We start from the raw sequence: 110,000 nt of genomic DNA on the forward strand, positions 1-110,000 counted from the left end.
ATTTTATTTTCATTGTCTGTATATATATATATATATATTACATTATTTTTTATTTTAATTGTAATTTCATTTTCTAATAAGAAAAATGTAATTTTAATATTATTAATAAACACAATAATAATAATAATAATAATAATAACAATGATAATAATATTAACAACAACAACAACAACAACAGCAATAATAATACGTTCCCGTGTGTTTTATATATTGTGGTCTTATTTAATCAATTTGAGGCTATTGACTGTTTGAATATATATATATATAATTAAATATTTAAAAATAAATAATTTTTGATGATTTTTAGGGATATTCATATATATTTATTTTATTTTTTTTTAAATGCTGACTGAATAGCAAACCAAAAAAGTTTGTTAATTAATGGTAATGAAAAAGGCTTGGTTGTGCTGCATTTTGTTTGTTTGAGTGGTTTAAAAAATGTCAAAGAATATTTTTAAAAAGCATTACAATACACATAATTAGCTACATGTGGGATTCGTTGTAACATAAAATTTTAATGAATATAATAACTAATGATCTCAAAACCTTTTCCCTGTATGAGTGATTATGTTTGGATTTATAAATGGTTCCGCTAAATATTCTTTCATACACATGCTGGAAATAAACCGAGAGCAATAGGAGAACGAATTTTGTGTATATTTGTAAGTGTTTGTTTGTATGTATGTTGAGGTATACATGTATGTATAAATTTATATATATATATATATATATATATATATATATATATATATATATATATATACTGTTTTATACAACAGTTCGGTCTGGTTCTTGAATCTGATTGGCTGTTACCCGTGCAATGTTGTTACAATAACAACACTCGACCAGCATCTTCACCTTTCACCCTTGTTTTACTCTGCCCACATACAGCAACAAGCAGAGGACACTACAGTTTGACAAATATTGCTGCTGTTGGACAGCATAATGTATGTATGTATATATATATATATATATATATATATATATATATATATATATATATATATATATATATATATATATATACATTTATACATATATACATATATATATATATATATATATGTGTGTGTGTGTGTGTGTGTGTGTGTGTGTGTGTTTACTCTAGATCTCATCAATATCTCAAACTATGGTCTGACTTTGCAGTTAGATTTTTTTTGTCTGTGCTTTGTTTAACAGAAAATATACATAGCAATCAATGCGCAACAGTTGCACGTTTTTGCTCTGTGTTTTATAGAGCCATCAGCATCCGCAATCAGAATCAAACAATATGGTTTCCAGGTTTACAGTTTGAGGCGAGAGTTTGAGGGCCCTGGAGCCATAATGAGGGTGATGTTTGGGGCTCATTGAGACGTTCTGCTCTCTTCATTGCAGTGGAGCAGCAGCAGCTTCAGCTCTGTTTGTTTACTCTGTGTTTTGGGCTCCACAGGTGGTTAATGTGGCCTTAACAGCAGATCCTGCACTCCACAGAGACTGACTTATCTCTCAAACACCAGGGGCTGCTCGCAGATACACACGCACACACATATGCGCACACACACACAAATGAGTTTGTTTTTTGTGAATTGTGGGGACATTCCAAAGGTTTCCATTGTTTTTATAGTATACAAATGGTATTTTTCTATACACGTTCATCAAGTTTTGTTTTCTGAGGTCATTTATTATACTAGAAAAAGGCCCACGGTGGCTTCTCCTATCGCAGAAAACTATATTCCAGTTTTGTGCACGGGTTTAACTTGCATCTTTGGATGGAAACAAAGCTAGTAATGGGCAGCACGGTGAAAAGAAAACAAATGAATGAATGAAATTGGTCATTCTGATGTTTGTTCTTTCTTCCATCGGACAGCATGCTTACAACGACTTTATGGTATAGATCACGATTAACACGTTATTATCATTTAATATATAATGAATCAGTTCTGACAGAGGTAACGCATGCTGAACTAATCCAATCTGGGACGCACAGCTGCGCTCAAAGATCTCAACAAAGGTCTGCTTGTTGCACCACTGTCAGTGCAGGACGCCATTCTGGATGGATCAGTCAAGGAGAGCTGGCTTTCTTTACGGGGATGGGGGGTTGAAAAACACCATGGACTTTAATCCTTCTTGACGTCCTGGACAAATTATGGCAGGGCCTTCAACAAAGTCAGAATGGAGAGAAGAGATTCCTGTTGTTCGATGATGTTAGGTGTGATTTCACTAAGTGGGAGATGTTTCTGGATCAACATCTGTGTTGGTCCTGGAACAACATCCCAATCAGCCAATCAGATTTAAGGGAAAAGTTTACCGTTTATGATAAGTTCAGGCTTACAGTTAGGGTTATGAGCTTCTACAGCATTGTTATCTAACTATTGTTCTACTTTAATATTGGGAATAACTGATGTGATTGAAGTTTTCATATTGATCATACGCTTACTGGCCACTTTATTAGGTACATCTGTCTAACTGCTTGTTAATGCAATTTTCTAATCAGCCAATCACATGGCAGCAACTCAGTACATTTAGGCGTGTAGACATGATCAAGACGATCTGCTGCAGTTCAAACCGAGCATCAGAATGGGGAAGAAAGGTGATTTAGGTGACTTTGAACGTGGCATGGTTGTTGGTGCCAGACGGGCTGCTCTGAGTATTTTAGAAACTGCTGATCTAGGAAAGGCAAGGCAAGTTTATTTCTATTGCACATTTCATACACAGTGGCAATTCAAAGTGCTTTACATAAACAGGAATAAAAGATGTAAAAAAGTAAAAAAATGTAAAGACAAGTAAACAAATAATAAAAATTATTAAAAACAGATTAAAATGTGTTAAAACAGATTATAAGAGAATGAAAAAGAAAGAAAGATTTGAGTATGCCTAATGTTGGAGCACAGCTGATCATTTCTGGAAGTAGCTGAAGGCAGATTCACCCTGCTTTGACTAAACTTTCGGAATTTCTAGTTTTTATGATCCTAATCATCTGAGTGATCTGTTAGGTTTGTGTTCAGTGAGCATATCTGTAATGTATTGAGGTCCTTGGCTATTTCGTGATTTACAGACAAGTAATAATACTTTAAAATCTATTCTGAATGTGACTGGGAGCCAGTGTAAAGACCTGAGGACAGGTGTGATGTGCTCTGATTTTCTGGTTCTGGTCAGAATCCTGGCCGCAGCGTTCTGGATGAGCTGCAACTGTCTGACTGTCTTTTTGGGAAGGCCAGTGAGGAGGCCGTTACAGTAATCCACCCTGCTGCTGATAAAAACATGAACAAGTTTCTTCACTGGAAACAAAGCATCTGATTCTTGCAATGTTTTGAGATGATAGTAGGCTGGTTTACTAACTGCTTTGACATGACTATTGAAACTCAGATCTGACTCCAGAGTCACACCAAGATTCTTGACCTTATTTTTGTTGTTTGACCTTTAGAGCTAAGGTACGCATTCACCTTGAGAACCTCATCTCTGTTCCCAAACGCAATGACTTCAGTTTTCTCTTTGTTTAACGGAAGAAAGTTTTGCCACATCCAACTGTTCATTTCATCAATGCATTGGCAGAGGGTGTCAATAGGCCTGTAGTCAGTAGGCAGCAAGACTAAGTAGATCTGAGTGTCATCAGCATAGCTGTGGTAAGAGATTTGATTCTCATTATTTACTGAGATATTCATACACAACCATCTCTAGGGTTTACAAAGAATTGTCTGGAAAAGAGAATATATCCAGCGAGCAGCAGTTCTGTGGGCGCAAATGCCTTGTTGATGCCAGAGGAGAATGGCCAGACTGGTTCCAGCTGATAGAAAGGCAACAGTAACTCAAATAAGCACTCTTTACAACCGAGGTCTGCAGAAGAGCATCTCTGAACACACAACACAACCAACCTTGAGGCAGATGGGCTACAGCAGCAAGACCACACCGGGTGCCACTCCTGTCAGCTAAGAACAGGAAAATTCACACAGGCTCACCGAAATTGGACAATAGAAGATTGTAAAAATATTGCCTGGTCTTTTTTTCTGCTCCGACATTTGGATGGGAGGGTCAGAATTTGGTGTCAACAACATAAAAGCATAGATCCATCCTGCCTTGTATCAACAGTTCAGGCTGGTGGTGGTGGGATATTTTCTTGGCACACTTAGTATCAATTGAGAATCGTGTCAACGCCACTGCCTACAGCTGACCATGTCCATCCCTTTATGACCACAGTGTACCCATCTTCCTGGCTACTTCCGGCAGGATAGCGCACCATGTCATAAAGCGTGAATCATCTCAGACTGGTTTCTTGAACATCTGGATCTGCATCCCTACTGCAGTCAGATGCCGACTTGCGGTGCCAGTGTGCGTACACTGATATTAACCTATGTTTTTCATGGCGTTGCGTGGTGTGCGACCCCTTCACGATGGTCTTGCTGCAGACAGTTACAACCCTTTTTGCATCCGTGTTGAAACTCACACTGCTAGCGATCGAAGATTTATGTTAATTTGGCAAGCTGAAGGCATTCTGTACTGCACAGGAGACACGGAGGAGATTGATGGACAATGGTCTACAGCCAATCAGGGCGCTGTAAATAAAAAGCAGGTCTAATTGCACACGAAAAAAAATCTGCGAAACTGCAAGACCACGAATGGTGAACTGCGTTATAGCGAGGGACCACTGTATTATATTTCCGAGCAGAAATGAGGATCAACAACGAAGTTAATCTAGGATCTCATCCATTCTTGCCAAAATCACACCCACCTTTGATGACATGGGAAACCGAAGACAATTTAATATCTCCAACACCTTCTGGAAAACAGGTTAGACTGAATCAATGGCAAGTATATAGCTTACTCCAATATACACATCCATCCGTTACGGTAAATACAGAAGTGAAGACATGACGAGAATTAATAAAGAGCATGCTTTATCGTCCCCTCTTGGACGCAGTCAGAAACCCTAATGAAACACTACATGAAATATAGCGACCTGCGAGCAACAGATGACCGCTGGAAAAACAATTGAAGCCCTTTAATGATGCTGATATATCATGCTAGCTTGCTAATTTCCCTGATGGCGCAGTGCTGGATGTACAGTATTTTCTTACTGATCCATCAGGGAGATTTGTAAAAGCTGTTTGATATATTCACAAACGTCTTTTAATTTGTGTAGAAATAACTTTATGATGTGCAAAACAATTTGACACAAACAGAGATTGATGTTGAGTGCCGCTAATAAATCAATAATAATCCTGAAAACACCATGGATAATCAGATTAGTACATCTTAGTTTTTAAATGAAATATAGGAAGTGTAATTGCAGTCAAAGTGTCTCCTGCTTCCTCCATTTTGGATCTAGGCAAATACATCATACTAGCATGCTAATTCACCTGATGGTGCGGCATGTAGAAACTAACAGAGACTAAATTAGCATGCCGCTAAGCTAATAAAACAGTAATCTGCATAATAATGGAGCAGACACCTGTGTAACTGATAATCACATGCTTTTATTGTACAAAACAGCTTACATATTAAATATATAGTGTTATTGGAATCGAAGTGTCTCCTACTTCCACCATTTTGAATCTAGACAGATACATCACACTAGCATACTAATTCCCCTGATGGTGAGTTATGTATTTTCTTTTTTTACGTTTTATGTATTTTTAAAAGCCGTTTTAAATTTTTGTAGGATCTTGTCCCTACTGAAAAAAAACAGCTTACAACAGCCTAGGCTGGTTGGCTGGTTTTAGCTGGTTGACCAGGCTGGTTTTAGAGGGGTTTTGGCCACTTCCAGACTGGTTTCCAGCCATTTCCAGCCTGGTTTAAGCTGGACATAGCTGGTTTTGACTGGGCTCCCAGCCTTACTAGGCTGGTCAAGCTGGTTTTAGCTGGTCATCTCCCAGCCTGACCAGCTAGGACCAGGCTGGAAATGGCTGGAAACCAGCCTGGAAGTGGCCAAAACCCCTCTAAAACCAGCCTGGTCAACCAGCTAAAACCAGCCAACCAGCCTAGGCTTGTTTAAGCTTTTTTTTCAGCAGGGGCACAAACTATAATGATGTCCCCAAGAGATTAACTTGAACAAACTGATGTTAGCAAGCTGCTAAGCTAGTAAAACAATAACAACACCTCAGATGCTAGCGTAACTGATAATCACATTCTTTAGTACAAATCAGCATTACAATTAAACATGAAGTGTAATTGGAAAGTGTCTCCTATGTCCACCATTTTGGATCTAGGCAGATAAATCATACTAGCATGCTAATTCCCCCGATGCTGCGGCATGTATTTTCTTTTTTTCTTTGATGTTCTGGGTGTATTTTAATATATTGTAGGATCTTGATCAAACAATAGTGGTTTAAGAGACTGATGTTAGCATGCTGCTAAGCTAATAAAACAACAACTCAGACACTAGCATAACTGATAAACAATTATTTTATTAGCACAAATCAGCATTGGATTTAAAGTGTAATTGCAATCAAGGTGTCTCCTGTGTCCACCATTTTGGATCTAGGCAGATACATCATACTAGCGCATGCTAATTTCCCCTAATGGTGCACTGTGTATTTTCTTGCCTGGTCTTTAGTGTCGGTGAAAGAGTTTGCTATCAACCCCTGCAAACTGCACACATGAGCACACAAACACCCCCCCCCCCCCCCCCCCCCCCCCCCCATTCTTTCAGAAAGCCTTTCCCAATTATGAGACACAATGTGTCATGTTTTTTATGTATTGGATATATTCATGAAGGCCATTCAACATTTTGTAGGATCTTGTTCAAACAATAATGATGTCCCCAACAGATTGACTTCAACAGAGACTATTGTTATTATGCTGCTAAGTTAATAAAACAATAACACATCTGACACTAGCGTACCTGAAAAATCAGCATCCAAAATGAAAGCGTAATTGCAATCAAAGTGCCTCCTGCTTCCACCATTTTGGATCTAGGCAGATACATCACACTAGCTTGCTAATTCCCTTGATGGTGTTGCATGTTGTTTTATGTTTTTAATGTATTTTAACATATTATAGGATCTTTTTCAAACAATAGTGATGTCTCTAAGAGATTGACTTCAATAAAGACTGATGTTCACTGCTGAAAAATCCAGCTTGCAACCTAGGATGGTTGGCTGGTTTTAACTGGTTGACCAGCCTGGTTTTAGAGGGGTTTTGGCCATTTCCAGGCTGGTTTCTAGTCATTTTCAGCCTGGTCTTAGCCGGTCAGGCTGGGAGATGACCAGGTAAAACCAGCTTGACCAACCTAGGCAGGCTGGAAGCCCGCCACCCAAAACCAGCTATGTCCAGCTTAAAGCAGGCTGGTCAAGTTGATTTTAGCTGGTCATTTTCCAGCCTGACCAGCTAAGACCAGGCTGGAAACCAGCCTGGAAGTGGCCAAAACCCCTCCAAAACCAGGCTGGTCAAACAGCTAAAACCAGCCAACCAGCTTAGGCTGATTTAAGCTGGAGGGTTAGCATGGTGCTAAGCTAATAAAACAATAATAACACCTCAGACACTAACGTAAACAAATGCTTTTATTTTTACAAATCAGCATTACAATGAAAGTGCAATTGCAACCAAAGTGTCTTCTACGTCCACCATTTTGGATCTAGGCAGATAAATCATACTAGTATGCTAATTCTTCTGATGCTGCGGCGTGTATTTTCTATTTTTTTAAATGTTTTGGATGCATTTTAACATATTGTAGGATTTAGTGCAAATAATAATGATGTCCCTAAGAGATTGACTCCAATAGAGACTGATGTTAGCATGCTGCTAAGCTAATAAAACAATAATAACACCTAGCGTAACTGCTTTTATTTGTACAAATCATCATCAAAATGAAAGCGTATTTCCAATCAAGGTATCTCCTGCTTCCACCATTTTGGATCTAGGCAGATACATCATACTAGCATGGTAATTCCCCCTAATGGCACACACTGTGTATTTTCTGCCTGGTCTTTAGCGTCCGCAAAACACGGTTGGCTGTCAACCCCTGCGAACTGCACACATGAGCACCCCCCCCCCCCATTCTTTCAGAAAGCCTTTCCCAATTAAACACAGCGGCGATGGGCTGGTAATTAGCGCTTCCCGTCAGTTTCTGTCCGCATGTTGCTTAGGCCTGATGCTAAACGGCACACTATTTGTCCAACAATTATGTCAGGTCCCCGTGTCGCGGCACAGACGTGACCAATTAGCTGAACCTCTGCACCGAGCGAGAGCAAGAAAAAAGGGGATTAGAGCGCTGGAGATGGAAGAGGATGAAAACAGGCCGAGGAGGAGGCGAATCTAATGGGAATAAGAGAAAAGAAACACAGGGAAAGGCTTTAGCCGGGAGGGAGGTGAAAGACTCGGTTACTTTCTACATTTTTTTTTTTTATTCTGAGGCTGTACTGATCATTTCTTTAACCAAAACATGGTGCACAATATTCATCAAAGGGCGCTGGGGCTATTAAAACCGCCTGTGAAGCCTGCATAATGCATTATGAAGGTTGATGTAACGCATCGCCATGTATCTGTTCAAGTCTTTAATATGTCTTGTAATCATTTTGTAGGTTCTTGTGTGAACTATAATGATGTGCACAAGAGACTGATTTCAGCACAGATTGACGTTTAGTATGTCGCTAAGCTAATAAAACTATGATTAGCATAATATTGCAGCAGACAGCTATATAATTCATAAGCGCATTGGTGCCCGTTGCACTGTACGAAAATATATTGCTGCCTAAAAATTTTTTGTTCAATCAAATTAACTTCACATCAGTCAAACTGATTAAAATATTAGGTTAAACTTGTGAAACTAAAGATATATAGTTGAAACCTTATTTTTTTAACAGTGTAGGATTGTAATTATACATGTATAATCCTTTGTGGCATAGATTCAACAAGGTACTGGAAATATTACTCAGAGTTTTGCTTCATATTGACATGATAGCATCACACAGTTGCTGCAGATTCGTCAGCTGCATGATGGATCCATGCTTCCATGTTGTTGACGCCAAATTCTGACTCGACCATCTGAATGTGGCAGCAGAAATGGAGACTCATCAGACCAGGCAACGTTTCTCCAATCTTCTATTGTCCAGTTTTGGTGAGCCTGTGTGAATTGTAGCCTCAGTTTCCAGTTCTTAGCTGACAGGAGTGGCACCCGGTGTGGTCTTCTGCTGCTGTAGCCCATCCGCCTCAAGGTTGGACGTGTTGTGTGTTCAGAGATGCTCTTCTGCAGACCTCGGTTGTAACGAGTGCTTATTTGAGTTACTGTTGCCAGCTGGAACCAGTCTGGCCATTCTCCTCTGACCTCTGGCATCAACAAGGCATTTGCGCCCACAGCTCACTGGATATTTCCTCTTTTTCAGTCCATTCTCTTTAAACCCTAGAGATGGCTGTGCGTGAAAATCCCAGTAGATCAGCAGTTTCTGAAATACTCAGACCAGCCCGTCTCGCACCAACAACCATGCCATATACAAAGTCCCTTAAATCCCCTTTATTCCCCATTCTGATGCTCAGTTTGAACTGCAGCAGATAGTCTTGACCATGTCTACATGCCTAAATGCATTGAGTTGCTGCCATGTGATTGGCTAATTAGAAATTTGCGCTAACAAGCAGTTGGACAGGTGTACCTAATAAAGTGGCCGGTGATGGTGGGTTTGAATAATATGTTTATATTTGTTATATATATATATATATATAGGTCTTTAAAGGTGTTTATAAAGGTCTGTGAAATGTTTAAATTTTTTTATATAATTTTATTCTAGAAAATAAGATTGGACATTGAGATATTATTAAGTGCTCTCTTAACTCTTCAAAAGATAAAACATTTGTATTGTTTTTGTCTAGAAAACATACAAATCTGAAAAATACATATTGTTTGGTTAATTATTTACCAAATAAGCATTATATGCTTGACCGTTGTATTAAAAATTAGGTAGAAATGCAATTGGTAGTTTGTAGAGCGAAAGCAATATGACAATTTTCTCAAACTCACAACCATAAAATGTAAATCCAATTGGTCATATCAAAATGTCATTTTATTATTATTATTACATTATTAATCAAAAACCCCTCTCAGGTGGTCTCTCCTCCGCCTCTATATATAAGACTCACATTTTGAAGATATAAACATCCAAAGATTGCACTTCCATATAATTGGATACACTATTTTTTTGACATCACCTCATACTTCAGTTCCTCGTCAAATCTTCTGACCAATCAGATGCTCTATAGAATCTGCCATATGCCCCGCCCCCTTTAAGACGCTTCTGATTTGCTTTTCAGTTGATGCACTTGAGCTCAATTACTCTCACTGGCAGAGCTGTGATCAAAACAAAACACTATTGGCTGTTTTTTTTTTTTTAAAGGGGAGGGGCTACTATATGCCCCACCCTCTCTTCATGTTTCAGATCAAATTACGTCTCAAATGGAATAAGAAATATAGATTTCAAAGCATGTCATGGGACCTTTAAAGCTTCTTTTTTTTCATATTGTGACGCAGTTCCTTGAGAAACAGAATATTAAATGAGAAAACAGAGGGAGTGGCTTGTATTTTACTACTGTGAGCTGATTGGCTGTAGTAAAGTAGGCATTTATTCTGAAAGATGGGGAAACGGGCTTGGGGAGAGTTACTACAACCTAACTGACTCTTCCTCTTCACCCTTTCTGTTTCTTGTCAAAACTGACAGCTGTAGGGGCGTGGTTAAATGTTAGCCACGCCCAATACCTCAGACTGACCTACTCTGAGAATTCAACTGAAAACAAACAGGAAGTGTAGTCACTGATTTCAATTAAAGATTAGAAGGTCAAACTATTTTATTTCTCGTAATGACATGCACAGATTAATTCTTGACCACCAAACTAGCAATGTGAGCTAGCAAAATCAATATGGCTAGTTTTGATTTCACGTGTACTTTAAGGCTTCTTCCATCGAAAGCAACTTCTGAAGCAGTGTAAATGCTGAGCGCCACATAAATCAGTGCAAAAATTGCTGTCTCGTCGTCAGAAGAATGGTTCACGTCTGCTCTTGTCAAAACATTTGATCTTCTAGGATGTGTGGTTTCTGCGTCTGGAATCACCTCGGTTTCCTCCTTTTTTTTTCCTGTCTTGATAGCAGCTCTTGTGTTTTGCACCGGAGACCGTAATGTCTCACCGCAAAAAAAAAAAAAAAAAAGTCAAGAGAAAAACACACAATACAAGCTTTGTATCATCACATTCCTGCCCCATAATATCTGTCAAGGCTTGCTGAACTCCATCCATTATCTGCTGCGGCCGAAGAACGCTGAGATTTCCTTTGTGTTTTCTCTTTCTCTTGATTCTGTGCAGGCAACAGACACGAAATCCTGCTTTTTAAAGGGCCTGTGAGCGTATCGACACAACCCTGAAGAAGAACACAGATTCATGAGGACAAGAGCTGGAGAAATAGAGGAGAAGACAAAGACATCTGTGTTGATTCTGAAAGGGTAAGACTGATGCCCGCTCTAGTGTGATGTGCTTGTTTTGGGGTGTTTTGTGTAAATCAGGATCTATATATAGATACCCTCAATAAATATATAGTAATATATAGATATCAAGTGTAAAAATATAATAAAAGACAAAGTGTGGCACAGTAGATTTGATGAATATGACAAAAGAACAACACAAAAATGTCTCACAACACAATCAAAATGATTGAAAAAAAAACACAGAGCCACCGTGCCACCCAAGATTGTATATATTTATGTTTAATATATTTATATATACAAAATATTCATATATATATATATATACTGTGAAATGTAGAAATTGATTTGACAAATTCTACTGTATTTTAACTGTAACATTGTCAGCAGCTGCCAGTTTTTACCATCATTAATTTATTTTTAATTAAAGGGCTGTCAAATATTACTTGTAAGTATAAATACTTGTAGCTGTTCACTATATTTAGAATATGGAGTTTTATAAAGAGTAACATGCAAACTCCACACAGAAACGCCAACTGACCCAGCCGGGGCTCGAACCAACGACCTTCTTGCTGTGAGGCGATCCTGCTACCCACTGCGTGACTGTGACACCTTTATATAAACAAATCTATTTAAGAATACAAGAAAATGATGGACAAAATAAAGCCTTGAACGAAACAAAAAAATTAATGATCAAAAACACAAAACAAGTGAAAACAAAACAACAATAAAATAAAAGTCAGAACTAACATAAAAAACAAAACAAAAGATCAAAGGACACACGACACAACTGAAAATAAAAGACAAAACCAAAACAGAACGAGAAAAAAGTGTACAAATTAACAAACTACACAAACAAAACAAAAACAAATAGACACATAAAAGAAATAAAAAGTTCAAAATAGATAACATAAACTGAAGCATACACACACACACACACACACACAAAAAAAAATTATATATATATATATATCGCACTACTACTCATGTGTGGTATATATATATATATATATATATATATATATATATATATATATATATATATATATATATATATATATATATATATATATATATATGTATATATACACACACATGAGTAGTAGTGCGATTTGGCTGTATATCGGCACTGGTGAGAGGCGTGCGTTGGCTCAAGGCCACAGGCCGACTGCCTTAGTGTCCCACTAGTGACTATATACAGCCATATCACACTGCTACTCGTGTGATATTTCGTTTATACAACAGTTGGCGGCATAATCGTGTAAATAATATCAAACACAGAGTCTCAAAAATCTTTTTGTAAGAGGGACTACTTTCTTTCGCCATTCATTCACATCTGCAGCTGACGTCAGAACAGCAGAAACCGTTACTAATTCACCAATGTCACTTCAGAGCTAATGTTTGAATGATTCTCTAGCGTAATGTCTAAAGTGATGACAAAACAGGTGGTTTTGCTCACATTTTAAGATTATAAGGCTGAACAGCATGAAATGCCATCAGTCTACAGAGATTTACCAGTATTTTTCGGTTTCATTTGAGAGATCACAATAATTAACCCAGAAAAAGTTAAGCAAAACAAACACTAGCAGATCACTATGGTATAAATACAGCACTACAACATACAAAAGAGAGAGATGGACTTAGAGTGTCACTTACCTTTTCTATAAAGATTTGATCAGCTGTATTTTGAAATTTACGCTGAGTTTTTCTCCCCAAAGGACTTATTATGCCGTCACTGTCGCCATCTTGTGGCAGAAAGTCAAACTTCAGTCATTTTGCTCTGCTGATTGCCACCAATGCGCTGAATCTCCGAAATTATAAATAATTAAAACAGGCACGATCCTTGTAAATAAACTACACAGTTGCAATCTAAACTACATTCTCGCATAAACAAGCCTCAAAAGTGCATTATGTTGTCCAACAGCTGCAATATTTGTCAAACTGTAGTGAGCTTATTCCTAATACACGAGGCTGAGGAGGCTGTAGGAGTGCTGTTATTGCTGAATATGGCATGGCTATCAGCCAATCAGATTCGAGAAGCAGACAGAACTGTTGTGTATAATTACATATACATACTTTTTGTCAAAATGACCATGTGAAAACCTAGTTCATTGAGAGTTATCTATCTGAATAGGAAGATACGAGTAAGCCACACAAGAATTCACACAGCAAACACTGGTATTTCTTAAATAATTTAATTGCAAAAGGGTTTTTTAAAAATATTTCTACAAGAATGCAATATTTAATCGATGTTTTTTTTTTGTCTTCACCATTAAATACATCTCAATGCTTTCCGAAAAACAAAAGAACAAGAAAAAAAAATTGAAATGTTGAAATCTTGCTGAAATCTCTCAGTATAAGTACAGCACTCAGCAGACATTTTCCTTTAGCACGTCAGTGAACTGTGATTCTATGAGAAGACCTTTTAAAATGCTTGAAAAGAAATCTTTTTTTGCTTGATTTTTTTAATATAAAATAGTGAAACTCAAGGGAAAAATATCACAGGAGAACAAGTGGAGGAAAGAGAGAGAGAAAGAGAGAGTCCAGGATGGAAAGCGACCATTGGCACAAAAGTTATTGAACCAAAAATCATGCAAGTTATGTTCCAAATCAAAAAAAAAAAGTAAATAAAATATGACAGATAGCACCTTACTCAAATACAGTCACACATACAAGCATCCGCACACTCACATCCGGTTATGAAAGAAATATACTGTCCAAAAGTGTGTTAAGTGTGACCAGAAAGCAGCTACGTTTAGTTCCCGAACGCCTCTGGAAGTTAAGTAGCGGATAGGAACTTTCGGGAATACATCGAAGTCTGCCATATGAGAGAACGAGCATGTTATATTACACGGAGCTCTTGTTGTCGAGAAAAATAAGGGAACCAGTTAATGATTTGTGAAGGATTGAAACAAAACCACAAACAGAGGAGGAGGAGTGCTGCGCAGACTATATGCAGTACCGTATCCCATAGTGCAATGTATGCGCACTCGGAATGTAGCTTAAAATACAGGTTTTGGTAATTAACAGTTAGGTTTAACACCACGCTTTAGTTCGTCACCTATCAGCATGTTTACTGTTTTGCATATTTAACGTATTTCCGGTTTTCATGTGAAGCCCAAAATATACTTGAATATTTCGATGTCGGTGGAAGTCACCGTATGGGGTGTTTGATGAAAACATTGTGTACTTTTTTATACACAGCTTATTATTGTTGATATTATTGTAGTTCTGATTGTTTATTATTATTATTATTATTATTATTATTTTTTTTAATTATTTATTTATTTATTTATTTATTTTTTGTTATTATTATAGTTATAATTGTTATTATTATAATTATTTTCGTTGTTGTTGTTGTTGTTATTGTTTTTGCACCAATTATAGTAGTCAACATTTGAAGTGAATCAAAACTAAAACGCGTGCTAAACAATACTAATATGTTTACACGTTAAATATTTATACTACGTGACTTTTGAATGCATGATTAAAGAAAAAACAAACAAACAAACTGATGAGTGTCTTGAAATGAAACATCAATGTTTTTAGGTGTGGTAACAATAGCGAAATAATAATAATATTTATATATCACAATCACCAGCAATCTAGCCTGTGCAGATCACTGGTGAACACTGGTGCCACTCTAATGAACTACAGCTCCCAGAAGACTCGACAAAAGAATATATATATATATATATTAGGGGTGTCGAAACTAATTGTTTCTTCGGTGCACTGTGACGCAGACACTGACAATTCGGTATCAGTTCAATAATAGATCATAACCGATGATTACAAACTGAGGTCATTTATCTCATATGCGCTATATTGCGGTAGCTTACTGTGACGAGGGAGGCGAGTGCGAGTAATTGAAATAAATTGTGCACCGAGATTTCGAATTGAATGAATCGATGGCATGATAATCTTAACCGAACCGTGAGACGAGTGTAGGTTCACGCCTCTAATATATACATATATTGTTTTTTAGCTGAATACAGGTCATTGAATTCTTAAGCAAATATTGCACACACTCGGTTATTCTGTACTTATTTTATTTCTATTTACTTATTTATTTCTTATTTATTAATTATACAATTGCAATGTTTCTGATCCATTTTAAATGTTGACAATATTGGCATAAAACATAAGTAATAACATAATATTAATAATAATAATATTATTATTATTATTATTATTATTGTTGTTGTTGTTGTTGTTTTTGTTTTGTTGTTGTTGTTATTATTATTGTTGTTATTATTATATGATTAATAATAATTAATATAATAATAATAACAATAATAATAATAATAATAATGTTGTAATTATTGATGTTAATAATAATAATAACAATACTAATATTTTTATTATTCTTATTATTATTGATATAATTAACAATAATAATGATGATAATAACAACAACAACAATAATAATAATAATAATAATAATAATAATGATGATGATAATAATAATAATAATAATAATAATAATAATAATAATAATAATAATGTATATCCCAAATTGGTGGAAAAAAGAGACAAGCCTGACCATATTAAGTAAAAAATTTCTACTTAATAAAAAAAATGTATCTGAACAGTTTAATTTAGCTTGTCCATAATTCACCCAAAATTAAATTGGCACAACTCCACATTATTTGTAGTGTACACAGATATATCAAGTATATTTTTAAGCACACAAGTATACTTTGAGCTTCAGAAATCAGACCAGAAGCAGACAGTAACCATTCAAAAAAATTCAATAAAATGAACCACGGGCCGGCCATCTGCTGTCTTTACCAGGCTGTAAAACAGACCCAAACACACGGCATCTTTCATCAAGCCTGAGTGCAAGACAAAAATACCCAAAAAAAGTGGAAGACAAACCGACGGTTTCAGGAAGTACGGCATGTCCTGCCATCCGCATAGCATTTACGTGAATTTACCAATGTAGATCTCTTAAAAAAAAAAAAAATTATTAAAAAACGCCTCCGGAAATTCTGTAATTCCGAGAAGAAGAAAAAAATTACTAGAGTATGATTGCTAGAAATGAACCGAGTGAGCTTTACAAAAGGATATGTGGGAGAATTGCTACTAACAGTTCAGCATTGTGTTTGACGGAAGGGCTTAGCTTTAATATAGGAGAGATTTACTCAGGATCTGCCCAGCATTGATGAGATCTTCAACACCTCTATTCATTTCGCCTTCAAACCAATTTCAATACACTTCCTCTGATATTTTTTTATCCTCCACAAAGAAACACGTAATTCCAAAAGCTTTTCTTTTCACTGTTGCATAATATTAGCATGTACTGGTTCCAATTTACACACACCGGCCACTTTATTAGGTACACCTTACTGTCCATTCTCCTCTGACCTCTGGCATCAACAAGGCATTTGCGCCCACAGAACTGCCACTCGATGTATATTTACTCTTTCTCTCAGACCATTCTGGTTGTGCGTGAAAATCTCAGTAGATCAGCAGTTTCTGAAATACTCCAACAACATTCTGAAATACCAACAACCATGCCACGTTCAAAGTCACTTAAATCCCCTTTCTTCCCCATTCTGATGCTCGATTTGAACTGCAGCAGATCATCTTGACCATGTCTACATGCCTAAATGCATTGAGTTGCAGCCATGTGATTGGCTGATTAGAAAATTGCATTAACGAGCAGTTGGACAGCTGTACCTAATAAAGTGGCCAGTTAGTGTATGTAACAAATAAAACATTTCTTTTAGCCTCTTGGGATGTTATAGATCATTATTTTTTTTAAATCACGGTAAATGTACATATTTCTCCATATTATTGATTCATAGGAAATGATATTCATAACTAAAGCTCTTTGTTCAAATCCTGTCATGCATTAGTGAGAGTGAAATGTTAGTGTACAGCATTTGGGTGTGTAAACCTTTTGTTCTTGCTTTTTTTCACACATATGCGCGCACACACACACACACACACACACACACACACACACATACACATCAGACAGAAATGCACACGCTACAATGCTATCATTCGAACAAGTACACACTCACTCCTTGTAGAGATGGCCAGTGACTGTTTTTACATTGAAAATGCTTATAATAATCATCATAATATTAATAAATATTAGCAGGTTGTGTTGTTTTTGAGAAAAATTGCCAAACATTCTTGAAACGTGATACTTGAGAAGCAAAACTGCTTGTTTTTTTTTTGTCCATTTGACAAATATATTATTAATTTTCATTTTTACAAAAGAAAATCAGAACTGAATATTTGACAAACGTTTTATTGTTATGTGTATTATTATTATTATTATTATATATACAATTAAATTTGACAAATGCTACAATTTTGCTTCTCAAATATACTTTTCACATTTAAATAAACTCATATTTAGATACTTTTCATGTGGGAAAAAGACAAAAGAAACGAGTTTTTGTCTTGTTTCTAGTCCAAATATCTAAGAACTATTAAATCAAGAAGCATTTTCTAGACAAGAAACAAATATTGTCTTATATTCAGAAATAATACGTCAAAATTAAATTAGTTTTTCCCTAAAATGAGCAAAATAATCTGCCAATGGGGTAAGCAAAATAATCTTGTTTATATATATATATAATGGAGGCCAGCTACCAAAATGTTACGTAGGTAATCCTCAGTCCTAGCAACAGACACTAGCGGCCATGGTCTTTAGCCTCCTTGTTAGAGCAACTGACTTCCAAGTACAGAATCGCAGGTTCGACTGCTCAGCGCAGTCTGGGTACAGTAAGACCAGTGGGTTATATGAGGGGGCTCGTCCGGGATGGGAGTGAGGTTTAGCAGGGTGAGTGTAATGGAGGCCAGGTGGGTTATACATTTTTGCTTAAAAAACTCACTTAATTATTTTGTTATTTCTTAAAACAAGCACATTTTTGGGTCAGACGCTTTTGGGACAGATGCTAAAGGCCATGGTCTTTGGCCTCCTTGTTAGAGCAACTGACAAGGGTCCCCAGCTCAGTGCAGTAGGACCAGTGGGTTATGTGTGGGGGCTCGTCCGGTATAGGAGTGAGGTTTAAGGGGGTGAGTCTAACAGAATCCAGCTAGCAAAGTGCTATGCAGGTAAACCTCACTCCTCTGACCTCAAAAGGTGCTCTAGTGACAAGACGCTAGAGGCCATGGTCTTTAACCTCCTTGTTAGAGCAACTGACTACCATACATACAATCGGTGGTTCGATCCCAGCTCAACGCAGTCTGGGTACAGTTGACCAATATGTTACATGTGGGGGCTTGTCCGGGATAGGAGTGAGGTTTAGAGCGTGTGAGTAATGTAGGCCAGCTAGCACAGTGCTATGCAGGTAAACCACACTCTTCTGATCTCAAAAGGAGCTCTAGAGACAGACACTAGGAGACATGGTCTTTCGCCAACTTGTTAGAGCAACCGACTCCCATACACAGAATCGCCGGTTCGATCTCAGCTCAGCGCGGGTTGGGTGCAGCAGGACTAGTGGGCTATATGTGGGGGCTCGTCCGGGATCGGAGTGAGGTTTAGGGGGATGAGTGTAATGGAGGCCAGGTGAGATATACATATATGCTTAAAAAAATCACTTAATTTTTATGTTATTTCTTAAAACAAACACATTTTTGGGACAGATGCTAGATGCCATGGTCTTTAGACTCCTTGTTAGAGCAACTGACTCCCATGGACAGAATCGGCAGTTCGATCCCAGCTCAGCAAAGGTTGGGTACAATACCGGTGGGTTATGTGTGGGGGCTCGTCCGGGATAGGAGTGAGGTTTAGGGGGGTGAGTGTAACGGAGGCCAGGTTGGTATATATATATATATAAATGCTTAAAAAACTCACTTAATTTTTACGTTATTTCTTAAAACAAGCAAATGTTTGTGTTTGTCTAGAAATTCTTCTTGATTTAAAAACTTTGATGACATTTCACCTAGAAACAAGACAAAAACTCTAAGTAAGAAATGTTGCTGTGATATTGATTTAAAACCGATTTCTCCCAGTGTAGTGCAAGTTACCACAGTCCTCCTCCGTTTCTAACTGCTAAAGAATCCTGATATAATGGTTAACAATGAGCTAAATGTCAACTCGCTGTGGAACAGAAACTAAACAGGATGAAGTAAAACAACAGACGAGAATACAAAGAAAATAAAGAGCAGTTGAAATAGTGAAAAACAGAGCTGAGAAATCCATTATGTGAAACTACGAAAGCATCCTGAGTTCACCAGGTCTATTCTAAAGAAGTCCTTTGTGTTAGTTTAAACCTGGTGGACCAAAAAAAAAGCAACTTCCTCAAATCCGACAAATCCGTGATTTTTCCGCCCTCAACCAATCCGTTTGAGGCTTGTGCCCTTAAATAAAACACCTTCAATATGAAGATGAGGAGTAAGCACAAAAAAGTAAATCACACGCACAATAAAACATCTGCTAGCATCGGAGGGATTTTTGCGCGATCATGTCCACGCGCTTAGCGAATTTATATTCACTTTTAGTCCTTTTTTGTCTTTATATTCAAGTTATGTGTATCTATTAGAGGAGCATCTCATCCGTACGTGACGTCCGTCTAGGAGAGTCCATCCCTCAGAGTCAGTTTTCAGGGAGAAATGCATTATTTGGAGATTTGGGCCAATCCCGGCTAGCCTCCCCAAAACGAAAAGAAAGAAAACATCACACGCGCGCATGCAGTCGCCAAAAAAAAAAAAAAAAAGACACCTCATCCCGAATGAATGCATGGGATACGGGCTTTCCGTTCTTACAAAATAAGTACAAAATTATCTTATCTAATCCTGGCGGGTGTAAAATAATGCGGGAAACAAAATGGGAAAGAAAGAGTTGTCCGAGGCACTGCAAGCCAGTTTCATCCGATTAGTGGAGATGATCTGGGTGGGGGGAGGAGGGTCGTCTTTAAGGTATCTGTAGGAAAGAGTCTCTTCTCAGACCTGGACGGGCAGCGTTTGGTTCATTTGCAGTCTCATGTCTTGAATGCTGCCCAGAATCTTCTTTTGGTGGCCGGCTAATGTCACGCCTATCCGTAACAGATCTCTGTGGAAAAAACAAACAAAAAGAGACGCTTAAACAAGCCATCTGAACCTAGAAACAAGTCAAATTCAGTATCATCCAGTGCAGTGTGATAATTACATTTGGCAAGATTTTCTTGAAATAAGGAAACTTGCCTACGCTGTAATAAATGTTGGGTTCCACATAATTCCTTCATGTTGTCCCAACACAAATCAATTAATTTAATAGTTTTTTTATACAAATTTAAGTAGATGTAACATAAAACAATTAAGTTATTCCACAAAAAAAAAACTCAAGAATTGTGTTGATTCAACTCATTTTAAATAAGTAGTTAAAACAAGCAGCAAATATATGTATTTTTTTTTGGAGTGTAGGCTTTAGACAATATCTTAAAGGGATGGAAACTAAGAATCTTGTTATCAGTTATTCACTCTTTACTTTGAAGTCTAATTATCGTCCGGTGCATTATGATTTGGCTTTAGTAAATGACAAAAAAACACATGTCTTAAAGGGGCAGTTCACCCAAAACTGAAAATCTCATCATCATTTATTCACTCTGTACTTTTATTTTCTCTATTGAACGCTAAAGAAGATATTTCCAGTCTTATTTCACAGTATTTTCCTACTACACTACCTGACAAAAGTCTTGTTGTCAGTCCCAGTTGTAAGAGCAACAAATAATAACTGGACTTCTAGTTGATCATTTGGAAAAGTGGCAGAAGGTTGAAATCTGTTGAGCTGCATCCCAATCTTCACAAATACTGCAGAAGACCTACTGGAACTCGCACGAACCCAAGATTCTTACAAAAATCAGTCAAGTTTGGTGAAGGAAAAATCATGGTTTGGAGTTACATTCAGTATGGGGGCGTGCGAGAGATCTGCAGAGTGGATGGCAACATCAACAGCCTGAGGTATCAAGACATTTATGCTGCCCTTTACATTACAAACCACAGGAGAGGGCAAATTCTCCAGCAGGATAGCGCTCCTTCTCATACTTCAGCCTCCACATCAAACCCCCTGAAGGCAAAGAAGGTCAAGGTGCTCCATGATTGGTCAGCCCAGTCACCAGACATGAACGTTATTGAGCATGTCTGGGTAAAATGAAGGAGGAGGCGTTGAAGATGAACCCAAAGAATCTTGATGTACTCTGAGAGTCCTGCAAGACTTTATTAATCAGTGATTTGAGTCATTGCAGAGATGTATGGATGCAGTCCTCCAAGCTCAAACACAGTCAGACACAATATTCATTGTTTTTCCACAGCAGCATGACTTTATATCCTATTCTGGACATTATTTCTGTTACGCGACAAGACTTTTGTCTAAGCAGAGTCAGACCTTACTGTCCTAATGAAATCATTAATAATCAAGACATGATCATGTTTTATTGTGGTAAAATAAGCGTAATCTAGAGGCCTTTACCTTTCATATAAGCCACTTCTGATACCAAATGATCAACTAGAAGTCAAGTTATTATTTGTTTTTCCTAAAACATGGATAAGCGACAGGACTTTTGTCAGGTAGTGTTTGGAAGTCAGCGAGTTTTCAGCTTTCCTCAGAATAACTTCTTTTGTGTTCAACTCAGAATGGTTTGGAACCACTTGAAGGAGAGTAAATAGTGAGCAACTTTTCATTTTTGGGTGAACTGTCCCTTTAAAAAACAAGTATTATAACACATATTCCAAGCAATGTATTTAGTATAATTATATTTGCATTTAAACAGTACGCATCTCATAATTCATGTGAAAAGGTCTTAAGAAAAACAAGAGAATTTCTCTTACTTTAAGAATTGTCAATATATATTCTTAAATATAAAAGTCTTGAAATCAGAGACAGCATGTTAACTTTATACAAGATTACTGTATGAATTAAATCAGGATCAGACATGTATAGATATATTTGATTTCAATAATGTGACCAATCAAAAATAACAATGTATTTTGTCATAAAGAACAAGAATAAGGGAGATTGAGATTTTCTCTTCTTTTTTGATTGGCAAGCTTCATTAGTCAAATAAAATCTTTTTTTTTTAAATTCTGGTCTTAAATTATGTCTCTGATTGTTATTAAGCTAAATTTGCAGGTAAAATACCTAACCTTGAGCTGTCCAATAAAATTCACTTTTAAAGCCATCATGACACAATCTGATCTAGCATAGTAATTTAATCTTAAAAGCAGATTTGGCTAGAAGTAAGATTGCAACATTTGACTAAATATGGAGTTTTTGCAGTCGGCCGCATGATTTCTACGAGAGAACAGAATTGAAGTCATTCAAGACTCCCATGGGAATGTAGCCAGGTGAGTTAATCCTTTAGCAAATTGTTGCTAGTTTGAGCAAACAGAAACAACCCCACCCTTTGGCTACTGAACTGAGACGAGTCTGTGGTGTGCGAAGCCAGTTCTCAAACTTGAGGCTTGTTAAGAATTCGGTCAATGATTGGCGAGGTTTTGCACCTAAGGCTACCAGATGTCACATTTCGCACGAGGAAAGCACTATTAGCATAACCACAGATATGACTAGGAGTACTATTGCACTGCACAAACCGACAGTCATTATACTGTAGATTGAGTGTGGTGTAAAGGTTACCACAGGCTTTATGATAAAAATGCTTCCTGTTGTTTTATTGGCTTGGGTAATCTTATCCCTTCGTGGGGTTTAGTTTACACAGCAACATGCAAAGCTAAAAGCTAGCACAGTCTCCTGTTTACTTTTTTGTACCTTCTGATAAGCAAAAGCCTGCAAGAGGACAGACGTTGTGAGGGAACAACTGGCCCCGTGGCGGCCCCCAGTCTGTCTGCCCTTCTCATCTCTACAATCGCACAACATTAGCAGAGTAATTTCATACAGCGCGAAAGTGTTTTCTCTCTTTTTCCTCTGTTGGTCCCATCAAGCTAACAACGTTGGATGAAATGATAATGAATGGAGCCCATTAGGAGAATTACTAGTCATTAAGAGCACGAGAAAACCAACGACTGGTCCACCTGTCAAGTTGCCAAATTGAAACAAATTACCCTGCCTCCGTCCTTTATTAAGCTTTAATGGGTGTGATGAATTTATAATTATTTTCTTTATTAGTTTATTTGATCCCAACTGCTCTCTTCACATCAGTCTAGTCGTTCAACACGGTGACAAATCGTGGATTTCGTTTTTGGACAGTGACCTTTGGAAAATTCCTTGTTCGTGACATTTTCGGAGGATGAAATGCTAACGTCAACTAAAAGCGAGATTAGGGAAATTATCACATGCTCAAAAGCTTGATCACTAACTCTGTTCTGATCAATAACGTATTGATTTTTCAGTTTGAGACTCATTGTCTCTTCATTTCCTTCTGAAGTTCTGCTTTAGGCAGTTTTTAGGCTAAAATCCACATCACAAGCTGTATTTTTAAAATAACCCTTACTCATCCTTTTCGTTTGATCAATTAAAAGTTGAGCCATCGCCTTGCGGCCAGATTAACATGAAACCGAATGGGGCATTCCAATAAATGGACCAGACACTCACTCTGCAGTCATCTGGGCCACCAAATCAAAAGAAGCAAAGCCAGCATTGAGGAAGTTGTCTCTGTAGCGGCTCATCTTGATGGCATCCAGCCAGTCACCCACAGTGGTAAAGGTGGTGTAGTCAGGCACACAGCGGTCGAGGAGCGGCTGGGAGGCCCTACAGGGAAAGAGAGGAGTGGAGATAAAAAGAGAGAGAGAGGGTTAGGTCACGCCAGGCCTCCACCACCGAAACCTCACCCCCAAACCCCCCACCACCACCTCTCCGGGCCTGTAGGGCCTGAACCTGCCACTGTGGCTCATTGGCTGGAGACATGCAGCGGCCCGTCAGAGAGAACTTGAGGGAAGCTGTGGGTGTGGGTCCGACAGTTTCTTGACTTAATACGTGTTACCTAACCATTTATCAATATTTTTATGGTGCAACACATTTTTTAATACAAAACATCCTTCTTATGCATGCCTTGATAAACCCAAGTAGGATTCACATTCTTTTCAGGTCCTATTGTGATCTATATGGGTAAATCCCTGCTTGCACCTAAGCAAGATCCGTTTTGCACTTATAGCACAGCTACATTTAAAGGCATGCACAAAAGAGGCCATTTTAAATTAGATCAGACTAAACCAACAGAGACCAGACTTGATCTATGCCCAGATTTGGGTCTTAATAACTAAGAGTGAGGTCTGAGACAAAGTTTGAGAGCAAAGACACTCCTGTCTGCAAGCTCTCTGCACTGCTGAACCTAGCTGTCTTTTGATGGCATTAGATTAATTAACAATTAAAAGCATAAGAAAAAAGTTAATAAGAACAGAACAGAGGCTCTATTGAGGACGAGGCCTGTAGATGGATGGGAAGAGTGATTTTTAATAAGCTCCTGCCTTTGGGGCTGAAGGGTTTGTGGTCATTAACCTGGAAGGCAGCATTTCTTAATGGAGCATTGTTAGAGCTGGCCTGGCTCTCACGTCTTTGGGACGTTGACTTTAATTGCAACATAGGGAAACTGCACAAAGAAACCAAAAGGACAAATATCCCTGCATAACTACCTTCAACTCAGCATTGAGAGAACCCACTGACTAATTAAACCATCCAAAGTTTAGTTAAGCAATGGGTCACTGACAAAAGTACAAGTATCTAATGTTGAAACAACCAAAGCCCATCTCTCAGTCTTTCATTAAGCTCAGCAGGCAAGCCACCTCTCCGTTGGCCCTTTTAAAATCTCGTTACTTGCTAATTAAAGCCATTCCCATCTCTGAATTGCATTAACTAATTATTCTTCCTTTATCCTCTGATCACTGCAGAGCAGACAATGCGTCGCCTACTGTTTCCTCATTGTTAAAAACCTTCCCCCAGGACCTACAGCCCAGAGGTAGGCACCCCGAGTTGGGTCACAACCCCCCTGCAGCTTATGGCTAACAATTACTGTCCAACTGAAACAAAGTCTGCCCAGAAATGCTGATCAATGAGCAGATTTTTGCTACATAGTGAATGACATCTAGAATTCAGCTTACATCATTAAATAAGGGCTCTAGTAAGTATAGACCCGAGCAAGCATCTCATGCAAAACAATCGATAGCCCTGTTATGGTGCAATTAAACCAAATGTTTTATTGACTGAAGGTCATCTTAATTTCCATAACGTCAGAGTTTCTCAGCTTACAGTATTGTTAGTCAATTGAAAATGATCTAAAAATCAATGGTCTCTTAATTCAAATGCTTCAGTAATGTTGGCATAATTCTGAATTTGTAATAAGAGAACTAGTTTGAACTCTTTAATGCTGCCTATTTAGCTGAGAGGATAAAATCATAGCAGTATTTTGGCTAAGTCAGTCTTTGTGTGCCCTTACCCAGAATGTGTACTGGTGACCACCTTAAGGCTGGCGGCATTGCGAATTAGCTTGTCCAGGGTGTTGACAATCTGAGAGAATTTAGGTCTCAAGTTTCTTTCTTTCACCCAGCAGTCTAGCATGAGTTGATGCAAAGCAGTAGGGCAGTCCATGGGTGGGGGCAGTCGGTAGTCCTGCTCGACTGCGTTGATCACCTGTTGATGGAAAAAATAATAATTGCCCATTGTTTACACTCACATGAAGTTGAATAGAGGCAAAGCACTTCCAATGAAGGAAACTCACATCTTGATTGCTCATGTCCCAGTATGGCCGCTCGCCATATGACATCACTTCCCACATCACAATGCCGTAGCTCCAGACGTCACTGGCTGAGGTGAACTTCCTATAAGCAATAGCCTCTGGGGCTGTCCAACGAATAGGTATCTTTCCTCCCTACGATTGCAAGAGCGAACCATGATTATTAACTTCAACTAGACATTAATTCTTATATAATATTAAAGAAGATGTATATGCTTACCAATGAGCTGGTGTAGGTGGGGTCAGTGGGGTCATCCTCCAAGAATCGAGAAAGGCCAAAGTCTGACACCTTACACACCAGGTTGCTGTTGACCAAAATGTTGCGAGCCGCCAGATCTCGGTGCACATAGTTCATGTCAGAGAGATACTTCATGCCAGCAGCAATTCCTCTTAACATACCAACAAGCTGGATGACTGTAAACTGTCCATCATTTAGCTGTAGAAGAAAGTAGGACATTCACACACCCATTCATAACAGAAATATTCAACTTTGTTGAAAGAGTAAACTTTCCAGAATGTGACTCATCAGACAGCAGAATAATGTCACAACAAGGAACTACACTATTTGTGAACAGGATTCAGGAAGTTAAGGAATTTTTTTAAAGAATTAGGCAGGATAATTGTCTAAAACTTTATTTATTTATGATGGTTTTAACTTCCTCGTGAATTATTTCAATATCAACAAATGCTCTGAATGAAACTTTAAAATGGTAGTAAGCATCACTAACCCGAAGAAAGGAATCCAGTGCTCCGTTCTCCATGAACTCAGTGACAATCATGACTGGTCGACTTTTCGTCACCACCCCTTCCAGGCGGATAATATTAGGGTGATCAAACTGGCCCATGATGCTGGCCTCACTCAGGAAGTCTCTTCTTTGACGTTCCGTGTAGCCTGCTTTTAGAGTCTTGATGGCCACAATGATCTCACGCCGTCCAGGGAGCTTCAAGCGGCCACGGCACACCTCTCCAAACTCTCCTACATTGGTAGTAGACAGACAAGAAAGAGGAAGAAAGGGTGGAGTGGAGAGAGGAGAGGGAAGAGTGGAGGAGTGTGGGAGAGAAAGGGGAGAGGGACAGTTACTGGTTAGAATCAAGGAGCCAGGGGGAAGCGGGGGAGAGACAGCAAGAGAAGCCAGGGCTAAAGGTGATGCTATTGGAGTGTATCCAGGGGTGAGGGAAGGGGTAGTGTGAGGTCAGCAATGCTTAAATTGGAAAGGCTGTTGAAGGGTTGTTGGGGGTTGGGGTACCAAAAAGGAAATGGGTAAAGTAAGGCAACGGAGGAAGGGGTAAAGGGCAGAAGCAGTGGATGCTAGGGTGTGGAGGGAGTGAGGGTAGACATGTGGGAAGAAGGAGGCGACAGAAGCTTGGGAGGATTGGACGGCTTGCGTCTGTAGTCTAAGCCAACGTGTAAGCAAGTGCAAGAGAAACAGAGGGATCAGGGAAGGACATGGTAGGGTGTTCATCACTTTAGACAAAGCTAAGAAACAGCAGGTTCAGGTAGCAGCGTTAGATGTTAAAAGCCTTGTTTGCTGGAGTCTCCCATGGAGCTACTCAACTCCATTCCATAACAACATGGCTTCTTACTGAACCAGAATCCTACTTTTCTTTCTTTTTTAATACTTAGAAACCATATTCTAGCAATAATGCTATGATCCATACACTTTACAACACAAAGGGGAGTGGTCTCAAGGGCAGGAAGGAGCACCATGGATGGAGAAATCAACAGGTCATAGGATCAGGAGGACAATTAGTTGTCCGAGAGATGTCGTCAGGCTCAGGACAGGCTTGGTAAGTTAGCAGGAGTGGTAGCTCTATAGTTAGCTCTGAAGGTAACCTCAGAAGCTCCATTTTGTAAGTAAAGCTGTTAGAGACGTTGGTAAGGTGCTATAAGGGACTGGATTTTGGAGCGGGATGAGTTGATTTAAGTACCGCTTGAGGTGAAGTCCTCTAAAGGTATGGCCTGGGTGTGCCTAGCTGTCTTCCCCCTGTTGCTCAGGAGCTTTTGGTGTTGGTTACCTGCGCCAATGACCTCCTCGATTTTCACACAGGAAACGTCAATCTCTTTGGCAAACTCGCGGATGGCCTCATTTGGGTCCTCGTAGGTGAATGGGTCAATGTAGACCTTCATCCCCGGAGTGACTATAGGGGATTCAGTAGTGCAAATAGCCGTATGAATCACACTGTCATGATATGCAATATTTTTAGTATTGTGAGTGATCAGAGGGCAAATAAACTCTATAGAGACTTACTGTATTGTTGCAGCTTTTCTGTGTATTCAGATTCTGAGCCATTACGTTGCTTCCTGTGAACAAAAGACAATGCAGTCATTTACAAAAGGTTGATGACAGACTAACTAAATATAGGGAAATAAGAATTTTCTAAAGGACCTGTTTTTCCCAGCCCCTTCAGGGACATAAATTGAGGTCAATTCAAGAAGGAGAGTGATATGAAAATTAAGAGAACAACAGATTCAGCCTCCAGAGACCCCTGTCATTTCAGCTGACTAAATGGTAGAAGTCAAATCTACATGAAGACAGCTAAGAAAAACAGTAGCAGCATTGTTGTCTTGTTCTCGTTACATGCCAAAGAATCTTCACTGCTTCATTCTTTAATTAATTCACGTATCCCAAATTCTTCTTCCACACTTTCTCCACTATCAGTCCATTACATGAAATGCAATTTCAACAAACCCAACCCCCCTCTAGTACATGTTAATGCAATCCCTTTGTTGTCTAACTAGTAACCGGGCCAATAATACCCGCTGGTGATTTGTATCTCATTTCCAATTCAAATTCAGTTCCGGAATATGCCAAGGCCTACAAGTTAAGATACTGAAACACACTGTGTGATTGGAAAGAAAGAGAGTGCAAATTGAGAATTTTAGCATGATAAGGCTTTAAATACACAGATGGCTTGCCCCTCAACTGAAGTGATGGGAGGGTGGCCACAGGATGGAAAGTGACTTTGCCAACAATCACCAGCACACTGTGGAATTCCAATGTAGGGCACATGTACATTTGAGACCACTGGCTGCAGTTTACAAGATCCAAAATTACTGACAACCTGGAATAAAACTACTTCTCATAGTGCCTGATGCTACATCTATTAATTGACATTGGCATTATGGGTGACCTAAATTACGTACTCATTTAGAGTTCTTTGTTGTTTTATAGGTACATCTAGTAACTATTAACATCTAGTTGCATATAGTTATAAATGCAGCAAAAATGTTGTTATTTACCTAAGGCAGACAATAGCAATGACCACAACAACAATGATGAAGACCAGTCCTGCGGTCAGAGAGCCTACAATGAGGGGTAACTGCTCCTGTAGCGCCTTGTCTGCATCAGCTGTGAGATAGAAACACAAAATATATTTCTCATATAGCATTTCTAGGACTACTAAAGGCTGATTTATACTTCTGCATCAAGCGCATGTGTATGGTCCGGTGCAGCCTTCGCGAGGTCGCACTGCCCTCGCCATGGCTGATGCCGGCACTGATGCGCACCTCAAAAAATTTAACTACACATCGCAATGATGCGTAGCGCAAGCTCTGTGATTGCTTGGCTTGGTAGCTGTGATGAGTGTGGGTGGTGCAGAGAGCCATGAGCCCGATGGAGCGAGTGTTTAAAAGTGTCGAGACCCGTGAAGGAGTTTCAGATGGGAACTTTTGTTTTGTGTTTAGCTTATGATTACAGTTGTTGCATGTCCACCATTCCCACCTCTGAATGGGTGAGTGTTAGCTACTTGTAACGTTCAGAAAAAACAAATTACCCGTGAAGAAACGACTGCCAACTAGCGTTTCAGAAGTGTTAGTGTTATTGCAGAGAAACACAAAAGCACGCAGAACTATAAATGCACGACGCAAGGAAGGTGCCGTTGGTCATGTCGATCACTCGACGCAGAAGTATAAACCAGCCTTAATGCACATGTTCCTCTTAGAGTCATGCAAGTATTTTAAGTTTTTCTTACCTTGATGGTTGGTGCCAAAATCTGTTGGGCTACTGTAGCGGCCATACCCTGCCACCGTTCGGGCTCGGACCTGCACCACATAAGGTGTACCCGGCTTCAAACCATCAATGCGAGCATAGCTGTGCTGGGCTGTCATAGTGTGGGCAATAGCTTCTCCCTGGTCCTGTGGGAACAGTGATAAACCAAGCCATATAAAACCAGCCAGCACCCAAAAGCAAAAGTCTGGCAGCTTTGGTTTAATCTGTCAGTACAACACATCAAACACGGAGCAGATATGCCTGGCCCTTTCTTCTGCTCTATGCAAATCCTCCTGCCTCCATCCCTGCCAAGCTCAGACTGCCTCGCGGTATCAGCGTTCAAAAGGAGGGGATGAATCAAGGAAGGAGTTAGGGAGGAGAGCGTTAGGTACGAGAGAGAGAGGAAGGGTTGATGCCGTTGTCAGGATGAACGATTATGTACAGAGCAGAGGATGACAGTGGTGGAATTGTGACTGAATGCCCCTCGCTTCATTGACTTACACTGGCTCTTACCTTCTCATGGTATTTAATCTCGTAATCCAAGATGATGCCATTTGGTTTTTCAGGGGGGAGCCAGGAAAGAGTCATGGTGTTGGCCGAGGCCCCCGTCAGGTGGACAGTAGGAACTGCAGAGGGAGCTGTGTGGGGGGGAAATGAGAGAAATCCAATTTTAATGAAAGCATTTTTTTCACATTTAGAGCATGCTCACATTCAGGATTACCAAAGAGCTGCTTTGAAGTCTAAGCATCAGACCGCTCTTAGTCCTGGGCCTTTTGGGGCCCCAGCCTCTCGAACTACACAGACAAAATATATTCTGAAGTTTTCTGAAAAGCACCATAATAGACAAACCGGCTCAGTATCTGGCAGATCCAGTCCACAGAGCTCACCACACAACATACACACACATGCAAATATGTGTATGACTGCACACACCCTCTGTCCCTTTCCTAATCTCTTGTGACTCTGATATGCCACATTCCTACCATGTGTTTTCTAAATGTAAAGCATGTTATATTTAATTACTCTAATGTGTAAACCTATTGTTCCTTCAATGTTTTTACTGTAATACTATAAAAAAAAGTATATTATTACTATATTACTGTGAACCAATGAAATGAAATGAATCGCCAGTGTGAAAATAGAAGTAAAATGGTTGTATTATATTAAGAAGATTTTTGGATAACACACAGTTGAAATACGAGCGGGGATTTTTCACCCATACATTCATGTTCTCACAAGTTCCTCCATAGCACCTTACTTATCTTGGCACCTAGCTTAACATAATCTGTACTGTCCCCGTTTGTCCTCAGACCTGATGTTGCCGTCTCCAGTTGCTGATGTTATCGCATTCCGTTCGCACACTATAGTAGCTCTTAACATCCCCTACTTTCTTGCCTCTGTCTCCCTCTCCCTTACTCTTTCTTTGTTAAAAGCGTTTTAATCCCCAGGTCCGGTTGTTTGATCCTTTCCCTGCTAGCTCTTATTATTCTGTCTGTCTCTTTGTCCGACTCCCCCGAAAGCTCACTCTCCCCCAACCCAACACCATCAACCTCCTAACCTAGGCCTCGCTCAGAAAAGCCTCACCCTGAAGACAATGCTCCCTGGGCAGCCTGCTAGCTTACTCTCACCCCGGGATTAAGGGGCCTCGTCCTGCGGAGACAGTGGAAGTAACCATGACGCCCCTTGAGCTAATGGTCCATATTTATTTTTTGTCTTAAAAGGTGGATGAATATTCAGCCACAGTCCTGGGAGATAATCTGATCACAGACCCTCATGAATTTTTTGAACCATGGGGGTGGGCTGCTGTGTGGGTGTGCATGTCACCCCAGGATTGAATCATGTGCAACATGAGCACGGGTCATATTACAATGCCTGTGGTCAATCCCTGATAGCAAACAGAGGCATTCTTGGAGCAAGGCGCTAGCGTAAGAGTGCTAAGCAGAGGGTTAAGCTTATGCATGACTCTGAGAGCTATCATGAGAAGTCCAGTGTTCAGTTCAAAACTTGAATCACACAATATAACCCATTTTCCACAAAGTTAATGCATTACCATATATTACTAACCCAGCACACTCTAGTCTAGAGTAGCTTAGCTACCAAGCATCATAGTACCACTCACTGGAGTCAATGTATTCGAGGGCTGAGCTCTTCAGGTAGAGTTGTGGGTTGAAAGTATCTTAGGATAACCCATTACCCTTTATTATTTCAAGCCAGAAAGCATGTGCCTTTTAGAGAATCCTTTTTGTGACCTATTAGAAATCCAAATTAAAGTTGACACGATCAAAATGTACTCTTCCTACTTTATATTATCTATGTATATAGTAGTGCTTGCTATAAACAGTGTATCTTTAGTCAAATACCATAACCTTGAAACAATATTTTTTGTCTCCGTCTGAATATATCCGCTTGTAAAGTGTGACGTCATGCGAATCGGCTTCTGGGTCCAAGCGCTCTATCAAACTGAATGGGGAGACTCATCAAATGGTAATAATAAACGTTTACAAAGCACTTTAATACTTTCGAAAATCACGATCGCAAACAAACCATCATTATACAATAACTTGCCTAATTACCCTAACCAGCCTAGTTAACCTAAATAACCTAGTTAAGCCTTTAAATGTCACTTTAAGCTGTATAGAAGTGTCTTGAAGAATATCTAGTCAAATATTATGTGCTGTCATCATGGCAAAGATAAAATAAATCAGTTATTAGAAATGAATTATTCAAACTATTATGATTAGAAATGTGTTGAGAAAATATGCTCTCCATTAAACAGAAATTGGTGAAAAAATTTACCTGGGGGGCGAATAATTCAGGGGGGCTAATAATTCTGACTTCAACTGTATGTCCATGCCTAATATCCGATGGCCAAAAAGTTATTAATTTTTTATAAATTGTAAAAATGTTGGTATTTGTGATGCAGCAAGTCCAGAGACTGTTGTGTACACCATGATTTCATATAAAATTCACTTTAATGTGTGATGTGGATTAAAAAGTGGCCATAAACTAATATTTTCTCAATTCAAATGAGTAGCGGCTTGGACCCGGAAACAGTATTCTATACGTCACCGATACGTCACGACTTAAAAAGCGGATTGAATGCCTTTAGGGCGGGGCTATCAGTTTTTTGGGGCGGGGCTATCAGTGTGTGTCTCTTTTCTGCCATTCATTCATCCATTTGTCAATCTTCCTACATTTTTGTTAGCAAAGCCCATCTTCCAAAGATCTAATCGGCTCCCAAATGATGAAATCATCCACATCCCTACTTTTTTCTAATTACAGGACTGTTTCAATTGGATAATAAGGGGGAAAGAAAAAGGGCAGTTCTAACTCATGAGGACTTTAGGCTGGTATCTGTGTTTTAAAACACATCAGTTGATTTCTGGCTCATAAATGCTGGTTATTACAGTAACTGGCAGACTGAAAGACATCTTGAAACAGACAAGAAAAATTATATATATAATCATTAAACTCACCAGCCTGGTTGGTAGTGATGTTAACAGAGGCAAACTGGGGTGCATAGGGACTCTTGCTGGATACTCCATTGACGGCTTGGATCTCAAAACTGTACTGGGTGTGAGCCTGAAGGTTTCTGATCGTCACGTGTCTCTCTGTAAGCCCAAGGTGGCGTGGAGAGATGTCCACATTGTCATCACACCGTGTGCAGGTGCCACGTTCGGGAAGACATTTCTTACAGATGACGTTGTAGAGAAGGTCCTCTCTTCCACCTTGGTCACGTGGCTCACTCCATTCAAGTATAAGTGATGTCTCGTTTACACTGGAGATAACATTACGTGGCGCTGACGGCACAGCTGCAAGAAATAAGTGAATAAAATCATGTTTGTCTCGAGTAGACGCAATTAAACATTTCAGCCAGTTCAGTGAATGTTGTATCCAGGTCAGTTGATAATAAAAACCTTGTCAAAAAGACTAGCCTACAGTGGTTTTCCAGTTTTAGCTGCTTTAAGTTTATTTCCCAGAAATTTTAAATTGTCATCAGTTAAACAAAGCTGGTTTAGCTGCTTGGCTATCTGATTTTCCCATCTGGACAAATCGACAAGTTACCCAAACCCAGTGGTGCCCAAACTCCATCCTGGAGGACCGGTGTCCTACAGATTTTAGCTCCAACTTGTCTAAAAACACCTGCAAGGATGTTTCTAGAAAGCTTAGTAAGAGCTTGATTAGCTAGCCCAGGCATGTTTGATTGAGGTTGGAACTAAACTTTGCAGGACACTGGCCCTTCAGGACCAAGTTTGGGCACCCCTGCCCAAACCCTAACAAACCTACAATAGCATGCAGTGCTTGAGAAGATGAAAACTGCATTTTAAATGTTTATTTCAAGCACAAAATGGTCAAAAATGAGGCTTCATGCACACTCAATGCAGATTAAGTGCTTTCAAGTGAGTAAAATGAAGTTGTCCCATTTGTGCTGCTCATTTTAACATCATAGCTGTGGTGCCCACTTGGGAGAGCATTTTTGCATCAATCTGTTCAGAGTGCTGGTATTAAATAGAAGAAGGAACATTTCAAAGCAATCCCAGCCATTGTCGTGTTTTGCTGTCAGAAAATAAGATTTGCATATGGATGAACATACAGTGTGAGCACATATGCAATGTTTAGATCACAGGTCTCAAATCCAGGTCTTGAAGGGCCACAGCTCTGCACAGTTTAGTTCCAATCCTGCTTCAACACACAAATGTGTCAGACCGAAAACGCAAGCTCATGCAACAAGTTTCGCAGTTCGCTGCGTTGGAAAGTTCAAGCTTGGTGAACTCTGACCTGCGAAATTGCATCACACGATTGCATGAGACCAATCGAAGATCAAAACATGACCTCTCTGGACAGAAATTTAAAACATGGACCAATCCCTCGCTTTTTTAAATGTCTAATCATCTTTTCGCATCGCTGTACAACAGAATTTCGCACGCAAAAAGTCTAGTGTGACCACAGCATTACCTGTAGGTTTCAAATAAGCTTAAAGGACGCAATTAGTTTGATGTGGTGGGTTTAATTAGGGTTAAAGCTGAACTGTGCAGAGCTGCGGCCCTCGAGGAACTGGATTTGACACTTTTTAAAGCAAATATTAAAGTGTTTAAAGTAGTTTCAAAGTATTTTGATGACAAATAAACAACACTGCTTGTTGTTTGGATGAGATACTGGTGGACAAAATGGAGATTGTAGTTGAAGGAGTCACTCACTGGTGCATTCTGAATCAGGTGAGTCACTGTCCGCCCGATAGTAGCCTGTCCTGCAGGAACAGATGCTGGCAGCTCCAGAACTCGTCCTGCTGTTTGATGGACACGGGGAACATAACCCTTCTCCTTGCTTGGACTTAAAGGTACCTGGACTGCAAGCTAAAAAAAGAAATAATTTTCAATGTCAGACATATTCACACCAACGATACGAAATTTGAGTATTGCCTCCAACTTTTCATTGTATTGAACAGCTAAATCAATAGCAATTTCCCCTGTGCAGTTAGCATTTGGTGAGATCTGCTTGCCTTAATTAACTTCCTTACTTTTGTTTTTCTTACCCACAGTATGCACTAATCCGTTCCATCTCGGCATTGTAAAATACGAAAGCATACAGGTTCTTGTGTACGTTTTTTTGTTTGGCACTGTTAATTTGCTGTTGCTTTCCTCCAGGGGAAATAACCCCCTCGTGACTAGACAAGTTCCAACAACATACCCTGGCCTCACATAAACTCCCATGCGCACATGCTAGCCGTCAACTACAATTACAAACACATGCCTGTTAGTTCCAAACAAGAACACTTTTCAAAATGAACTCTTTCAATCAATACTCGAACACAGGGAATGCCGACGTTTTGCCACAGGAAGTGTCCCTCTAAGGTAAACAAAGGACGTTGAAGGCTACGAGGGAAAGTGTGAGCTGTTATCTTATGAATACAAAGATTAGTGTGTCATTCACAGGTCTTTGACCCTCGTGGAGCTCTGCCGGCACCATTTACAGAGATTGTGTACACATTTTATCGCGTCTACGGTAAATGCTGAGGTGCTCGTCTGGCACACGATGGCATTGTGATCTTTCTGTTGAAAAAGTCACCCAATTGTCTTAGGATCAATGAGAAAGTTGTTTGTTTAGTAACCGTAGAGGAGTCAGAACTCAACCTCTGAGCCAGTAGTTACTGGTTATCAGTAGTCATTTCAGCAACTAACGCTTAGAAACATCAAATAATCAACAGCTGCCGCATTTTTCAGGAAATTGTTTGAACATCTGGTTTCTGTACTGATAGCGTTCAACGTTTCACACACCACTGGTGATGTTCCTGATGTCACCTTCGAAGTTCCCTTTTCTCAGAACGTGCAATGTTGACACACGGTTTCATTAGCGCAGTGAGTCTGTTAACCAAGGGCTTATTTATTTAACCATTAATTAGGGGAGGCCAGATGTAGGTAGTGAAAAGGGAACATGGAAAACGGTTCACATAGAGATAAAGATGAAAGGGTGTAGGCCTTGTGAATCTGACTTTATCGCACATAACGTATCCCTTTAGAGATTAATGAGTCCTCAGTGTTTTGCCTCACATTTCAGATGTACATAAATCAGCTGAAATATGGTGGAGACAAACGAGACCATCTAGCTTCCAGCTCCCGTGAAAGACCGCTTGAAATTCCCCTTCAAAAAACTCAGGCTGTTTTCTGAAGGGTTGAAAGTGCTGATTAATCGCTTCCAAGAAGGTAAGAAGTCAGCCCTTTCCTTTCATCCTCATCCTTCCTCTAGCAGCACTCCTGACAGAGTGAGAGAGAGAGAGGAGAGGAGAGGTGAAAGAAAGCAAAAGAAATGCAAATCCTGTGGCTTTTTTTCATGAGTTCTCTTACTTGTGCACTCTCTCCAGTACAGTCTATTCCTCACACTCTGTTGCCCAAACCTTCTCCACTCTCTCCCTCTCTTATTGAGAGCAGAACATGGGGCTTAAGGGAGCGATTAGAATTTGTGGTTAAATTGGAAGCGAGGAGAAAGAACGGATAGGGGAAATATGGAGCGCTAAAGAAAAAAAGGGTATCGTCGATTAATATTCATGTGGATGTCCTAACTGTGCTCTGGCAGGGTATTAATGAGACCAACGGCCTTCAGATGAAGGCGAGCAAGAGAGAGGTGACAGAGAGATTTATCCCTCCTTTAGTTTCCGGTTGACTTGATTAGAGAACATTTTATCAGGGCACAGCCACCAGGGCTTTCACCTTGAGCCACCAAAAGCAAACAAATGAGTTTTTAACTGTACATCAGCCAGTCCTGACGACTACCTTTATTCCCCACATGTATAAACACCTTTAAAATGTTGGCATGAGTAGAAAGGTTCTTCATTACTTTGATGACTATACACAATTTATCTATGCCACAGCCGTATCACCCTGCAGCCCAAGACCAGTTGCTCACTGAAGCTAAGCAGGGCTGAGCCTGGTCAGTCCCTGGATGGGAGACCACATGTAAAAACTGGATTGCTGTCGGAAGTGATGTTAGTGAGTCAAGCAGAGGGTGCTCAACCTGTGGGCTGTGTGAGTCCTAATGCCCCAGTAAACGTGAAGGGGACGCTATACTGTCAGTGCACGCTGTCTTTCGGATGAGATGCTAAACTGAGGTCCTGACTCTCTGTGGTCATTAGAAATCCCAGTGCACTTCTTGTACAAGAGTGGGGGTGTAACCCCGACCAAATTGGGCCTTACCCATCATGGCTTACATTGTGTACTAAGACAGACACAAAATAAAAAGTTGCTATTTTCTAGGTCAATGTGTTTAGAAACTATACTCTCATTCTGGTGTAAAAGTCTAGGAATTTTGCTGCCATACAATGGCACAATAATATTACGCAGTGCAGTAGTTACATGTTTAATTCTAGGTGACTTGTAAAATGGGCCCATTTCCGAACAAAAAGTTTTCCTTTAACTCCCAATCCCTCAGTATGAACAATTATAGTAATGCAGTCTTCAAACACTGCTAAAACTCCTCACAAATAATTTGCTGTTCAATTTCCCTTGTTTACACCGGAGGCTTTGTCTTTGTAGTTCTTATAATGTGTTGAAACCAGCCGTCTCTTTTGTGACCTTTCACTTCTGGTGCCTTGACTGTCAGGATTACTTTTCTTTCTCCATCTCGTGCTCTTCATTAATGTTTCACTGCAGTCCTTGCCCTTGGTCCGCAAATCGATTCCGGTCTCCTCTCACTCCCAGCTCTCCATTTGACCCTTGACCTCCGGCTGTCTACTCTGCTCACTTTCACTGCGGCTATGTTACACGCTGGCTTAATTCACCTCAGTCCGAACCTGATATGTTTTTCATCAAGACTGCTTCTTTCTCTCAGCAAAATGTTCCACTCTGATAGACATACTGACTGTTTTACTTATTCATTACTTTGCAATGCTAAAATCGAGGTCGAATAACCAAATTTGCTTTTGGGCTAAACACCTCAATAAAAAACACTGTGATTTGTCCATATGGCTTAATGTGATACTGTAAGATAAGAAATACTGCACAGCGAGAGAGATTAAAAATATATATATCAGCACTCACCTTGACACTGTGTCTCCTTAACTGCAGGCTCAAACCCAGCCATGCAAGTGCAGGAACCCACAGGAACCATCCATTCTCCGTCTCCATTGCAGTAGAGTTTAAGAGGGACAGAAACCTCCAGAGCGTTTGGTACGCAAGTCCCAGGGGCAATGACTAGTGACGTGGCCTCAGCGCCAGTGGCTGTTTCTGGGAAGACGGCAAAATTGGCAATGGTTGTGGAACACTTCTTGTAGAAAGCCCGGACGGAGATTAAAGACATGCAGGCGCCCAAGTCCTGGAAAGCCAAATAAAAGCCAGCCTTGGAAAGTGGACCAAAGCTGCGGATCTTGGTGTTGACCCGACCAGATTCCAACATAGAGAAGCTCTCATCCGGAGCAATGGTGTCCACCTTAACGTAAGGGTTCTCCATCCAAAATGGACTGGTGGCGGTGGCTGAATCCGAGTCGGACTCATAGTAGAACAGATTGAAGGTCTCTTTACATGATCCTGGAATGTTGGGAATGCTATTGCAGTCTCTCACAGTGAACTTCATCTCCACGTAAACGCGGAGAACGTCCTTCCGAGGGATGAAGTCGCTGCGAAGCCAATTGTTCTGGTTAAGTTCACGAACGTTGCACACTTGGTACGTTCGAATGGGGTTCATGGCATCATCGTAACCGCTAACTTCCTCCCACTGCATTAAAAAAAGAGAGTATTGTAAGTCACAGATATGAAACAACACACAAGTTCGCCTTGACAATGTCCGTTATATACACTGCATGCAAGGATTATTCTAGGGAACGATAGCAATAACAGATGTTTTATCTAAAGTGTTGCACAATACGCAATATTGTCAGTATTATAAATGAAGCATTCTCATTGTGATGTTATCCAGGGCTTTAGAAATCTGAGGTGTATGCTGCGGAGGTACGGCAGGCAATAAATTGCTCTTTCTGTGCTAAAGCCCTACGCACCGCAGCTAAGAAACAATATAACCGAGGGAGCAAGCCGAGAAAACGAGTGAATGAAAGAGGGGAAATTAAATTTTGTGCTTTTTGCTTTTGTGCCTTTTTTTTTTTCAATTACACATCGTGCGTGGTGTCATTAAGTGGCTAGCGGCATGCTGGTCTTTCATCTGCATTCACCAGTTCAATGAGGAAACCTTCCTGGGCAAATTCATCAAAATTAGCATGGAGTGTCAGAACTCCATTGAATAAAACAACGAGTGGATGTTTACCTCATACCTAGAGCGTGGAGTACTCTCTGCATCACTTCACAATCAATTACAGTTCAATTAAACCATCATGATTACATTGTATTCATGCAGATCAACAAGCTACGCTTCATCCTCTACCTAAGCCGCTTCTTTCTTATCTGCCGCAATTACGAGTTTTACGCCTTTTGAAAATACCAGTGAGCTGTTTCTTCAAGGAGATGATTGCTATTGTGCTAATAAAAGAGTTTTACGTTAGCGTGTTTATAAGGTGTATACAGGTCATGGTGTCAGCAAACAGATGCTTTGAATGGAAATGATGCTATTTGAGATGAAATGAGCAACACCGTATTACGTAACAAGGATTTAAAGAATTTAAATGTTACTAAATGAATTACAGATTGTGTCCTATTCACATTAAAGACAAGGTCATGTGGTCGTTTAAAGGATACTAATATTGTGTTGCAGTCCCCTACATGAAATACATCTAAAGCCAGAAAACATAACTGCTTTAATATTGCGATAATTTTACAATGATTTCGGTACGATTCATTTGAATCAATTCGATGCTAAATGTCTAGGAAAAACCCTTCCTTCCATAATCCAACTCTGCTCTGATTGGTCAGTCTTTTTTTTGACTGGTCTTCCCATGTTGGAAATTAATTTCAGAGTGTTCTGATGTTGTGGGCAACATTATTGCTATGCAAATGAGTTACTTTTATCAAGTTGTTTTGCAACTAGCAAATAAATAAATATATAACCACTCATTAAGGGCAGATAACACCGAACACCAGAGGCGCCATTTTGAATGATTTACTAACAACAGCAAGTATTTTGCGTGCTGCTTATGCGCTCTGCTGCGCCTCGCGTTCTTGCCATTGTGCATTGTGCGCTCGCATTTGAAATAAAAGTCAACTCTGTGCGGAAAAAGCGTGTTACGTCAGTCGCGTCTTTTTCATTCTCCAATCAAATGAAAGCATCGGCAGGGTTTCCATTGAGGTGACAGCAGTGTTTGCATTGTCAAGACGACTACAGAGACTTTTAAAGATGGAGGAGAGACTAGTGGTTGCTGTTTTGAGTTATCTGGAACTGTATAACTTTACAAATCTCGAACATCGCAAAATTACTACATAATACAATTATAACAACATCAACAGCAACACTCGCGCACAATACGCAGCTGATTCAGTGCTTGCCTAGCGATACAAAAAGCACATCGCACTTCTTTTTTTTCTTGTCAACAAAAAAGGAGTGGTGCGTCTCACGTTTTTGGAACGTAAAAGCATGTTCAGTGTGATCAGCCCACTAAGCAAATTCAAAGCTGACTCCTTCTATTGACAGACAATATTTTATTTATCAATCACTTTTTTATAACAACTCTTATAGACTGTTTAAAGGTCCAATTAGACCCTTAGCATCTTATTTCAAAAATTCTAGTAAGAGTTTGAACATCACAATGATATTAGGCAGCACAGTTACATAGGTGGGGACTATTTTTATGCTCTGCGTAATAACACTGCAGCCATGGTACGGCAGCAACGTTTCTTGATTATTACGCCAGAATGAGAGTATAATTCCTAGCCATATCAATCTAGAATATAACTGTTCTTTTTCTGTCAGTTAGTACACGATGTAACTACAGAAGTGTCATACTTTAAATAGGAAAGCTAGGGTGCCACTGATTCAGGCCCTATGACAGCAGTGGGGAGGTGGAGACGGTGCCTTGTCGCGAACTAAAGTGTAGTGTATCGCATTGTAAAGTGCAGGAGGATTGAAGACTGGGCCCCCTAATAGTAACTTTGGGAATCATACTTACTCCTAACCATTTTTTTTATCCATTCAGTAAATCTGCAGGTCTGACGGCAGCACTTTTAGCTTAGCTTAGCATAGCTCATTGAATCAAATTAGACCATTAGCATTAGCTCAAAAAATTCAACATAAGACTTTGATATAAGGCAGCACTGTTCCCTAGATGTAGACTATTTTCAGGCTTTGTGTAATATCATTACAGCCATGGTACGGCAGCAAAGTTTCTTGATTATTATGCCAGAATGAGAGTATAATTCAACTAGAGTATAATAACAACTTTTTATTTTCTGTCAGTCTTAGTACAAGACATAACCACAAAACAGTCACATTAAATATAGGTAAGCTGGGGCGTCGCTGATTGAAGACTGGGCCTCCTAATAGTAACTCTGGGAATCCTCCTAACTCCTCCTACACCCTTAACGGCGCCCCTGCTGTCGAAAGTAGTCAATCTTTTTTGGAATCTTTAGAATAGATGCTAATGGTCTAATCCGATTCAATGATTTATGCTAAGCTAATCTAAAATTGCTGCTGCCAGACCCAGAGAATGGTTGATTATATTCATTAATAACTGTTTAACTCGACAGAAGGTGTAAAATGACAACAACAGGAGTGTTCCTTTAACATTCTCTAAGGGTAAACCACTACTTTGACCATTAAGAAAGCCAACCAGAGACCTTGGTTTTCTTAAACAAATAGCATAAATAAAAAAAAAAAAAGAGTACGCTAAAGGATCAATTACTGCAAAAAGGGGAAAAGAAAACATTGTGGCATCAAGAGATTTGTTGAGAGAGTAGCGTAGTGTTTGTGAAGAGGTGAAGTCTTTAATTAACACAGAGATATGGATGTTGTGCAGAAAGGCCATTCATCCAGATGGGCCCCAGGGAGACGGGGCTTCCAGAACTCTCTGCTTTATCACAGTCTCTGAGCCAGAGCTATGGAGATCAATAATAAGCATCAGGTCAATGGGACGGGAGAAAGAATGGGGCGTAAATGGGCATTTAGTTCAGTGGAATAAATTGCTGACTGCAGGGGGAAGATGGGAATGAAAAAGCGGACCACACATTGCACTGGAGACGACTCTTCTTGCACGCAGCAATTGATGCTCGGTTCATTTCCGCTAGGCTCATTTTCAGACTACAGATGGCTTGCTTTGAGTTATTTATGCCTGTTAAACTTTGATATGAGAACTAGGGCTGCACAGTGTATCGTTTCAGCATTGATATCGCAATGTGCGCAGTAGTTACATCGCAAGATATGCAATGTTGAGTCTGAATTATAGTCGAGAAGAACCTATGAGATTCATAGAGTCACTGCTAGGTTTAATTATAATTGCATGAGCTTTAAAGGCCTGTGACTGACCATTTTAAGAGAGTTTATTCATGCACAAAACATTGTGATGTTTGAAGGTGTAATAGAGAAGAATTATATTTAATTATTTATATGGGGAAAAAGTTGTCTTTCTTAGAAATTTTGTCTCGTTTCTAGTCCAAATATCTACATTTCAAAGTGAAAACAGGACTATTTTACTTACCCCATGTTTTAAAGGGGACCTATCATGCAGAAATCACTTTTATAAGGGGTTTAAACACAGTTGTGTGGCAACCGTCAGTGTTTATATCCAGCTTCTGATGTTACAAACGTACTCATTTTATTTGTTATAATCAGACTTGGTCAAAACAGTCTGTAGAAACACTTTGATTGACATTTCACTTTGTATGATGTCATCAGAGGGGGAAAGCCCTGCCTATTTGTGACGATCTCTCTCTCATTAGCATAGTACGCCAGTCTTGTTTTTGAATCTGCCATTTTGCTGACACACAGGCAATTGTAGCTCCGCCCTCTTTTGAAAAAGAGCACAATCTAACTTGAATTTAAAGCGACAGTCTCCAAAACGGCACAGTTCTTCTAAAGGTGAAAATATTTTTACTTGTTCAAAGAATTTAAGATGTATATCGAGATTCGATAAGCATTTTTTTTGCATTGTGATTATTCAATGTCTGCACCTGAATACTGTTAGACTACCCAGAAAACTGTCAAATAAATCTGTTCAAACTGAAACTGTGTTCATATCGCAGTATTTAGCACATAAGAAATGTAATATTGCAAGATAGGATTTGTGCAATATTGTACAGCCCAAAAAACATATTTATTGCGTTTTTTTACTGCATATCTTCAATTCATTGGATATGGATAATGGCCAATTAAGCCAGTGGGTCAAACTCATAAAAATAAATAAATAAATCCACAAAAAACAAAATGAATACAAAAATAAATACATAATACATGTATGGATAAATAAATAAATAAATAAAAATACAAATAAATAAATTAAATAAATAAATAAAAACATAAAATAATAAATAAATAAAATACAAATAAATTAATTAAATAAATAAATAAATAAATCCACAAAAAACAAAATGAATACAAAAATAAATACATAATACATGTATGGATAAATAAATAAATAAATAAATAAAAACATAAAATAATAAATAAATAAAAATACAAATAAATAAATTAAATAAATATATAAATAAATAAATCCACAAAAAACAAAATGAATACACAAATAAATACATAATACATGTATGGATAAATAAATAAATAAATAAATAAATAAATAAAATAATAAATAAATAAAAACATAAAATAATAAATAAATAAAAATACAAATAAATTAATTAAATAAATAAATAAATGCACAAAAAATAAATATATAATTAAATAAATAAATGAATAAGTAAATAAATACATATATAAAGAAATAAAAATACAAACAAAAACACAAATAAATACATAAAAACATAAATAAAAAATATAAATGATTAAATAATAAAATTAATAAATAAAAATGCAAATAAATAAATAAAAATAAAATGAATACAAAAACAAATACATAATACATGAATACATACATAAAAACATAAATAAATACAAATACAATAAATACAATAAAAATACACAATAAATATATGATTAATTAACTAAATAAATGAATAAATAAATAAACAAATAGACTTCAGCTTTACGATGAATAGCTTTTTTACAGCATTTCTTCGATTCATTGGGCATAAAACACTGCTGTGTAACGATGGCTCGTGTGATTCATTTATAAATACGTACGTGTTGTTTTTATTCATCGTTGTTTTGCGAATTAGCAGGTCAGGTTTAAGCTACAGCAGGTTGCTGTGTTTATGTTTCCTTAATGTCATTACAGTCTGTATTTATCTGTGTTTATTTTGCGGGTTACAGGTGTCAGGATAATGACTTTTCCTTCACGGAAGATTAAATGAGAAGAGAAAACAGCCTGCTGAGTCAGACTGGGATTTGGTCCAACGTTTTTTGTCCCTGTTTTTATTATCTGGGCACAGTTCCCGTTTCAGTTTTCTGGGTGCGACATACCATTGAACTCGGTGTCACACGAAATTAGATACAAGCGCAAAGAGAGATACAGAGGCTACCATATATGCCGGTGACAAAATCTAAAACAAACAAATAAATAGATAAATTAATAGACAAACAAATAAATAAATAGATAAATTAATAGACAAACAAATAAATAAATAGATAAATTAATAGACAAACAAATAAATAAATAGATAAATTAATAGACAAACAAACAAATAAATAAATAAATAGATAGATAGACAAACAAATCAAAACAAATGAATAAGTAAACAATTGAAGTAATGAATAGATAAATAAACAAATAAAAAAATTAAATACAATTTTTTATTTTGACCAAATTAATTTTTGTATACCTCCCACTTTTGCATCACTAAAAAAAAGTAAATAAACATCATTTAAATTCATTCACAAAATTATTCAAAATTAAAATAAAGTATGTGATTGTATTTAATACATATAATAATAATAATAATAATAATAATAATAATAATAATAATAATAATAATAATAATAATAATAATAATTCCCAGTGATGGGTTGCAGCTGGTAGGGCATCTGCTGTGTAAAACTTGCTGGATAAGTTGGTGGTTCATTCCACTGTGGTGACAGTGATTAATAAAGGGACTAATTAATAAAGGGACTAAGCTGAAAAGAAAATGAATGAATGAATGTGCACAAATATTCTCATTTATTTATCTATTTATTTATTTATTTATTCATTCATTTATTTAGTTAGTTTGTTTTTTAATTTTAATTTAATTTAATAAAAAAAAATTTGGTATCATTTTAGTCACAAATGTGCAAAATATTCTCATTAATTTATTTATTCATTCATTCATTTAGTTAGTTTGATTTTTAATTTATTTTAATTTAATTATATATATTTTTTGGTGTCATTTTAGTCAAAAATGTGCACAAATATTCTCATTTATTTACTCATTTATTTATTTATTTTGTTTGTTTTTTTTTCATTTCATTTCATTTTTGGTATTATTTTAGTCAAAAATGTTCACACAATATTTATTTATTTATTCATTTAGTTAGTTTGTTTTTTAATTTAATTTAATACTTTGGTATCATTTTAGTCAAAAAATTTCATAAATAATCTCATTTATTTATTTATTTAGTTAGTTAGTTAGTTAGTTAGTTAGTTAGTTTTTTTTTATTTAATAAAAACATTTTGTATCATTTTAGTCAAAAATGTTCACACATTATTTATTTATTTCGTTATTTTTTTTATTTAATTACATTTTTTTGTATCATTTTAGAACATTCACAAAAAATTCACAAATAATCTCATTTATTTAGTTAGTTTGTTTTTTAAATTTAATTTTAAAAAATTGGCATCGTTTTAGTCAAAAAAGTTTTTATTTATTTATTTATTTAGTTAGTTAGTTAGTTAGTTAGTATTTGTATTTAATTTAATGATTACATTTTTTGGGATCATTTTATTATGAAAAGTGAAATCCTTTAGCCTGATTTACAGCAGCAGGAACAATATATTTCAACAACAACAACGTAAAGCTTTTTAAAAAACTCTCCTGACCACAGTGAAATGCAAGGCGAGGACTCTCTGGTGCCGCATTTCCCCCTGTCTGTCCTAAAATACAGCAGGCCTGAAATGTATATAGCTTTAAAACATGACAGAGAGCAGAAGGAGAAAAAACCTGGCAAATGTTTGTCCTGAATGGAGGCATCTGTTGGGGTGTAAAGGGGCAGAGCTGCAGCCCATTGTACAGCAAATTTACTGCTTTAACGGGACAGAGGCGGCAGATTTATAATAATAATATATGCACGGTGAAGGTGAAACGTCGGGTGAGTTGTGTTTTTGGGGCTTTTATTGTGTGGCAGGGCATTGGTGCTAAGTTACTTGGAAGTAAAAAGTGGTTTTGGGGAGGGGGTGAAGAGGCAACAGCTGAGGACGGGGGCAGGAATGGGGCACACATGGAGAACTAGAATATATAGAGGAGGTGAAGAACCAACAAATAATGCTGCGTCACAATTCACAAACTACACGGAGATATCGGATACATTGTACAGTAGTCAACATCCTCAAACATGTGCTAAAACTATTGTACAGCACCCATTCTTCTGTGACAACTTTGAAAAACATTTTTTCAAACATATTTTGTTTTTATTTATTGTTTTATTTTAGTTTTTTATGCGTTTATTTCTTTAGTTTTCTCTGTTTTTTACTTAATTTAGTACTATTTTACTTTATTGTCTGTTTATTGTGTATTTTTGTTTTTAAAATTAAATTTAATTTGTTTTTATTGTGTTTTATTTATTTATTTATTTATTTTATTTAGTTTATTATATGTTTAATTCTTTAGTTCTTCCCTGCTTTTTATTTAATACAAATTTAGTTTTATTTATTTATTCATATTTAATTAATTAATTTTTTTATTTATTATTTATTTAAATGTAGTATATATTTTTAATTCTTTAGTTATCTGCTTTTTACTAAACTTAATATTTATTTGATTTTTACTGTTTTGTTTTTTTTTTCTTGAATTTTATTAGTTTTTTGTTTTGTTTTATTTATTTATTTAATTTTATTTATTTAATTTATTTATTTTGTCTTTTTATGTATTGTTTTAATTTAGTTTGTTATACGTTTAATTCTTTAGTTCTCTGCTTTTTGCTTAATTAAATATTTATTTTATTTTATTGTTTTGTGTTTTTTATTTGATTTTATCAGTTTTTTTATTTTGTTTTGTTTTATCTTTATTCATTTCTTATTTAATTTAATTTAATTAATTTATTTGATTTTTTATTTATTGTTTTGTTTAATTATGATATGTTTAATTTTTTAGTTCTTCCCTGCTTTTTATGTAATATAAATTAAGTTTGATTAATTTTGTTTTATTTATTTTTTTATTTTATTTATTTATTTTTTATTTAATTACTTTTTAATTAATTTAATTTTATTTATAAACCTTACTTAAACAATTGCAATCCATTAATCACAGTGATTTTTTAAATCACAGTTTGCATAATTATCATAAAATAAAATTAACTAAAATTACAAATCAGCCTTAAAGGGACAGTTTGGTTTATTTACGATTGTGATTTGCATTATGGGATGTTGATCTGTGTCGAGTTTTGATGTTGAAAATTCAACTCAATTCAGTTTAACAAAGGAGCTTTTATTGACATTTTAGTGGTTTGAGATAATAATATAGTGTATAAGAAATAATATAAAGAGAAATAAATGTTAAAATAACAGTAAATGTACTGGCAGTTTATTGCAGGGCTGTTAAACATGTTTTTAAAAAAGTCTCTTTTTCCAAATGTTCAAGGTAAAAAGTCATTGGAAGTAAAGATCAAGCTCCCATAATGCAATTCAAATGCATAAATAAATGGGAAAAAAAATTATGAATCACAACATATGGAAAACGACTGCTTTTACAGTCTATATTAATAATGATAATGATAAATTAACAATCTGCAGCACGTGTACCCAGTCCAGTTGCAGTGGTGCTCAGCTCTAGAGTGTTAAACACAGGAAGCTGTGAGTTTGATCAGATAAAGTCAATGGCCGGATCAAATTTCACCCTCGCTGTGTTACATTCATTCTCCAAAAGTCAAATCTCTGCCCACAAGCTTTTGGCAAACACAGCACAAGTATCCTTCACTCCGTATATCTTTCATAACACACACACACACGCACACACACACACACACACACACACATATATATATACATTGCTGCATTTCCTACTTCTGTTCAGTCTCATGCTGCATCCCAATTCACATACTTGTACTGCACTCTGAAAGTGTGTCTCTTTTTCTTGCATATACTGTTGAGTGTGTATCTGAAGAGTGGGCAAGATTTGGGGCAAACTACTTTGTCATTAATCAACTATTCCGTTGCTTAGTTACATGCCCTGTCAATCATCCTCATATAGTAGTCTACATTTGAAGTGGATTATTATTCATTCTTTCATTCATTTTCTTTTCGGCTTAGTCCCTTTATTAATCTGGAGTCACCACAGCGGAATGAACCGCCAACTTATCCAGCACATGTTTTCCAGCTGCAACCCATCACTGAGAAAGTGTATTATAATTATAATAATAATAATAATTATTATTATTATTATTATTATTATTATTATTATTATTATTATTATTATTATTATCCCAAAAATGTCCTGAAACTATTCCACAACACTCATTGTAGTTTTAGGAAAAATTTGAATAAAATAAAATAAAATAAAATAAATAGATTTGTAATTTTAATGACATTTTATGCTGACTTTAATGTAAAAAGAGAGTCATTAACGAATTATGAATAAGTAAATAAAATAAAGAAATAATAAATAAACTATATTTTTTATTAGTATATAAATAAAATTAACTCCTATATTTTTCTGTGGGATTTATAAAAAATAAAATTAAATAAAATTAAATAAAAATTAATTCAATTAAAAATTTTTACAAAAGCACCAAGGGGAAAATATTGGTGGTGTGCTTAACTGCAAACAAACAAACAAACAAACTAACAGACAAACAAGCAAACAAATAAATCAAAAATTAGCGAGGTAAACAAAACATAAAATAAATAAATAATTTAAAGTAAATCAAATATATTGATTATTATATTCCAAACAGAAGATGATAGACAAAATATATATATTAAAATATATATATATATATATATATATATATATATATATATATATACAGTTGAAGTCAGAATTATTAGCCCGCCTGTTTATTTTTTCCCTCAATTTCTGTTTAACGGATTTTTTTCAACACATTTCTAAACATAATAGTTTTAATAACTCATCTCTAATAACTGATTTATTTTCTCTTTGCCATAATGACAGTAAATAATATTAGACTAGATATTCTTCAAGACACTTCTATACAGCTTAAAGTGACATTTAAAGGCTTAACTAGGGTAATTAGGTTAACTAGGCAGGTTAGGGTAATTAAGCAAGTTACTGTATAACGATGGTTTGTTCTGGAGACTATCGAAACAAATATAGCTTAAAGGGGCTAATAATATTGACCGTAAAATTGTTTTTAAAAAATTAAAAACTGCTTTTATTCTAGCCAAAATAAAACAAATAAGACTTTCTCCAGAAGAACAAATATTATCAGACATACTGTGCATTCTTACCATTCTTTCAGTTCAGTTTATGGCAAAATATGACCTTGTTGAGATTCCCCCTTTCTGCTTTATTTTGATTGAATTAGCGGTTAATCTACTGTAAAAGCAGTGTGTAAAAGGCAGAGGTAAAAACAGCTCACCCCAGTCTCAGGATGTGAAGTCCAGGCCAGCTCAGTTGTGGCCCATTTGGTGTCCATCAGTGTTTCTGCAGACACAAAAACAGAAAAATACAGTCAGTCCCAGGAAACAACAGGCCAACAAGTGCATGCAAACGTCAACCTCGCCATGAAAAATATCAAGTTTTCAACAACAACAACAACAACAATATGGTAAAAATACTCAAAATCATCTCTGTCAACAATTTCAAACAATTTAGTTTGATTTACCAAAATCAAGATTTATGCATGTGACAGAAAATTTCGTAATGTCACATGCATAACGAAGCCTTTTCCTCATAAAATGATCATAAAATAAATATTATTGGTTCTATAAAGAGACAACTTTAATCCTCTTGATTAGCATTATTTCTTTTGGCTTGTGCTGTTTAGCCTCTGTAAAGTATATTTTACACTGTAAACTTGCATACTTTGTTCAGTCACATGCATAACACGCTTATTTCCTTCATTTTAAAATATAAAGCACGTTTACAGATTGACAGTTTTCTGATCTTTTAACTGTCTAGTTAGTTATTTTGCAGAAGATACACAGATATAATATACTGTTAACATTTACATTACACTGAAAGAAACTATTTCACACATATGGGCTGAAATTAAACAAACAAATTACATTTAAACTCAATTTGTTTGTTTAAATTGAGCACAAGTAAATTATTTACAGTCACTTACCTTAAAAAAATAGCAAAACTAATAAATCAACTATGAATCTTTTTTTTCAGTGTACTGTCGAGTTTACGTTTCCACTTTTATTGCGAATGTCACACGCATAACGCTGGAATTACGATCTCAATACTGATTATTGTGTGTGACGTCACAGTTTTTATCATTTTTTTTTGGTCACATCCATTTGTGTGGATGTGAGGGAAATGTTTATTTCCCTCATTTAATATTTAAAACACATTTATAGGTTGATAGTTTTCTGATCGCTTGACTCTATAGTTAGTTGTTTCTGAAAAAATATAAACAGATATTTCAATATAATGTTAAAATCTACATTATTGTTGAATTTATGTTCCATTATTTATTGCACGTCACACGCATAACGCTGGAATTGTTATTTCAGTACCGATTATTGCGAGTGACGTCACAGTATTCACAAAAATTACATTACTGTACTTAAAATAATATTTGTGTCGCATATTTTTTGGTCACATCCATAACGCATGTTTATTTCCCTCATTTAAAATTACAGATTAATAGTTTTCTGATCGTTTAACTCTCTAGTTAGTTGTTTCTGAAAATATTAACAGATATTCCAATATAATGTTAAAATCTACATTATTGTTGAATTTATGTTCCTTTATTTATTGCACGTCACACGCATAACGCTGGAATTGTTATTTCAGTACTGATTATTGCGAGTGACGTCACAGTATTCACAAAATTACATTACTGTACTTAAATTGATATTTGTGTCGCATATTGTTTTGGTCACATCCATAACGCATGTTTATTTCCCTCATTTAAAATTACAGATTAATAGTTTTCAGATTGCTTAACCCTCTAGTTAGTTGTTTCTGAAAATATAAACAGATGTTCAAATATGCTGTTAACATTTACATTATTGCTAAATTTATGTTTTATGCATTTTTTACCGCAAATATCACACGCATAACGCTGGAATTACCATCTCAATACCGATTATTGTGTGTGACGTCACAGTTTTTATAATATTTTTTTGGTCACATCCATAACGCATGTTTATTTCCCTCATTTAATATATAAAACACATTTATAAATCGATAGTTTTCTGATCGTTTAACTCTCTAGTTAGTTGTTTCTGAAAATATTAACAGATATTCCAATATAATGTTAAAATCTACATTATTGTTGAATTTATGTTCCTTTATTGCACGTCACACGTATAATGCTGGAATTGTTATTTCAGTACTGATTATTGCGAATGACGTCACAGTATTGACAAAATTACATTACTGTACTTAAAATTATATTTCTGTCGCATCTTTTTTCGTCACATCCATAACGCATGTTTATTTCAGTCATGTAAAAATATGTAATATATATAGAAATATATAATCAAATATATAATATCTTAATCCCTGTGTTTAGTTGTTCAATAAAATATAAACAGATATTTCAATATACTGTTAACATCTACACTATTATTGAATTTTTGTTTCCATTTTTTACTGCAAATGTCACACGCACAACGCTGGAAATACTGTGAAAATATAGGAGAAACAAATGAAATGAGAAAAAAAAAGCTGTTGAGGAACTGATAACTGTCACTGTCCATACGGCTAATAGATATGAATGTGTTGCTGTGAATTCATGAGCGCAGGAACGGGAAGAAACACCATCATGCTAATCAACAGTGAAAAGACGGCAGAAAAGCCGAGCCGCTTTGTGGGTGATCCAGAAGGCATTGTCAAAGATTTATGACAGCCCTCCTCTAATTAGATTTAATTAGCCGTGAATTTGCGGGGTGGGAAAGAAAAGCGAAGTGATTCTGAAAGACACACACACACACACACACACACACACTAACACATAAAACAGCACAAGAGTTCTTCAAGAGTGCCATAAAAACACACAAAAGCAGATCTTCAGGCTTTCCTCAATGGTCAATATGGTGTGTGAGTGTTTTCCTCCCTCTGGCCATATGTGCAGCATATTGTTTTAGAGGGTGCGTTTACTTTTGCACAGAGCAATCGTGTTTTACTCAATTTGACGGATTAATTTATTTAGACTGTCATGTATTTTATGTGTAGCCGCAATCTTAGGATGTGTTTTGATCAGAAGCAAAGCCTTACATTTTATGTTTCTTGTCCTCTAAAGTTGCGTTGGGTTTTCATTTAGTTTATTCCTGGATGAAAACAAGGGGTTGTAAGAATTATCTGAAAAAAAGCTGGATTGGGATTATAATAATCAGGCTTGCTTTTATTTAGTTACTTATTTTTGTACAGTGGCACTATTTGAGCAATTTTTTAGATATTCTTATATATATATATATATATATATATATATATATATATATATATATATATATATATATATATATATATATATATATATATATATATAAATAAGATATAAATAAATATATCAATATATATATATATATATATATATATATATATATATATATATATATATATATTAACACACACACACACACACACTGAGGAGAAAATGTAAATAAAATGAAAGAAAATCAATATTGCTTTTATTATAAAGTGAAATAAACAAAAGTAAAAGTAATATTACATTTTAACAGTTAAACAGTATATAATAATAAAGTAATATAGATTTTTGATATTGATAATTAAAATAAAGTATTATAATTGCATTATTACTGTAATTATTAATATACAAATCAATAAATCAAAAACTACTATTGGAATATTTTGTCGTAAAACATTATATAAAAAAATCATGTAATAATAAAACAATTATATTTTAAAGTACAATGGTAAAATTACAAATTAATAATAATAATAATAATAATAATAAACACTGAAATAAATTTATTATTTATTATTTGTTCATGCAAGTAAACACATTTACTAATTGACCACTATTGTAAAGTACAATTTTTAATTATTATTAATAATATTGTTATTATTGTTGTTGTTTTATTATTATTATTATTATTATTATTATTATTATTATTATTATTATTATTACTACTACTACTACTACTACTACTGCTACTACTGCTATTCACATCACTGTTTTCTATTAGCCAAAATGATACAGCTACTGTAATATTTAAATTAAAACAAATCCTCTATCAATATTGCTTTCTAAATCAAAAATCAATACCAACTTATTTCTTTTGCTGTTGCCAAATATCAATAAAACTCTACAGGCACGTCTGTTTAATATCTGCAGTCAGATCAATGTTAACACCAGAAGTCGCCTACATTAAAGCGATAGTTCACTCAAAATAATTTAATTTGCTCATCATTTACTCACCTTTTACTTGTTTAAAACCCCTTTGACGTTCTTCTGTTAAACATTAAAGAAGACATTTTGAAGAATGTTGGAAACCGGTAACCATTGACTTCCACAGTATTTGTTTTTCCTACTATGTACGTCAATGGTTACTGCATTTCAGCTTTCTTCAACATATCTTCGCTTGTGTTCAACAGAAGAAACACTCACATACGTTTATAACCACTTGAGAGAGCGAACTAAATAGTGAGCACAGTTTAATTTTTGCGTGAACTAACCCTTCAATGTGAATATCTAGGCCTAATCTCTGTGCTTTTACGTGCTGCTATAAACTGTTAATTCTCCTCACAGCAGCACATTGACACGTTGATTCACTGTTCATTCATTGACTGACGGATCTTCAAACTCCACAGTAAACAGCTGTGAGTGTTTGAAAAGAAAAGCTCCAGTCAGCGGTCGCTCTGTCGCAGCTCAGCCGGCAGAACAGCAGAGAAAAGCGGCCGAGTCTCCGCTCGGACTCCCGCTGAATGTTCGCCACTGACCGCAGCGTTTCTGCACACTTCGCTTTTGTTTGCGTTTTGTAAAAAAAAAAACAGCAAAGGCGAGCATTGTGTAGCCGAGCGAGCTTTTACATGAGCAGGCAAAGAGAGAGAGAGAGAGAGAGAGAGAGAGAGAGAGAGAGAGAGAGAGAGAGAGAGAGAGAGAGAGAGAGAGATGTATTAGCCTGTCATAAAACACAGAGTCAGCCAGTGAACAAAACTAGTCAGGAATATTGTTGGAAACCATCTAAATGAATGTTGTCTATTAGGCTATATTATATTATATTATATTATATTATATTATATTATCTTTTAATAATAGCCTTTTTTTCTTATTTGCGTATGTATTTAATTCTAATTGCTCTTTGTTGTTATACAGTGGTCATGCAGCATACATAAATACACCCCATTTTTCTCAGTGAATAGCCTATAGACAATATATTTTGGTGCATTTGAATAAAACAGATTTATTTAACGGATATATTTATTAAAGTATTATTTTAGTCACCAAGCATCTTTGGAAATATAAAATTAATACAATTAAATTCGAGTGAAGTTTTGCTAAATAAATAAATAAATAATAAATACAACTACATTTAATATATTTGTTTGTTTTTCTTGGTTTTTGGATTGATTTAATATTTTTTCCTAACATATTAATTTGTTTATATATTTTTTTATCGTTATTATATGATTATATATATATATATATATATAGTTGAGGTCAGAATTATTAGCCCCCCTTTATTTTATTTTATTTTTTTAAATATTTCCCAAATGATGTTTAACAGAGCAAGGAAATGTTCACAGTATGTCTGATAATATTTTTTTTTTGTCTTATTTGTTTTATTTTGGCTAGAATAAAATAAGTTTTAATTTTTTAAAAGCAATTTTAAGGTCAATATTATCAGCCCCTTTAAGCTATATATTTTTTTCGATAGTCTCCAGAATAAACTATTGTTGTACAATAACTTGCCTAATTACCCTAACCTGCCTAGTTAACCTAATTAACCTAGTTAAGCCTTTAAATGTCACTTTAAGCTGTATAGAAGTGTCTTAAAGAATATCTAGTCTAATATTATTTACTGTCATCAAGACAAAGATAAAATAAATCAGTTATTAGAAATGAGTTATTAAAACTATTATTGCTGAATTGTAGTATATTTGTAAAGTTTTCCATAGAAATTATTAATTATTTTTTTTAATCTGTCTATTAAACTTTTTCAGATATAACAAAGTAATTTTACAGAGTAATATAAACAAATAATATTCCCACCCCCACCCTCCAAACAATATGAAATTACATGCATCTAAGAGAGAAAATAAGAAAATATATAATAAAATAATTATAAACTTAAATTAAAATAAATAAAATAAAAATAATAAAATAAAATAAAAAACCTGTGCAGATTACACATAAACCTTCATAACCCAATATTACAAACATCAATCCTCAGGTATTTATACAATGTACTTAATTACATTTGCTTTGCAAAGATTTAGATTAACATTTTAATACTGACATGCACAGAAAAGAAAATTCTAAATAGGTCCCATGTTTCAGAAAAAGCCCCAGTATTGCAGTTTATTGTAATTATTAAGTTAAAAGAGAGATTTGTGAGGTGTGTAGCCTACTCATATGCTGTGCACTGTATATATGTATTAACTTTAATTACTTGACTATTTTATTAATTGTTAATGTAATCTGCAAAGTTTTGGCAAAACTTGACAAGTCAATAAAGCTGATGAAGTTATTTTGAGAATTTAGTTGAATTAAGAGAGAGAGAGAGAGAGAGAGAGAGAGAGAGAGAGAGAGAGAGAGAGAGAGAGAGAGAGAGAGAGAGAGAGAGAGACTCTTCCCGCAACGAACAGGCCCACAATTCACCGTCTGAGCCTCCATCAGGACCAGCTGACGACCGAAAATCATCCACACGGCGAGAGATTTGCTTTATTTCCCGCCGGTTTATATTTCCCGCTCAATTATCTTACATCTGAGGTAAAAACGCGCTGAGTTGATACCTGAGTGGATTCTGGCGGGAACAACGACCGAGCGCCGGTAAAGTCCTTCACTCGCACTTCTACGTTCAGCTATAAACCCACTTGTATAAACTTAAGCATAAACTTGTGTTAGTGAGGAAGAACATTTATGAAACCTGAGGAAATAAGGGCGACGCGGGAATCAGGTGGTGAAACGCGAGACGCAGGTTTCCATTTTCACTCGTGTAGAGAAAGCTACATTAGCTATTTTAAAACTGTACAACTGTAAAGTATATGACATATAGTAATACAATATTAAGTACTAAGTATTACTATATTGTTATACTATATTAAGTACAAAGAAACTACTAATAATATAAAAAAATAATAGATTATTCATTCATTTTTCGTTTAAATACATGAATAAACCCATTTTTAAACTGTAAAGCTCTTGAAATATGAAACAGTGATATTATATAATCAGTAAGCCTACTTTAAAACTATATAAACTTAAATGTTTTTAATAATTATAAATGTAATCTTTCATAAAATTAGAATTTGTAGATATTAGCTTAAAAGCGACTAAGCTGAAAAGAAAATGAATGTAAGATATTAGCTTATTACCACTGTTTTATACATTCACATACATTTTTTTAAATACGTATACGTTATACTAAGACAAATTAAAACATAATGTGTATAAAGGAATAATGGAAATATTTGTAAATTACAATAAGTAAATAATCTATAAGATAATATTAATAATTCCCAAAATGCTAGTTTGTTTTAAACAGATAGTGGGCCAAATACGGACAAACCCAATGCTTGGTTATTTTTAAATTCAATTTAATTACCATTTTTAACCCAATTGTTAGGTTTACCCATATTCGATCCAACATTGTTTTTTTAAATTGTATAAATATATAACACACAATACGATATTTCTTATTGTTAAATATTATTTTGAAGTAACATTTGACCCCATTTTAACCTTTGAGTAAGCAGGTCCACTTTCTAATAACACTTCATTTACACAAACACAAATAAGCTCCAGTGGCTTATTATTAGTGTGGCATATAACCACAGCGTCTTATAAATCCCAGGAACTGTATCTGATGGCACTAAACATCACAGTAAAAGGAAAATGACCGCGCAGCCGGATGTTTCGAGGGAAATGTGAAATGATGTGTAAATTACTAAATGATAAGTCGCTGTTTTGGGTTGAAACATTAACAGCGCAGTTGCATGACATGCACCGATTCGATGGCAAATTCCTCTTGTCAGAGTAGCATGTCGAAACACAAACACGCACATATTGATGTAAGAAAGGTCAGCTCCTCCATTCTAATCCTCTAATGACAGAGCAGCGCTAATAACAGAGGAAGACACAGAAACACTTGAATCAACACACACACACATACTTGTGTTTCATGGTTGACAGGGACTCTCCATTGTCGTGATGTATTTTATACAGTAAAAAATGCTTATTATATGCCCCTGCCCTACCCTACCTCTAAACCCAACCCTTACAGGAAACCTGTGGCCGATTTTGAATGTGTTTGAAGTATTAGGGCTGCATGAATATTGTTGTTGAGTATTGTGATAACTATATTTCTTACTATATAGACCTTATTCTTCGTTGCGGAAATGAGCTTGTTTTTGCGATTGTTTTAAAACTTCCGATTCAGTCGCCTATAGGATAATAAATGTCAGAAAGCGGTCAAACTACTTGCTCTACAAGCGTTTGCATGACTATATGGACAAAGTAGAATAATATAACATCAGTTTCCAACATCAAGCAGCAAAAGGAGCTGTTTTTATTGTCAAAACATCTAAAAAAATGAATGGAATTCAATGAGACCCGAAGTCTCGAGCCAAATAGATTCAAATATCTGCTGCACTCACTCATGTGCGGAGAATAAGGTGAATAACATTTGGCTAGAAAAGTGCCAATTTTATTAGCTATGTTTTTAAGTATATTGTTTATGTAGTAGTATTAAAATAAACAGGTAAGTGACATTTAAAATGATTTCTAATTCAGACTAAAGAGGTGCAAACATTTAGTCTTCAAAACACTACGAGTAAATGAAAACCTCGGCAGATATTCAGCGATTGGTTTCAGGCCTCTTTCATATGTGGAAATAAATCAGATGTAAATCAGATGTGTGACAATGCGATCAATCATGTAAACAGGCAGATCAGATTTATCAGCCTGATCTCACGAGAAAACGTAAGTATTTTACGTTTTGTCAGTTTAGTGGCTATTTCGAGTTTATTCGTACGAAATTGTACGATTTTAAACATAACCTCACCCCTAAACCCAACCGTCATTGGGGGATGAGCAAATCGTACGTATTAGCCAATAAATCAAAAAGTTACGAATTGCCGTGAGATTGTGTTGGATTTATTGAGGCATTTCGTTTTGTACGTCATTAAGCTTGTGACAATGTGGTACTTCTCCGTGGTTTAACGACGTAGAGGGAAGAGCGTGTGTGAAGAAGCCGACACGGTAAACAACAACAACAGGGGAAGCATGGATGAGTAATGTGGTCAGTCGCTACAATTTGCTCCCACCAGACCTGAGATCTCTCTCGTACCCACAAATTCCTTTGAATGGTGGAGGACACCTTATATAAACCATAGGCGCAAGTTGCGATGACTTCCCTTTGCCTCCTCTGCTTCAAAATCATTTTAAAGTTGGACGAACTTCGCATATTTCACAGAGCTAAAAGCAAAACAATTTCTTCCATCGTGGCGCAGATGCTAGAACCCACCTTTATGTAAGTTATACAATTTACAACGTCGCGCAAGTGTAAACACGTGAATCAGATATGGGTCACAATTAAAAGAATGTGTAAATGGGCAGGCAAAAAAAATCAGATGTAGGCAACAAATCAGAATTGGGCATCAAGACCTGACAGTGTAAACGGGGCCTAGGTCAAACCAATGCCATTATGCAACATTATGTCCCTGTAAACCACATAAACCTGTACACACGCATATTCTTTTTGTGCTTTTATAAAGCGCCTTCAAATATTTCTTGGTTCCAGAAAGCAATCTTCTTCTTCTTTTAAACAAAAAGAGGGGTATGTGAACAAACCCTCCTCTATTGACATGAAGAATGCGGAGTGGATTTAGCTGGTGAGTCAGTGGCGTGTGGGCCGACAGGTGAGAGATTACAGCAGACCGGGCGCTCGCAGCTTCAGCCACTGCTTCTCTTGTGCTGTTTGGAGAATGTGGAAACCCTCACCAGCAGGGACCCGGTCAGGATTGTGTGCATTGAGGACTAAAGTGAGTCGAATTTACATGATGATTTGCATTTATGGAAATCAAAGGTGAAGTGTGTGCTTTCTGCACCATTAGCATCAGCGAATGGAGCTGCGAATAGGACAAAAAAATAAATAAAAGGTTGCTTGACTGGTTTTATAAGTGATGGCTGCTATTGGGCGCTCAGAAGAAAAGCTCCACCTCCGAACTCATGCTATTGGATTAGTAAATGTTGTGATTGGTCAATAAGGATGATTAAAATATCAAGGATCTGGATAATCATAATATATCTTGACTGCGTCACAGTGGCGCAGTGGGTTGCACGATCGCCTCACAGCAAGAAGGTCACTGGTTCGAACGTCGGCTAGATTAGTTGGCATTTCTGTGTGGAGTTTGCAGGTTTTCCCTGTGTTGGTGTGGGTTTTCTCCGGGTGGTCCAGTTTCCAAAGTCCAAAGACATGTGGTACAGGTGAATTGAGTGAGCGAAATTGTCCGTAGCGTATGCATGGTTTGCGCTACATTCATTCTTCCATGGCGGTGCGTCACACCAAAATTCATCCCGCCACGGCTACATTACAGCTTCCCATTCAAAACATTCAGTCGTTTTTTTAAATGGCGGGTTATAATCGCACCAAAACATATTAAAAAGTAAGTGAATTATAAGAGAGCGATCTTTTCTGTAATCATAGTAGTGCTGTGCGCTATTTGTTTAACCCTTTAAGATGACGTGATGACTGACTGACAGGTGCGTGATGCGTGAGGCCAGCAAATACGACGTAGCTTTCAGTTATGACGAACACAGTTTCCATAACTATATTTTATTTATGGACAGTGTTGGGCAGTAGCATCACTACTTGTAGCTTAACTACATTTCTCAGCAGTGTGGCGGTAGCATCGCTACTTTATAAATTCAATAGCTTTTCAGTAGCAAAGCTTTTTTTTTTCAGTCAAGTAGCGCAGTAGCGTCCACACAAGCTATATTTACCGATCGCAGATCACTAAGAGACAGCACCAACATTCACGGAGCTGTGAGGCCGGTGTCTAGCCGATGAAGGTGAATCCATATGATGGCGAGAATGACGATTTCTTCTTCTTCCTGTTTTACGGTAGTTGACAACAAACTTTTTGGTGCGTTACTGCCACCTCTCGCTCTGGTCGGTGACGTCGCAAATCAATCATTAGGCTGACACGAGAAACTTGCTTGATGGAAAGATGACTGAGGGAGAGGAGTTATGTATATATATATATATATATAGTTTACTGTAGTAAAGGCTAAAGTATGCTACGGTAATTACTATTATTTCATGATAGTTATTAATGATACAACAGTATTTAAGTTAGTGTAATTTAATGCTTATTTATAAATATTTCCCCTTTACTATACATTACTATAGTATTTAAATGTGTAACACCTGGCTTTATTGGATTATTTGTTTTTGCTGTTATACTATAATCTGTTTTTGTTTGGTACAATATTATTTACAGTAAATAACTGAATGATATACAATAACTGAGGTAGAGGATTTATGTATATATATATATATATATATATATATATATATATATAGTTTACTGTAGTAAAGGCTAAAGTATGCTACGGTAATAATGATACAACAATATGTTAAAGTTAGTGTAATTTAATGCTTATTTATAAATATTTCCCCTTTACTATACATTACTATAGTATTTAAATGTGTAACACCTGGTTTTATTGGATTTTTTGTTTTTGCTGTTATTTACTATAATCTGTTTATGTTTGGTACAATGTTATTTACAGTAAATAACTGAATGTCAGTTACAACTGAATACAATAACTGAATAACTCATTGGCAGTTTTATTGATCACTAAGATATGACTGATAATTTAAGTTGCTTCGATTTAAAAATGAAAATTGCAAAAATAGCTTAAATGTAGCAAAGTAGCTTTTAGCTTAGCTTGCTACATTTCCCAGGGTGTAGCTTTTAGTGTAGTTGAGCTACATTTTAAGTAGTGTCGCTAATAGCTTAGCTCACTACATTTTTCAAGTAGCTTGCCCAACAGTTTATGGATAAAGGTCTATGGCTCTGCATACAATGACTTTATCTTGCTGGAGTTTATAACCGTTTCACTTTACTTCAGGATGCATTAATGCCACTCTGTAGGTCTATTAGAGACATTCACAAATATTCCTAGCAAATCTAATAAATTTTGAAGACATACTCATTACATAAACGCACTAAATCGCACTTCAGCAGCGTTTATTTGAGAGCGCACAAGAAAATCTACTCTTGACACTTGAGCAGCGTATATTTGAGGTCGTGCAAGAAGTTTTGTGCACGAACAGAGGAAATCGGCTCTCGAGCACAGAGATTCACATGCTCGTATTACACGAATGCGATCTCGACATGTAATACTGCGCTCACGACATTTGTCAATGAAATAACACCGCAGGTAGTTGGTAGATCCGTGTAAAAGGCCCAACAGAGTCTGCCGCCACAACTGGAAAAAACCTTAGGAAACACTGGTATGTGTGTTAATGAGAGTGTATGGATGTTTCCCAGTGTTGGGTTGCAGCTGGAAGGACATCCACTGCGTATAACTTATTGAAGTTGGAGGTTCATTCCACTGTGGTGACCCCTGATTAATAAAGGGACTAAACCGAAAAGAAAATGATTGAATGAATGCATATTTAACATTTCAGGCCCCCAAAAAATTATTTATTTAATTTAATTTTGGATATAATCCTCCATAGATGATCAATATTCCATAATTAGTTTGTTCTTAATCTCTCAATATGTTCATTTTTTATCCTTTTAGCTGACATATCTATTTACTCCATTTTGTATCCAAAGACCTGCCAGTTCTGTCTCTTTCTAAGCTGTTGTGGAGCGGTCTCGAAAGGCAGGCCCAATGACAAAAAAAACCCTACAAAATAAAAGAATGTCACTCTCTGTCTCCAAACACTTGAGCTCTGTTTTGCCACCCAACACTGAGATGTGTCAACAGCGTGGGGAAAACACTGCATTAAACTTATTAAAGCTATTAGACTGATTGCTTTGTATGCGCTTTTGTTACTGCTTTTATTAGCTCTTGGGGGGGCGGTAGGTGAAGCAGGCAGAAAGTGGGGGAGAGAGAGGGGAAAGTCGTTGAAAAAGGACAGAGCAAAAGAAGGGAAGGGGGGGGGGGGGGGGGGCGTCCTATTTAAATTGAAATGTGGTGAACGGCCCGGGCCTTTGTGCCACGCTGGAGTGTGGTGATTAGAGAGAAGGCTGCTTTTGGCGAGCTGGCGTGCAACCTCTAATTGGTGGAGGCTTCTTGATGTAGATGGCTAGATCTCCAACACCCTCCGCAATCCTCCATGGGAATCCCATGAAAGGAGTCTCCTCATCTCCATCCGTCCACTTGCCGTCAGTCACAGCACAATGCCTGTCACTCTCTGGGCCATTTAAGTACTAACAAGGCCCACTGTCAAAGCTGCAGATGCTGCACTCAATTTGAGACCAAATTTCCATCATTTCTATTAGGGGAGTCAAAATTATTACTTTCTACGGTGCGCCGATATGAAGACAATTCAGAATCATTTTAGTATCAGACTACACTCTCAGGCCTCGTTTACATTAACACGTTTTAAAGCGTCCACACTGGCGTTTCACCTAGTGTTTCTGAATAACTCCATCCACACTATACCACTGAAAACACACATCAGGTGATCACACACACACTCTGGCATGCACTGCAGCATATGTGGACGTCTGAGCTCCAGGCAGTCATCTACCCAGATAAGAGCTGTGTACGTCGGACTGTTCATCAAGGATCTACCGCTGGATCTAATCTCACTATATTCGCAATATTTATTAAACGTGTTATTTAATTCATCTTGTTCTCTATCCATTGACATATTCCCCGACTTTTTGAATCTATTACTTGTTCTCCGGTACCGTGTTTTGGCTGAGCGCAAACATGTTAATTAATGTAACCGCGTACACTGATTCTGCACATTTGACTGATTGCCTTTATTTCCTACATTGTATAAACTTATTGAACGTTATACTTTTATAAAGGCCCTTGTTGATCATTAAAACTGATATTCAGCAAAAGAGAGGGTTTGTTTTGTATTTTCAATGAGAATGAATGGAGGCAGTTATGTTATAGGCTCCATTTTGTTATAAATATGCATACAGTGAAGATGGCGCTCATATAAATATGAAGCTACATGACGCCTCAACTTTTTTGGTGTCTGTTAAGCTAATATCAAAATGAAAATAGGCAGTTCCTTATATCGTGTTTTCATTTTATTGTTGAATGCGATGTGAATGGGGTTGTAAATTAAACTGTTCCCTTCGAAGATTTACCCGACGTGTCCTCGAGAGTTTGCTTACCATATCAAACTTGCGAAGTCTGATCTTACAAGGTGAGGATGCAAGACTTAACTTTGTATAGGCTACTTAATACTAAGGAAAAAGCCCCAATCAGACTGGCGAATGTCTGCAGCCATGTCTCCGTTTCCCCCATCCACACTAACAGGAGCCTCCGTGTTTTAAAACCAAAACAGCCTCTCCAGCGTTTTCGAAAAGCTCTGTTTTCTGCACTCAAAAACTCCGGCGTAGTTTGGACTGATGGCTTAACCATAGCAAAACTTCTGCATTTTCAAACTAAAACATATTAGTATAAACGGGGCCTCAGTAATAAAGGTACAAAAGCTATCACTGGGGCTTACTTTTGCGCCTAAAAGTCCACTTTAGTACCTTAAAGGTACCACAAGGTATCCTTTTGTACTTTTTAGGGTACTAATATGCACTTTGAAGTTACAAATGTGGACTTTTAATGCACCAAAATGTACCTTTTGAAAAGGTACCACCCGAGTGACAACTTTTGTAGCTTTATTTCTGACAGTTGATACTGAAATTTTATAAACGGCCATTTCTCGCTAACATTTGAGCACGTTCTTAAACACAGCTGATTGTAATGTAATGTGTATTTATTTAGCACATTTATCGTGTATGGCCATACACCCAAAACGCTTCACAATCATGAGGGGGAGGGTTTCAGCACACCACCACCACTGTGCAGCATCCACATGGATGATGCGACAGCAGCCACACGACAACGCCACCAGTGTGCTCACCGCACACTAGTTATTGGTGGAATGGAGAGACAGTGATAGAGACAATTCAGTGGATGGGGATGATTTGGAGGCATCCCTACTCTTTACGAGAAGTGCCATGGGATTTTTAACGACCACAGAGAGTCAGGACCTCAGTTTAACATCTCATCTGAAAGACGGTGCTCACTGACAGTTTGCCATCCCCTTCACTATACTGGGGCGATAGGACTCACAGACTGCAGGTTGAGCTGGCCTCACTAACACCACTTTCAACAGGAACCTAGTTTCCCCATGTGGTCTCCCATCCAGATATTGACCAGGCTTAGCTCTGCAGTGAGTAACCATCTTGGGCTGCAAGGTGATATGGCTGTGATTGGCCATTGTGTTCACCAGTGCTCAACGGAAATGACTGTGATTGGCTGTGAAGGTCAACAGTTTACCACTTTCCACCACTGTTCACCAAGTGCAAATACAAATACATGAACACTGGAGCATTTCAAAGCTATACCGATTAGTCGATTCGTCAGCGGATCGATCGCTCATATGTCAGCTACGTCAAGTGCAGTAAAACTGAAAATTTAGAAAGCGTCATTGAATTATATCACTGAATCCGAATTATTGACAATGATAATCATAATTAAACTGAATCACAAAACAAGTTTAGATTCACGACCCTAATTTCTAAGTAGTCAAATCGACAACTTCATTTTCCTTCGGCTTAGTTCCTGATTTATCTTGATTTAACCGCCAACTACTCTGGCATATGTTTTACACAGCAGATGCCCTTCCAGTCGCAACCCGGTACTAGGAAACACCCATACATTCAAACACTCTTTCATACACTACAAACAATCTAGTTCATCTAATTTATGTCTTTGGATTGTGGGGGGAACCAGAGCACCCGGCGGAAACCCATGCCAGCACGAGGAGAGCATGCAAACTCCAGCCAGGCCCAGGACTCGAACCAGTGACCTTCTTGCTGTGAGGTGACAGTGCTAACCACTGAGCTAACTACCAATTCTTCCTCACATGGCCAATCATGACATGTAGAACAATTAAAATATCCTACTCGTGCATTCTTTTTCACAGAAGACTAACCAGATTTCATCATTCTAGTTACGAATTAGTGGGAAATCTCTAAGCCAGAATCTGACAGGATGGTGACAGAGCATAAGTGCGACAGCCTCATTTTTGTTTGTTGTGTTAATTAGATGTTCATACGACAGTAGAAGGCAGTGGGATTGGCCCCAGGATTTAGGGGAGGGGGGGTCTGGATTTTGAAGTTGACACCATCAAGGGAACGGGGTTACAGAAAGTGCTTTGATCAAGCAGAGTCAGACACTCACTCTCGCAGACAGCACAAAGACAAGCACTCCGGGTTCATACAGAGAGCAAAAAGATGAGCCAAGATGAATATTCAAACCAGTGAACCCCGTAGTGCATTCCAGTCCCAGCCTTAGAAATGGGAATTGCACCCCTTTATCCGGATTCATACTCGTTTCTTCCTTTATCCCAAGGTTTTTAATTACAGAATACAGTCAATCTGATGAACAGACAGGCCCTCGGGCAACTGTCTGCTAACCAGGTGTGCTCACAACTGTGTCTAAATGTGTATCCTTAGCTAGCATGTCTGTGCTACTGCTATGTCTCCTAAAGAAATAGGGTGAGACTTCCCCAATCCCTCGGAAAAAACTGAGAGTTGTAATGCATTTTGGATTAGGGTGACATTCTAGCCATAAAATTAAGATATTGGGGCTTTCACACTAGAAGAGTTCCCAGCACAGGAACTAGGAACCATATGGGAGAACTAAATATTCTCCTAGTTCAGAGCTCCTTAGAGTTTATCGTGATTGTGCGAATGCAACCAGAAAATGGTCCAGGTTGAAGTTAGTTCTATAGTTTTGGTTTTGTATGAAATGAGTTCTATAGTTCTTCAAGGTTGAAATTAGTTCGATAGTTTAGTTTGAAATTAGTTCCATAGTTCCTCAAGGTTAAAATTAGTTTTATATGTTAGTTTGAAATTATTTATATATTGTATAAGTCGTCCAGGTTGAAATTAGTTCTATAGTTTGAAATTAGTTGTATAACTCTTTAAGGTTGAAATTAGTTCTATATTCTATAGTTCTTCCAGATTGAAATTAGCTTTATAGTTCAGTTTGAAATTAGTTCTATAGTTTTTCCATGTTGAAATTAGTTCTATAGTTTAGCTTGAAATTAGTTCTACTGTTCTTCCAGGTTGAAATTAGTTCTATACTCTATAGTTCTTCAATGTTGAAATTAGTTCTAAATGGTATATGTTAGAACTAATTTCAACCTGGAAGACCTATAGAACTAATTTCAACCTGAAAGAACTATACAGTATATAAATAATTTCAAAAGTTCAGTTTGAAATTAGTTCTATAATTTTTCAAGGTTGAAATTAGTTCTATAGTTTAGCTTGAAATTAGTTCTATATTCTATAGTTCTTCCAGATTGAAATTAGCTCTATAGTTCAGTTTGAAATTAGTTCTATAGTTCTTCCAGGTTGAAATTAGTTCTATAGTTTAGCTTGAAATTAGTTCTATAGTTCTTCCAGGTTGAAATTAGTTCTATAGTTTAGCTTGAAATTAGTTTTATAGTTCTTCAAGGTTGAAATTCGTTTTATGTTAGTTCGAAACTATTTATATACTCTATAGTTCTTCAAGGTTGAAATTAGTTCTATTGTTCAGTTTAAAATTAGTTCTATAGTTTAGTTTGAAATTAGTTCTATAGTTTAGTTTGAAATTAGTTCTATAGTTCAGTTTGAAATTAGTTCTACAGTTCTTCCAGTTTGAAATTAGTTCTATAGTTCAGTTTGAAATTAGTTCTATAGTTTAGTTTGAAATTAGTTCTATAGTTCAGTTTGAAAATAGTTCTACAGTTCTTCCAGTTTGAAATTAGTTCTATAGTTCAGTTTGAAATTAGTTCTATAGTTCAGTTTGAAATTAGTTCTATAGTTCAGTTTGAAATTAGTTCTATAGTTTAGTTTGAAATTAGTTCTATAGTTCAGTTTGAAAATAGTTCTACAGTTCTTCCAGTTTGAAATTAGTTCTATAGTTCAGTTTGAAATTAGTTCTATAGTTCAGTTTGAAATTAGTTCTACAGTTCTTCCAGTTTGAAATTAGTTCTATAGTTCAGTTTGAAATTAGTTCTATAGTTTAGTTTGAAATTAGTTCTATAGTTCAGTTTGAAATTAGTTCTATAGTTCAGTTTGAAATTAGTTCTATAGTTTAGTCTGAAATTAGTTCTACAGTTCTTCCAGTTTGAAATTAGTTCTGTTTAGACTGAAATGAGTTCTGTGTTCTATAGTTGAAATAAGTTCTATTGAGACACACTCACAAACTCTACCCCCAGCTTATAGTTCCTATATCTGAGTTCTTGTAACTACCTGGTATGAAATAAGCATAACTTTAAAGGGTAAACAAAGTACAAAGAGTAGTGGGTTTCAAGAGTAGTGGGATAATATTTTAATATAGTAGTGCATTTATTACAGCGTTATAAAATCTCAATGAAGAAATTGACTCAATAATGGAGTAATTTCAAACAAAAATTACAAAATAAGGTGTGTAAGCAAGAAACGTACAATAGCATGATATAAAATTACACAAGCGATTTTGCTTTACACCCATTGTGGTCAACCTGAATTGGGTGTGTGTCCCCTAAAGCACTTAGCGAAGAGTTACGATACTGCAGTTTCTCTGTTGTGGCTAGACAAGACACAAGATGCGTCGAGATGCAGATAAAGCACGGATCAGCTATTAATGAGCACTTAAGCTAACACGCTTGCGTATTCTGATACCGAGCGTTGATCCGATTACAGATTTCACACTAAACGGGAGCCGTCTGTTTGACTCACTTTGCTACAGGAGTACAATCAATTAATGCGTTCCTGTTTCTCCTTGTAGAGGCGAGCTATTGTACGGCCACAAGGCAAACAACACTGCGTAGGCCTCGTCTGTGTTTATAATTTTAGCTTTGGTCTATTTCAGTTAGAAATCACTCAAATGCCTTACCGCTAAATCAATATCCACCATAGACTTTCATTCATATTCTTGTGCACTTCTGTTGTCCTCTTGAAACATTACAGTATGATGTCTTCTCAAGCCTCAGGCAACATTACTCAGGGTTAATGATAGTGTTTATTGATCAAAGAGAAACACAGCTGTACTTTTATGATGCATGATGCGTTGTTCGTGGTTTCCTAGCCTAAAACACTAGCATAACGCAATTCCAGAGCATGTGATGTTCCTCATAGTCATATTTCGGTTTCGACGGTCACATGCTCATAACTTCGAAGGAAGAGTTTCGGTTTGGGGGTTTGCACGCAATCATCACAGGAAACTGTAGAAACAGAGTTTTAAAATACTGAGGTAAAGTTGTATGTAATGATTTTGCGTTGTTGTGAAGTGCTCAAATTGGTGAGCTTGAGAGAACGCAAAGATCTTGTGAGTTTCTTAAAGGAAACTCAAAACATTTACAGCTACACGTTTTCTCAGGGGAATCCAACACTTTTATCCGCTTGTTAAGTCGTGACGTATGAAATGCTGTTTCCAGGTCCAAGCTACTCATTTGAATTAAGAAAATGTTTGCGTCCACTTAAGTCATATCACACAGTTAAGGTAAATTTGATATAAAATCATGGTGTACACAACAGTCGATGGACTTCCTGCATCACAGACACCAATAGTTAAACAATTAATATAAAATGTATCACATTTCTGGCTATCGGATATTAGGCATGGATATGTATGTATTTACACACACACATTGCGATCGTGATTTTCGAAAGCATTATTATATTATTATAAGTATTAAGTATAAATGTTTATTGTTACCATTTGTTGAGTTTCCCCATATAGTTTGATTGAGCGCTTGGACTCGAAAGCTGTTTCGCGTGATGTCACACTTAACAATAACTACGTTAAGGTTTTCAGGGTAACAACGGTTTGGCAAGGTTCTAAGGGAAGGCAAAGTTTGGTGGCGTAATGCAAATTTTTTAAGAAAACGAAAAGTTTCCTGGGTAAATATAAATTTTTACTTACTATTTATTACTTACTTATTATTTAATAAACGATTGCATAATTTTTACAAAACTGACGCAAAATTATTTGAATACCGTACAGTATGTTGTTTTCCTTTCACCTGTATACGGACAGCCCTCTTTCTAAAATATATTAATAATCAAACCAAAATATGGTATATCAGCCTAAAACATCATACATTTTAGGTTTTTTACAATATTGGAAAAATCTAACATTGCGACGTTTAGTTTTTCTGCAATATATCGCAATTTATTCCATTGTCTGTTGAAATTCTTGATTCTGATTGGCTGGAGGCTGCGCATTAAATCTCTTGAAATGAACCAGTAGTTTTAGCCAGTTTTGATCACAGTTCAAAATAAATTCACATCTCACAAACATTAGCGCTAATCAAATCATAAAATATAGGCTGCATCCAAAATCGCATACTTGCATACTATATAGTGCACTAAAACAGCATGCGAGTTGAGTAGTATGTCTGAATTGTACCCGGATGACCTACTATTTCCGGCGAGATTCTGAAGTGTGCATGCACGCTACACTTTCCCATGATGCGCCGTGAGAGAATTCATGAATGAGAGTGAAAGCGACGCAACTCACGAGGTAGGTCACATGATCATGACAAAATGGCGGATGTAGTACGTCCGAATTCCATTCATACTGCTCACATTCATACTGTATAGAACATACTTTTCTAACGGTAGAGTAGTAAATTTAAATTCAAATGCAGTACCTACTGAGTAGTAGCTGGTTTTAGACGTATCCATAGTCTTCATTATATAAAAAAATGAGTAAAATTAAAGTTACAAATGGTCTGATTTAATGTTTCGCAATCTCTTGAGATGCTCCAACAGTCGGAATCCTTTAGAAACGCATGCAGATTATAAACTGTAAGTCTTTTTATTGTTAAAACTGCCCTCCACAAATCTCACAACTGTGTGACCTTGACAAAATGGCGGATGCAATACGTCGGCGTTCTATTCATACTACTCACATTCATACTGTTATACAACGTACTTTACGAACAGTCGTGTAGTAAATTCAAATTCAAATGCAGTACCTACTGAGTAGTAGCCGATTTCCGACGCAGCCATAGACTTCCTTATATAAATAATTGAGTAAAATTAAAGTTTATTAAAGTTACAAATACTACCGTTTAATGTTTCGCAATCTCTTGAGATGCTCCCACAGTCTGAATCCTTTAGAAACGCATGCAGATTATAAACTGTAAGTCTTTTTATTGTTAAAACTGCCCTCCACAAATCTCACAACTGTGTGACCTTGACAAAATGGCGGATGTAATACGTCAGCGTTCCATTCATACTACTCACATTCATACTGTATACAACGTACTTTACGAACAGTCGTGTAGTAAATTCAAATTCAAATGCAGTACCTACTGAGTAGTAGCCGATTTCGGACGCAGCCATAGTCTTCATTATATAAATAATTGAGTAAAATTAATGTTACAAATGGTCTGATTTAATGTTTCGCAATCTGCAAACTATAAACTGTAAGTCTTTTTATTGTGAATACTGGACTCTCAAATCTCACAACTGTGATTCGCGGTTAACTACAACCTCAACTCAACACTGTACGTCCTACAATGTGACTATATTGCGGATGCACACAATGCGATATCGATACTGAAGCAATACATCGTGCAGCTCTAGTTTGTATACCCTAACCCTACCTAAAAGCATCTTTTTCTTGAGTCTCAACCTCTCTTTCTTTTAATGTTCCCCACGTTTTCTATCTCCGTCTCCTTCTCCCAAGTGTCTGCGAGTGTATCAGTCAACAGGAAGGTGTTTTGACAGGCCGACGCTGATCACAGTCTTTCCTTTCCATCCACTTCATTCTCTCTCATTCCCCCCGTATCTCTGAAACCCCTTCTCTCTTTTTCTCTCCCTGTCCATCACGCTCTCCGGGTCTCCATTACTGTCAGCGGGGAGCAGGGGCAGCTAGAATAAATACAGATGACTCAACCAGCCCGCTGAAAAATGCAAGCTGCTGAGGGTAAACAGGTTTATGGAGGGTTTGGAAAAGGAGGAGGTGCTCTTTGACTGCTAAAGCATCTCTTAAATGGCACTGGCAAAATAACGAAACATGTGTGGAGGGTAGAAAAGGTCAGAGCGATGCAGGAAAGGGATAGAGTTCAGCAGAAGAGCTGAATTTGCTTCATTATGCTGCACAAACTGGAATACATCATTCATTCATTTTCCTTCGGCTTAGTCCCTTTATTCATCAGGGGTCCCCACAGCGTAATGAACCACCAACTTATCCAGCATATATTTGACACAGCGGATGCTCTTTCAGCTGCAACCCATCACTGGGAAACACCCATACACTCTTACATTCACACTCTATGGCCTATTTAGCTTATTCAATTCACCTATAGCGCATATCTTTAGACTGTGAGAGAAAACAGAGCACCTGGAGAAAATCCATGCCAACACTGGGAGAACATGTGGGAGAACTCTACACAGAAATGCCAACTGACCCAGCTGACTCAAACCAGCGACCTTCTTGCTGTGAGGTGACAGTACTAACCACTGGGCCACCATGCCACCGACTGAAATATGTGTTATTTAATTAAACAAACAAATAAATAAACAAACAAACAAACCGCCAGCTGAAATCTTCCTTTTATTTTTCTGGTGTCACCTTGCTGTCATTTCTTTGACATTTTAAAAAAAGAAATAAAATAAAATACAAAATTAAATTAAATAAAAAAATAATAAGAAGAAAACAAAATAAGAAAATTAATTTAAAAAATGATCTGGAAATATTAAAGTAAGCTTGACATTTAAAATAAATGTGAGAAAAATGTTGTAATGTTTCTAGTGTCATCTTGCTGTCATTTATTTGTAAATAGAAAAAATATATAAAATTAAATTAATAAAATTAAATAAGAATTAAATTACATAAAAAATATTTAATAAATATAAAAGATTCAGAAACTTGACATTTAAATTAAATGTTAAAAAAAATAAGTCTGGTGTTACCTTGCTGTCATTTCTTTGATATAAAAAAGAATAATCTAATAAATAAATTCTAAATTATAATTAATAAATACATTTGATTAAAATAAATAAATAAATAAAAAAGATTGAGAAATGTCAAAGAAAACTTGAAATTGAAAATAAATAACAAAATAACAACAACACCAAAAATAATTCCACTATTTCTGGTGTCACATTCCTGTTTTTTCTTCGATAAAATAAATAAATAAATAAATAAATAATCAAAATAAATAAATAAAAAAGGTTGAGATATGTCAAACAATACTTGAAATTGAAAATAATTAACAATAAAATAAAATAAATTATATAATTTTAAAAAAGATTCAGAAATGTCAAAGTAATAAATACATTTGAAATAAATGTTTTAAAAAGTAATCAATTCAAAATAATAATTAATAAACACATTTTAATAAACTAAAATAAATAAATAAATGTTAATACATTTTAATAAATTAAAATAAATGTATTAATTAAATAAAACATGAAATTGAATAATAATAAATAATAAATTAATTAATTAATGAATTAATTTCAATTTAAAATAAATAACCAAATAACAAACAACAACAACAAAAATCTGGTATTTCTGGTGTCATCTTGCTGTTCTTTGATATATAAAAAATAAATAAAATACATAAATAAAAATCAAATTAGGCGTCACGGTGGTGCAGTGGGTAGCACGATCGCCTTACAGCAAGAAGGTCGCGTGGAAGAGTTTGCATGTTCTCCCCGTGTTGGCGTAGGTTTCCTCCGGGCGCTCTTGTTTCCCCCACAGTCCAAACACATGCGCTATAGGGGAATTGGATAAGCTAAATGGGTGATCATAATGTATGTGTGTGAATGAGGCTGTATGGGTGTTTCTCAGTGATGGGTAGCATCTGGAAGGGCATCCGCTGCGTAAAACATAAGCTGGATAAATTGGCGGTTCATTCCACTGTGGCGACCCCTGATAATTAAAGGAACTAAGCCGAAAAGAAAATAAATGAATAATAATAAATTCATTCATTCATCTTCTTTTCAGCTTAGTCTCTTTATTAATACGGGGTCGCCACAGTGGAATGAACCGCCAACTTATCCAGCACATGTTTTACACAGCGGATGCCCTTCCAGCCGCAACCCATCTCTGGGAAACAACCACACACACTCATTCACACTCATACACTATAGACAATTTAGCCTTCCCAATTCACCTGTACCACATGTCTTTTGGACTGTGGGGGAAACCGAAGCACCCGGAGGAAACCCACGCGAACGCAGGGAGAACATGCAAACTCCACACAGAAACGCCAACTGACCCAGCCGAGGCTCGAACCAGCGACCTTCTTGCTGTGAGGCGACAGCACTACCTACTGCGCCACCGCGTCGCCAATAATAATAAATAAATTACTTAATTAATTAATTAAGAAATGTCAAAGAAATTGACAGATAAATAACAAAATATTTGTTATTTTGTTATTTATCTGTCAATTTCTTTGACACTTTGACATCAACAAAAATAATTCTAGTATTTCTGGTGTCACCTTGCTGTTATTTCTTTAATATTAAAAATTATATAGCAGTTAATTAAATAAAAAAAATTAATTAAATGAATAGAATTTTATATACAATAAAATAAAAATAAAAGAAATCAGACTTATCACAGTAAACTTAACATTTAAAATAAATATATTAAATATATTACTAAAAAGGACACCACTGCTCAAATAATTAAAGCAAATAACATTACAACAGCTAATTAAGGAATACAAAATAATTGGATTGAACTATTACAACGGCATTGCTCAGCAGAGTTGGAGACGGTTATGTAGCTTTTGTTTGTCATACAAAATGTTTTTCTTTTAATGAGTGTAGAAAATTGCAATCCGTTGAGCGTGATGAATTCTGCCATTGGCTGAGCCTAGCGTAAGCACATTTTAACCAACAGTCAAACACCTCTCCCTCTCCTCAAGCGAAAAGTATAAAAGGGCTATAATCACGATAACTGTGTTTTGATTGATTTTTCTCGTTCTGGTTGAAATTCAACTCTGACTGTAATAAACTGCCAGGAATGCAAGTCTGCCAATATTGCTGGGGGAAAAAAGTCTTTTTGAAACTCTGAAATATGCCTTCACGCTCAATAAAGAGCTCAATGCGTCATTACCCACAACTCATATTATCAGTCAAGCTACGTCTCCAAATCTGGCACACGCTAGTGATGATGTTTTTTACATAAATCAGAAAGAACCTGAGTGCTTTGGCATTATTCATGTGAAGCTATTGAGGCATGTTGTCATATAAGGTCAGCGTGCGCTAAATGAACTCTACGACAAGAGACAAAAGCAGAAATTGGAAAAGAAACCAACCCTGAGAAGTTTTAACTGGAGTAAGGTGTAAAAACTAGAACCGGTTTAAGAAAAAAGGACGGAGTGTGCCACCAATGAATTGGCAAAGAAACCAACCCTGAGAAATGTTCACTGGAGTAACGTGTAAAAACAATCCAATTAAAAATAAGACAGAGTTTACTGAAGAAAAAATTGGAGATTAATCCAACTCTGAGAAATTCTCTCTAGAATAACAAGTGTTGCAACTAAAGCTCCAGTTTAAAACGGCACAAATATCCACACAGAACTTGGAAAAGAAACCAACCTTGAGATATTTTAACTAGAGTGTGTATCAAAACCATCCCCAGATGAAAAGTACAGAAAATATCCCCAATAAATTGGGAAAGAAACCAACCATGAGGATTTCTCACTAGAGTAACAATTGTTGCATGAAGCTCCAGTTTTAAATACTAAAATATCCACACAGAAATTAGAAAAAAAAACAACAACCTTGAGGTATTTTAACTAGAATAAGATGTAAAAACCATCCCCAGGTAAAAAAGGACACAATACGGCCACCCCAAAAAATGGAAAAAGAAACTAACCCTGATACAGTTACGCTGGATAACGTGTAAAAAAATAGTGCCAGTTAATAAAAAAAGACAGAATTTCCCAAAGAAAAAAATGGAAAACAAACCATCATTGAGAATTTCTCACTAGAGTAACCAGTTTTGCAAGTAGCTCCAGTTTAAAAATACCAAAATATCCAAACAGAAATTGGAAAAGAAACCAACCGTGTCATATTTTAACTGGAGTAAGGTGTGAAAACTGTCCCCAGTTTTAAAAAAATGACCGAATATAATGCCAGTAGATTGGGGGAAAAAAAACCCAACCCTGATAAATTTTCACTGGGTTAACATATAAAATGATCCCCAATTTAAAAAGGACAGAGTTTCCCAAAATAAACAATTGGAAAAGAAACCTACCCTGAGAATTTCTCACCGGAGTAACAACTGTTGCGAGTAGCTCCAGTTTTAAATACCAAAATATCTAAACAGAAATTGGAAAAGAAACCAACCTTGTGATATTTTGACTGGAGTAAAGTGTAAAACCCGTCCTCATTTAAAAAAGGACAGAATATAATCCCAATAAATTAGTAAAGAAACCCAACCCTGATAAATATTCACTGGGGTAACACGTAAAAATGATCCCCAATTAAAAAAAGACCCAAAATAAACAATTGGAAAAGAAACCTACCCTGAGAAATTCTCTCTAGAATAACAACTAAAGCTGCAACTAAAGCTCCAGTTTAAAAATACTCAAATATCCAAACAGAAATTGAAAAAAAAAAAACTTTAAGCTATTTTGAGTGGAGTAAAGTGTAAAAACAATGCAAAGAAAATAACCATGGGTCATTTTCACTGGGGTAACATGTAAAAACAGTTTAAATTTGAAAAAAAAGACAGAATTTCCCAAAAACAAAATTGAAAATGAAACCAACCTTGAGATTTTCTCACTAGAGTAACAAGTTTTGCATGTAGCTCCACTTTAAAAATACCAAAATATCCAAACAGAAATTGAAAAACAAACCAACCCTCGGATATTATTTTGACTAGAGTAATGTGTAAAACTATCGCCAGTTAAAAATATAATCCCAATAAAGAGCCAAAGAAACCAACCCTGAGAAATTTTCACTAGTGTAACATGTAAAAAGTATTCCCAGAGAAATAAATTGGAAACCCTACTCAATTTAACTAGAATAAGAAGTAAAACCATCCCCAGTTAAATAAGACATAAATCGCCCACCCCAAACAATGGAAAAAGAAACCAACCCTGATAAATTTATGGTGGAGTAACATGTGAAAAATAGCCCCAGTTAATTAAAAGACTGGATTTCCCAAAGAAAAAAATAGAAAAAAAACCTACCATGAGACTTTCTCAGTAGAGTAAGAAGTTTCGCAAGTGGCTCCAGTTTTAAATACCAAAATATCCCCCCCCCCAAAAAAAAATTTATAACAACCCTGAGATATTTTGCCTAAAATAAATTGTAAAAATGATCCCCAGTTAAAAAAGGACAGCATATAATCCCAATAAAGAGCCAAAGAGATCACCCCTGAGAGATTTTCACTGGGGTAAGATGTAAAAACAGCCCCAATTTAAAAAAGACCAAAAACACAATTGGAAAAGAAACCAACCCTGAGAATTTCTCACTGGAATAACAAGTTTTGCAACTGAAGCTCCAGTTTAAAAATACACAAATATACACACAGAATTAGTAAAAGAAACCAACCCTGCGATATTTAGACAGGAGGAAGGTCTAAAAACTGCCCCCTTTAAAAAGAACATAATATCCCCCCAAATAGGACAAAATTGGAAGAAAAAAACTACCATAAGAATTTCTCACTTAAGTATCAAGTTTTGCAAGTAGCTCCAGTTTTAAATACCAAAATATCCAAACAGAATTTGGAAAAGAAACCAATCCTGAGAATTGTTTTCTTTATTGGTGTAACATGTAAAAACTAGCCCCAATTAAAAAAAGAAAAAGAAACCAACATTGAGAAATTCTCACTACAACAGCGAGTGTTGCAGCTAAGGCTCCAGTTTAAAAATACAATAGGAAATAAACATAAGAAAATAAACCAAGCCTAAGACATTTTCATTGCAGTCATGAATGTGACAGCTAGCCCAGATCTCCAGGGAGCCTTGCACCCAAAATACTGGATGTGTTGTTTTTTCTTCTTCTGGAAATATATTTGTATTCCCCTCCTGTGTTTTGCAATCCAAGCCAACAAAACGGGGTAGAGGCTCTGCTGACTTCCCCATACCTCCATTCCAGCTTCATTATGGAGGTATTTTGGCAGCGTGCTGCCCACTGGCCTTGCCTGTCAGCTGGGGAGAGGAGCTGTCTGTTGTAGCTGCCGTCCAGGGACTCGTCTCCATTCTCCGGCAGCCCGTTTGCCATACTTGCCTCCCTTTGACACGTTCATTATGCCACTGCGGAGGCAGCCAACAGACATCTAGGCTAAATATATGGTAATGGCACGATCCCTCTGGACCACTGGAAGGCATTTGCCATGCTATAACGCTAAGGAGGTACTTCAGAGTGTGGTGGATGTCAAAATGCCCCCAAACTCTTGTTTTCTACAACTTCTTTTACCTTGAGATAAGATATTTGCGAAGGGACCATGGGAACTGGGTTTCTGATCAGTAAAGGTGCACATACAATCTAAAGATGTGAATTAAACACCTGATAAACTGCTGCCAAAAGTCAAAAAGTAAATTATAAATTGAATATTGTCCCAAAACCCACTAGAAACCATTCAAATGTACTGGTTTTAATGCTTACAATTTGTTGGTTTGTAAAGGCTTTAATGGTATTTGTGGTGGAAACCATTAGAATCTTTTGTTTTCTGCAGGCTTGTGCCTCAGAAAGTCCAATAAATGTAGCATACAGCTTAAAGTCTTTGCTCAGAATCAAAGATCTGCTTTGAATTATGTATTAAGACGCATGTCAGGGTAAAATTACTCCTGATACAGTCATCAAACCAAACACGTGATATCATCTTACAATGCAAACATACAAATAACCTCTAATGGCTGTCAAATATGAGAGTTCTGCTTTGCATCATGGGACAGCTGTTTGTTAGCAGCTACTGGACTGATGCGGTCCACATTTCCAGCGTTCCAGTGGCTTCAGAATGCTTCGTAATGTTTCAAATATACCGTCTGGGGGCCGGCCAGTGAGGTTGAGATTCCTTTTCATTTCTCTGAGAAGAAAAACCCAAGCTGTGAGGGCAAGAACCCTGCTAACTTCCCAGTGCTGTCACTTATTAGCATTGGCAGCCGCTGCCGAATACATGGGAACGAATCTGTAGCTCAGTTTGGCCTGTCATGCTGCATGCTAATTATCAGGATATGTTGTGGTTTACCTGCACGAACAAAGAAAACATGTCTAATGGCTCAAACTACACCGCAGCGTAATACGAGTTATTATGCTAAGTTCTTTGGTCTTTTTTTAACAGTTCTTGCTACATGTGACACGTTAGCCCGAGGCAGCGCAGGCTCTTTCGACTAGCTCTTCTCACGTTAGCTCATTAAGCCCAGAGCCACTCGTTAATGTTTACCTGCCCATTCATTATCCGATTCAGGTCAGGGCTGCAACAACAAAGAAAGGTTAGGCAGTTACCGACAAGAATGTGACCGGGTAGGGCCTTTGTGACTGTTGAGCCGACAAATACATGCACAAAAACAAATACACACCCACACTGACTTTGAATACGCTCGGTGACTAAAGCACGGTTTAGAGCTGTCCTGAGTGAAAGGGACACTATCATTCATGCTGTATTCGAGAACACATATTCTGGAAATTTCAGCCAAGCTCTGGCACTTTTGGAAGTTTGTCAATAACCGAAAGTAGGCCGCAGAGATGCCTAATGCACATACAAGTTGATTCTAGCTCATAAATCATGTTCTTGGATCAAGATTTTACTTCTCAAACAAAGGGAACCAATGGACTTTGCTAATCCAGGTATGCCTTGCATGGGTAAATCAGATTAGGCAACCTAGAATTGTACTTATTTGCTAACTGGGCAATGCAAGTCTGTCTACATTCTGGCATTGAAAATGAACACCAGTGATGGTAAAGCACAAACAACGTCTTGGTATGTACAGTTACAGGTGCAGATTATGAATTCATGAAACCTGTTTTCATGTGGTTCATTGATCTCAAAACGCATTTGCTGTAGTGCATGACTAATATTTTTTCACGTCTGTATCAGGTAACAAGTACAACTTCTATATGGATGTGTGTGTGTGAAACATGAGTCACATTATAAGACATGTAGAAGCAAGCTGAACATGTGTTTAATCTCATGTTTATGTTAATACTAGTGTAGTGTTACTAGTGTAAATACAAGTGTAATGTTGTCACATTCACGTTTCTTATGTTGCAGGGAGTTTCAACACACTTTTAGTACCACTCAATGGATATTTTCACTTTGAAAGTGCTGTGAAGAAACAATATTAGTTTGCAGAAATGTTGCCACAGGCACTTTTTCCCCCAATAATCTACAGTGGTAATTGGAGGTTATAGCTTGTTATTTCTGTTTACTCTTTTCCGTCCCTCCCAGTTGTCTTAAGCAAAAAGTTGGTTACGATTCTCCCCATGCTTATCTGTTAGATCTTTTCCAGCATCTTCCTAATTGCTGCTCAGTTAATTAATCTCACACTTGGCTGCGGTAATAACTTGACTCGTTAGACCTCTGTAAATGGTTTTCCGCTCTCAAGCGCACACACATTTAGGCTGGCTGAGTGTATGGAAGATGGTCATCTGAGTAATTTATTCGTAGGACTCCACCTCGGAGACTGTTGATTAAAAAAAAGAAACAACTGCCTGATTAGGACACATGGGTGTCTAGGTCAGTGGCGATCACACAATCATGCACTTAAGTGTTTCGCTTACAGCAAATTGACTCGCAGATTGTGACAGAAGGTATTAGCGATGGAAGTTCATTTCTAGGCAATTATGCTGGAGAAGGTTGATAGAATGGTTGACATCCAATTCTAGGGTGCCCCATATGGCCAGGGGTTTAGATGTCTCTGCTCAATTAAATAGAAGCCATTGGAGGAATAGTGTGAATGGTTTTGCGGTTGTGCGCACAACGTAGGAGGCCGGCTACTTGAAAAATCTCCAGATATAAATCAATACACAGTGCAACTGCACTGCGAAAGCAACAGTTCCAGGACCATATATACCACAATGATCCATCTCCTCGTCCTTGCTTGCCGACCCGGGTCAGCTGCAATACTTCCTGCCTGCTTCAAATTATTAACCTAGACTTTATGGGTGTCGCTTGCAGCTCTTGACCTCAGAGAAAGGAATGGTGCAGTTTCTTTCCATCGAATACCTTCCATACCATGCTATCCGTACTCCAAAACCAGGATATTATAAGTACAATCTTAGAAAAAGAACTGACTTTGCGATATTTCTGCAATATATATTGCGATATGAATATAACTGTAGTACTCTATTCGGAAGGAATTAATAATTTTGCATTGATCGGGATGATTTTGTATCTTGATCTGCAAAGTATTGTGGTAAAGAAATTCAACTCTCAAACGTAACAATCTATGCTTACCTAAAAACACGAAAAGAGATGACAGCATCTAGAATTGTCCCTCAAACCCCCAAAGCGGGTGTTTAATAGCAAAATATTTGATTCGCATGAAATCAGGTGGAAGAAAGGTAGGCCAAATCCGAGGTATATCTCCAGAGGCTGATTATGGCACAGATGCGCTGATGAAGGGCCAGGGGAGGCTCCGTCTGCCTGTCCGCCTAGCACTGTACTGTCAGGGGCTGACTAATGTATTATTCACCCTTCATTGATGTGTAACTAAAGCCAGCGGCTGGGGAGCCCGGGCCACCAATACCCCCCACAGACGGTAAGCCCCCGACAGGCTACTGAGCTCCATTGATTTATGGGTCTCAGCAGAGAGCCTGGTGAGAAGGCTGAGGGAGGGGGAGAGGAATGGAGGGAGGATTGAGTTAGTCAGGAGATGGATGTCATTTATATTCCAAAACATGCTTCTAGTATGGTGTTATGTAATATCTGCTTGCCAGTACAACAATTTTAAGTTGGATTTCCTAAACTAACCGAGAGCTAAAAATCATTTTTTCCCCATCCATCCCACTCATGAACTAATAACAATCTGTGTATCAGGAGACACGGTGCTAAAAAGACAATGATGGAGGAACTAAGAGAAATTGTCACACGAGATAATGGTGTTAAATCATCAGCAATGATGTACTCGAGATGGAAAATGCACGGCTGCTGCTGGCCGTCTGTTTGAAGTGCAGGTGACAAGGAAGGTTATAGCAATCTAGAGTCAATCATTGACTGATAAATCAAACACGGTGGCTTTAACAGTGTCTACACTGAACCAATAAATTTCTTCAATAAGACTGCGCTGGACAAGCACCGGTGTGTCGCTGTAATATAAAGTGCAACTGCACAGATAGCAAAGGTTCCACAAAGTCAATGTCTGGGAGAGCGAATTTTATACGAGAACGCCCTTCAATTTAGGAAGTACTGTACAGGTGCAAAGAGAAGCAATTGACAGGTATAGAGATAATGAGAAGTCTGGGAATTATCTGCTCTGCAGTTGATCTCTTTCACACACTTCACCACACACACATACACAAACAGAGGTCTCATAAATCCAACACACACACACAAAGATAGACGTGTCGTCATGAAGACTTGGTGGCCTCAACTCTAATTACAGGTCTGCTAACCACACCTTGACTGCCTGGAACCTACATGCGAACTTTTGGGTTTCAGGTACGTTACATCTCCTGGTGGTCTCAAAGCAAGATGAGTTCAACATGGCGTTCATCAAAAGAACCACAGGGTGTGTACTGAGCCTCAGCATAGATTACTCAGAGGAATAAGTCAACCGTACAGGAGTACTTCCATCACTGGAGGACTGACCATATGTACTGGTGACAAGCCTGTATTTACGTCTTTTCTCAGAAGAGAGATGCATGAATGGACATGTTTCCCTTAGTCTGAACTTCATAACCTGAGGACAGATACAAAGAACAGGGAGAAAAGAAAACATACTGCTCGTGATTTCATAATAGAAGTTTACGCAGCGTGCTGATGGCTAAAGATTTCCAATCACAGGATTTGGTTTTTAAAAAATATGGCAAGGAATTTATTTCTATTAATAACCACGTACACATTCTGGGACCCTCAAACTTTTAAGTTTAAGCCATCTGTCCCGGGTGGTGCCTTGACTTGAAAACACTGGGATAAGCTCCAGCATCCCCACGACCCTAGGACTAGCAGTTAGCAGAATGGATGGATGGATGTTTCTAGCTGCTGTGGTGACATGGCAGTTAACAAACATGCTACCGCATTAAATCCTGGCTCATTTCCTGTCCTTTTTGTAAGTAATCAATAAAACTGGCAAAAAGGTTTAAGATAAAAGAGTCTCTAGATATTACCCTCTTGATATGCTTAAGTCGTAAGTGTTTTCGTATTTATGACACCACAGCAGTGTCTTGATTAATTAACCAGGCACAAAGCTGCACCCAGCGTTGAACTCTATAGATTACTTTTAAGTGCTTGCCTACTTAGCTTTTTCAAACCGAGCTGTCTCAAACTGAAGTAAAGATTTATGAATAGGTAAGAGTACTGACAATCCCCCCGCTTAATTAACCAAGGAAGCAAAATCTAGTCCCCAGACATTTCGATCGCTACCTATTTTGATAGCAAGGCAGCATCAACAACCATCTCCCCTTGGCCTGCCATATTGACCGACGGCTGGCTAAATTGAATCGCTAATCATCGGCATCCTTTTAGGTCATTTCCCAGAGGACGGAACAGGGCAGAAGTGGCGATGAAGCTGTTTCGCTGTGGTGCATCTCACACCCATGATACAAATATGGCCCCTCAGTTCACCATCCCCATCTGGCCATGGGATATTTTAATTTGTTTCTAGAGCCAGCTCCATTTCACATCAATATGCTTGCTTTCACACCCCATGAGAGTTTAGGTCACATCAGCATGCTGATTTTGCTCCTGCGCTTAGTTAGAGACCTCTATCTGACTCTCGTGCAAGCAGTGTATGGGATTACAGTGTTTTTAAACCACTTTGTGCTCTCCTACCATTATTTAACGTAAGATGTCACGAGTGGGAACCTGCTCTAAGATTGTCTTAAAAGCCACGGGCAATGACACATCAAGAGATTGAACTTGTCAAATCTATCCTGACTTACATTGCTTATAGACACACCACTCAGCTCCCGTAGGATTCTGTGACAGAATAGAGTTGTAAGAACACACACACATAGACACAAATCTTATCAATGACTAGATTCAACAAAGGTTTTGTGGGTAAATAGGCCTTGTCCCTAAGCTTCTGGTCCTGTTCTGGGATTCTGGTATCATTGAAGGGGTGAGATAGCAGATAGGGAAAATAATGCCACAATTAGAATTATCTCCCTGATAAGAAACGGCCACATAAGGTGCCCCGGGAGTACAGGGAAGGGGGAGGGCCTTGAAAGAGGGTGGGAAAGTGCAGCATTGAAGTGACAGGAAAGCAGAGAGAGGGATAGTAAACAGAGTAAAGAAAGAGGTGCATTGTCTTTAGCCTCTCTGTCTGGATAAGGCCCACCTGTTGGGGGAGAGGCATCTAAACTTCCCACACTCTTTCTGAGGGTTTTTCACCAGGTTGTCATCTCTTTTACAATCGACATGCATCTAGATGCTGTTGTAGCCTTACAAATGAGTGTTCAGATGAAAAAAGGTGACAGTTTCGATCCTCCAGCTGTTGTGACAAGAGATAACTGTACTGTCTGCTACACTAGAAGGCATTTCATTTCTGCCTCGAGAGTTTCTTCATTCTGTATGCAGACTGTAACCTTCTTTCCTACAATCCCACTGTCAAGTGGACCTGATCTCGAATGCAGCCTCAAGGCCGTCATTGATTGATGCTCACTGGATTTTTCAGATTCATTAAAAACCCTTGCATATCCCTCGCCCATCAAGACTTTCTTAGACTAGCTCAGAAAAAAAGAGCGATAGGTAGAAAGACAGACCTAGAGAGAAAAGACAGAAACAATGATCTCCTCTCAGGCATAGCTAGGCCGAGCAAGTCAAATTTAAGATGCAGAGATAGATCCATGGCAGCTGTCCAAGACAGAAGATGAAAACTTACTGCTCTCTCTCTCTGTCCTGAGCTCTGCCTCAATTCCCACTGCATTCATAACCCCATCTGACCAGCTCCAGTGTATTTCCATTGTCTCTCCTCTCAGCACCTTTTCAGATGAACTGCTCAACCAATACTGTACCAAGTGCCTTTTGGAGACCGGACAATTCTCTCAGTCTTTCTTTGTCCCTTTGTTCGCACATGTCCTCATCTCTCCCGTTCAGGTTGAGGGCACTTTAATAACAGATAAGCCACTAGTCAAGGCTCGCAAGTGAATTGGGGGTGCACAGCATACCTTATATCAAGGGGTGTTCAGTCCTACTCCTGGAGATCTACATTCCTGCAGAGTTTAGTGCTATATAACATACCAGTCTGTTTCATTAATCAACCCCAACATTAAAAACTATTTATCTGAGCTAGTTGGTCTACATTTAATGGATCAATTTAAGTTCTCCAGGAGCATGACTGCCTACTTTATGTAATGGATAAGACAATTGTTATTGCATGATAAAGCCTGACAGGTTTATCAGCAGCTGGTGTATAAGAATTAGGGGTTTTATCACCTGCATGTACTTTATTCCACTAATTACATAATAGTTTATTAATTATTTAATTGAAGGCAAAGCTAATAGAACCAAAAATGGCCGACAAGCATACTGATGTATACATTGTTGGATGTGAATGTATTCACTGATGATATTATTCAAAGCACCTGAACGAGCCTGTGTTATTCATTGGTTGTTACCTCAGAATAACATACCTTGTAATGGTGCGACTGACCAATTAGAATCAAGTATTCCAGACACCCATTTAATAAAAATATATAACACCCCTAATTTTCACTAGACTTTGAGACACGACTGGAAAAGGGCAGCTCCGAGGTCGCAGCAGAAATATGTCACTTCATCTGCAGGGTTGCACTTAAGACGTGACGAGTGGCCTTTTTTCCATGGCAGTGCTGGCCTATGCCAGATACACTGGATGTTGACGGGAAGATGACTGGACAGATCCTATCTAACTCATTGGATCCTCTATCCTGCCATTCTTCTATACGTCTTAAAAAGCGGGTAATGAGAGGCTCTAGAAGGCTTGGCACATTTCAAAAGGGCAGTTGCCAGAAAGGCTAAGTGAGAAGGAAGTGTGATCGATCAAGCCTGACAACAAGCCATAAATGAATCAGTCACTGAGATTCATTGAGAATCCCTGATTGGATGGGGAATGTGACCCCGTCGAAACTGGATGTGGTGTTATAGCTGACTGAAAGAAAGATAGAGTACTGGTGAATGAAGAAAAAATATTACGTGGTCACTTAGCTAATGTTAATTAATGTATTTTCTAACATGAACTAACATCGAACAATACTTGTACATCATTTATTAATCAGAGTTAAATTAAAAATTCAATGCTTGTTAGCATTAGTTAATGCACTGTGAGTTAACTAACAATGAATGACTTTATTTTCATTAACTAACATTAACAAAGATTATTAAACACTGTAATAAATGTATTCTTCATCATTTATTCATGTTAGTAAACACATTAACTAATGGATCCTTATCGTAAAGTGCTACCAATTATGCTCATACTTACAGACACACCGTACAATATCTTCACATTCCAACAATGATGGAAATCTTGCAAAAATGTTATCAGCACAGACATTTACATGACGCTCTTGAAGGAATTCACCAAAGAAAAGCATGCTACATGCATACGTGGCGCTCGCTTTGGATTGACATGAGTCGTCTGATCCACTTTCAGCGAGTTGAATTTCAAAACACTCGCAGCACAGCTCCAGCAGACAGACTTGCGATGCCTTCGGGGACTTTTATGGCACGTAACAAACTGCTTTTCACAAGTACCTGCATTTGCACCTTGCCGAAGTGCCACTGCTCTCACCTCCGACACCAAATGGAGAGGTGACGGTTCACGTAGAGGAATTCCTGTCAAACACCAGCTCTCTTTGTGTTCCCAGCTGAAACAAATTACTCTTACAAGTGTACCATAGTAAAAAATAGTTTACACTGAAACAGCTGCTGTTGCTTCCACCCTACTGAAAAAAACATCTTAAACCAGCCTAGGCTGGTTGGCTGGTTTTAGCTGGTTGACCAGCCTGGTTTTAGAGGGGTTTTGGCCACTTCCAGGCTGGTTTCCAGCCGTTTCCAGCCTGGTCTTAGCTGGTTAGGCTGGAAAATGACCAGATAAAACCAGATAAAATTAGCTTGACCACCCTGGTTTAAGCTGGGCTCCCAACCTGGCTAGGCTGGTCAAGCTGGTTTTAGCTGGTCATCTCCCAGCCTGACCAGCTAAGACCAGGCTGGAAATGGCTGGAAACCAGCCTGGAAGTGGCCAAAACCCTTCTAAAACCAGCCTGGTTGACCAGCTAAAACCAGCCAACCAGTTTAGGCTGTTTTTTCAGTAGGGCACTCTTAAAAAAAGAAGTAATAATAAATAGCATGTTTTTTTACATGTCTGCAACCTAAAATTTTGAGACAGCTTTTCTCAACACTCAAAACCTGCTTCAATTATTATTATTATTATTATTATTATTGTTATTATTATTATTATTATTATTATTATTATTATTATTATTATTATTATTATTATTATTATTATTAATCTCAAGAACCCCTGGACTCCTGGACGGATTGTCGTACAGTATTAGCATCTTTAACTTTCTTTTTAACTGCAAAATCTTAAATGAAATGCTAAATATTATCAGAATATACATTTTAACATGTCAAAACAACATCAAATCTCTACATTTAAAAGACCTACGCCTTTTAACTCTTCCTAACATATGCCCGGCTGCAAAAATCAAACCAGTCCAAATTTATTTTGGTAGCTGTACGCATTAACAAAATGAATGGCTAAGAAAGTCTACAGATGTGTAATTGAACAGCATGTCTTAAAAGTGCAAATTCGACTCTAGATTTAACAGAAAGGCTAAAGGCCTAGTGCGCTTCTGGGCTCCGGCCCGGGGCTCCTGCTGTTTGAAGTGGAGATTAGGAGCATGTTTTAACCATCTAGAGGCCTGGTCTGCTTGGTAGCGTGAAGTTTAGAAGTCATCATTAGCCCAAACACCACCCTCCCCCCCCCCTACACACACCCTGTTCACACATGCCTGTATTGCTAATCAAAGCAGACATTTGCACCTAGCGTTAGCATTAGCCATTTCCTGCAGGGCTTGTAATATCACACATTTCCCTAAATGAACCGCCGATGATAGTGAACACAAAATCTTTACAACAATTGCAAGTTGTGCGCTAGTTCAATGCTTTTTAATACTGGATTTGTTTTGTGTTATGATGATGAATTGATATATGGAGGAAAAGCAGAACAGGCTAGTCTGGTTTAACGCTCAAAAACACTGTCCAGCAAAGGATCAAAACGCTGCCACAAAAAAAAGCCTGGAAGCTTTTCCAAACTCCCACTTGCCAAACTGCTTCACTATACTGTAACGGCTATGGCATTCTTGTAAAAATGTGTTAGTCATTTCTCAGGAGCATAGCAGGACTGCATGTGTGTGTCAGATCGCATATCTCACTTCCGTAGCTCCTGTGCGCTACTTCTGTCAATGTGCATTGTGACTATTATACATGCATACAGAACAAACTAGCATATTGTTTGTTATAACGTGACCCTGGATCACAAAGATTGCACAGGAATATTTGTGGGAAATAGTCCAAAATACATTGTATGAGTTCAAATGCTAACACTTTTGTTTACGTAACAATTCACATAATTGACTACTGGCTTATTACCTGCCTATTACTAAGATATTAACTGTTTATTAATACTTATAAAGTATCTTATTTTACATCCTAACCCTACTGATCCCTGAACCCAACTACTACCTTAATAATGATTAATAAGCAGCTAATTAGTCATTTATTAAGCTAAAAGTCTTAGTTAATGGTCTGGTAATACCATAAAATGTACATGAAAATAATTCTTTATGCCAAAAATTATTAGAGTATTAAGAAGATCGAGTTCCATGAAGACATTTTGTAAATTTCCCAACGTACGTACATCAACACTACATATTTGAGCAGTAATATGCATTGCTAAGAACTTAATTTGGACAACTTTAAGCCAATTTTCTCAACACTCAGATTCCAGATATTCAAATAGTTGCTAAATACTGTTATATCCCAGCTTGATCTCACAAGAAAACGTAAGTATTTTGTTTTGTTAGTTTAGTGGCTAATTCATACAAATTTGTACGCGTTCAGTCGTACGGATATGTACGATTTTAAAAAGGAGACATGGCACCCCTAAACCGGCACTGGGGGATGAGCAAATCCTACTAAATTGTATGAATGAGAGCGTACAAATTCATACGAATTAGCCACTACATTAAAAAGTTATGAATTGCTGTGAGATTGTGTATCTGAACAACCCATACATCAATGGAAAGCTTGTTTATTTATCTTTCTGATGTCGTATAACTCTCAATTTCCAAAAATTGACCCTCATTGTGGGTTTACATGAGTTTATAGAGTGACTAGGCATGGGATGATAACCGTTTTCAAGGTATACTGCGAATTGGAAAAGTCAAGGTTTTCAAAGCCGCCAAATTATTTTGCTATACCGTTTCTAAGGTATGTGTACGATTTTTTATTCACGTTTATTTTTTTGTTGTTGTTTTTTAGAACAAAAGTATCTCCAGCAGAAAATATCCAAAGATGCCGTTTTAAATTCAGTGTTTTAGAAACAAATGAAGACAGCAGAAGTCAATGATTCATTATTAATTATTGAGCCGGACATGTTTACCTCTCCAAAATATATGAAATGTTTCTTAAAATAAAATATATTGTGTTCAAAGAGGAAAAAAGTAGTTGTTTTTTACCCAGACATTTAAAAAGAACATATTTTAGAGCAGTGATCACAGTACCGTGAAACCATGATATTTTTATCTAAGGTTAATATACTGTCAGAATCTTATACCGGCCCATGGCTTGCAGAGACCAATCTCTGTTTTAGACATCTACAAGTACAATCCACTTCATGAAGCACATCGCAGTCACTGAGGATTTAACACATTTCAATAAACTCTTAATAAAAGTATAGTTTCAGACCAAGGAAAACTTGAATTAAATTGGCTCTGGTTATAAATCCACTGAACCCATGCGCAGGTACAGTCCAAATTTTAAAACACGTATAAATCCCTGTGGCTAAAGCAAAGTCGCTCAGATGGAAAGCAAAATGTTATTTCTCATCATGTGACTTGATTTGGGTATTCAGCACCTCCTTTTTTTCAATGGTAGCTGATATACTCGCTGCCAGCGCCACCCATCTCGCTCCTGACCAACCCAGGACATAAACCGAGCTCCGATGTCTCTTTTCCCCCTCAATCCCTCTTTCTTTCCTCTCTTTTGCTCTGGATTTCTCTCTCGCTCATTCCGCTTCAGTGGCTGCAGACAGCACCGGGGGGATTTTGGCAGTGTTCGGGCCCAGACACATTCTCTCCTCACACTGTCGTGAGTGTCAAAGACCTATTTTTTTTTCTGTAAAGGCCTTTGCGTCAGCTGCCAGGACGGCCCTTTTGAGTGGACACTCCAGAAAGAGCGAATTCTGCATTCCAGTCAGCGTCCCGTCCACTTCTTCATCAATTAACAGAGCACTTGGTTAAATATTGGCCTTCAGTGCAAGTTACTCTTCCACACATTTTTTACAGCCTCAATTTAAAAAAAGCCATATCAATGTTTGTAGGTTAGTGAAGCGGTGCACCACAGTAAGTGCGCTCATCACTGTTTTTCATTGCGTCTTTTTAAGCCCGAGTCTGAGACCCCTTTGAGCTCCTTATGAGAGTCTGAAACAAAGCCAGCAGACATCTGTTCACCCGTTCCTCTGTTTAACATATGACCTTTCAATGGCTCTCACTCAAGGCTTAAATAATAATAATAAAATGAAGTATCTTATAAATAGGACTTTTAGGAAAAGAAATAAACACAGGGTCAAAGATGAGACATCCAATGTTGGCTTTTGCATCTAATTAAATTGAGAACGTGGGTTTACATACATGGAGAGAAATGCTAGTGTTTTTTTTTATGTTTCAAATGACTATTTATGTAATAAATATGATTATTTAATCTAATATTTACTTATTGACATTGTCAGTTGGGGTCTTCTGTAAATCATGATTAAATGAATGTCAAATATAATTTTTTTTTATTTATTTATTTTTGCTATATCTGCTATTATTATTATTATTATGTTATATATAATTAGGTGTAGCAAAAAATGCTGTCTTACCCTTTACTTTTTGTCACTTTAAAATAATTTTAATAAAATAATAATTTTCATCAATTAACTTATAGCTGGCCACCAAAGCTGTAGCTCATAAATGCAGGCCCACCGTCAAACCGTGATCAGGACATGTCCCGTAAAAAAATTTGGCATTTCTTTCTGTCTTTCTTTCTTTCTTTCTTTCTTTATTTCTGTAATGAACCTTGCAATATTGACTATTTTATTACATATGCATAGCGTATAATATAGATAGATAGATAGATAGATAGATAGATAGATAGATAGATAGATAGATAGATAGATAGATAGATAGATAGATAGATAGATAGATAGATAGATAGATAGATAGAATATTTAAAACTTATTGAACACATTTTTTTTAAACTTTTTAACACGCAGTGTAGGCGAATGCGTATTGATTTTATGTGTTTTATTATTATAAACTCGCTTTACGCAAGCAATTTATTTTCCGTTTACTCTATCAGACCGAACTGTATTCATGTTTACTTTGAAAAGGGCTTTCTCTACCTAAGTGAGTTGAGAAAAGAGCCATTCAGCAGACTGCAGGCTGTGCATGGTGTGAAGAACAGATCAATGCTTTGACCTCTTTTTAAACCTTTTGACCGCAGATTTTACAGATCGATTAAGTCGCATCGATTACACAAGTCCGGCGTTGCGCTCAACAAAACAACAACAGCCTTTATTATGATTATAATTAGTATTAATATTAATAATAATAATAAATTATTATTATTATTATTATTATTATTATTATTATTATTGCTTTCATTTAAAATTAATGTTAAAATAATACACCGCTAAACAATCTTGGAAGTGTGTAAATTGCGGTGGTTGACGTGCACATATATTGTCCTTTTTACATCATGTTTTTAGTCTAAAACGTATTTTTAAGGGAAACAAAGTAATTTATTCGATGTCATATCCACTTTTTTCTTTACAAGTTTTTATTCACTATTATTCGCCATCAGAAATTTCCTTTTCAAATGGGCCTGTCCTGCGCCGTGACAAATCCTTCTTTAACGTGCTGGATTTCCATTTAGCCTCTTAGTTGGTCCAAACCATGAAAATATATCATATAAACTACACATGCTGGCCTATTACATGCCAGATTCCCCTCCAAAAAACTCACTTGAATGGTTTAATTTAGTACCTTTTTTCTAAACAGGCTAAATTAGTGTTTTGCTAACACTGCGCGTTCAGGCCTTTCTTCAAACTCGCGTTACGGCCCTTCTGCAGTGAATGTGCCCTGTAATTATTCTCTTGTTTCTCATGTTAATGCTGTTTACCCCCAAAATGAGCCTGTTATTTCGTCAATAAAGGCTATGTCTGCCTTTAAAGCGCTTGGTTTTGAGTTGCCACTTCAATGAAAGAGCAGATCTGCTCCGGAAAAAAAAGAAAACACAACAAACACATTAAGAAAAAAAGCAGAAAATGTCCTTCAGGCGCAGGACGTTTGATTTAACGACTAAAATACGGCAAATGTAGCCTATGTGAGGGCAAAGACAAACAAGAGTAATGTCGGTATTTTAGTGTATTGATTTATGAGGTCAAATGGTCTGCAGTGCTCACATTTCGCGCGGCGTACCTCAAGGCCTCCGACAAAATACGCCTTGAATTACTGTAGTTGCTTACAGTACATGAGACAAAATGTGTTTACCAAGCTCGCATGTGCTAAATAATAAGTGCAGTGGGGTAGTGGGAATTAAAACCAGGCCTAATTGCACAAGAAGAAAGAGAGAGGGATAGAGATAGAGACTCGGGGAAAAAAACGCGTATGATTTCAGAGTGACACGTAACTAATATTATACATAGGCTACAAGACATCAAAGCGGGCAGCATAAATGCATAAAACCACATTTTAATGCGTGTTGCACAGTCCTGAACCTTTTTATTTAGATTCAGTGAACACTTACAGGATTAAAAGAAAAATCTCCAGGGACTAAGAATATGACTTGTTGTCAGCTAGAAGCAATAAAATTAAATTAATAATTCTTCAGTGTTAGCGGATGATATCGTCCGTCAATCCTACACAAAACAGGCACTTAATAGCATTATTGATTATTAAATTATTCATTGCAACCCTTTTATTGAACATTAAGTATATCATTTCATTAAAATGAATGATACTTGTGTATAATTACTGCCAGTTTGATTGATTTTCGGAGAGGAGCTGGAAGAAACTAGGCCTATATAATAAAAGAGGCCCGTGTACCTTTCATAAAACATATAACCATATTTAATCTCTTGATAAGTTATCAATAAACGCGTAATAAATGCGTAAATCAATAAAGGAAGTTTATTTTAGAGAATAGAATAATAAATACATACCACGCATTTGCAGTAAGATAGACAAATAAGTATTTTTATCTAAACAAACCAATGAACCAATTATTCAATTATTCATTCTCATCACTCAATAAAACATTAAAATAAAATTTAGATAAATAAGTAAAACAATATAGCTTCGGAATTAATGAGCAATAGTGTAAATGGAGTGTATTAATCCGACAATTACCGTGTAAATAATAATACAAAAGAAAGGCAAGCTTTTTAGTCTTAACAAGAAAATAATAGTTACTAATGTTGATAAAAGCGCAACCAACTGCGCATCAATAGCAGGCTATAACTCCAATTTGATTAAATAATAAATGCAGTTTCCAAGAATCTCACCGCCAGATACACAAAAGGCAGGTCAGGGCAGCAGTACAAAAAGCAAGTGTTCACGATTTCATGCTTGTCGCCAATTGTATGGTTTAAAATAACGATACAGAAATAAATCGACGTTGTTGTTCTCCTCGAAAATCTATTAAAGCGCCCGCTCATTTTCATCTTTATTGGAGTCAAAAGGTCCCCTGCTCTAATGGGGGTCCGGACTTCGAAGAATTAATTGAATCTAAAGCCAGCTAAACTACTGATCCAAAGTAATTCTAGAATAAATAAACCTATTTTGAATAAATAACTCTCTCTCTCACACACACACACACACACAAATATACACGCAAGCACACACCAAAAAAGGCCATATAGCCTAATTGATCCGCAACATGCCTGACATAAGAGAAAATATACAAATGCGGAGCAAATAAAAGGTAAATATTGGGCAATGTATGGACTCCACATATCGCACAAACTTCTTTCTTTTTTCTTCCTTTACAAAAAATAAATAAAATAAATAGATCTTTTGAGGCATCCTGGATTTGTGTGTGAGTGACAGAGAGACTGTTGAAGTGAGACTCCCTGTAGAGACATTTCCTTAAGGAAAGACAGAAACTATTGTCTTGGACAAAGAAAATAAACAACAATTAGCAGGCAGAAGTTCTGCAGTGTAATTGCATGTGTATTGGTGTCATTCAATGGCCGGACCCATTCCCAAGTGCCTTTAAAGAAATATCGGACCATGCGCGTGTTTCAGCATTAATTAAAATGCGTATTTACATTTTTTAAAATATAGTTATAATTTACGGCATCTAAAGCGCAACATAAACTACATAAACGCGCATCAATTTGCCTCCCAGACTCTCCGGACAGAGTTGAAAAGCTCTGCGCTTTATTTAATAGGCTCTCTTACCTTCAACAGCCGAGGACAGAGGCAGCAAAAAGCCGCATAAAAACAGCAAATAATCCATTGTCATAAACCAGAGACTTCGGACATGAAAGTGGAGCTCCGGGGGGAGATTGTAAAATCCTTCAGACCCTCAGTTCAGCTTCTTTCTCCAACTTCAGACGTCTTCTGCTCAGCTCTGTTTCCATAAACCGCAATCCTCTGAAACGCGCCGATAATTTCAGCAGAGTTTATGTAATCCCAATGTGCAAAAGATATCTAATAAAGCAGCGCTGAAAGAGGTTTAAAACTCATCCACCTGGTATAAATGCTCCATGCATGGGTATTTTTTCTTTCTTTCCTTTTTCATCAGTGGAGAGAACATGCGTGTCCGTTTATAGATGTTGCACGGTGAATATCCCTATACGGAGAGCAGTTGTTTAAATGTCCAATCCTCCTCAAATGTCATTCTGGTGTAGTCCGGTTATAAAGCGCATCCAGTAAAATCACCTTATAGCCGCTTTACGCGTAAAATCCCTGAGCGCGATCCTCTGCTGTTTCTCTGCCTTTCCATGTGCGCTGGAATGAAGATCTGCGGCTCTGAAATCAAGGAAAGGGTGAAAGAGGGAGAGAGAGAAAGGCGGTGGGGGCGGAGTTACGCTCAGAATCAGCTGTCAGTCATCATGTGGCTCCGCCCACTATGTAATCCGGCGTGTTTGGCGGGATGAGAGCGCCACTCGGCGGGAATAAAAGCTAGCATGTTTTCCGTCTTTCTCTTTTTTTTGAAAACGAACCTAATAATATGTTGTTTTACGAACATGTTATGTTACAGTGTGTACATTATAATAATTATAACACTAATTGCGTTTTCACAACTGCCTATAATTGAGAGGTTTTCCACAGAATGGGCTAATTAGCCTGCGAAGTACAGTAAGTAAAACTTGTTTTGCTTAATACTTACACACATAATTATACTGCTAAATGAGCACTGTGATCTTTTATTAGCAGTAGTAATAGTTTGCTTTAATGGTTCTTGAATTATAGAGAGTAGTTTTGAAGCAGGATAAGGGAATTGTTGAAGGTTTAGCAAATTGGAGAAACACTTCAGATGTGCCACATTAATCTGCCTTTTTTGTCAGAAGTGTGTTATAATTTATATTAAACTAATCACACTTTGTTAAAAAAATTCAACATTAAATAATATATAACATTATATGCTGTATTTTTCAGAAGCAAATTTAGACTTCAGAAATCAAATACAATATGTTGTTTTGTACATCTTGGTCTTGTTTTTGTAACACTTTTTTGTTTTTATTATGAAAGAAAGAACATTTAGATGTATGAACAGTATGAACAAAGAGACAAAAGGGGTTACATAAATAAAATTCCAGCAAAATAGACACGTTTAAATGATTTACACCAAGAAAGAGTTTTACATGAATAACACTTGTTAGAGGTTTTTGTTTTATATGAATAACAATTGTTAGAGGTTTTTTTTAAGGAGTTCACATATAAATCAAAGTCATTTCTGAAAATAAAAAGTAAGGGTGTTTCTTTGAAAATGTACATTTATGAATGTAAAATTTAGCCAAAAATAAATAAATAAATTAATTAATAATAAATTTACAATGAGAAGGATCTGCATTCAGAGAGTGACCAAAAAAAATAAAATTTTGGGGAAAACACAAAAGCTTGGAAATAAGTATTGTTTAATGAAATTGGAAAAGTTAACCCATAACACGTTACAGTAAGTGCACTCCCAAAATAAATGATTTGGTGTTTCATCATACTGAGTACAAAATGAGCATTTAGGGGAAATATTGTTATTACATTTAGCTAGTTTAGGTATTTATTAGGTAGAAATAATGAACGATTTCGATTAAGACCAGGAATGTTTTTCCAAAGAAGCCAAAACTGTTCCCAATCTATGTCACTAAGTATATTAACCGATGCAAACAGGTAAAGAGATCCGAGAACTATCTAAGTGCATATCTTTGTTTGACATAGAACTGAGAAGAGTTTGGTCAACAAAAAGGTGTTGTCAAAAATAAAAGAATCTAAAGGAAACTTTAGGGCCAGACTTGACTAAAGGTATAACACAATCAGGGATTGCACCAAAAACAATGGCATATTCTTTGGGGTGAGTGTGTGTCACACCTTATTTATGTCCTCATTGCCCCCTCTTCGGCTTTTATGAATGTCATGTAAAAGTAGTGAATTAAACAAATATTGAGGCTAAATGGAACAAATATAGGAACTAAATTTTGAAGTTTATTTACTTGTATTGTAACTTTAGGTTTAAATTATACATTACATGCTAAACTTTACATGAAAACAAATGAGGTAATCTGTATTTAAAATGACCATGATTAAACATCCCTTAAAGTTTTCATAATTTTGAAGAATTAAAAATGGATTTTTTGTTAACTTTAGATTATTTGTAATGTTACCTAGCAAATGCCTCACTTTCTTAGATTCAGCTTATTAACAAAGCTGCTTGTATTTTATGTACACTGGCCAAAATCACACATTGTCCAACTGATTTAAATTAAATTGAACTGAATTGTTTATAATCTAACAATTATATTACACAGTACATTAAGGGAGATTTCTTTTACATATAGACTTATCCACTAACAGCTCTAAATATTGAAGGTGGATATGGGTGAAAATAAAGTGAGATTTAATTGATCCAAAGCCAGCCGAAATAACCCTGAAATGATCATAAATGCTGCCTTTGGAGTTTTTGTTCCACCAGAGTTCAGATAAGTGTGGTCTAGTATTTCTGGAAGACTGTATGGGAGAGCATTGCTTTTTTAATGAAGGCATGCATTGATATCTCTGTGCTAGTGAGGAAAACTGAGGCAATGATAGGGAATTTAAAAGAAAACGTTAGTCTCATAGTACTTTTTTATTATTGTTGTGGTGCAAGGTCTATATATAACGTATTTAATATAATTAGTAATTAATATAATATATTTAAGCATGGCATTAATTCTCCTGAGAATATTATAAATTAATATGTCTGTGAACTGTATGTATAAGATCTTAATGTAAACTCGGACCCAATACCAAGCCTTGATTCACCCCAAATGTTCTATTTAGTTTTCGCTGACCGCCGATTGCCAATACAAGCAAACGTTTCATATTTCAGATCAAATTTAGATATTTCAACTGTGCTTGAGAAGTCAAGCGCTTCAGGAGACTGGCGTGATGTTATGTTTGGCACTGCTAGTAGCTAAATCTATATTTATAATCTTAACATACTGACGTCATCAATTACTTCAACTAAAGGCGTATCATTTTTACTTTGCTTACTGAAGCCGAATGATTAATAAAAGACATAAATCAGATTACATTTATACTGTATTAACTGAAACTGTATGTTTATTCTGTATTAATAGTGTTATTTTAACAATGTAATAAGGCAAAAAAGGTGTTTGACCTGATATTAATGTACTGTTAGTGAGAGTATGGAGTGCATTTCCACATTTCTATCATATGTTTATTATTTATGAAGCTGCTTTTACTCGGTGTGAAGGCACGAGTGAGATTTGATTTATTATGTAGGCAGCGCTTTAATGAAATCGCATGTGCGATCTGAAAGAAGGCTGGGTCATGAGAACAAGGATTAGCCGCACACTGAGAAAGTCTTTTAATAAGAATGTTTGTGAAACGAACAAAAAAAAAAAAAGCATGTGTGCGACGCCATAAATAAGAGGTCGAGCTAAAACCCTGACCAAAACTCCAGGGTCTATTTTGCATGAACGGAAAATCCAAGTTAATAAACCGACTGGCTGGTTGCCTTTTAGTTCTGTGTTGTTTTGCAGAACTTTTATTACTTGGTTATTTGTCATTATACGTGAACTGTTTTAAAAAGGTTAAATGTGATTTGAATTCTAGTTTTCATTGAGGACTTTTTCTATTTTATTGTCCCTGTGAATGGTAATAACCATTCTGCGTGTTTTATAAAAGGTCAAAAAGTCTGTTTTTAGTCATACAGCAAGATTTCTTAATACATTTTTACTTGTTGGATGTCCGTGGAGTGCTATGAAGGAAAAAAAAAGGACAGACTATGCACCTGGCATTCATTACAAGCTCAATAAGTAAAGTGGCAGACATTTTATTGCCATGCGGACATATGGAAATTTCTCAAACTTACACCCGTTCCCTTTCCACTACTGGCCTGCTCAACGCCACTGCTAACTTTGATGCCGGACTAACAAACACTAGCGCAAAAGCAATGCGGACGTGAGCATAATGTTTAATCTGAGCAAATGCAGAGAGAAAACAAACATCTGAAGATTAAATACAGGTTCTTCCTCTTCTATGACAATAATTTGGCATAATCAGATCCTTAAACTATATTATTATATATAAAATCTGAGTTCTTCCAAAGTTCATTTTCCTTCTGCTTAGTCTCTTATTTATCAGAGGTCACCACAGTGAAATGAACCACCAACTATTCCAGCATATGTTTTACGCAGCGGATGCTCTTCCAGCCACAACCCAGTACTGGGAAACACCCATGCACTTTCACATTCACACTCATACGGCCAATTTAGTTCATCCAATTCACTTATCGTGCATGTCTTTGAACTGTGGGGGAAACCGGAGCACCGGCACGAAACCCACGCCAACACAGGGAGAACATGCAAACTCCACACAGAAATGACAACTGACCCAGCCGGGATTTGAACCAGCGACCTTAAGGTGTGAGGTGACAGTACTAACCACTGAGCCACCGTGCCGCCTTCTTCCAACGTTACTACCTGAAAATATTATAATTTTAACACGTGTAGCTATATCTTAAGTGTAACTGTACAATACATTATATAATCCTCATGAAGATATTATAGGATATTTTTTGATTGGAGGTAAGGGCTAAGGATTAAGAGGACCCAGTACACAGCCCTGTATGTTCCGTTATTAGTTTTAAATAAAACTACACTGTAAAAATATCCTTAAATTAGCCAGGTTTTCCATATTTTGTGATTCGTGTTTTTATTTTTCTCCATTTATTTAATCTTTTGAATTGCATTATAGGAGCTTCATCTTTCCTTCAATGACTTTTAACCTTGAGAAGTAAAAAAAAGTGACTTTTATGAACAATTTTAATAGTTTGCAGTGCTATATTGTCTAGGTTGGTGTTGTATATTACGCCACAAAACCCTGTAATAAACTGCCAGCACATTTTCAGTTACTTAACCCACTTATTTCTCTACATATTATTTCTTATATACTTTATTATTATTTCAAACGACTAAAATGTCAATAAAAGTCATGTTGTTAAACTGCAGAGTTGAATTTTCAACATCAAAAGTCGACAGAGCACAGATCAACATCCCATAATGCAAATCACAACCGTAAATAAACTAAAACACTTGTGAATCACAAAATATGGGAACTAATAATTAACAAAAATGTTTTACAGTGTAGTTATTTAGAGAGGCGATTATGAATACAAGGGAAAAAAGACATTTGCATTAGCCCCATTGACCTAAACCACCTTATTTTAAACTTTAGAAAATTGTAATTTAAGATTCATTTGGTAAATAAAACCAAAGTTGTTCAAAATAGGATAAGTGGTGTGTTTATTAAACGCGGTTATTAAGGTAAAACTTTAGTTTAGGTCACAATTCACAATATTAACAAATCAATAACTAACACTAGTAGATTAATAAGCTAGTAATTAGCTTTTTGTTAGTAGTTAGTAACGTAGAAATTGTGTTTAGGTGTTGGGTAGGATTAGAGATGCAGAAAAGGATCATACTTTATAACTACTAACGAACAGTTAGTGTCCTAATAATAAGCAGGTAATAAGTAGGGCCAAACAGAATCTGCAGAGATTTTTTTGCTATTTCAGCACCGAATTTAGTATCATAACAAAAAATTTAATATATGTAATAAAAAATACTTTTTTTTTAGCTTTTATTTAATGTTTACAATACAAATTTAATTAGATCCACTTATTTGGTAAACAAAGCAAGTCTCTCATATGATTTATCAACAGAAAGACAGAAAATATTACTGTATAAATTATATTGTAAAAAAAAAAAAACATGGACATTTTCATATTAGTCAATAATATTATTGAAATAAATAAAAAAAACTGAATAAATATAATTATACACACATCTACACTAGTAAATATACAGACTCAATGATGGGCTAAAATCTGCAGATTTCTGCACGCGCAGATTTTGTGTGGGCCTAAAGTCAGTAATCAATAGCATGAATCGTGACCTAAACTACAGTGTTACCGTTATTATAAACTATATTATATAATACTTGTGAGAACATTAAGAGAATGATGTAGTTATATTGTTTGTATTGTTAAGGGCCCAGTATAGAGCCTTGCTGCACGCCAATGTGATGTGTGAGTGCTGATTGCTAATAAAAGCAAAAGCTCATTATAAATGTCACCTTAGTTTAATTCAAGCTAATAATAAATAAATAAATAAATAAATATATATATATATATATATATATATATATATATATATATATATATATATATATATATATATATATATATATATATATATATATATACAGATGGGAAAATAAGCATTGATGCACTGAAAAATCTTTCAAGCAGTACTTCATTCAAGTTATCTTTCATTTCAGTTCAATATTATTTGTTTTATTTCTCAAGTAATATATTTTAAGTTCCAAACATAGTTAAATATAAATGTTTTTAATTAAGAGCTCAACTAAGAAATGTTTGTTTTGACCATTGTACAATTTTAAGGTTATTTACACTGGCCAGTGCATGCGTATCCAACAGAAGCTCTATATGATTTGTACTTTCATGGACTTAAAAAAAATAATAACTGTTTAAGGCAAATGATTTATTTTTCATTGGCTCAAGTGATCAAATTTAGATGTGAAACCATTACCCTAGATTTTTTTAATTGAATGAATGAACGTTTTATGCGAATATGTCTTTTGATTAAAGATGTATCTTCTCGTTTAGAACAAAAAGAGAATTTAAACCGATTTGACTTTCTTCAACAAGACACATATGCTTTGTACCATTTTATATAAAATTGTTTTCATGGAGATAGAAAATACTGTTTAAGGCAAATTCTTTATTTTTCATTGGGTCAAGTGCAAAAATTTAGATGTGAATCATTACCATCATTTTGTTTTTAATTTGATGAATAAAAGCTTTTTTCCAGTGTGGGAATGATATTTCTGAAGGAGCTGTTGACATGGAATTATATATTTTTTTGAAGCAGCTCATATTAATTTATAGTGACGAAGGGCAGAGGGTTGCTGAAGAACTACTGAGAGATTTCAGCTGCTGTCTGGGCTTTCACTGCCTTTCTACACCTTCCTTTCTTCATGTGTTCAATACTTTTTCTCTGCGTCAGTACATTTTATTACACATAACTTCATTTGTAAACTAATTAGGTTCGTTTTCTTTGCATATATGGATATCTTTGGTTGTTACCAACATCCGGTAAAAATTTCAGGTCAACAGCACCTTTAGGAATATGTTGTATGAGTAAAATGGTGACATGTTCAATACTTATTTCCCCAGCTGTATATATATTTATTATTAAAAATAACAAATTACTGTCCAAACAACATGTGTTTAGTTTATTTGCAATAAACTATGAAGCATATGAGCATACTATTATACTTTTCAGAACAAAGACCCTGTTATAGTATAAGTTACTGTCTGTAGAAATGTTGTTTACGTCATTGCTCAGGCATCTAGGTTTAGAGGCGACGTGCTAATTAGCATCTCAGCACCTCCAGAAAACCCCCCTTAATCAATGCCGTCACACATGCTTCTATCTGCTTAACTGTACTGATCTCAGTTTTGTTCTTTAACACACACACACACACCTGACATGTGTGGACTGCATGACGGGTTTCAGCCTTTTAAAGTCCAGCTTTTGGAAATGTTTTGTCTCTCAGAACAAAACCTAATTGCTGTGCCACAGAGAGCAAGATCTGCCTCTGCCAACACACAACAATGAGACATTTCTCAGAAATCAACACTTCAATTCAGGATTCTGATTCGTGCCAAATGTTGTACTAAAAGTCACATTGGACGCATAATACTATACAATTAATTATATACAAAATAAATAAATAAATATAATAATAATAATAATAATAATAATAATAACTATTATTATTATTATTATTATTATTATTATTATTATTATTATTATTATTATTATAATAAGTTATTTACACAGTGACCTAAAAATGTACAAACAAATACGTAAGCTGTACATAATATAATATAATATAATATAATATAATATAATATAATATAATATAATATAATATAATATAATATAATATAATATAATATAATATAATATATATTTATTTATTTCTATTTACAATCAATTGTGATAAAAATAAAATACATATTTTCACGTTAAAAATTATTATTAACTATTATATTTAAATAATATAAAATTAAAAATGAGTCAAAAATAATATATATACAAATAAAATTTCTATTATAATACATAATTCATGATAACAAATGTGTAATGATATATGTTTTTCAGGGTATTTAAACAATCGAAGAGCTGGATATGTAGAAAATATCTATATATGTCTTTGAGAACATTTAGGATATTATTCAACTATATTATATAACATTGAAATATTATTGACAAAACAACAACAGCAAGAATAATTTTTATTTATTTATTCATTCATTGTTACTGGGCTTTCAGATTGTATTTATTAGTTTGTTTATTTATTTATTGTCTGGGCTTTCAGATTGAATTTATTTGTTCATTTTTTTTATTTATTTATTTGTTGTTTTTAGGGCTTTCAGATTTGATTTGTTCATTTGAACATTCATTTATGGGGCTTTCAGTTTGTATTTATTTATTTGTTTGTTTGTTTATTTATTTGTTGATTCAGGGCTTTCCGATATCATTTGTTTATTTATTCATGCATTCATTCATTCATTCATTCATTCATTCATTCATTTTCTTTTCGGCTTAGTCCCTTTATTAATCTGGGGTCGCCACAGCGGAATGAACCGCCAACTTATCCAGAATTAGTTTTTATTTGTTTTTTTACGCAGCGGATGCCCTTTCTTATTTTTTCATTTATTTATTTATTTATTTATTTATTTATTTATTTATTTATTTATTTATTTATTTATTCATCGTCTCTGGGCTTTCAAATTGTATTTATTTATTTGTTGTTTTAGGGCTTTCAAATTTCATTAATTAATTCATTCATTCATTCATTCATTCATTCATTTATTTATTTATTTATTGTCTGGGCTTTTAGATTGTATTTATTTATTTGTTTGTTTGTTTATTTATTTATTTGTTGTTGTTTCAGGGCTTTCAGATTTCTTTCATTTATTTATTCATTCGTTTACTTATTTAATTATTGTCTGGGCTTTTTTCAGGTTGTATTTATTTATTTATTTGTTTGTTTATTTATTTATTTATTTGTTGTTGTTTCAAGGCTTTCAGAAATTCCCTTCATTAATTAATTCATTTATTCATTAATTAATTAATTCATTCATTCATTCATTTATTTATTGTCTGGGCTTTCAGATTGTATTTATTTAATTATTTATTTATTTGCTTATTTATTTATTTGTTGTTGTTTCAGGGCTTTCAGGAATTCCCTTTATTCATTCATTCATTCATTCATTCATTCATCTGTTTATTGTCTGGGCTTTCAGATTGTATTTATTTAATTATTTATTTATTTGCTTATTTATTTATTTGTTGTTGTTTCAGGGCTTTCAGGAATTCCCTTTATTCATTCATTCATTCATTCATCTGTTTATTGTCTGGGCTTTCAGATTGTATTTATTTGTTTGTTTATTTATTTATTTGTTGTTGTTTTGGGGCTTTCAGGAATTCCTTTTATTCATTCATTCATTCATTCATCTATTTATTGTCTGGGCCTTCAGATTGTATTTATTTATTTATTTATTTGCTTATTTATTTATTTGTTATTTCGGGGCTTTCAGATTTCATTCATTCATTCATGCATTGTCTCTGGGCTTTCAGATTGTATTATTTGTTTGTTTGTTTATTTATTTATTTTTATTAATTGTCTCTGGGCTTTCAGATTGTATTTCTTTATTTGTTTGTTTGTTTGTTTGTTGTTTCGGGGCTGTCCGATTTTATTTTTTTATTCATTTTGTTTTATCCTATGGCAAATATCTCTAAAATCCTAATTAGTGAATGACGAATCTCTACTCAGCCCCATGGAGAGGCCATATATAAACCCAAAATGTCGTCCTTCTAGATGCCCTCCAGTCTGACGGTGTTACCAGCGATAAACCAGTAACTATTAACCACACACAGGTCAATGTCAGAGGAGCGACAGCGGCTCACTTTCATTTCCAAATGCATTTCCTATATAGGAGCTGTGTGTTATTACAGGATTGAGGTGATGCAGAGGTCAGGAGAGTTGATAAGTTTCTCATCCAGAAAAGTCCATTACATATAAGCGTATTAAAAGCCCATCTGTCATCATCTCGCTTTATGTTTTCAACATAACAGTGGAGAAAACACTACCAGTCAAAGTTTAGGATTAGGATGATCATTTTTAGATGTGTTTTTCTAATCTGCTTACATTGCCAAAAAATATACTCTGAAGAATAGAAGAATATTTGTAAAAAACAAACAAAAATAAAATAGTAAATTGTTCCAGCTAAAAGAATTTTGTTTTTCCTCAAGGTACAATTTATCTGCTTCAATTATTTGGTTTTACGTTAAAAGTTTAATTAAATTGAATTTTGAATTGCGAATTCAAAATATTTTTTTATTTTATTTTAATATAATTATTTACTTATTTAGTTTAATTTAAAATGTAATTTTCTCTGAATTGAAAATTTGTTACACAAAGTAAAAATATTGGTTAATATGAGTCCAATAATAATAATTTATTCATTTATTAAATTATTTAATAATAAAATAATAACTTATTTTTACTTTGGTACAATATATAGTCAGAATTATCAGCCCCCCATTGATTTTTTTCTTTTTCAAATATTTCCCAAATGATGTTTAACAGAGCAAGGAAATGTTCACAGTATGTCTGATAATATTTTTTCTTCTGAAAGTCTTTTTTGTTTTATTTTGGCTAGAATAAAAGCAGTTAATTAAAAAAAAAACATTTAAAGGTCAATATTAAGCTTTAAGCTATTTACCTTTAAGCTATATTTTTTTAATGATAGTCTACAGAACAAACCACAATTATACAATAACTTGCCTAATTACCCTAACCTGCCTAGTTAACCTAATTACCCTAGTTCAGCCTTTAAATGTCACTTTAAGCTGTATAGAAGTGTCTTGAAGAATATCTAGTCTAATACTATTTACTGTCATTATGGCAAAGATAAAACAAATCAGTTATTAGAGATGAGTTATTAAAACTGTTATGATTAAAAATGTGTTGAAAAAATCTGCTCTCAGTTAAACAGAAATTAAGGGAAAAAATAAACAGTTTATTTATCTAATAAACTATAAGCATAATTTATATTATTATTCATTAATTTTCTTTTCGGCTTAGTCCATTTATTAATCTGGGGTCGCCACAGCAGAATGACTGTGACCAACTTATACACACACTCATTCAAACGCATACACTTCGGACAATTTTAGCTCACCCAATTCACCTATACTGCATGTCTTTGGACTTGTGGCGGAAACTGGAGCACCCGGAGGAAACCCACGCGAACGCAGGTAGAACATGTCAAACTCCACACAGAAATGCCACCTGACCCAGCTGAGGCTCGAACCAGCGACCTTCTTGCTGTGAGGCAACATCGCTACCTACTGCGTCACTGCGTCGCCTATATTATTGTTATAATGATTTTTATTATTATTAAAATCGACAGTGTAGTTTAAATAAATGCAGCTCCCTTCACTGTATAAAACATATCTCGTATTTCAGAGCCATCTCCCGCCACCCTCCCGTTTTGTTATTTCTCCCGGAAAATCCTGTAATTTCACCCCACCCCCGGTCCTCAGCTTTTTGATACAGTCTGTAACACCCCCGGGTCACCAACATTGGTATCTCAATAGTATCTGATCACAGCGGCCGCCTGAAACCCAGTTCATAGTACAGTTACTAACACCACAGTGCAGTTACTACCCGATTCTCAACTGTGTTATTCAGACAAGCACACACCGCCACCCCCTAACCTCCCCCTAACTCAGTCTCCCAGAATTTCAGAGACAAATGTTGACAGGTATGGTATAAAATGATGACAAAAAGTTATAACACAATTTTTAAATTTATTAATTGAAGTCAATAAGACATTAACAAAAAAAATTCAAGTTAATAGTTTTCGTCAGTTTGATTGACGTAAGTTGAGATGACTAGAAAAGTTCATTGATTAAAGTTATATATTTATATATAAATTTGATAGTTTTTATTATTTTATAGAGTAGAATTTCTTTTAAAATCATTCAAAATCCCAGACATTTTCTCCGCGAGTGTCTCAGAGCTCTCTTTAGCGCTCAGCGAACTCCAGAAATCCGCGTTGCTCTGGTTTAAATTAGCGTCATGCTACTTCAAACATGCTCCCTCACGGCCGGGCAGCGGGCGATCAAACCACCCGTATTTCTGATAATGCAAACCAGAGTCGCTGGTCATGTTTTGAGGGCGATTTTTTACCAAAAAACGCCCTCTGTTGATGGACGGATACATGCATTCAGTAAGAAGAAGAAGATGAAATCCCGACACGACAAAACCTCCACACACTCCGTCATTGTTCTCTGTCTGTGAGTGTCGGAGTGTTTTTTGAGGTGCTCATTAATCTTGATTTAGATCCCTTCATAGTGAACACCTGGAGGGATTGAGCAATGCTTATAAACGCGGCCCAAATGCAGATAAAGTTCATCACTGATGCAAAAACTAAATAAATGAATGAAGAGTTTAAAGTGCTAGAAAAATCCAGCTTGATAAATAGAAAGAGAGAGAAAGAGAGATATTAAGGAGCAGAGCTATACATCTTCACCAGTTGTTTTATTTATTTAGTCTATTTATTTGTTTGTTTGTTTAGTTTTATTTATTTTACTTCCTTTTATTTACTTGTATTTATTTAATTTTATTAATTTATTTGTTTGTTTGTTTGTTTGTTTCTAGGTTTTTTAGATTTTATTGACATATTTATTTGTTTACTTTGATTTATTTTAATTACCTTTATTTACATTTATTTATTTATTTGTATGTATTTATTTGTTTGTTAGTTTACTTGTATTTATTTTACTTACTTTTATTTACTTATATTTATTAACTTTTTTAGCTAATTGCTTTAAAAACATGTTTACCCACTTTTTTAAAGTAAAGTTAACTAATCGCTTTAAAAAGTGAGTAAACCTGTTGCTTTTAAAGTAAAGTCAACTAATCGCTTTAAAAGCAACAGGTTTACTCACTTATATCAAGTTAAGTCAACTAATCACTTTTAAAAGCAACAGGTTTACTCACTTTTCTTTAAGTAAAGTCAACTAATTGCTTTAAAAGCATCAGGTTAATTCACTTTACTTTAAGTAAAGTCAACTGATCGGTTTAAAAGCAACAGGTTCACTCACTTATATCAAGTAAAGTCAACTAATTGCTTCAAAAGCAACATGTTTATTCATTTTTTCTTTAAGTAAAGTCAACTAATCGCTTTAAAAGCAACAGGTTTACTAATTTTCTAAGTACACTGCAAAACCCAACAGTCAACTTTATCTTATGAAATGAGTGTAGTTAACTCAAAATTTACTAAAAGTTAATTCTGCTCATTTGAAAAGAGTTTTGCATTCAGTGTTGAAGGTAATGACTTTATTTAATTACCTCATTACTTCAACTTAAATGAAGTTCACAGTACTTATATAGATTAGTTTTTCTTTAACTCAAATGGTTTGAGTTGCCTTTACTTATTGGGTTTTAGAGTACTCAGTTGGCTTGTGTTCTCTTCATTTATTGGGTTTTACTGTGCTCAAATTGCTTTGTTTACTCAATTGTATTAAGTTTACAGTACTCATTAGGATTGGTTTTAGACTTAAATGGATTTACTCACTTAAAAGGTTTACTCAGATTTTAAATATAAAGTCAACTAATCACTTTAAAAGCAACAGATTTCTCACATTTTTAAGTAAAGTCAACTAATCGCTTTAAAAGCAACAGGTTTACTCACATTTTTAAGTAAAGTCAACTAATCACTTTAAAAGCAACAGGTTTACTCACTTTTTTAAAGTAAAGTCAACTAATCGCTTTAAAAGCAACAGGTTTACTCACATTTTTAAGTAAAGTCAACTAATCGCTTTAAAAGCAACAGGTTTACTCACATTTTTAAGTAAAGTCAACTAATCGCTTTAAAAGCAACAGGTTTACTCTCTTTTTAAAGTAAAGTCAACTAATTGCTTTAGAGGCAAAAGGTACTCCTAAGTCAACTAATCGCTTTTAACATAGTAAAAACACAATACAATTTATTTGCTCCAATAAGAATGCATTTGCTTTAAAAAAGTGGAAAATAAAATACACAAAAAAACTAAAAACAGTCTGTCAAAAATTACAGGTGTTTTATTTTCTAAGCAGAGTTTCTTCGTTTGCAGATTAAATTTGAAAGCTGTATATGAATGATTACTTTTTATTAATTTGATTGTCTGATTAACAAAATGTTCTCTAATTAAAGAATCCAAGCTCAAACACACAACCATGAAATGTGTGTATTTTACAGCAATTCAACATGCCATTGTTTGACTTGTGTGTTTATTACCCGACAGATAAATGTACAACACATGTAATCATTTTACTTACAATATTAATATTGTAGTTAATGTTTAAAAATTACTTACAATACTTTCCCCCCTGTCCTCTGGCAAACAAGATATAAATTAATTTTAAATTAAGCAATGATTAAAGGAAGACAGGGCTTTCATTCACTTTAACATCTTAAGTTTGCGTCTTGGGAAAAGTGATGAAATCCTTTGAAATAAGTAATACGTGACTAGAATACAGTGACAGAAATCACACAGAACGGAAGAAAACTGATATAATATCCTGAGATACATATAATGTGTGAATGCAATGGGTATGGACATCATGTATGTTATAACATGAATG

At 36.2% G+C, this 110,000-nt stretch overlaps 1 protein-coding gene across 6 annotated transcripts; it reads right to left on the minus strand.

Annotated features, from left to right (window-relative positions):
- Window positions 1–15,882: 15,882 nt before the first annotated feature.
- LOC130216718 (ephrin type-B receptor 3-like) lies at window positions 15,883–95,507 on the minus strand. Of its 6 annotated transcripts, none has more exons than XM_056448603.1 (16): window positions 94,947–95,507; window positions 50,188–50,252; window positions 38,517–39,189; window positions 35,184–35,339; window positions 33,462–33,797; window positions 30,499–30,623; window positions 29,969–30,131; window positions 29,238–29,346; window positions 28,246–28,298; window positions 28,013–28,135; window positions 26,725–26,972; window positions 26,217–26,432; window positions 25,982–26,131; window positions 25,700–25,893; window positions 23,863–24,018; window positions 15,883–20,388 (listed from the first exon to the last, which is right to left on the minus strand). In XM_056448603.1, exons 1-16 carry the CDS (start codon window positions 95,008–95,010, stop codon window positions 20,280–20,282), a joined length of 2,940 nt encoding a protein of 979 aa, XP_056304578.1. In that variant the 5' UTR covers window positions 95,011–95,507; the 3' UTR covers window positions 15,883–20,279. The 6 variants fall into 6 exon arrangements, with proteins under 6 accessions (XP_056304578.1, XP_056304576.1, XP_056304577.1 ...); XM_056448601.1 differs by having other exon boundaries at window positions 27,926–28,135; XM_056448602.1 differs by having other exon boundaries at window positions 28,013–28,147.
- Between the last annotated feature and the right edge of the window lie 14,493 nt (window positions 95,508–110,000).

This window comes from Danio aesculapii, chromosome 22 (assembly GCF_903798145.1).
Source record: "Danio aesculapii chromosome 22, fDanAes4.1, whole genome shotgun sequence".
Classification (NCBI taxonomy): Eukaryota; Metazoa; Chordata; class Actinopteri; order Cypriniformes; family Danionidae; genus Danio; species Danio aesculapii.

Coding starts and splice junctions, on each gene's coding strand:
- LOC130216718 (XM_056448600.1), bottom strand. CDS start 95,010: ATGACAATGGATTATTTGCTGTTTTTATGCGGCTTTTTGCTGCCTCTG. Junction 30,132..30,498: donor AGATTAAATACCATGAGAAG/GTAAGAGCCAGT, acceptor CTGTTCCCACAG/GACCAGGGAGAAGCTATTGC. Junction 25,894..25,981: donor GGGACATGAGCAATCAAGAT/GTGAGTTTCCTT, acceptor TTCCATCAACAG/GTGATCAACGCAGTCGAGCA.